A 144,179-nucleotide genomic window follows, 5' to 3' on the forward strand; every position below is an offset into this window, starting at 1 on the left:
TACTGTTTATTTGTTAGTTGACCAGGATTCTTCATGGGCATTTTAACTTGGCGGCACCCGCCACAGTTAGATCCCTTATCGCTACAGATAAAAAAAAAAACAGCGCCATAGTTCCGCCACAGTTAAAATATTAGCGCGCTATAAAATCGTCGTCGTCAGTAATATAAATATATTAATTTATAATTCAAATGAACCTCCAAATTATGTACTGTTTTTCAGTTTCTAATGCTAAACCGTTCATTTACTCTAATTAGGGCCCATTGTTTGGTTAGCACAATCAATTTTTCGGTGGACACATGAACATGATGAATGAAAAGAGACAAGCCATTAATTAATACTTCATGATAATTACAAATGAAATTTTTGATATCAATCAATTCAAGCTTTAATAGTTCTACAGATAACCACGTCACTAAAATTGCATTGGCTATGCGAGTCAAACATCGTACGTGTATTGTTATCATGCAATTTTGCAATGATAAAAAATCAACAATACGAGTACTAGTAGATCTACCAAAATATAGGTCGCCCGCGTGGCACAGAGGTTAGAGCGTTCGCTCTAGAGTCATGGTGTAAGGAGTTGATCCTTACGTACCGGCTTCGAATCCCACCGTGGGACGTGGACACCGGTCCTTCGGATGAGACCGTATAAACCGAGGTCCCGTGTCGCAGTAGGTGCTTGCACGAAAAAGATCCCTCACTGCTCAAAGGTCCTAAGAGCCGAGTATAGGTCAAAATTTGTAGCTCTCCACCGGCAAGTGGTGGCGTCTCCATATGAGTGAAAAATTATCGAGAGAGACGTTAAACAATAAACAAACAAAGAAACAAAAACCAAAATATAATTTTATGACTCTAAACTGATTAAAGATTTTTTTATTCACAAGTTTTAAAGATACCTCAGTCTTCAGACCAATAATTGTAAATATATATAGATGTAAGGGTGACCTACAGATGCCAGAAATTTTTACTGTCCTTTAATGAACACTGTAGGTGTATAATTTACCTTTTGAAGGACAATTATTTTTTTTAAAAATTAGTGTTAAATACTTAAAACACGTTATTACTGGTACTATTATTTTCATATTCTATAAGGTAATATTTTTTCATTCATTAGCACGTATGTGTTGGGGGTGTCTTTTTCACAGTAAACATATATTTTGGAAACATGATAATTTTTGTTTTACACAAAGCTTAATCGATATCGATTAATTGTTTTAGTAGTAAATTTATCAATCAATTTGCCCAATAATTAATGCCATTTGTGTATTAAACTATAATAATTGAATCACCGAGGCTGTGTGTTTTCAATTTATTTCGTGGTTCCTTCGCGGATATAAGCATTTCGCGTAAATCTTGCGCCAAAGATACATTTGAAATGATGGAGAAACCTGGTTGGCCATTTTCGTCTTAAGCCATTTATACATCCAAATATGAAACATACTCTGAGGTAACTTTTATTTTGAGTTCACTGGGTTATATCGAGTCGGCATATGAAAAAAGAAACTACTTTATTGTTAATTGATAACACGTTCTCCATTATTTGTGATTTGATCGATTATTTTTATCGAACAAGTTGTGTGTTTCTATTCCCGAGCCTTATTGATAAATTGTCATCGATGTATCTAAATAAAGAGTTGACAGTCACAGCAAGGATTTTCCTCTCATGTAGAAGTTTTTGAATTCTGCTTCATAGAAAAATAAAACAGGTCTTTTAATAAAGGAGCGCCTTTTGTGCCCTTTGGAATTTCCAAAAGATTGCTAGGAGACCTGGCCTCCAATTCTATACAGATATTGACAATGAGGAACTCCAGCATCTGTTTTATATCGGCTTCAGAGAACTTGTTTGTATAATAAGAAATGTGAAGATAACGAATAAAGTCTATTTAAACAATTCAAATTATGAGCGAGGCCAAAACATTCCTCTGCAAACATAGTACGGATCATGTGCCGTGGAGGAGGAAGCATCCACTGTCGACTGGTCACACACCGCCATGTATTTCCTTGACATGATCGAGTGAACAGAAATCCGTAGACATTTCAATATGAAATTATGGCTTATGTATGAAAGACGTCAGTCAACAATCAACGTAACGATAGATTAATTAGCAAACAAGGTCATTGTACAGACCTCATAATTTGCAAAAGATTGACTTTAAATTAGATTTCCTTGTATCATCAACTTATTTGTAACTTGCCTATATCGTTTTTTAAAAATTTTAGGTAATTGGAACATGCTCTTGCATATGTAAAAGGTAAAGATAACGAACAGTGATCGATCTAAAAAAAAAATCCACATACAGTCTAAATATGTGGAGAGGGCATAAAACACGGACCCCTTGAAATTCCATAGTTAGGATCAGGTGCCTAGGAGGAGTAAGCATCCCCTGTTGACCTGTTACACCCGCCGTGAGCCCCATGTATTGATCAGGTAGACGGAACTATCCGTAGTCAATTTCGTACAAAAAAAATAAGGCTTAACAATTAGTATGAAACAAGTCAGCCAAAATACGAACCAGTGATAGGTTATATTTGCTAACAAGGTCATTATAACGACTAGAAAATTTACGAAATGCTGACTTTAAACGAGGCTGTTGAAATCCCTGTAATATCAATTTATCAGTGAGCCTGCCATATCAACTGATGACATAAACTCATTTAGCAGGAGATGATGGCATATTGCTACATAAATAAGGGAGGTTGTCGATAGAAAAATTCAAGTCATTACGTTTTTCATAAGGTTTGGTTATCAGTTTGCCTTTAGTATCTTTTCACAAAAAAAAAAAAAAAAAAAAAAAAAAAAAAATGACGACATAACCACAGAAAAAGTCAATTCTTACTCAAGTTGTCAACAAAATTCATTTCAAAAAATAGGTTGTTATCAATTTTGATTGATTGCTTAGGATAAAATTTAAAAAGATATGGGAATGCTTGTATGAAGTGTAGAAAATTTATACGTTTTGATGCTATAAATTAAGACAAAATTTTGTGATTTCATTTTTTTCTTAAAGTTCCTTTGAGTTTTTATAAATCCACATCTGATAAATACAACTTCTGGAATATGATGCTAGACAGTACTCATGAAGTTTTTCCTTCACTGATATTATACTAGTAATTTTTGCGAGGAATAAAGAAAGAGGCTTGGTAGAATTTTAGCTAGAACCCTCTGTATATCTTTTTGGGGGTATAGTAGTTCAAATTGGATTTGCTTTATAGGAATAGCTAAAATATTTAAAACTAACACGATTTTGAAGAATATTTTCTTTATAAAAGGAACTATGAGTATAAGTTGGTATACTAATTGTAGAATTAAATCCATGCTCATCTAAAATGCAGTTGTAATGATGAATTTTAAAAACTAAGATTATGTTGTTACCTGCTTTGTAAGCTGAGACCAGTACCCAGTACACATTAATCGGGTAATCTATCTAATTCTTCTTTCACTTCTGAATTACTGAAGATAGAAGGATAGATGGTTTTTGTATTGCTCTTCGACCGTTAACACGATATTTCAACATCAACTTAATATTTTTAACCCATTCTGACAAAGTAAAAAGGATTTGACCCATCGTCTGGCATAATCTTCGAATGGTTTTTGGCAAAATAATTTTGTGGATGACCAATGTGAAGAAGTAAAAATTTCTGAGTTCCATTTTTATTGGGGAAGCAGTTGTTTGTGATGTCAGAGAGCCTGCTCTTTAATATATCGTGAAGACAAATTAAAAACACAAGGTATTAAAATCCGACCCGTTAAACATGCAGTATATGTTCCCACACTGCATGCATCGATATGATAAGAATTTAATTGCAGATTATCTTCGGTATCTTTGGTATCTTATACAAAGAGACGACAAAAAGAATTAAAGCTTCATTTAACGGCCATGAACTATAACATGCATCCTATTTCCGTTGACGTCAGTTAAATGTTAAATATAAACAAGACAGATGATTGCCATGTGCCCTGTATGTCCAGATGATTGGATTATTCAAAACTTCTTCCCAAAACTTCAGAATATTCAATCTATTTAAGACTGTAACTAGTAGTATAAGGTGTGTATTAACCAATCTTTATTTACCGAAAGGACGTTTAATACAAGTTGCATGTAGAATTTTGATGGTGTCATTTAAATCAACTAGTGAATTTAAAGTTTCAAAATTGACACCACCATGGGCATGGTTATAAAAACAACAAAAGACAAGGGCCATTCCATTTTAGCTCACCTCAGCCGGAGGCTTTAGTGAGCTTTTCTGATCAAAAACAGTCTGTTGTCTAGCTGTAGTTATCGTTGATGTTGTCACAAACTTTTCACATTTTCATCTTCTCCAGAACCACCGAGCCAATTTCAACAAAACTTGCCAAAAAGCTTCCTTCTGTAAGGGGGATTCACATTTGTTCAAAACAAGGGTCAGGCCTTCTTTCAAGGGGAGATAATCAAAAATAGTAAAAATTGAGATGGCATCTTTCAAAAATCTTTTTCTCAAGGACCACTGGGCCAGAGAGGTATATCTTATGTTTAAGCTTCATTTCACATAGCGTAAATTTGAGTTTGTTCAAATAATAACCCATCAAGGATAGGATGGGGCCACCATTTGCTATCAAAGTTGTACATGGAAACTTTTAGGAAAAACGCTTTTAAAAATCTCCTTCTCATGATATCTTGGGCTAGGAAAGTTGAAAGATATGTAAAACATTAATTACATTTTATATTAAGTCTGTTCGAATCATAACCCCTTATTATCATTATTAAGAACAGTAAGCATGATTAATAATATTGATATGGAAGCATCCTCCGGAAGTACAGATTCAATTTTGTTCAAATCATGACCCCCAGGAATAGAGTGGAGCCACGATGGACGATCAAAAATTTTACATTAAGATAAATAGGGAAAAATCTAAAAATCTTCTTCTCAAGAAGCTTAGACATGTTTATATGGGAGCATCATCAGGTAGTGTAGATTCAAAGTTAAAACATGACCTGTATGAGTGGGTTGGGCCATAATGGATGATCAATGTTTTATAAAGAAATACAAAGAAAAAATCTTTAAACATCATTTTTCTCAATATCAAATGCATGATTGGTCTTGATGATATAAAAGCTTTTTAAGATAGTGTAGATTCAAGTTTATTCAAATCATGATCCCTGGGAATAGGGTGGGGCCAAAATAGTGATATTTTTTTTCAAAGGAATATATTGGAAAATATCCTAAATATCCTAATGTGAGGCCAAAATGACTCAGGTGAGCATTGTGGTCATAGGTATCTTGTAATTATATGGGTTCTTTCCTCTTCAGCACCTTCGGTACCTATCACTTCTATTGTTTGAATATACAAGTCTTTTGAGATATTTTTAATTTTTGTTCTTGATAATATTATACATTTAATGGCTGCGCAACCATAGTTTAATGGAATCCGAGAACTAAATTGTTTCCCTGGGGTCGTTAGGTCAAAGTTAACAATTTGGTCCGATGCAAGGAACGACAACCCACATTCTGCCAGAGAACCCAGACCATAAATGTGTTGCTATACCTTTTACGTTACTGTTGAATACCAAAGAATGCAGATTAGATATATAGCTTGCTGACTTGTGTCGGATGATCCAGCCTAAGCCGAAGATTAACAAATACAAATCCAGTGTGACGTAAAAAGTCATAATTGTCCAATATTTCGCCGACCTGTTCGACATTATATTTTTTTTAACACATCAATCAAAACACTGGAAATGATAAACTTTAATAAAATAAAGATTTATGTGGAAAACACTTTTCGAACTTTACAATATTATTTACATAAAGAATACGGTTTTAAGAAATGAGAAATTGCATAGCACTAGGTTAAATTACTCAAGCCTCCCTAAGATAAAACACAATATCCTGCATAATAAGAATTTCTAAAATAAAAACACCGACTGGTAAAGCATTTCTCAATTTGATTACTTTGGTAATACTTTGACAATACTCTATCATGCTCGATGTAGCACGAAATGAAACACTTGTTGTTATTATTTTTCTTTCTTACGATTATTCTGAATTGATTGAATGAATGATTGATAAACAATGATATTTAATGGAAAATTACCAAGCTTTATACTCGATGATGAATGTGGGCTGAGAGATATATACAGACTTTAACATGAATACGTTTTTCGTATGTTACAAAGCATAGTCAGTCATTCACATGATAATGGTTTAACATAGAGAATTCATCATTTACATCGTGATTATTACAATGTTCTGTTTATGCTGTGTAGAAGTCTTTGATCACAATGATAAGAGACTAACTTCTTCTCAAAAGTCTCAACACAGTATTTGTTGTCAGGTGAAAAGGTAGGTGGCCATTAGAAGTCCCCACTTGTTAAAACAGCCTTAAACTCTGTTAAAATAGATTTAAGGGAGGACAGGTATTAAGTGTGTTGCCATGATAACACAATATATAAAACATTCAATGTACAATACATAACACATAAAATAAGAATCAAATCTGTTTACCATCAAAGCTGATGACACCATCGCCATTTTTATCGGCTTCCCGAATCATGGCCTCTGCCTCCTCCTCTGGCATTTCACATCCCATAGAGCGAAGCACTTTTTTTAGTTCCTTCTTTGTAATGGATCCATCGCCATCCAAATCAAATTCATTAAATTTAGCAAGTAACATTTCATCTTCATAGTCAATCTCAACACTCTGTCCAGCTAACATTTTCTCCAGCTCAGGAAAGGTGATATAACCATCAGCTAAAGATGCAGAAAAACAAAAAAATATGTTTGATAATAACGAATAGTGATCATTCTTAAAAGTCAATTTAAACAATATAAATTATGAGCAAGGACCTCTAAAAACAGAGGTGGGATCAGGTGCATGGAGGAGTAAGCATCCCCTGTCGACCTGTCACACATCTGCCGTGTGTTCCTTGTCTTGATCGGGTGAACGGGAAAATCCGTTGATAATTCGGGGTGAAAATGATGACCAAACAGTTTGCATGATTTCATCAATTGACTTAACGACGGATGGAATATGCAAACAAGGTCATTTTTTACCATAAAATTTACGAATTGCTGCCTTTAAATGAGGTTCATAATATCCTTGTATCATCAACTGATTCGTCAAAGCATGCCTTGTTGTAGAAATTGTTCAATGTAGGAAATACTCTTGCGCATCGAATCAACCAGGAGACATTAAATCTTATATGCAGGATGTAATGTTACATCGCTAATAAATAAGTGAAGTTGACAATTGAAAAGTTGAAGTCATCAAGTTTAACATAAAGTTTAGTTATCAGTTCGCCATCAAAGTTTTTTCTCGGAAAAAATCAAATATGAAACAGGTGTTTCAAATTCTGTGGTGTCTTTTATTTCGAGTTCAATTGGAAAATAAAATCATTTTAGGAATTAAACTGAGTATTGTTAATTGTTGAAACGTTTTCGAAATATCTTTATATCAAACTGAAGGCACATTAAGAGAACTTTGTTTCATATAGGAGTTTTATGAATAAATTCTGCTTCATATGAATAAAATAATCATTCTCATCATTTAGACGTTAAAAGTTTAAGGAAACCTGTAAGTAAATTATTACTGCTAATAATTAAGTCTTACAATCAGTGTGGATCGTCCGGAGTACTTTTTCTATATCCTTGAGTGTTTTATTGCTTCCAGTCCTCCTGGATGCTCGAGCTAGCTCGTGCTTTGAAACCTTTCCATCCCCATTCTCATCAAAAGCTTTAAATATTTTCAGCAATTCTACAATGAATGAAAATTTTTCTGTCGTGAACTACATATCATGTAGAATTTTGAAGTGCTCTTAAAACTAAAATAGAATGCATGAGTTAATTAATTCATTCTTCATCTTTATAATTCCTCTTCTAATAAGAATTACAATCCATATCCTACTCAATAGCAGATCTTTAGTATCAGTACTATCTAACATTTCTGATATAAATGATGTACTCCATATCAAGGTTTATATATATATATATATATATATATATATATATATATATATATATATATATATATATATATATATATATATATATATATATCAATATACTACATATCAAGTTTTCAATCAAAGTGTTTTCTGAGACGTATAATGTATCTAATGTTATATACATCAGGAAAATATGTACAGAGAATATAAATATATGTCAGATTCTCAGGAACATCCTCCCAGAGGACGTAAAAACATTTTATCTCACCCTCAATACTTAGAGAGACATTCTTATATTCATGTTTTAATATTCTGTTGTTTTTTTAAATACCAAATTCATATTCTTTTCATTTTTATTCAAATTAAAATTGGCATAATATAGATATATTAGATATTTTAATATGTTTTAATCCATTAAAATATAATTTTAGTTATTTGTACCAAAGCACTTTAGAATAATTGTTTTTATTACGTGAGGTATTTCATAAATCTCTTGTGTAGTAACTTTGGGAAATAACAAGATTTGTAATCTTTAATATTAATTATTATTCAGGCACAAACGTAAAATCCAAGATAAAACACTTCAAATTTGATTTGTATCATTCAATTGAAATAAACCTGAACAAACATAACACAATTCAAAACAAAACAACGTAATGAATATTAGATATCTCATATTTTAAACAAAATAAATACGAATAAAATCGAAAGAAACAACAAACAAGAGGCCCAAGGGCTTTAACGGTCACCTGAGTACAATACAACAATTTAGAGGATCCATAAACTGAAAAATGAAGCTTTGTTGCCCAAAAAGCAAGAAAAATAGTATGATTAGCATCAACAAAATAATTGGTCTAGTATCTATCTGCCCCCCCCCCCCCCCCATTTATCACTATTCCTGCAGAATATTAACAAAATGTCATGTCTTTCATTTAACCCCATATTATTTCTTCTCACAATGGCCTCTCTTCGCCTTTGAAGAACATTTAAAAAGAGAAGTTATTTTTGTCTCATTTTTATTTTTCTATTATTTCCAAGTCATTAAAACTATGAAAGTACTTTTTTATTATACAATAAATTATCTTGCATAATTCTCTTATTCTACTAAGCTTTCAAATACATTATTTACATTGATAAATTATCAAAGGTGAATGGCAAAGGGGAATAACTTTGCTCAGCAGAATACAACTTAATAGAGCCCTGGCCAGGACTTATGAACACTTTGACTAAATGGTCCAGATGTTCAAAATTCTGGTAAAAATACCCTTGGATATTAAAACTTTTACTCTGTTTGCCTTGACCATCCCCAGAAGCATAGAAGATTTTCAAAGAAATGCATTTTCACCATAGTATTAAATTAATAAAGCCCCATCCTTACCCCAGAACATTGGCCATGAACTCACAATTCTGGAAGAAGCACCCTTTCTCATTATAACTATACATTTGTTTCTTTACTTTATAACCAGTAGTAGAAAATATATTTTGAAAGAAATTATGCATTTTCACTATATAATCAATAGAGCTCTTCCCCCCTCACCAGAACCCCTGACCCAAGGGCCATGAGGCATTCTTCCTTATCATAACCATGCACTTCCTTTGTTTGAAAAATACCCAGGCGCACAGAAGAAGATTTTGAAAGAATTCATGCCTTTTCCCTATATAATCAATAGAGTCAAGCCCTAACACCTGGAGAACCCCTGACCCAGGGGCCATGAAATTCATAATTTCTGAGGCAGCCATGCTCATCATAACAATGTACTTAGTTTATTTAATATCCAGGAGCAGAAAAGAAGATTTTCAAAGAATTAATGCAATTTTACTATATAATCAATGGAGCCCATCCCTAACACCAGAACCCCTGACCCAAGGGCCATGAAATTCACAATTTCTGAAAAGGCAGTCATGCTCACCATAACTATGTTCTTAGTTAGTATATTTAATACCCAGGAGCAGAGAAAAAGATTTTTAAAGAATTAATGCAATTCTACTATATAATCAATGGAACCCATCCCTAACACCAGAACCCCTGACCCTGGGGCCATGAAATTCACAATTTCTGAAAAGGCAGTCATGCTCACCATAACTATGTTCTTAGTTAGTATATTTAATACCCAGGAGCAGAGAAAAAGATTTTTTAAGAATTAATGCAATTCTACTATATAATCAATAGAGCCCCGCCTTAACACCAGAACCCCTGACCCTGGGGCCATGAAATTCACAATTTTGGAAGAGGCACTCTTGCTCATCATAACTATGTACTTAGTTAGTTTATTTACTACCCAGGAGCAGAGAAGAAGATTTTCAAAGAATTAATGCATTTTCTCTATATAATCAATAGAGCCCCGCCCTAACACCAGAAACCCTGACCCAGGGGCCATGAATTTCATAATTTTGAAAGAGGCACTCTTGTTCTTCATTACTATGTACTTAGTTACTTTATTTAATACCCAGGAGCAGAGGAGAAGATTTTCAAAGAAATAATGCACTTTCACTATATGATCTATATAGCCTCACCCTAGCACCAGAACCCCTGACCCTGGGGCCATGAATTTCACAATTTTGGTAGAGGTCTCAATGCTTACTACAATGATGCCAACAGTTTGACTGCTTGATGTCCAGGAGTAAAGAAGAAGATTTTTAAAGATTGCATTATTTTTGGTGGTTTTAGCCCCACCCCTCAGGCCCCAGGGGGGCAGGGACCATGAAATTCACAATTTTTGTTTCCCTTTACCCATAGATGCTATATGCCAAATTTGGTTGAAATTGGTTAAGCGGTTTCAGAGAAGAAGCTAAAAATGTTCAAATGTTAACACACGACGCACGACGCACACCGCACGACGCACGCCGACGGACGAGAACGGATAGCAATAGGTCACCTGAGTGACTCAGGTGACCTAATAAATCAAAAAGAAAGAAAATAATTATACCCCCGTACCATCACATTTCACGCAACAAATTTACTAACTGTGCACTTAAATATTTTAGAACTTTTACGCCCACCAGTTTCATCAAAAAATCACATTTTGCATTTTAATTTAATTTAGTAATTTGTCATTTCTGCATCGTTTTTTTTAATATAATTATGAAATAAAGTTTCAATGAAATCATCATTAAAAGCAATAAATAAAGTACCTGCTCTCTTTTCTTTAGGCAAACGATTTTGCTTTACTGAAACTCCAATTTCCATGCTCTGTCTTCTGCTTCTCTCTTCTCTTTAAAATCTCCTTAACTCAAAAACAAAACAACAATAAATATCAAGGTTATACATAAAAGTTTAAATTGCTTTTTAAACGACTTATTTCGTATACATTTCATATACAAATCTGTATGGCCATTCGATGGTTGTCATTATAAGGGTGGTCACAAAATTACGTTCCAAATCACTCAGTCTAAATGACGCATTAAAAAACTTATACCATTATCTAAAGATTATGGATTGAGATCGGATGTACTGATAAAAATACAAATCCGTATTTATCAATAAAAAACAAATGAATCGATGGACTTGGCATTTAATTCTTGTCGCCTTCTTAAAAAACAGCCTGACATTTTGACTGGCATTTAATGTAGAAGCTAAGGTTTTTATTAACGCTTCGTAAAACCAATTGAAACCGCCAATATTATGTCTTATTTACTTAATGTATATTAAAAAGGCCTGTTTTCTTCGTTTTACACAACCAGAGATTAGATAAGATTTGTTCATTTGTAAGGTATTTATTTTAGTCCCTGTAAGTAAACCAATGAAGAAACTTCAGATAAAAGTATTTAAAAAACCGAATTGTACATAATTTTAGAACTAATACCTATTGTAATTATATATTTTATGCACATATTCAACAATTTCTAAGAATATTTTTCCAATGGTTGACATAAAGAAAAGGAAATATTCAATAAATGTTTATTATAAAATAAATATTTTACTAATAATTCGAAAGTAGAGTGGTGAAAATTCTGTTAATACACATTTTTGCAAGTGCCATAAATATTTCAGAGTTGATGACATTGACAGTTTTTTTTATCCGGATACATTGAAGTTCCAAAGGTCATCATTCTTTATAACACAATGTGTCTTTCAGCACGTAGCTCAAAAAAGTTAAGAATTCCAAACATGTATATCCTCTCTAGATCATTTTCATTAAAATTAGCTTTGTTCTTTTCATGTCCTTGGCATAATAAACCAGGTTTATTAAGTTTAATATCAGTTGCATTTATGAAATCTATGTTTATCTGCCGCCATGCATTATTCAAACCTCTATTAACCTTTAAGATCAAATAAAAGCCAATTGTGTTTATCATTTTTCAGTGCTGGTATACGAAACCATAAATAAATACAATGATGTCTTTTCATTTGGTGTTCTCTTGATTCATCTTATACTAAGTCTTTACACTCCTTTGGAATGCATTTCCTTTCTTAGAACTTGACACCTTTGTTGAAATATTATCAAACCCTTGAAAATTTAGCACACACCAACGTGTATAATTTCACCATATAAAGTAATCGTAAATTGTTAATAACATAAACATTGTCTCATATGATGTACTGATGATATTTTGTTCTTCAGATGAGTTAAAAAAAAATACAATAGTGAAGTATAGTTTACTATAAGTAATTATGGTTTGTTTAATTAACTCAAGTAAATCAAAGTGTCAAAGTCATAATTAATTAAAAGTAAATCAAATTTTTAAAAAGTTATCACTTTAGTGTCATAGTAAACACTAAGTTTTTACAGTGAACACTTTAGTGTCATAGTGATCATTATATTTAATCAAAGTATCATAGTAATCTCTAAAATTAATCAAAGTATTCAAAGTGATAACAATATCAACATTCAAAGTGTCATCTTATCCCTAGAGTAAATCAGTTTTGTGGGATAGAAGTCATATATAATTTTAAAACTAGGATATTTACTAGTAATGCAGACTTTTTTGTCCTTGATGAAAGATAGCTGTTAATGTCATGCATTTACAATATGAAAATTCCATGCACTTTCTATTGAATACCTTTCATTTAAAATCTTATTCCTAAAACTAAAACATAATTTTTCAATAATTAGTAATGGCAAGATAATTCTAAATTAATAAATTAGGTCGGTCTCTCCTTTCACTTTTTAAAAATATCAAATCTTTTAATGAAGAAAATTAAAGACCCACTTATGTTTTATTTTATTAGTATGGTACATTAGAAAGTGGTCACTGTTTCACAATGCAAATGCCATTAGGTATTTCAAACTTGATGTGTAGAGTTATTACCTTATACAGAGCGATATAAAGTATCTGACCTGTATAAACCAAAGTGTCAAAGTTAACTCTACAGTAAATCAAAGTTTTCATAGATATCACTTTAGTAAGTAAAAAGTTTCAAAGTTATAACTAAAGTAAATCAAAGTGTCAAAGTCATCACTATATTTAACTATAGTTTCCATGGTGTCAAAGTTATCACGATAATTAACTATAGTTTCCGATAATTATCTTAAGTCTACTAAAGTATTTTTGTTAGGGAAATTTGATTTTCTGTTTGAAAATGTATTTTGAACCTCTGTTTGATTTTCAGAAATTTTACCTAATGATTTAATACCAAACTAGCAGTATGAACCATGTCCTTTAAGTATGTTTTAGAGGTCTTCAAACGGAAAAATTAGACCGTACACGTATATTTTACTTTATATTCATTTTTTTTTATTTTTCAATTTCTTCCCTACGATAACCAAAGGACCAAGCAAAATTTATCACAATGATGGGACCAGTCCAATAGGTATGGGACAATGATTTTTTTCATCGAAAAAAAAAAAAACCATGGGACAAAAACTTTTTTTAGCATTAAGTACCCATGTGACACAAACTTTTTAATAATGAGTTACAGTTCTTAACACAAGAGATACATTTATAATATTTAAAAATATTTTATATTTTATTTTTTCCAAAAAAGTCATATCTTTTAAGTCAAAGGAAGGATACAAGTTGCAACATAAATCTTCAAATTAATGGGAAAATTAACAAAGTAACAATGTTAATAAACGTTATGAATATAATAAACAAACAAATCATTTCAATAAATATCATGCATTCAAAATATTCCACTAAAAAATTCTAGAGCATCATCAGAATCAATCATGTACTTTATACACGAATGGTGTACGTCTCAAGTTTAATCAATTCAGAAAACTTTCATCGTTTAATCAATCCAAAAAACTTTCATCGATGTTTGAAATATCTGTAATCTGAAAAACTCCTTCAGTAACTAAAATTGTTATCAATGCACTTCTTGTTATTTTTGTTCCAAAAATCTCATGAACATCTAGATATAACCATGGGACGCTAACTTTTTTTTTACAAGCCTAAATGCATGGGACAAATATTTTTTTAAAGTTTGAATGCCATGGGACATGTAATTTTTTTTTATTGAGAATTTTGTTTTGTACCGGTCCCATCATTGTGATAAATTTTGCCTGGTCCCTTATAACTGTCTGCAGAAGAAGGTTAAAAAACCTCAACCCATTAGTATGAGTCAAGAACTTTTTTAGAAGAACATTGGTTCCGTCCATGAACAATTTTAAATAAACCATGAATTTTTCTTTTACAAGTACTCCCTTAAGTTAAGGGATCAGGTTCAATTCTCTTTCATCCATTTTATTTTCAGACATGTAGACAAAGGTACAATAATTGAAATACCTTTTCTACGATTTAATATATCAATGAAGTGTAATTGATGAAAAAAATGGCTAAGTAACATAAATTTGTCCGAACAGTGAGCCACTATACAGGAGATATCACACTTAATTGAGAAAGAAAGATAACTTGGTTTGCATACTTAGTTTTCCCTGCTATGGTAGCTCTTAATATTGTCATATGTCCCATTTTAACACAAAGTAAAATAGGACATCCAGTTGTATTTAAAATATTTTGATAAAGGATACTTCAATGAATTTTTACACTATTCAGCTATGATAGATTCTCCCAACTTATTCTATACTCAAGAGCATGATCTGCATGACTTTCTGTGATATGTTTAATTGATGTAATGTATACTTTCATGCCTTTTCAATACCCCTGTAATCGAAGATTCGGGGGACAAATATTTTTTGGTCTGAACATCCGTCTTTCTGTCTGTTAGTCTTTTTGTCTGGGCATTCATATTTCACACGTATATTCCTTATGACAAGACTTTTGTTTGGGTACCAACATATTTGACCTCTTGACCTTGGAGTTTAACCTATTTTTACATAATTTAACCTTGAGAGAGACGTTAAAAACAAACAAACATAAAGTATGACCTACTTTTGAAAAACTTTAACAATTCTGTTATTTTACGTACCGGTATTTTTTATGTCGGAGATTGCGCCGGGTGGGAGGACACGGTAACATTGAAATTCTTATTACTCCTACGTTTTTCAAGTAATGTTGTTAAAACATCGTAATTGATCAGCTAAAAACACATTTAATACACCCACAAAATTATGTTAAGATACGTTGATATCTGTAATAGATATGAACTCAGTCTACGGAATTTTGGGACAACCCTCGTATAGTCACGGGTATATCGAAGACAAAAATCAGTATCCTTTTTTGAAATAACAGGAATTCAACAACATTTTAACACTACTGTTCTTGTTTCCAACAAATATTAAAACTCGTAATGTTTTCATGTAAGAACATATCATAATTATACTTCAACAATCTAACAACTGTTAAACAAAGGAGAAAGCAAGATTTGAAAACAACTAGTTCTAATCGTAACAGAGACCGTTACTGATGTTCCCAAAACGCCCACCCCCATTCCCTTTGGACCATATTTCCTATATGCTTCAACAGATTAAGCAAAACCTTTGTATTATAGACTTTATCAACTTATTTTTAAAAGCATTTTGAAGAAAAAACAATACAAATATTGCACAGTGAGAATAAGGAAATCAGATTTAAGTACACGTGCAAGCACATGATTTCGAAAAATACCATATTCGTGTAGAAAATCTGATAGAATGTCATAAGAAAGAGCTCCAATTTAAATTTCAAAGAATTTCACTGAGAACATAGTATGACCGATTAGCTAGGGGTGTCCACACTGTGGCTCGAACCTATAACCCTCAGATTTAAAATCCAACGCTCTACCGACTGAGCTAAAGGGTTAACCCACTAGCTAGTGCTAGTAGGAGCGTGGCCTCATTATATACAACGCATAGCCACTTTTAACTCTGTTACAATAGAAAGTTACAGCAACATGAATATCAAACAAACAGGTATCATATCATCTTCATATCTGATGATTGAATAATGTAGGAACTTGTATTATTTATATATAATCTGAATTTCATCTTCTTTGGTTAACAATTAAGAACGTTATAAATACTAATAACCTTAGCCAATCAGATTTCAGCAAACGTGCATGCGCATATTTCTAGATTTCTCACATAAATATTCTTTTTGTGCCTTATAACATATGACAATGTCTTAAATTTCAAAGAATTATAATTAATAGTAAGAGAGATACAGCCTATAATGTATTAACCAATCAGATTTCAGCAAACGTACGTACGTTTATGTCCTTGCATTTAATTTTGATAGATCTAAGCATAATGTAGGAATCTATTATACCCATCTATATTCTAAATTTCATTCTGTTTCGTTGAAAACTCAAGAGGTTATATCCATTTATAGTTTCAGCCAATCAAATATCAGAACACGTGCATGCGCGTCTTTTTCAAGAATTTATGCATAACATATTGTAGAACCTTATGTAGAACCTTAAGTTATAATATATACGTATATCTTAAAATTCAAAGAATTTTGTCAAATTCAAGGAAAATATTGAGATTTTTGTTTCAGCCAATCAAGCAAAGCGCATGTGCATGAATTCATCCTAATTCGACCATATCATCTTTTCTACACTATTAATATACTAGTATCTTTATATTTTGAATTTCAAAGCATTTCATAAAAATGTAAAAGTTAATTAATAAAAAATGTAAAAGTTATAGCTATATCAAGTATATCTGTCATTTTACTCATTGCACGCGCACTCACGTAAAAATGCACACAAAATGACCCTCGTTCCGCACATGTATACAGCATGCTTGTTCACCCTAAAAAGGATTCATCTCAATCGGATGAGTAGTTTCCAAGAACACTCGCAGACAAAAAAGTACCGGAGAAGGAATTTTGAAAAAGAAAGTAAAAACAATATGTTCCCAAACTTCGTTTAGGGATCATAATAAATACTTCACTAATTAATAATAAATGAGTTAAGACTTTTCAATACTGGCGTCTTTCATATTTGAATTTCCAACGACAGGTGCTTTAAAACGAACAATTTGATTGGTCGATAAAAATGTAAGCAAAGCTATGGTTGGACAAGAAGGAAAAGAAATAAGCCTATGAGAATCTCATTATGGGTTGAACTCACTCTGAGGCACACGCAAGGAAATAAAGTCTGGACCAATCAGAGAACACCAGATTTCCTGATCATTTAATAATGCGAAATATAAACATAGCTAAAAGTACTATATACGCTAATGCCGAAATTATACAACTATATAGTCATTATAAACAGCTAATTTCTTCGATATAATGTTTATGGATTGTTAGATAAATCAAAACAGCATGGATTTTGTCATTGGTACATGTGTAGTATCCTAGGATGACAGCTTAAAGCCATCGCAGAACTGTGACTATTGTCAACATCGACAAAAACCTATCGACGTTAGTGTCAAAATTAAAACGACTGTATCAAATAAGTAACTAAAGTAACAGTTTATTTTATTGAAATGGGTATTTTAATTGTTGTGCTTGAGAGTTTACATAGCTGTATAGCGAAATGCTATGAAAGTTTTAGAGGAAATAATACTTTGGTTATTATAGTTTGTTTATGCCACAAAATGAGGTATGAAATAGAGAACACTTTGTCAAAATTAAATTTCTTCCAACCAGATGCTAATATTACAAAACCAAATGTGTCAATATAATCTATTTTTATTTATCAAAGACAAGATATATCAATGCATCAAAGCAACAGAAATCATGGCGTTATCTCAGAAATCATTAAAAATTACTGTTTACGTAAAGATATCCGAATTTATCCTTAAAATCATGTATTTTTATTTCAGGTCTATGCAGGCCTAAAGCACTGTATCACTTTCTCCATATATTAAATTCTTTTGGTCTAGGGATTTTTTAAACTGTTCTAGGTGCCCCAAAATTGAAGGGTGTGTTATTAGCATATATTTGTATAATGACATGACAACATATTCTGCGGTTAAAAAATGCTGGCAAAAGTATGCTTTTATATGGATTGATATTGCTGTCTAACAAATAAAATCCTTCCACTTATGTTTCACAGATTATGAATGCTAGTGCTCCTGCAAAATTTTGATTTGAGTTAGATAAGTAGATTGTGACATAGAAATTGGGTTGTAATTAATTTATCATTCTATATCACTAAAATATATTTGACACATGTATGACCTTCACATTGCTTTACATCATTTTCTAATTTTATACTTACTGGTCATTGAATCAACAAGGCTAATGCTAGTAAATTAGTGCTAGTTCCAGTTCTTATTTCATAAGAACTATATAAAGGCGGAACATCAGGTACACCTATTTATTCATTCAAGCGTCACGCTCTATCTACTGAATATCAGGAATAAGTTGAGCTGGGGGAAAAAGGATATCCTTTACTAGTAGATTAATTATTTTTTGGTGCACTTTCAGATGAATAGACTTCATAATAAGGTAATCCCTTTTTTCTTCTTTTTTTGTTTATTTTCAGTTGAATGATAAAAATGCTTAATATTTGCCCTCAATATAAATCTTTGGTGGAGAAATTTTTAATAATGTTCTTTTTTTGCAGGTTTCAAATCAATAAATATCTTCCTCAACTGTGACGTCATAAGTAAGGCATGACCTCAAAATGGCTTAAATTGAAAATTTCAATGATTTTTTGAAAGAACTGATGTTTTTATGCTGATATTTTGATTGGAAAATATCGAGCGTAGAACTAATTAAATATGATCTTTTGAGATGATTTGTAGAATGATATCAATGAAATATGTGAATATTGCACTTAGGCTAGCCTGCACTTTGATTACTATAGTCAAAATTAAACAACTTTTCTGCATTTTGTCTTCTATAACAGGAAATACAATGTACAGTGTAGTTTGTGACGTCACAGATACAATGTGATATATCGAATTCTACTTATTTAGATTTTTTAAACAATATATAAAACTGTGCACATATCAATAGATATCAATAGATTTTCAGAAATTGACTATTATAGGATCAGGAATATATATAGTTCTTTACCATATACCATATATAGTTCTTTATACACGGTATTTCGGTATCTTTATAAAGTGCAAACTATCACATTAATCGAAATTTGCATTAATACATACATGTACTTAATTCTTTTGCTTAAGTTAAATAATTTTTGAAATATCAGCATGTGCTAAAATAAGTATATCACTATAAACTTTCCTCTCCGACAGCATTATGTAATCTGCCTTGTAGAACAATTACATTATGCCAGTTATGCTTAAGTTATTCACGGCCTCAGTAGCGGCCGATCTATCTGTGGTCGTGTTAGAATGTACACGTGGGGGAATTTTCATTGGTTCAATGTAACATTTCCTTATTGATAACATACCAAAAAAAAATCAATGTTATTTTAAAAAAAAAATATAAATGATTGTAATTAGGTTTCAATCTGTTTTTTATTTCTCATCAGATATTTACTAATTTATGATTTTACTAAAAGTTGTTACATGAACTGCTTCCCAACATGGGAGTGCGTAATGAGTTTTTGGATATTAATTACAATGCCAAAATGGTTAATAAATATTTGAAGTTAATTATGTTTTGAATGCATAACAGTTGTAAATGACACAATGATATATTTTTTTGCACTTCACATTTATTGTAATACATGTCTATTACAATCAAAACCTAAAAAAAGATCCAGGGTATCAGCACGTTCAAAGTTTGCACGTTCTTTTTGTCAGAAATCAATTAAGACATTCATGATAATCTTATATATATATATATATATATATATATATATATATATATATATATATATATATATATATATATATATATATATATATATATATATATATATATAATTTATAATACTTGTTTTAATTTTGATGAATAGTTAAAATGCACTGAAAATTAGAGTATTAAAATATTTAGAAATGTAAACAAAGTATACAGTTTTGCAAGAAAAAATATCATATTAATCTTTTTCTACTTTGAAATTTATTTTCTTTGGATTCTTTCATATGGAAATACTTTAAAATAGAAAACATTTTTGTGGCCGATTTGATGCTTTGCATTGATTTCACTTGTGAAGATGTGTTACTTTTGAATAGATTAGCATGTTGACACTAAGGTACTATGACTAGTCATCACTATATGGTTTAAAATGACATTTTACAAATGAATACAATAATGGTATTCAATATGATGTCTACTTTTTCAAACGTAATCATAAGCTAAAGATTATTGTGTAATGCTAATATAATACAAGCAATTGTGACGTCACATATAAATTATTTATTGATAAATATATTATTAAATACATCAAAACAGCATTGGTTTTGACATTAAAATGCCCCTGGATGTGATGACATCTATAAGCCAGCATAAGAACTTTTTATTTGGTTCAAATACAAAACATATTAGCAAAAGCAATAACTCTAAATGAGTGGATCACACAATAACATTCAAAACTCTTTCACTGCGCAGTAAAAAAATACCTTTTAAATGTTAAATAAATTATAGATTTCGTATCATTTAAAATAACAAAAAAAAAAAAAAAAAAATTATCGTTATTAAACATTTTTCACCATCAAATTTGGCGTTGGAATCATGATGACTGCTGGTGCAATCGAATGAAGATGTTAATGCCAGTATAACGAAATTTTTGATAATATGGACGGAAATTGTGAAAATTTGGTAATTGCTTTAATGCCACAGAATGATGCATTAAATGCAGTGCACTATCCAGAATAGTAAGCAATTTTTGTTAAAGATTAAATTTATCTGTATTGAAATTACAAAGCCTACTATATCAAAATAATCTTTTTGATTTATCAAAGACTGGATCTATAACTTACAGCATGAAAACAACATAAATCTCAGAGTTATTTCAGATTATTTGCAAATAAATAAATAAATAAATAAATAATAATAATTTAAAAAATACTGTAAAGCGATGACTATAAAGATTCCAAACTCTATCGTTGCAATTCTTTGATTCAGTGGAATGTTTTTCTTTTTCAAGTGAAAGGCCGTGTAAAGCAGAAATCATTTATTTCATATATTAGAATAGTTTACCGTTAGTAATATTTATTGATTTTTTTTACATTGAACATCTATACTTATAAATTAATAAATTTTGCAAATAAACTCCGAAACGGGTGCCCCAGAGTTCTTACTAACTCCTCTATGAATACACTAGATAAAAGATGATGTCCGTAAACTATATTCAGATTTCACTTGCATAGTAAGTATCGTACTGTGACGATGCGATTATAACTTTCAAGAAAGTACTCGTCACTACATGTTTATGGATATTTATTCATGAATTCCAAAAAGTTACATACAACTCGCTAAAACTCTAAATTCAGACTCGAAACTAACATACACACAAATCTCATCTCTTTCCCCCAAACTCCTCCCACATTTCTAAAGATAGCCAATGAAATGGAAAAAAAAAAACAGAAATTGTAACATCAAAAGAAAGATGGTTGACATTAATTTAGGAAGAATTCTCAAGACAGGAAATGCTCAACCTTTTATCTCTACGCCGAATGTAAAACTCACAATACGTCATTGATACTGTGGGACAGGAGGGGGAGAGATGTCAAATTGATAAATATAATACAGATGCTGAAACATCAAAGTAAAATTAAAATACATAAATTCATTCCTTGACAGTACATTAAATTTAAAGTCTAATTTCGTTTTCTATAAACAGCCATGAAATAGCAAAAACGTGAGTTACACGCAATTTTTAATGAAACTGACAATAAGCAATCGTTTATTTATTTCATCACTGAATAATACAATCAAAACTTGATTTAAATAATATAATTTAGGAAATAAGTTGTGATAACTGATTAAAAAGGGAAATATGCAAATTATTTTCGTCATTCACCGATCTTAATATTGACTGAAGATTGAAACTTCTAGAACATCATATAGCATCGAGCCCGATGTTAAAAGAAAAACGAGGCCATTATAGGTGCATGAACATAAAAAACTTTTGTGTGAATGGTCATTGAAATAATGTCAAATCATTGATAACACTATAAGTTGTGAATATATTTATATATCGAAAGACTATTAGCAGGTTTTCCTAATAAATTTATCGGTAAAATTAGTATATTCCTCACTGAGAGCATAGTGGCAACGAACCCAAAGTACAAGTTGTGCTCGGCCTATTCATAGGGCGTTAAAAGCTAATGTTTACAAAAAAAAAAAAAAAAAAAAAAAAATTCCATTTAACATTAAAATGTGCATATTCGCTGCTTTTATCCTTGACAGAAATGAAATAAGAGCACCTGAGGTACAATATCCGCAACATAGTATTTCACAATAAACGTAAATTAATGAAATTGATATTTTTCAAGTTTTTACAAAGGGGGATGGTGACGCACATCTACTTCTGCTCCAAAGCTAACTGCGGGATTTTGAACAAAGTATTTCTTCCTGCTATAAGCCTGTAGGCTGTAAGTAGAAACTACAATATATATTATTGGAATTTTTCTATCGGTAGTGGTATAAATTCAATTCCCCGCGCTTGCGCGGGATTTCATTTAGTATCATAACATATCCAACGCACTCATTTAAGTTTTCTAATGAGCCCAAACATTGAAAATTATGTTTTGTGAGTTTTTTTTTCATGAAATTAGCCTGTATCTTGACATGAAATATATTTACCAGATATGCAGGCAATAGAATGTATTCATGCTAAGGATTTTGATGAATTTTTGAAGAAAAAGAACTCAGTAATCAAGCTCAAAAGTCCATTTAAACAATGCAAAATGGGAATAGAGCAAAGACGGGGCTGTTAAAACATCAGAGTTGGGATCAGGTGTCATGGAGAAGTAAGCACCCTCTGACGACCAGTCAGTCCTTGTCAAGATAAGGCAAACGGAAATATCCACAGCCAATTCAGTGTAAAAATAATGGCCTAACCATTTGTATGAAAAACGTTAATCAACGTTGGACTTAATGATAGATTGTATTTACTGACAAGGCCATTGGATCAACCATAAAATTTGCGAACTGATGACGCTCAACGAGAGTATATATCCTTGTTTCATCAACATATTTTTCAATAGCTTGCCTCTTTTTATAGATTGTTCGTACGTAGATCTTGTTCTTGTTTATGGAATGAACTCGGAGACATAAATGGTATATTGTTACATAAATAAGGGAAGTTAGAAAAATTGAAGTCATCATATTTATCATAAAGTTTTGTTGTTAGATTACCTTTTTAGTCTTTTCTAGTAAATTATCCAAATATGACACAGATGTGTCAGACTCTGTGGTATCTTTTATTTAGAGTTCAAAGGGATACATATTTATCTAATCAACGTAGGAATAAAAATGAAAATTGTTTATTGATAAAACGTCGTCGATATACTAGTATCTAAATGTTGAATTGAAAACCACAGCAAATGATTTCTTCTTTTCATGTAGAATTTTTTTGAATAAATTCTGCTTCATATGCATTCAAAAATAAGTCTGGTAATACATGTAAAGGAGCACAATTAATACAATGGGAATTACGATAGATTGTTGGAAGACTTGATCTATAAAATCTTCATAGATATTGTCAATCAGGAATTCAAGCATCTTTTAAATATCAACATCGGAGTATTTACGGGTACAATCAGAATGATTTTTAGCAAAATGATTTTGCAAATGACCAATGACAAAGTAAGTAAATTTAAGAGTTCCATTTTTATTGAAAATCAGCTGTCTGTGATGTCAAAAAGCCTGGACTTTAATTTATCGTGGGGAAAGGTTGTATAAAGTGTTGAAAAGTAGAACGTTTTGATGTTATTGATTTTGGTAAGATATAATTTGATGTGAGTTAAGCATGTAAACAGATTGTGACGTAAAATCGAGTTGAAATAATTAATCATTCCACGTCACAAAAATATATATGACACATGTATGACCTTGCTTTACATAATTTTCTAATTTTGTACTTACAATAAATGTTCATTGATTCAACAATTTTACAACGCAAAAGCTGGTAAATCAATGTTAGTTCCTGTTTTAATTTCATAATAACTATAAAAAGGTTGAACACGTGTATCTGTTTAAACTCCTTCATACAAGCGTCACGCTCTATTTACTGAACGCACGCTGTAGGGTTGAGTGAACTGGGGAAGGGAACTAAATAAAATTGGATGGCATATAGATTACTTTACTTTCCTGATTCACTTTCATCAAGAGACTAGTCTTCAAAATAAAGGTAATCCCTTTAATTATTTTTGGTTGAGTTATAATTGTTAAAGGTAATCCCTTTAATTATTTTTGGTTGAGTTATAATTGATAAAAAATCAACTTCTTTATCTTAATCAAGAATAAAAAGTTTGAACAGGATTGAACGTAAGAATATATTTTTAAATGAAGTACACAAAAAATGAACGATTTTCAAAGTACAAGAGCAGACGAACATGTCCTGCTTGATGCTCTACTAACAGCCTGTCTATTCATCGAGAGGTAAATTTATTCAAGTTGTAATGTCGATCGATTTACATTATGTCCTTTTTCCGAGCAAGTCGGCCGTTGAACTATTTTCAACGGATGTTGATGTCTGAAAGAAAGTCATTCCATTTTTTACGACCTAGTTTTTTTTTCTGTTGAAAAACATTGGCAACGTACGTCTTATTTTTCCGAGGTAATGTAAAACGTTCTTCTAATTTTAGATTTCTGAAATATTTTCATATTGTTTTTAAGGCAATATTTTAACTTTCCCTACCATTGTCTGCTTTAGTCGAAGGTCAGATTTTAATATGTTGACAGGCTATAATATTAAATGAATGTGTATGCAAAAATATAATTGACAAGTAAAACAAGAACCTTCATTAAGACATGTAACCTCTTTGTTTGTTGATAACGATAACTCGTAAAGGAAAAATATTTTAACATCATAAAATAAAGTTTATGAATGTGGTTTAATGAATCAAACTTTGTGTGCATGTAAATTATGACAGTTTTAAATCTCAAGAATGCTTAGCATTTCTTTAGCAATAATATGTAAATTCCATGTCAGGCCTAATGTATTTCTTTTGCCAATAAGGGATTTGCAAAACTGTCATCTCCACATTGCTTCCTCAGCTTTAATATCCGAGTCGACTGTGTGCCGGATTTAAAGGAAAGTTACTAAGCTTATATCTTTTATTGTCTCTTTTGATTAATATTGTATGCTGTCTAGCCTAGCTTTGCAGTTTTTTGTTATGTAGAATATTGGGGGGGGGGGGGGCACAGTTCAACGCAATACAGGCAAAGCATCGAATACAGTTTTTGTACAGGATACAGAATCAGAGAGTGATGGACTGTGGAATATCTTGTCCACGCTAAACTTTTTAAGACAGGAATTAGAATTGTATGGAAATTCTAATTTAAAAGCCCTCTTTTTGTCAGTATTGACAGTATCACGAAAATTTAAATCACAGTTGATAAACTCTAAGACTGTATGAACTTGACAGTCTGATGGTCAATATATAGGGCAATCTAGGATCTAGAATCCATTTTTTCAGAATTTGAATGTTATTGACTAAATTTTACCTAGTTTATTCTCCACCGCCTTCATCAGCTAATTGTTTCTGATTTACACCACTCCTCACAATCAGTGTTTTAGAGGAGTGGAGCGGATGAGAATCACTCGGTGAAAATGTTTTTAAATTAGGAGACAAAAAGATATGCTATTATTATTTTTTTCATTTTCTGAAGATTTGCTCTCGTTCAAATCTTTAAAGTTCTAAGTAATATTTTGCATTTTCACAGTCATTATATTTTCAAAATATTTTGTAAATTTGTGAAAACATCATTTGTGATAATAATTGTCATTATGTTTTGTGTATTTGCCTTCTTTACATATCAAGATATTCATATCCTTTTGTAAGAACAAATTAATTTTAAAATAACAAAAAATGAGATAATGACACTTATTATTCACATGAAACTACACACAGCTTTTTCATAATTTTTCGCTTAGAAATAGATAAGATTTCTTATATAAAGACAAAGAAGAAACCAAAGTCTTAACTAGAAACATTAACAATATTATCATGATTAAAGCATTTACAAAAATACTGCATTTAGTTGAAAGTAACATTGAAAGTTTTCGTTTCAATAAAACCATTGTTGACAATGGTTTTCTTCGAGTGGAAATTTTCAATCTTACCTTCAACTGCATGCAGTTTTTATTATATAGCTAATAAATAGTATATAATAAAAAACTACCAAAAGTCTAGAGAATTTTAGCGTTCAATATCTTGGCGTTTTATTGAACGCTGAGTTTGTACGAGCTATTGCGTATATGAGTATGCCCGAAACATTCCGAATACGAGCGTTCAATACCGAACGCCCCGTTGTAAACAAAAAATGTCGTCTGGTCAACCTCTCAAAGGCAAATTTATGATAGGTAGTGGCACTTAGGTAAGATATGTTTATTTTTACGCAAAACTGAAATAACAGTTTAATAATTTAATAAGTAATAGCCTCAATAAAAGCTCAATGTGCATACTGTATGTGTACTTAAAAAAGCGGCTTTGGCGCAGACAACGATGCGCTTATTCATGAATACCACAAAGAAATCATTTATAAATACAATATTCGACACAAACATGTGTAGCGGTAATTCATGATTTCGCCAACAGCTCCATACCCAGTGATTGCGCTAAATTTTGAATACGCCAGTTGATGTACACGTACAGTATCATAACGCTTGGTAGGGTTATTGGAATGATGCGATAGGCCTATTAAACACTTACAGGACAGACGTTAATTTAACGACGGCGGACCTAATCCATTTCCGCAATAGATTTTTTATTCAAATCTTAATATAAGGTAAAGTGAATTTTGGTGAGTTAAAATCAATAAAAAAGTCATATGGTCATCGATGTAGATTTTTAATGGGGAGCGTTTCAAAAGTTGGCAATGGAAATCGATAATTACTATAGGAAGTAATGGGAAATTGCCAGTGTTGGGTATAAGAGTGATCATTGAAAAAAACTCTGCAATAGAATTTTTATTCATATTAAAGGACAATGTTAACAAGACAATTTACCAGCAAATTATGCCAAAAAATAAATGGGTCATTGGCTTAGATTTTTCAGGGGGCATGTCAAACTCAGGTGTAGGGCACATTTTAGGGGAAATTTTCAATGAAAATACCTTGGCCAAATAAATCATTTATTTATAAAACCAACAAATTAATATAAATTGAAATATTTACAATATTTTTGAATTGAGAGAAAACGTTTGAATATCTTTAAAAGAATTTAAAATGTATATTTTTTATCTTTTGCAATACATCATTAAGTCAATTTGATTCAAGGCATATGCGCAGTTTTCTGCGCAGTGGCATGAAATTTTGAATGTCCGTCGTCCTTAAATAATGATACTGAAAATTCGTATTAATGTGAGTTATTTTGTTGAAATAATTAATATAAATAAATGGGAGATGTTTTAGCTATATAATAAAGGAGTTATTGAACTTATATTTGGTGAATATTGGCACTCGTTGGCTGTACAAATGCATTCACAAGCTCGTGCATTTGTACAGCCAACTCGTGCCAATATTCACCAATATAAGTTCAATAACCCTATAATACCGAATGTCTTTTACAAATACAAATGAATGTGAAGTGCACGCGCATAGTTTCCGCGCAGTCAATATTTTTCTTTTGGAAAAATCAACCGTCGTCAAGCAATGTTGACTGTTGCTAAGTTCTATCGCGCTGGAGGACGTGGGTTCATCATTCAAAGGGTGAACAGTGTTTTTTAACAAATGTTTCTCGACGAACCAAATTCACGTTATTTACTTGAAAGCAGCTGTTTTCTCACAGAAAGACAAATAATTAATAGATAGCCAAACATGTGAATAAACACACCAAATTCTACAATATTTCATATATGTTCATTGACGAAAAGGCCTTTCATTCAAACGGCAGTATTTCAATGAATTATAGAGGAATCGATAGTACTTCAACGAAATAAATTATTTTTCTGACGAAAGCAACATCTTCAAAGAGTTCTGAAAACCACTGGCTTAATGAATCTGTGTAGATCGTGATTACTGGACTCGTTGATAAAATCCAGACATAGTCTAGAGAATCGCCTTGATTAAATGAGTTGTTTTTTGTCTTTGAAATCAGGCTGGGGTTGTCTGCTCAGGTAATCTAGATTTAGGGCAAGATAAACAGCGATGTATCTAGTGTAGTTTTCACCTTTCCTGTATTTATTTTCTGTATCCCTTTAATTGCAACAATGCTATTTTGAGTCATTTTGACGCAGTATCCAATATAAATTGGTAGAAAAGACTGGATTTTTCCGATACGTTTCATGCTTTTGTTGCAGGGAAAATGACTCTTTGTCTGACTGGAAAGACAGCTCTTGTAACGGGATCCACTGGAAAGCTAGGTAGAACTGTTATCAAGGATTTAGTCCAAGCCGGATGTTTCATTATAGCAACAGACCGTGTCCCTAGATATTCTGTTGATGATCTCTTCGAGGAAATGAATGCTGTGTAGGTATTGCATGTACTGACTTAATGAATAATCTGTATATTTTTCAAAGAAGGACTGATCTATTTTAATAATTTTGTTAGGCTCATTAGCTTTACGTTTTGTATCATGAATTAATTGCAGTCTGCAAAGCTGTGAATGTGAAATGTATAATTATTATTAATAAATGTGTAATGATTATAAAGAATATTAGCAAGTTTACTTTAACCCATTGATGATTGATGAACACTTGAAAATCACAGAAATTATAATGACATTTTGTCTGTGTATAGAATTATTCTATTAAACATAGTCTGAAAAATTGTGAATACCTTAACCAGAGAATTAATTTATATATAAAATTATTTTGATGTGAATGTTTAAAAAGATTTTCTCAAGAAAATTGGATAGTCAAAAAGTTATGGAAATCTGTAAAACAGTTTGTGCACGCTTAATTACGGTCTATCGGGTGTACTCTGGTGAAGTGCGATTTACATAATTGAACGAATTAATTACCCCTAATTAATTACGACCAAGCAGTAAATCGTACATTGTCTTATTCTCTCAAAATAGCGAAACTATACATGATAAAAAGAAATTAAAGATAATATGGAAGGGCAATTTTAAAATATGAATCTGGATGTATTATAAATTTGGAAATCTGATAAAATAATAAACAAAAATGTAAGCTGTAAATATTTGGGTAGGTTGTTCCAGAATTGCTAATGCGAATTAACGGTAAAGTTTACACTATATAGAGAGAATGAACTTGTTAGTTACAATCCGGAATTGGGTCTAGTTCACATTCATCCTGGTGAAGTCATTCAGTTTGTTAATACCATTAGGGCGGAATGACTTCAGCCTGTGCATCCAGAACTTTTCCTTGCCTTTTCTCTGAGCGTCTGTCCATCTTGGATTATGGTCAATAACCACTACTGTCATGTCCTCCCATTTGTGACCTTCAAGGTTGAAATGTTCCCCAACGGGTTCATTAAGTTTTTTGGTCCTAATGGTAGAACGATGATTATTGACTCTCCTGCGGAGATCTCCTGTTTCACCAACATACTGTTTGGAGCAAACTTTGCAACTGATGAGATAAATGCAGTTGTCTGTTTGACAGGACAAATTCCCTAGTATTTTGTAGCTGCGGCCTGTAACGGGGCTGTTAAAGCTGTCTGTGTCAGAGCTGTGCTCACAGAGAAGACGTCTTCTGTCAGAGCAAGTTTTAAAGCCCCCGTTAGGTAATGGATTGTCCAATCTGGTTCTTACTACCATGTCCTTTAGGTTCCTCGGGCGTCTGTATGCAGCCAATGGGGGCTCCTTAAAGACCTCTGCCATTCGTTTATTCGAGTGGAGAATTGGCAGGTTCTTTTGAAGGATACCGCTGAGGTTCTTGAGGACGGGATGGTATGTGGTTACCAGAGGAACCCTGCCGCTATTGTCTTTTTCCTTGTAGCGTAATAGGTTTTGCCTGTCATGTCTCGCCATCTCATCAATAGCAGTTTGTACGGTGCGGGCATTGTAGCCTCTCTTGCATAAGTGGGACTTCAGGAGACCACTTTGTTCCTGATATAAGGCAGGGAATGAACAGATGCGCCGAATTCTGGTGGCTAGACCCTTAGGCACACCCTTAAATGTGTGTGGGGGATGACAGCTAGTTGGCATAAGATACAGATGGGAATCAGTGGGTTTCGTGTGGAGACTGAACTCGATTTCACCATCAGTCAGGGTAGATGTAGTATCTAGGAATATGTTTTTCGAATTAGATACGTCTACTGTAAATTTGATAGACCGATGAAAGGTGTTGGCAAACGAAATGAATGCCTCGAGGCTCTCGTGACATTCCACCCACTTCATGTCTATATCGTCAGTGAAACGCAACCAGCTTAGGGGCCTACATGGTGCTTGAAGTAGCAAGTTGCGTTCAAGTCTGCCCATGAAAATATTGGCATAAGATGGTGCCATTTTCGTACCCATAGCAGTGCATTAAACTGCAGGTAATGCTCTCCATTAAACATGAAGTTATTATACTTGAGAACATGTTCAAGGAGCTTGGCAAGGGACTCGGTAGAAGAAATTTGTATGGATCTACTATCCCAGACTTCTCTACAGGCTTCGATACCCTCATCGTGCGGAATATTGATGTCCAAACATGTGACGTCCATAGTCTCGAGAAGGGTATGATCTGGAAGGCCAGTAGAGGGCGTCTTGTTAATGTAGTCCGTGGTGTCCTTGAGATAGGATGGCAAATTCTCTACGTGTGGACGGAGATGTTAATCAATGTATTCAGAAATTTTCTCCGTGGGGTGTCCAATTGCGCTAACTATAGGGCGACCTGGCATACATTCTTTGTGTATCTTAGGAAGCAGATAAAATTGTCCTGGTCTACAGTCAATAGGATTGAGTGTCTCATAGACGTTGATACCAATCTCGTTTTTCTCAAACATTTCGTCAAGAGTTTTGGTGGTGGCGGTGGAGAATTCTTTAGTAGGGTCAGAGTCCAGTTTCTTATAGAAACGTTCGTCTGAGAGTTGTCTATGGGCCTCCGCCATGTACGTCTCTTTATCAAGTACTACTACTGTAGAGCCTTTGTCTGCTTTCTTGATTACTATGTCATCCCGATTCTTTAATGATTGTAAGGCGGATCTCTCTTCCTTACTCAAATTGTCGGGAGCCTTGTCTGGCATTGAAAGGAGTTTCTCTATGTCTTACTCAACGGCGTCAATATACGACTCAAGGGCTCCACATTTGCCCGGTGCAGGTTCCCAGTCACTTTTGGGCCGATAGAGTTTGTGTTCCTCTAAGTCGTGCAATTGTGGCTGAGAAGAGTCATATGAGTCAACTTCGGAGTCTTTTCTAGAAACTTAAAGAAGTTATTTCAAATTCCACTTTTTGAAGATTTTGGGTATCATATGACCTTTTAAGAAAGTGAAAGTTTATAAAGATCTCATGGATTATTTTTTTTTTATAAAAAGTCCAGAAATGCATGAACCACGTGAGGCATCCTTCCAACAAGTGGGTGAAACATACATAACGATTACTTATACATATAGTGTGCTTCTAGTACGGGAATTTTGAATTAAAATGTTTAGAAAAAGTTTTTTAAAAAAGTATTTTCCGTCATATTTTTCTTTATCGTGTAACCTAATTAGGAGACAATCAATACTCTGGATTTCTTGATTCTTACTTTGTTAATTAAAAAAAAAAACCTTCACATTTCCTTAAACGTGTATGGAATAGGAATCCTAATTTTTAACTGTTTGTGTCTTTCTGATTAATTTCAACTTGGTTTAATACTTTTTTTTGCATGTTTGGAATCAAACGAACTGTTCTTTTTCAAATTACCTTCACAACATTGACTTTTCATTTCATAAATTATTCTCAAGCAACTTAAAACAAGAGAAAGAACACGCTGTATACATTGTATATCGCTGCAAAATTCCAAGCATTTCACATTTCATGCATTTGTCAAATTGCATGTGTCAAATGCATAGTGTAATAAGACCGAAGAAATGAAATGTGTACAATGCCTGGTTTTTTTTTTGCAAAGGAACATATAATAAACTCAAAATAATCATCGAGTGGTTTTTAACATTTTATGGTTTAAATGTGACCATATGCTATGATATGAAATCAAAACAGGATTATATTTTTAGGTACATCGCATCATAAAATATTTAACACTCCAGAATTTATATAGTCTAAGAGGCGATATTTAAAAGAACCAAGAGAGGGAACTGAAGAATTGAAAGATAATTCAAAGATGCAAGAAACTCATGAAAAAAACCTTTCATTTGAGAAAACCGCATAAATTTCGGTTCTGCAGCGATTTTTTCATTGCATCTGCTTATTATCTTGAAAAGTGAAAAGCAAAATGCTGCTTTGCTAAATTAAAATATTAGCAGTTTTTTTCTGCAGCATTTTAAGATTATTTTGGCTATCCATTTATTACAAAAACATTTACAATTTTTTGCAATATATTTACATCCACTGAATATCATTTCCTCTATTTCTCAAGAGAACCATCAGTCAGTAAACAACACAAAGCATATCACCTCTACAGCAGTGGCTCTGTCATAAATGAAATATACAATGACGTAAATATCAATAATACAATATTTAATCTACTTAATCCTACTTTAAATGCTAATTTGTACAGATATAAATATAAACAATAAAATGTCTTTCTTTGTTAGTACGGGAATTAATGACTAAAAATGTGACTAAAATTATGAAAATCATTACAATACCTTAAAAAAAAATAACGCTTTTATCGGGTGTCAGTAAATACAAATAGATTTGTATTAACTGCCACCCGCTAAATTTAAATTTACAATATGACGAATTAATTTAACAACTATACTCAAGTTATGTTATATAATAAGGGTTACGACAGTTTCCGCTGTATAAAACGCAAAGTGGCATATATAAAAATGAGTAAACTGTTCCAATGTAGGTTAAACAAAGGCACGTAGAATCAGGTGTGGATGGTCTGCCCCCTCCTTGCACCTTTTTTTTTTAAAATCATAATGGCTTTCTGTTAATGTACATTGAAAGAGCATCCCCTACTATTCTTTCTTTCTTTTTTGTATAATCAAATTTTCTGATGTTAACGTATTCAAAAAAAAAAAAAAAAAAAAAAAAAAAAAAATCCTTGTCAATGAAGTAGGGAAGATAAAAAAAACGGTCAATCGGTTCTCGAACACTTTTTTTCTACTTCAACATCCAAATCAAACCTGGCTTATACGGAGAGGGCATTTAAATAGTTTGTATATGTTGTGCATGTGCTATATGCAAACAAGTTAGTAATATCCTTACAAGGACATATACTGTACTAGATTTCGGACACATTAATATAAATGGATTTTTCCCTGATTACATCATCGCATAGAATCTCATTCAACTATTTAAATGAAGCAAATAGTAAAGAAATAGAACAAAATAAAAAAGGCGGCATATTCACCAAACAGCTGGAAGGGAAAGACGTAGACCGTAAACTTATGTCATCCGTTTACGTGATGTCTTCTATTGGAGTGATGTGGTTAAAAACTGTCAAAACTAAAAGCTTAATAATTGTATCTTAGAGTTTATTATGCATAAAATATTTCTGAGAAATGTTGGTGAGATCTGATAGACTTTACGAGAACTTGAGATCTGTTTGTAGAAATTTGATTTTAGTAAATTTTAAGTCCTTGATTTTTCAGCAAATACTGCATGGGGAATCAAGGACTTCTATCTTCTACAGCAAAAACAATAGAACTTGATGAAATGAAATGACTCAATTCAGTTAATTTCATAGACGTTTTATTTATTATGTGAAAATGGTGAAGATAACGAACAGCGATCGATCTCAAAAAACCTACAAACAATACAAATCTGTGAATAGGGCATAAAACACGGGCCCCCAGAAATTCCAGAGGTGGGATCAGCCGGCTAGGAGAAGTAAGCGTGCCCTGTTTACCAGTCAAACCCTCAGAGCCGTATGTATTGATCAGGTAGACGGAACATTCCGTAGTCAAATTTGTTATAAAACAATGACCTAACACATCAGCCGAAATACGACACAATGATAGGATATACATCGTATTTCTTAACAAGGTCATTTAACGTTGTTGAAATCCCTGTAACATGCCTGTCTTTTTATTTTTATTTTATTTGATTTTATTTTCCATTATGCCATTAAATCTGCATTAACAGTTTCCCCTTATTTCTTTTTGATAATTATATAATCATTTTGTGCACCTTATAGATGTTTGTGAAAGTTATTTCTAATTTTATTTCTAGATGCAAATGTCTACTCTACTTTAATTTGTGTCTTATAGAAGAATAAAATAAATAATTTTGCTTTTAATCTGTAGTTAAGATATGTTGTACATCATATCAACCAGCATCAAACAATCACATATGTGTATATAACTTTAAATATATTCCAGTGAAAAATAGCTCAATAATAAAGGTTATTTGTGGTGGAAAATGTTATTTGAAACACAATCAAATAAAAATGAGTTTCATTTATACAATGACCTTATCAGCAAATACAGTCTATCATTAGGTCAAATGCTGTCTGACGTTTTTTAGCTCACCTGAGCTGAAAGCTCAAGTGAGCTTTTCTGATCACATTTTGTCTGTAGTCCGTCTGTCCGTCTGTCTGTTTGTCCGTCTGTCTGTAAACTTTTCACATTTTCGACTTCTTCTCCAGAACCACTGGGTCAATTTCAACCAAACTTGCCACAAAGCATCCTTGGGTGAAGGAGATTCAAGTTTGTTCAAATGAAGGGCCATGTCTTCTTCCAAGGGGAGATAATTAAGTATTGGTGAAAATTTGGTGTCATCTTTTAAAAATCTTCTTCTCAAGAACCCTTGGACCAGAAAAGTTCAAACTTATGTGAAACCTTCATTACATAGTGTAAATTCAATTTTGTTCAAATCATGACCCTCGGGGGTAGGGTGGGGCCACAATGGGGGATCAAAGTTTTACATAGGAATATATACGAAAAATCTTTAGAAATCTTCTTCTCAAGAACAACAAAGCCACGATTAGTCATATTGATGTGGAATCATCCTCAGGTAGTGTAGATTCAAATTTGTTATAATCATGACCCCTGGGGGTAGGGTGGGGTCACAATGTGGGATCAAAGTTTTACATAGGAATGTATACGAAAAATCTTTAAAAATCTTCTTCTCAAGAATAACAAAGCCGCATTAGTCATATTGATGTGGAATCATCCTCAGGTAGTGTAGATTCAGGTTTGTTCAAATCATGACCCCCGGGGGTATGGTGAGGCCACAATGTGGGATCCAAGTTTTACATATGAATATATAGGAAAATTCTATAAAAATCTTCTCAAGAACAACAAAACATGATAAGTCATATTGATATGGAAGCATCCTCAGGTAGTGTAGATTCAAGTTTGTTCAAATTATGACCCCCAGCCCCCCCCCCCCCCCCCCGATAGGTTGTAAGACATCTTTAAAATCCAATTTTCAAGAACAGCAAAGCCATGATTAGTTATATGAATATAGAAGCATCCTCAGAAAGTTAGGATTCAATTTCATTCAAAACATGGCACCTGGGGGTAGGGTATGCCTAGAACAGATGATCAAAGATTTACATATGAATATATAGGAGAAGAAATAGGCTGACGAAGAACAGCAGGGCCATATTGACTCAGGTGAGCGTTGTGGCCCATGGGCCTCTTGTTTTATACTATAATTGTTAGGCTATTATTTACACACTGGAATTCCTACGGATTTTTTCCGTTTGCTCGATCATGACAAGGAGCACCGGTCGACAGGGGATGCTTACTCCTCCATGGCACCTGACCCCGCCTCTGATATTTTGGAGGTCCGTGTTTGCTTTCCCGGTTAGTATTATTTGAATGGCCTATTAGCTTGAATTACCGTTCGTTGTCTCCTTATTGTATTGAAGTCAACGATGTCATTGAAAACAAAACAAAACAAAAAAATTAATGAAGTCGTGATTTATAATTTTGCTCTACGCTTGAGTTGATGACAGTTTTCGTTGTATTGAAAGAAACTTCTTTAAGAATTGGATTTTTTTTAAGATCTGGGGAAAATATGACGTACATATCATGTGACCTGGCATCAACAGAGGATATCGAAAAGATGTTCAGGGAAATGGACAAAGAGCGTCCCGATGGCGTTGATATTTTTGTAAACATTGCAGGTAAATAAAAATTGCAAAATTATGAATAGTCCCTCAAACGAAAGGTTTTCATAACATGTTTCGCAATATATAGACATATTCACATTTTTTTCTTAATGTCTTTAGAGTTTTTAAATAAGAAAGAAGTTTCCTTTGAATATTGTATACATGTTTTTGATATATATTTTATATTTTAATTTTATTCTGCTCCAATGAAAGTTAAGATGTTGATTCAAATAATTAAATTGCTATTTTTATTTATGCCTTAAATTACAATCGTGACTTACAACTACTTTACCGTCCTCCGTCGTCCGTCTATCGTAACCATCTATGTTTAAATTGAATCAATTTTAACCAGATTTGATGGAAATTCTTAAGCTTTGAAAAGGGAAAAACTTTAAAACTTCGTAATCCCTGCCTTAACCGGATTTATTGTCGTTCAAAAAAAAAAAGCAATCCATTTACGTGTTATATTGAGAAAATTATTATTTATACATCGTGAGCATGAGGTATTCTTTAGCAAATTTGTCAAATTCATATCTCATGGATTTTAAGGTTCAAGTTGGAACTAAGTTTGATATTGTGACATAATTATAATTTAGAAATCCATAATAGTCAGGTGATCAAAACAGAGTCTCTTGTTTTATACTAATAGTAAAATCTGATAAATATAATTAAATTGGTAACATTTATATTTTCATTTTACAGCATCATTTTGTTTTGGGTCCCTTGTCGAAGACATAACTCTGGAACAGTGGTCTAGGGAGATTTCAATTAATCTCACATCGGCATTCATGATTACACAATATATTATTTCCAAAATGAAAGATAAAGGTAAAGTTTATTGGAACATCTTATTTAAGGAATTGGTCTTGATACAATTTTTGCAAACCTTACGAATTGATATAAACTCCAATGATAAATACTCCCCTTTTTTCAAAATAGACTTACAAAGTGAGAGCGTGTATTAAACAACGTAGCAAGTATAAGCTGTGCTTTATATACTTAAGCTGAACAAATATAATTTCTCATATAACTCATCCCTTTGAGTCAAGAACTTCTTTAAAAGGCCGATTTCTCATGTCATTGAGTATGAAATGAATACATGCTTTCACACATAGGTTGGGGACGGGTCATATACGTTTCCTCCCAGCTTGGATTAACAGCCATACCGAAAGCGGCAGCTTATATAACCTCCAAGGCCGGACTCCTGGGTCTCACACGGGTAAGTATTGTCTTATAGTTCAGGGACCCTTGAATAAGAGAAATACATGCGATTCTCATTGGGACATCTAATCAAGATTGAGGAGGTGTGTCATGAAACAGGCAAATGGGAAATTCAGACTGAAAGTTTTATTTAAATAACACAAACACACTTTTCTCTCAAAATTCAAATATCTTTGCTAAAATAGGCGCCTCTCTTATTTTAGAAGAGAAATATTTGTTCAATTAAGCAGCTTAATGTTTGGCCAAGTCACATAATTTGATGAAAATTGCGAAAATGCATTTTACAGTTCAGCATATTTTTTGAAAAGTTTTAGAAATGTATAAATTTTTCTTACTGCAGAGTTTTTTGGGATATTTTCAAGAATGTATTTTTACAATTTAAAGACATAAAATTTCTGAATTACATTTCCTTTGAAAGAAATATTTAAAAAAAAATACCAGTATAACTCTTCTGTCTGGGAGGTAAGAAAATTTGTTTGTGGTATGTATCTTTAAGACTAACCTTCTGTTTTAGGCGGTAGCTGTGGAAGTAGCCGACAAAGGGGTGACGGTCAATGCTGTGTGTCCAGGCCCAATGGAGACTGGATGTTAGTGAACTAAGTACTGAGATCTTTCCAAATCTCCGTGCCTTATCTTTCATTTCTCATGACCAGGTCGACTCAATATATCCATTACACACCAAAATTTAGAACTCATTTACCAAATATTTTTGTGGAATGTTAATGAAAATTCATAAAAATTTATTGCTTGAGAGAAAAATGTGTATAGTGGTTCAGTCGCACAAGGACAAAACAAAATTTAAAAATCCAAGAGATTAATGTTGCCCACGTTGTTATAAATGAGTCTTGCAATGTATAGGAAGAATGTTAAAGACACATCATTGTAAAATTTAAGTTAAGATACATTTGGTTAAAATGGAATTTTATTTGTTTTGTTATAAAGATCTTTCACTTACAGTACCAAGCAGACCCAACCTGACACAAAGCAGTCCCAGAGCAGTCCCGGGGACTGCTTTCTGGGACTGCTCTGGGACTGCTAAAGCAGTCCCAGAGCAGTCCCACAGCGGTCCCAGAGCAGAACCACAGCGGTCCCAGCGGTCCCAGAAAGCAGTCCCAGCAGTCCCAGTGGGCGGGGTTAATTAATTTAATGGGCAGAGCTTACTCAGAAATGAGATTACCAATAAACAATGTAACTATAAAAGGCGGTTGAAATTGATGATCCATTTCTTTTGAGCAGTATCAATTCTCATGCGAAAGTCATTTTTGAACTGTTAAAAAATCACACTACGCGTACAGAAACAAATAATAAATATGAACAAAGAAGACGTTCACACCTACTAATAACATGAATATTTAAACACAGTTTTGTGATAATCAATTTTTCACCAAAATAAATCAATTTCTAAATTACTGTGATTGATATTGGTTTCTATATTCATTTTTTTTAAATAGAAAATTAAACTTGAGTTATTTTTTTTCTATCAAAACTAGCTTTAAATAGGCCTTATAATTATAGAGCAAGGCCGATTTCCATACTATAATCTGAATGCAGTTTTCTTAAGTACTGAAGCTTTTGAAAAATTCTTTGTGTATTATATTTCAGTCATGATTATTTTCACTGACCTGCCAATTTAATTATCGTTAGATTATCTATGTAACAGAAAACAATAATACTTTTATTATATAAACGTTTGAGTATACATGTGTAAATCACGCGAATGGAACCCTCAGATTATGTTCAAAATTAATTAATCCCGAAATAAATTTATACACATTTATTGAAACGAAGATTTTTTGCAGTACATAGATTGAAATTAGTGTCATTGTTGACCAGCGTGTTCAGAGATGTGTAACACTGATACCCAAATAACATGCATTGACTTTCTGCTAATCATGCCCGAAGGCGATTGAAACCTCAGGTGTTGACACAATTTTATACATTTGTATTGCTTTTTATTAATCGGCCAGGAAAACACAAACAAATCAAATAAGAAATAAGTCACAATTCCCAATATTTTAAAATGTTTATAAATTTACTCTTTTAATAACTTGTTTATAAATCAGAAACAAATTCATAAATAAATCCTCCAATAATTGTTAACAAATATAATTGTTTAAATGACTGAAGAATGGTAGAATAATTTTATTTCATGGTCATTTAATAAATTATTAGGTTTTATTTGAGGGCGGTAAAAAAATAGCGTGGAATGCTCTTTTTTAGCATGCATATGGTTTTAGCTTTTTCAATTAAAAAAAAATCCAGTACAGTACGTCCCTCTGAATGTCTTATTGAAATGACAAGTTTGTTTGTTTGTTTTTTTGTTTGTTTGTTTTTAAATAGTGCTAATGCAAACTTTGAGTACATTCCGTAACTTGACAGCATTAATTAATTAAATAGGCCTCGATATTTTTTTTTTCAAACACCTGTATTAAAGTTTTAATTAGCATTCATTAATTAAATAGGCCTAGATATATATTTTTTTTCAAACACCTGTATTAAAGTTTAATTTAAAAGATAGAAGTCATCTCCTGATTTCCCTTTTAACAACTTTCATTTTTTAAAATTAATTCTAGACTACAGTTGTGTAAATTGTATACAGCCCCTGAAGACATTTAGTAATTACTTGTATATCTATCTCTACTTATTCAAATGTTGTAAAAAATCCTTGGTTTTTTTTATTCTTTATCTTAAACACCTCTCTGCTGAAAGTAAACAAAACAACAACAGGGAGCCTGCAAATTCAGAATACACAAGGGGCGGAGCTATAATGTCACTCAGAACCTTTTTAATGCATGAGTGAACAAAGCAGTCCCAGAAAGCAGTCCCAGGGACTGCTGGGACTGCTGGGTCTGCTTTCTAGAGCAGTCCCAGAGCAGTCCCACAGCAGTCCCAGAGCGGTCCCAAAGCAGTCCCGGGGACTGCTTTCTGGGACTGCGTAGGTGTCAGGTTTGGTCTGGTTGGTACTGTATGTGTTCCGCGGTTTTCAATTGCGAAACATATCCATATTCATGAAAACTGAATTCATGTACGGTTGGTGGTTACATTGAAAACGATACCTTCTGTTAACATTAGCATATTTTGCTCTATGAGTTAGGGTGACCGATTTTCGAGTATTCTGCAATTAGTCTGTTTACCTTCATGCAGATATTAAAGCATTCTAATAAAAATATGTCTGAGATAGCTTTCAATCTCACTTCTACTATAATCTTGCCAATTAATCGTTAAGCAACCCTTCAATGGTATCTGGTGACGTCTCATATGACCGAAATAATCTTGTAATGAAATGTATGGAGATAACGAACAGTATTCAAGCTCAAAAGTCCATTAAACAATACAAAATTTTGAAACAGAGCAAACACGAACCTCTAAAACATCAGAGGTAGGATCAGGTGCCATGGAGGAGTGAGCATGCATCCCCTGCCGACCGGTCACACCCGCCGTGTGCTCCTTGTCATGATCGGTAATAACGGAAAAATCCGTCGAAAATTAAGTGTGGAAATAATCGCCTAACAATTAGTATGAAAAACGTCAGTCAGCATTTGTCTTATTGATAAATTGTATTTGCTGACAAGGTCATTGTATCGACCATATAACTTACGAAATGACGACTTTAAACGAGACTGCTGATATTCTTGTTTCATCAACTTGTTTGTCAATAACTTACATCGTTTTAGAAATTGTTCATACGTAGAGCATGCTCTCGCGTATCGAATTAACCGAGAAATATAAACCCCGTATGCAGGTGATAAAGGTATATTGCTACATAAGTAAGGGACATTGACGATTGAAAAGTTAAAGGCATCACGTTTATCATAAAGTTTAACTGTTAGATTAACATTAACGTCTTTTCCTAGTAAAATATCCAAATAGGAAACACATGTGTCAGACTCTGTGGTATCTTTTAAGGGACGAAAACCTACAACAATTTATCAATCATTCAATCAATCAATCATCAAGCATTCAATTATTTTGCAATTGTTTCCACTCGAAGCTCATGTATTCCTAGTGTCTATTGTTTATATTGCTTTAATTCTACTTTTCCTTTATAACTAGTTGTTGATGATGTTGTCAAGACTCATGCAGTTGATAGGAATATATCAATTCAAGATGCTAAGGTAATTATATCTACTTTTTTAATCTGATAAAACATCAAGTTAAAAAAAAATGAAAAAAAGCCATATGACTATCTAATGAGCATTTTCATTGTCATTACTAATTAGACATCTTTTAATGTAAATTGTAAAAAAAAGCATAAAATATTCACAATGTTATTTATAATACTTTATTCATAAATGCACGAAGAGTTAATTCCTTGTCTATTTCAGCAACTAGTACAGACATACCTGCCCACTAAGCGTTTTTCTAGTGCCACGCAAGTAAGATATACTATATAGGACTTTCTTTATCCTGTTATTATATAAAAAAAATCTGGTTGAAACAAGCTAAATGTATTTGATTGGATAGAAAGAAATTATTATTATTATTAATATATTATTATATATCCATCTGTTTAGTATTTGGATTTTTTACTGACTATAGATGATAAGGACCAACAAACAACTAAACTTTATGACAAACGAAATGACTTCAGCTTTTCCATCGTCAACTTTCCTTTTATAGTAATGTTCCACTATCACCTGCATATGGTGTTTATGTCTCCCAACTTAATTGATGTTCAAAAGCATGAGCCGAGTACGATAAATTTTTAAACAGAAGCAGGCTACTGACAAATATGTTGATGTTTTAGGGATTTCAAAGACCTCGTTTAATATCAGCATTTCGTATATTCTATGGTCGTTATAATGACCATGTTGGCAAATACAACCTATCATTGGGTCGTATTTTGACTGACATACATTTGTTTTTCATACCAATTGTTAGTCCTTTGTTTTTATACTAAATTTTACTACGGTTTACTCGGTCTACCTGATCAATACATAGGGACTCACGGCGGGTGTGACCGATCTACAGGGGGTGGTCACTCTCCACCTTATCTCAACTCTGGAATTTATAGGGGTCCGGGTTTTATGCCCTGTTCACAGATTTGTATCGTTTATAGTTGTTTTTTTTTAGATCGATACTGTTCATTATCTTCATCTATTTCATTTTATGTAACAAAATAATGTAAAGACATATAGAGAGTGCAGTGCAGAAACTGAAAACAGGAATAGTAATATGCCTCAACAGCTTCTGTTAAATAAACTGTAAAAAAAGAAATTCTATGTAGAGAAAGTTTATGAATAGTGTTTTTCTGTTTTTTTTTTTTTTTTTGGTAGATATCATCATTCATTTTATACCTGTGTTCACCTGGAGCAGACAACATGACTGGAACGTCTACTTCAATGGATGGAGGTGTGAATGCTATGTGAAAATGACTACATTTCATCAACACTTTTTAAAGATAATTTCCGGTGAATTACATTGACTTTCAATTTTAAAAATATCAATGCTCACAAATCCTATGATGCGTTTTATGAGGAAGTGGCTTTCGTATATTTAATGTATATATTCTTTTAGGACGATGAATTTTGGAGTTGATGCTATAGTGGAAACAAATCATTTCATTGTTTAAGGATAATTGTCTTGTAATGAGTGAATGAAAAAAAAAACCCTGCACATTTTTGAAAGGTTTGAATGTTTTAATAAAATAAAATAGATTATATAAAAAGAGTATAACTAATTTTAATATAAGGCTACTTGCTTCATCAAATAATGTAAGAAAATGTTTCAGATGCTGGTATCAGTTACTGAAATTTATTTTTATGCGACTTTATGCATCACATGCAAGCATCATATTCACACATGGGATTTTAAAATATATATTAATATACAACTATTTTCCATAAAAAATGAGAAAATACTTTGAAAATGAATTGAAATGCATTTTCAGAATACAAAGGTAATTCACTCACCTTGATGTCTTATCTCCATATTCAAGGAATGATCAATTTCAGAGGGGTATAAACTTTTGTATTTTGCATACAATTCATGTTTTGTTACTCGAGAGACAACTTTAAATTATCTTTATTTGGCTCACACATTGTCATCTGCAAAAAAATATCATAAAGAATCCAAATTTCATATAAGAGAGTGAAACTAATGTATTCTTGTTATTAACCGAGAATCCATAAGCGCATGAGCGAAGGGAGGTGTTTTATCATCATGATTTACCACCACACAAACAGTCCATCACTGAGTACACCTTTCCGTAGACAACGAGAAGAATTTTGGATAAGAAAAATAGGGACAGCCTTTCCCTGTGGATGTAATGATAATGTCGATAGTGTTGGAAATCTTTCCAGTCCACAGTGTAACAATGTAAATGTGATGGGACTTTTTAACCATACACAGAGACGTAAGCGTAGTCATGGGCATCGGTCTTACAATAAACCTTTAATACACGATGTCTCTTTTGATTCATTACTACCTTACGTAAATCAACAGTTAGGGTTACATCATATTCGCACCAAACTTTACTCTGTCCCTTTGAAACTTTTAAATAGTCTTCTTGAAAAGGTCAAGGAAAGTCCATTTTTTGATTCCTCGACACCAGAATAAAGGCTCGGATCTGTAGTTATGGATATTGCCAATCATAGGCTTTTTAAACCCCCGCGTTTTACTGAAGTAAATGCAGCTAAAACAATCCGTTTTTTCCTTTAACTTCAATATGCCAATAAAGGAATTGACGCGGTTAATATAAGTAATATCCTTAATCACAAAAGGGTCCAGTCTTGTATTCCACCATATTTCAAGTTAAAGACTACACCTTGTATTTCCTACAAATATAGATCGACTATTGCTTCCAAACTTTTTAATTACAAGAAAACTTTACAGGGCCTGGATATCGAATATCTGAAACATAATCCTCCATCGTGCTCATGTTCTTCTTCGCCCTATAACTATAGTCCTGCTGGACACGTTATTACTGGTGACGTAAATATAGTTAATAATGAGGATCTTAGATCACTAATTTTAAAAGGTCCTAAATTTAGGGAACCCAGATCCTTCAACTGGCGTAAGAATTTCATAAATATTATGGATTCTGTAGAGGACTACGCCAGGCGATGGACCAGACATGAAAAAGAAGACCTTGACACTTTGTCAGAATGGATTAAATGTATCAGATGTATGTTAAAATCGCGCATTAAAAGATTGAGAGGCAATATGAAAACCATCTATCCTTCTGTATTCAATAATCCAGAAGTGAAAAAAGAATTAGATAGATTACATGATCAGTACGTACTGACAAAGCAGGTAACAACATAGTCTTTGTTTGTAAGGCTCATTATATTAAATGTATTTTAGAGGAACTTGGATTAAATTCTACAAGTGGTAATCCAACTTATACTCATAGTTCCCTTTCTAAGGAAGAAATTCTTCAAAATCATATGTCAGTTTTGAATATTTTTAATATTCCAAACAACCAAAATGAATTCGAATTACCATATTTATATTGGATTCCGAAACTTCATAAAAATCCTTACAAACAAAGATACATAGCGGGTTCCAGTAAATGTTCAACCAAGCCTCTATCTTTACTCCTCACTAAGATATTAACAGTGGTGAAGGAGAAACTTCAAGAGTACTGTGCAACAATATATTCGAGAAGTGGTGTAAATCAGATGTGGATACTTAAAAATTCCAAAGAACTTTTGGAAAATTTGAAATCACAAGATTTTACCAAAATCAACAGCTTAAAAACTTACGACTTTTCAACTTTATACACAACCATTCCCCACGATAAATTAAAGTCCAGGCTTTTTGATATCATTGACAGCTGCTTTTTCAATAAAAATGGAACTCGTAAATATACTTACCTTGTCATTGGTCATTTGCAAAATTATTTTGTTAAAAAACATTCTGATTGTACACACAAGTACTCTGAAGTTGACATTAAAAAGATGCTTGAGTTTCTGATTGACAATATCTATGTGGTTTTTGGAGACCAGGTCTTCCAACAATCTATTGGAATGCCTATGGGTACCAATTGCGCCCCGTTATTAGCAGACCTTTTTTTGTATTCATATGAAGCAGAATTTGTCCAAAATCTTGTACGTGAAAAGAAGAAAACACTTGCTGTTTCGTTCAACTCGACATTTAGATATATCAACGACGTATTGTCAATTAACAATGGCTATTTTCATTCTTATGTCGATACGATATATCCTGGTGAACTTGAGATAAAAGATACCACAAGAGTCTGACACATCTGTTTCATATTTGGATATTTTACTTGAAAAAGACGTTAATGGTAATCTAAAACCAAGCTTTATGATAAACGTGATGACTTTAACTTTTCAATCGTCAACTTCCCTTACTTATGCAGCAATATACCTTCACCACCTGCATACGGGGTATATATCTCTCAGTTGATTCGATACGCAAGAGCATGCTCTACGTATGTACAATTTCTAAAACGAGGTAAATTATTGACAAATAAGTTGATGAAACAAGAATATCAGCTGTCGCGTTTAAAGTCATCATTTTGTAAATTCTATGGTCGATACAATGACCTTGTCAGCAAATACAATTTATCACTGAGTCAAATGCTGACTGACGTTTTTCATACTAATTGTTAGACCATTATTTACACACTGAATTGTCGACGGATTTTCCCGTTATTCCCCGATCATGACAAGGAGCACACGGCGGGTGTGACCGGTCGGCAGAGGATGCTCACTCCTCCATGGCACCTGATCCTACTTCTGATGTTTGGAGGTCCGTGTTTGCTCTGCTCCTATTTTGTATTGTATAATGGACTTTTGAGCTTGAATACTGTTCGTTATCTCCATATATTTCATCATCTCGAGCGAAATATTCTTTGGAAAACGACATACCTTTAATAGATTGTAAAATTGTTTGATTGAATAATTTTATCTCTGGTTGGCTGAGATCTGACATTATAGAAATAAAACTACTTATGTTTACCTGCACGTGACCCTTCCAGGTGAAGATAAGAATTTAATTTATCTACATTGGATTATAAATAGATCGGCGAATTCCAAATTGGTACAGAGGGTTTTGGAAAGCTATTTCACTTGCACCAGAATTCCACTCAGGCGAACATTACATTCAGGTATATAAAACGATGAATGGGGGATGTCGGGCTCCACTCCCCTCCCCATACATTTTTTAATGTAAATTTGTACTTTTTATTTAGTATAAAAATGAATGTTCATTGAAAAGCTGTCCCCTTGCTAATGCACCCCACCCAAAAATAACATTTTGAGTTGGAGAATTTTCTTCTTTTTGGGAGGATAGTCAAAATATTTTTCCTTGTAATGTCCCCTTTCAAAATTGATCCTATATATTATTTATCATTAAAAATTTATTGCTGATTTTGATATTAGCCACCTTCGAAGTACAATATTCGCTTCCCCTTTGGGTTCGGTGAATATCATTTATCATACTCAGGTTGCTAAATCATCTTATTGACCACAAAACAGCAATAATTGTATAATATCATAACAGCATTAAGTCCTTATTAGAGAAGGGATCTGATCTACACCCACATCTACCCAATTTATTCTTCGTCTAGCCCTTCTGATAGGAACAGTGACAGGCCCAGTAGTGTACACAGCATTGTGCTATCAGGAACTACTTGTAAATCGCATTACCATAGGAACCACCAAAAAAAGGAACCCGCATCTCTTAAACAATTGCTTATTTACCAAGGTCAGAATCAAGCAAAGTATTTCATCCCATCCTAATTAAATCATATTTCAGAATGATAGAGGCATGCTGAGAGGTCTTTTTCTTCATAAAGTAGGCATTACTGTTAAGTTTGAATGGGAAAAAGTTAAACTAAAATGAAACAGGAACTTTTATAAAGAATTTTTCCACATGCAGCACAGAGAAATAAATATGTTGAGGAAACTTGCAACACCAAGTAATGGAAGGACAATACACATTTCTATTCATAAAGGCCATTTCAATTGCCCAGGCATCAATAGAGTATACATAGCGGAGATCCAAATGATACCTACAGCAGATGTTAACATATTATTAATATATTATAACATATCCATCTGTAAACGTGAACATCGTTTTAACAGACATTCTGTAAACAAACAACCGGGGGGACTATTAAAGGAATGACAATAAACCATTTTGGACAGAAACAGAAGTTCAATGATGTTTCGCCACTTAAAGATTGAGGGAAGTTATTTCGTGACAGCACATTGTAGATATACCATAGACACCTTCGAAAAACAACAAAAAGTCAATAGTATTGGGATCTGACAACGTCTCTAAATAGTGTCCAAAATGCGTGCACACACGACCTTACATTTATCATCACATGCATCTTCAAATGATCATTAGCAACCGTCTGCCTTTCTATACGCAACAAATGTAGCGCCGATCTTCAAGTAAGGGTACAATTCCAAAGAAAGTAAAGATCTATGTTCCATTAAAAAAAGAGCAGTTATCAAAACATAAATCCTGTAAGGAATACGAATCGTGAACAGGACAAAACACCAAAGGGATCAGGTGCCTAGGAGGAGTAAGCACAACCCAGATCATAATATATGCTCATTTTTGGCTTCTGTTTTCTTTCGCAGATATCCCGAGGAAGAGAAATTCACGTGTTTGGTAGACGATTTCCATTGGTCTTCTAAATCTTTACTGTTTGAGGCTATCGCTAGCTTTAATTCAGTTAAGAAATTCATTATTCCTCTACATCTGTTTAAGAACATGATAAATTGTCGATGATTGATATATTTGAAGGGATGTTTAAAAAAAGGTTACAATAATTGGCAGTTTCTTTCCTGGCTTTATTAGTCAATGCACAAGACGAGGTGTTAATGTAATCGAATAACATTGATATACAATGATAAATGGGTACACTGAATTGCAATGAGCAGGATTCAAAAGAGCATGCAATTATCTTCATCAACTTTTTCAACAGTGTATGATATAGAAATCTCGTGGCAAGGTGTTGGCAGAAGTATTTCATACAAATTGTTTGGCCATTAATTTCACAATGAATTGTTTACGGATTTTTTTTTTCGTTTGTCCATGAAAAGGAGCACACGTCGGGTGTGACCGGTCGACAGGGATGCTTACTCCTTCATGGTACCTGATCCCATCTCTAATGTTTTAAAGGGTCCGTGTTTTCCCTGCTTCAAATTTGTATCAGTTCAATGGACTTTTGAGCGTGATTACTGTTTCAGATCCTCTTTTCTCATGGAAAATTATTAAATTATAAAATTGGGAGGGAGGGTGGTATATTAACTTTAAAGATTAGAATCAGAAAGCAAAGGAAGAGTCGTACACGCGTACGTTACGGATGTGGGTAAACTTAGGATGAAATTATGTTTTCAAGAAATAGAGTTATCTTTCGTAGCCAATTTATCTATTTAGCTCCATAACGAAACTTAACCAATAATCAAGTTAGGTCTGATAATGTTGACAAAACGTTTATGCAGTGATTGGCAGTTTACATGTATATGATTTTATTTATCAATACATATGTCAAATCATCCATACAATATTCACTCAAGTGAATAGTAAACTGGTAAACAAGTACAATATAAAGCAATGTTAACTTGGTTACTATTGGACTTTTGCGAGAAGCACTGACTTTTACAGTCGATGGTTTACTTTGACATTCAAACCTGCCTAATGTATGGAGTTACGGAATTGATAATAGACAAGAAAACCTTAAAAGTGGTTGTAGGTATGGTGTTAGGGGCACTAACATGATTTACAGGTATGCAATCAACTCAAGAGATGATGGGAGGCAGAATTACATGATTAAAACTACCTTATTCGTGAGTGGTAGCATCTCCTTTCAATCTCATTTTCTAGAGGAATCAAATAATGAAGAAAAAACATTCCTGAAGGAAAACTTAGCAAGAGTTGGTCAATGTGGGAAGAGAGGGGGGTTGAGGGTAGGGTGGTTGCCGTTCCCTTCCTAGACAACGTAATATTTGCTTTGAAATGGCCCATTATTATTGGTTAATGAACTGTTAAGCATAATATTTATATCGCAAGAAAAAGCTTCCGTATATTGTCCTAGTGTAAAAGTAAGTCGTCGATTGTAAAAGCGCTTCTCGCAAAAGTCCATTAGCAGAAATCTATGGGGTTTCATATATATGACATACACAATGATTTTAATAGTGCAGGATGAAGAAAGCATGAAACAAAGGACATAATGACAGAAGTCCTATTATTGGTCATACATCTTGGATAATAAGGGGATGAGCAACAGGTTCCCAGCGAAATTAGGTCATAATCTGTATGTCATTAGACAAGAGCCATTAAAATAGGAATTGATATGCCAAAGGCAAGCAAATTTTGCCCATGCCATGACAAAACTGCTATTGTTAACCTTGTACACAAAGAATGTTAGTAATTACACGTGAAACAAGTTTCAAACTGGAGCTTGAGCAATATGTGAGGAAATTCTAAAACGATTTCCTTATTAATTAATAAGATTTATTTCCTTTACGAAATAAATCCAATTATTATAGCGATAGTTACTGCTGTGCGTGAGATCCTCGCCTTAGATTTGTGCGTGTAATGCCCTGCTGTAGATGACGTTATCGCTGTTTATGTTTGACGTCACAATATGTGTTACAGTTGGATTGAGAGGTGGGTGTAGTTTGTCTCGTAGCTAAAAAAATCTATATAACTCCTAATTTTTGGAATTTTATCCTTCATTTATATCTTATTTATTAAGCACAGTGATGGTTATTTATAAATCAACAGAATTCATGTGTATAATGTATTATTTCCAAATATAAACATACTTTTAGATCTATATCGTTAGTTGTTTATCTCAACAACGGCTTTAAGATACTCAATTTGTTTTTATACATCAAAATTAAAATATATTTACATATTTTATTTCGAGAATAGGCAACCTCGACAAAAGTCGCATTCTATTGACGAAGGGGGAGGGGGTCATCGAATGGAAAACGCAAATTCACAGGAAAGGCTAGACGACCGGGCGTTAAGAAAAGATGTCAGACTCAGAGGGAAAAGAACCCAGAACGGATCCTGTAACAAACAAGGAGTCAATGCCAGATCTAGAGAAAGTTGTTTTATCAGTTGCAGTTATCATGCTGCCAGAAATCAACAGAATGATAGAGAAGATTATTTTTCAACGTCTTGACACATCTCGACTGAAGGTAGCAAAGTCTCTTATAGTACATCAACTACAAATGTACCAAATTTATCAGATTCAAATCAAGTTGTTTGTTTTTACACAATTTCCCCTTCATGTTCACTACCTCAGAGCATAACCAGTGTAAATGACGATCTAGGTATGCATGTTACAAAATCAGTTAGACAAAAAATCATATAAGGGGAGTTTGTGGAACTACATACACTTTTAAATAAGCAAACAGATATTGAAACACAGGAAAGTAGAGTTCCATTAAAGAATGGTCAACTTACATTAAAACCTGCAATACAATCAAAATTACAACAATTGATACTTGGCTGGACGCATTTTTCATTTATATGAGCATATAATTGTCAAACTCACAGTCTTATCAAATATATGACTAATGTAAAACTCAGTGCCAGTCGAGTTTCTGGTGGATTAGGTTGGAAAGAATATGACCGACAATTTTGATTAAAAAGAGCCAAAGATAACAGTATTTCCTTGGACAAAATTGACCCAGAGCTTTGGCTTCTTTATATAACCCCAAATACTCAGTCAGTATATAAGAATCCTCAGGGCAACTCAAAATTTTGTTATGAGAACAACAACAATGGTTCTTGTCGCATACAAAAATTGTCAATATCAACACCAATGTTTAAAGTGTCAAGACAAACATCCTGCTATTCATTGTTCTGATAAACAAGCTGTACAGAGGATATCATCCTCAAGGGATTTTCAAGTTCCCTTCTTAGTTTTTTGTCAGTCAGGCAGCAAATATTCAATATAACAGGTTTAAGTCCAATTAACTTGAACAATAGGTGTCCTTACTTGGCAATTTTTTTTTATAAATCAAACTATAGCTAATGAATTGAAGAACGGTTTTGCATTAGGTTTTATCTACATTATGAAGGTCCAAGAGTGTCAACACTGTAATAATTTAGTTTCTGTGAATGATCACCCCAAAGAGGTATAAGTAAAAAATTGACAAGGAAATTTCTTTGGGTCGCAAAGGAGGTCCTTTCAAACATGAGCCTTCATCTAATTTAAGGCTATCACCTATTTAACAATACTTATTTTCATTCATATGTCGACCCAGTGAGCTCAAAATAAAAGATACCACAGATTCTGACACATTTATTTTATATTTAGATATTTTACTAGAAAAAGACGTTAATGGTAGCCTAACAATAAAGCTTTATAAACGTGATGACTTTAACTTTTCACAAGTTGATGAAACAAGGATATCAACAGTTTCGATTGATGTCATCATTTCGCAAGTTTTACGGTCGATACAATGACCTTGTCAGCAAATACAACCTATCATTGAGTCAAATGCTGACTAACGTTTTCCATACTAATTGTTAGGCCATTATTTATACAATGAACTGTCTGCGGATTTTTCCGGGTGGTTTTTTCCGATCATGACAAGGAGCACACGGCGGGTGTGACCGGCCGGCAGGGGATGCTCACTCCTCCATGGCACCTGATTCCACCTCTAAATTTCGAGGTCCATGTTTGCTCTGCTCCAAATTTGTATCGTTTCATTGGACTTTCGAGATCGAATACTGTTCGTTATCGTCATATTTCATTCAGTGGGTAGTAGAAGTAAAAACTGGAGATCATACATTGAACCATTACTTAGACGATTTCATATTTGCTGGAGGCACGTTAGAATATGTAATTTGTTGATGTTTTCAAAAGTACCTGCTCTGATTTTGGTATCTCTCTTGCAGAAGAGAAAACAGAAGGTCCAAAACAGTTCTTTATGAAGCTTTATGATAAACGTGATGACTTTAACTTTTCAATCGTCAACTTCCCTTACTTATGCAGCAATATACCCTTATCACCTGCATACGGGGTTTATATCTCTCAGTTGATTCGATACGCAAGAGCATGTTCTATGTATGAATAACTGAAACGAGATAAATTATTGACAAACAAGTTGACGAAACAAGAATATCAGCAGTGTAGAATAAAATATTCAAGTCATTTCATTAGGGTAACAAAGGGACTGAAATCCGACCTTCGTGTGTGGCTAGATTTTATACACAGGTTCAATGGTAGTTTAAATTTCATGAATGTTAATTGGTTGTCTAATGACTAACTTCATCTCTACACTGATAGCGCAGGCAATCAACATTTAGGATGCGGCGTTTACCTTCTTGGGCAAGGGGCATATTTTGGATGGCCGGATAGCTGGAAAAACCCAGACATTATGTTATAACGTTTTCAGAGTTAGTGCTAATTGTCCTTGCAATTTACTTATTTAAGAATAAATTCCTCGACAAGAAGATATTGCTACACACTGACAATAAAGGTTTAGTTTCCATTTTCAACAAAAAATCATCAAGATCACCTCGGTTTATGGAATTGGTTAGGCCATTGGTTTTGTAACCTATGGTAAACAATTTTTACTTTAAAGTCTGTCATATAGATGGTTATAACAATGCTATAGCTGATTCTATTTCTCGCAAACAGTGGACCAGATTTCGTTTTCTCGCCACCGAATCCGATCAACACCACCTATTCCAGAGGATTTTATAAAAGTGATCTTGGAGCTGAAATTAAACGCCTGACACTTAATTCGGTATCATTAAATACAAGACAAGACTAGTCTAAGAGGTTTTGAGCAATATAGAATTTTGTTTGAACTGTGTTCTATTTGGCTTCCACCTGTTCCACATATTTGTATGTTTATCGCTTATTTATACCTGCAAGGTTTGACTAATGTTACTATTTCATCCTATATATCAGGAATAAGTTTCAAATGCAAAATACTGCGATTCTTGACAACACAAAATATATTTTTAATTAGAAAATTATAGGAGGGAATCAAAAGGTCAAACGATTCAAAAGATTGTAGACTTCCTATTATAAAACACATTCTTAAGAAACTTATAAAAACAGTATCTTTAGTTTGTTCGTCAAACTTTGAGGCCATCCTTTTTTCAACGGCATTTCAGTAGCTTATCATGCTTTTCTTAGAGTCGGTGAATTTACTTTTATTGTTCAAATCAAGAAATCCAATTATTTCTCGTGAACATATGAAGTTCAGAAGAAATGGAGATTCTTGGGAAAAGTTCATAGAGCTTAGAGTTCCTTTCTCAAAAACTGAACAACTTGGGAAAGGGACATCCGTATTCTTGCCATGGAGGAGTGAGCATCCCCTACCGACCGGTCACACCCGCCGTGTGCTCCTTGTCATGATCGGGAAATAACGGAAAAATCCGTCGACAATTCAGTGTGTAAATAATGATCTAACAATTAGTATCAAAAACGTAAGTCAGCATTTGACTCAATGATAAATTGTTTTTGCTGACAAGGTCATTGTATCGACCACAGAGCTTACGAACTAAACGAGACTGCTGATATTCTTGTTTCATCAACTTGTTTGTCAATAATTTACCTCGTTTTAGAAATTGTACATACGTAGAACATGCTCCTGTGTATCGAATCAACTGAGAGATATAAACCCCATATGCAGGTGATGAAGGTATATTGCCACATAAGTAAGGGAAGTTGACGATTGAAAAAGTTAAAGTCATCACGTTTATCATAAAGCTTGGTTTTAGATTACCATTAACGTCTTTTTCAAGTAAGATATCCAAATATGAAACAGATGTGTCAGACTCTGTGGTATCATTTATCTCAAGCTCAACGGGATATTTCGTATCGACATAAGAATGGAAATAACCATTGTTAATTGACAATACGTCGTCGATCTTAATGTCGAGTTGAAGGCCACAGCAAGTGTTTTCTTCTTTTCACGTATGAAGTTTTGGACAAATTCTGCTTCATATGAAGTGAAAAGGTTATTTGGATTATTGGTTCTTCAATTATTAAGTGAGCGTTCTACTATGCAAGAAAATCCTTAGATGGTGTGGATTTAGGTTTAAGACGAAGAAATTACAGAAGTTTTGGCAGGGAAAGGGAGGTATGAAATGGTTTGACCTTATTCCAAAAATAAAGCTTTTGTTAAGGTATGATTCTTCACCAGAAATTTAATTATTCATTGTTGAAGTAAAATTCCATTATTGCAACTACGGTCTATTATGTGTTCAACACTCGAGAAACTTAAACAGCTACTCCCTAAAACAACACTTGGTTGGTCAAATATCTTGCCAAGAATTTCATTTCGTTTTAGTTCAAACTCGAAATAGCAAAATCGTACTACTGTCAGACTCAATAATTTTATGAATCATTTAGTCACTGTCAGTGGTCCTTATCAAATACCCAGAGATTACTTGGGATTCAAAGGAAATGTTTAATAGTGACGGAGTTCACCTGTCATACCTCAGTAATTGTTTCTTGCTATTCAACTTACAAAGGACTCTGCAAGAATATGTTTTTCTATAAAATGGTAAATATGTAGATCGAGCTTCAAGATGTGGCCACGCCTACACATATTTTGCGTCTCTCATGCCACCTAACTTTGTTGGCGGTGGTTGTCCTTTTCATCAGACAACCATTTGGCGGTTATTCGAGACACCTTCTATAATACAATTATTTTTTCACAACTTCTGCTGAGTATCTGCTCACTCAGTATCAGTATGAATGTTGTCACTATTCACATTTTAAGGAATTTATAAGGATAAGGATGATAAGGTTTATAAGGATAAGGATATAAGGTTTGATTATAAAGTTTATAAGGATTAATGTTATATACGATTAATTAAGTATATATATTGTATTATGTATTATGTAACTCAAAAAATAAATAATTATAAGAAGTTATACTTGTCTTCATCGTCTTTAATAATAACATAACGTTGAAGGGAGCAATGATTCAGGTAAACACCAAATTATCTACTTACGAAGTGATTTGTAGCGTTGTAAATTTTTGTAGAGTATTTTTAATAAACCGCCCTGAATGGTATTGAAGAATACAATTTTGCAAAATCAGAAAGGGCTGATTAAAGTGGAATTAACACTGCTAAATAGGATGACAAGCATGAAAATCCAGTGGTGAAGCTAAAATCCACTTAGAATATGTTGACTATTTCGTGGGTTAAGGTAACCCACGGATTTACATACTTATGAACGAACACAGCGATATTTTCGATTCATTGAATATTTTGTTTATACGATTTATCCAAGAAAAAACATCACCATAAATTAGTTATATTTATCAATTATGTATACCAAAGAACTTTGATTCCACAGTACATTGAATATATTTGTTTTTAGTGCCCTCACCCCTTTAAATTTAAAACCACAATCTAAAACGAGGCTTATCTGCTTTAGACTTTCATCTTCCTCTCATCTAAATATCTTCGATCACAAGTGGTGCATACACAATCATAACTGAATGAGATTTACATGTACACATGTCTAAGCCAATAAACTGAAAAGATTTTTGAAGCACTGATGTAAATTAGTATGGTGAATGGCTAACCGCTTGGGTTAATGAAAAGTTGGCCGAGAATGTTGGGTCTAATACAAAAGTTGCACTGAAGAATTTCAGAGTAAATGTTTCTTACCTTAATTAAAATATGGATGACCAATTCTTTTGCATACTAATTAGTTTTTGAGCTCCTATTACATAGCTGAATTTGAGTTTGCTGTTATTCAATATCATCAAATGACAATACAAATGAATTTTGACGCAGGCATGTAAACTCGCTAATTATAACACAACAAAAAATGTTAAGTAAAAGCTTACACAAACATTGAGACATAGTGTGAATTTGAGCAAACTGATACCGGTATCGAAGAAGTTTGTTTTTGATTAAGTAATGGTTGTGTTCTTGGGAAGCTAATATCTTAAACAGGATTCTTAACATGTTGATGTTGTCACGCTGTTGTGGTGTCATTCATGGCATGTTTTTGTATAGTTCGAAGCTAATTGCACTTAAAAAGTACCCTGCATTTGATTGTGCTATAAAGTTAGCTGCTAGGGATGCTTTTTGATAAACCTATCTAGGAGGCACCAAATCAAAGGCCATCAATATATATATATATATATATACATATATATATACATATATATATATATATATATATATATATATATATATATATATATATATATATATATATATATATATATATATATATATATATATATATATATATATATATATATATATATATATATATATATATATATATATATATATTATGAAATACCTGAACTAATTCAAATCCCCAGCGATTATTTAATATTTTTTTTAACTACTGTATGAAATATGAGGATAAAGAACAGTAATCAAGCTCAAAGGTACACTGGAACAATACAATTTGGGAACAGAACTATCACGGACCTCTAAATTCATTAGAAGTGTAATCAGGTGCCACAGATAAGCATGCATCCCCTGCCTACCGGTCACACCCGCCTTGTTTTACTTGTCATAATCGGATAAACGGAAAATATTCGGCGACAATTAAGTGTGAAAAATAATCGCCTAACAATTTGTTTGAAAAACTCAGTCAACATTTAGTATGGAATCTACATTTGGTTTCAGAGATTCAGTAATTCTTGAAAACGCTATTCCTCCTACGGTTTCGGTCTGCTTTCAATAAGGCTTTCTACACATATACACTATACAGAGATACATGATTTTGTACATCGGTTTTAATAAGCATGCATCCCCTGCCTAACGGTCACACCCGCCTTGTTTTACTTGTCATAAATCGGATAAACGGAATGCTACTCTTTCTATAGTTTTGGTCTAATTTCAATAAGACTTGGTCGCAGGGGTTAGAGCGTTTGCTCTAGAGTCGCGGAGTATGAAGTTTCTCCTTATGTCGCGAGTTCGAATCCACTGTATGACCGGTCTGATGAGAAAGTGTGAACCGAGGTCCTGTGTCGCAGAAGGTGCTAGCACGAAAAAGATGCTCAATTGCCGTAAGTGCCATGTACAGGTCTAAATTGCAGCCCTCCAGCAGCAAGTGGTGGCCTCTCAATATAATATAAAAACTCTCGAAAGGGACGTTGAAAAGCAAACAAACAAACAAATAAGACTTGCTACGCAAGTACACTCTACTAAGATACACAAATTACTTACCAGTAAAGCTTCAGTTTCGTCAGAGAATTCTGGTTCAGAGATAGAACAATCAAAGGGTTTAAACTTATCAATATAGAACTCATCCTAAGTACGAATCTCCAAAACGCAAAAAGTTTAACTGGTATTAGCCTTAAAGCACTTGAAAAGTTGGAGCAAAACGATTTTTTAATCAATCTTTGTTTTGAAGGTACAATAGCCTTTGTACCACAAGTTTATCTCTGGAAAAGTTTGGAGAGGATCTACTTTGCACCTCCCTTAGTTTTACACGTTTAGGATACAAAGTTGTTTATGCTTATGTGTTTCTGCACATATAGCGGTCTTAGGTTGAAAGAGAGTCCTCAAGTCAGAATTTAAATGAAATAAAATATGAAGATAACAAACAGCAACATTAATATTTTTCAAAAGTTCATTTCAACGAAAACATTGCAAGCAGAGAATTTTGAGAATTGAAAACTTCAGAGATCAGGTGCCATAGAGGGATATGTATCCCCTGTCTACCTGATACATCATGCATGTTTCCTTTATTATGATTAGTTAAACTGAGAAAATTCGTATATAAATATATAACAATGTTTAAAAGTAAGGTTCAATATCCAAACTAGTAAATAAATAAATGATAAAGTAAGCATAATCATTTGATAGAAAATCGTGCTCACACGTTTTGGAGAAATAGATTTCCAACTTCTTCTTTGAAATTGTGTTCTTTATGTTTGAATTCATTAAAAAGGCAGTAAAAAAAATAACTGGGTTGCATGCTTTTAACCATAGAAGAGCGTGATAGAGCAGCTGGTATGATGTCTACAAGATTTTCTTTCGAAATGTTTGTCTAGAAATAAAACAATTCAAAATTTGCTGTTTCTATTGGTTGAAAAGTAATTCGACTAGATTAAGGAATGTGATTTATGTCTCTCACTGTGTTTTTCCTAAATCAAGCAGCTCACCACAGCTTGATTTATGCTCTGAATTTTAAATAGGACATGATTTTTTTCAGTATTTCTTCAATCAGTATAATAAAATTAAACATGGCTAAAACGAGGACCCCTGGACACGCCAGAGGTGGGATCAGGTGTCCACCTTTTATGAAATTGATCGTATTAAGAACATGCTCTTGTTTAGCAAATCAGTTGAGAGACAAAAACACCAAATGCAGGTGATGTTGGAATATTGTTACATAATTAAGGGAAGATGACGGTGGAAAAAACTGAAGCCGTGTGCTATACAGTTTAGACGGTCATTATCGTCTTTTAGCAAGTAAAACATCCAAACATGAAATAGAAGTGGCAAACTCTGTAGTGCCTTTTTTTCGAGTATACTGGAATATATCGAGCATATAAATGAAAGTAACTATTGTTAATTGATAAAACGTCGACGATATGCATGTTTCTAATTGCTGAGTTGAAAGCCACAGCAAGAGCTTTCTTCTTCTCATGAAGTATTTTTTTAAATGAATTCTGATCCATAGGAATATAAAAACAAGTCGACTGATGAAGGAGCAGAATTAGCGACGATCAGATTGTATGAAGACCTCCATAGATAACGTAGACATTGTCAGTGAGGAACTCCAGCATCTTTTAATTATCAACTTCAGAGTACTTGGGTCCAGAATCTGAATAATTAAAAAAAAGTATTTTTGTAGATGACCAACAACAAAATATAAAAAACGATATCCATTTTTATTAACGTAGCAGTTGTCTTTGATGTCAAAAATTAGCGTGAGGAATAATTGTATAAAGCGTAGTAAAGTCATATGTATTGATGTTTGAAAAGTTTTGAGATTTTAAATTTCCAGAAGTTTTTCTGTACTTTTCATCTGTTGTGTGTGTTTATCAGGTACATGTGAATTGTACGTCACATCTAAAACAAGAAACAAATAAAGTTTGAGGCTGAAAGCTCTATGACCATTTTTTGTTTTTATTAAGAGAGTTATCATAAAAAAAATGTATTATCGAGAGTCGTTTTCAATTACTTACAATAAATACTAAAATAAATAATTCATTGAAGTTGATTTTAAATTAAAGTATAACTATATAAAGTACAACTATAATCACTGTGATACATTACTAGATATTATGAAGATTTGCCAGTTTTATGGGAAATTAGTATTTTTTCTTAGTTTTTAAATTTCAATACACTATGTATTATTATGGTGCTGCGTGTATATAGAGTTTTATTGACAATGGTTATAAAGGAAGGCATTAAGGGGTCAAACTTGAGTACCTGGTCAGGTACACAAGTTCAGACGTGAGGACTTCCCTGAGTTCAGATGTGAGGACTTTCTTGAGTGTTGGATTACGGACATCCGAGGCAGTGTTTCTGATTTAGAACTGAGTTGTTAGGGACAGATGTGTGGCCATCCGAGCTTGTTGCTGCGCAATGGCAGGTTGTGGATATCCCTGCTTGTCCCTTGTGGAAGTGCGCTGGTTTGTAGACTTTCCTGCCAGCGTATGTGTTCGCTACAAGTCATAGATACTATATACGAGCAGTAACTAATGATAAAGATTAAATATTTGTAGCACCTCATGGCTATTCGTTTCTATCACGGGTACGAGCCCGCGGAGGGGGGGGGGGGGGGTCAAGGTAGTGACCTCCATTGCAGTTACAAATGCTACCATGAACCGCTTTCACAATGCACAGTTTAAATTGGTAAAAAAGCTAAAGCTGTCTGACGTCATCATCAGATTTATCCTATATGATAAAACACATTTTATATCGCATATGCTATAGTGTTGCCATAATATCAACATTTCATCGATATACAATACTGGAAGAAAATGTGCTTAAATGTTTCATTTCTAAGTCTTGTACTTTTAGAAACAAGGTAGGGGTTTTCAATGCTGATTTTACAGATTACGACTGTTGAATTATAAAACACTTTAAACTTTCGATTCCATATCTGCAAATTAATGTTCAAAAGTAGTTTAAAAATACGTACACGCAGTTAATGATTCGCGCAACCTCTAGAACTGATTAAAATATTCCTACACTTCACTACATGCAAAGAACTCCATTACCATACAATTGTAATACAAAACCTCAATATGTATCGAATTTCGTTATTATAATTACTACGGTATTGTCTCCGATTCTGATGTAATAGCGCAAATTTCTCCCCCTAGGACTGACCCTCTTCATTACTACCAACTGCAATTATGATACAAATCGCATTGTCAAACGCCTTGCACTGAACTTGGAACGTCACATCTAAAGATCTTCAGTGAATGTCAAATTTGTAGAATTAAACAGTGACCTTCATTTTCGGAAATATTCCGGTAACAATACCATACGCAGCAATGCCATTAAATATAGCAGTATCGAGAAATTAGTGGGTGACTCTTGTAGCACTTTTGCTTTGATCTATAATCTGTCACGGTTTAAGAATTAAATCTCTACAAGTCAACCATTCCTTTGGAACACCCCATAGATTTTGTTGTGGATCACCGCGCCTTGATATCGACTTCTCATCAAGGGTCATGAAAACAAAGTATTCTGCCAAACAGATATCGACATATAGTAATTGAATGTCTAATTCCAGGTATTTCATTGGTTTATAGCAAGTACCATCGTTCGCGGGGTGGATGGGATTCGATGTGCTTAACGCCTACCTGAAATGTGTGAATAAATATGAAATGAAAGATTGAAACATTAGAACAGTAGGAACCATGTCTTATGTGTGCATTGTGAACGTGTGGCTTCTGTGTGTTTGTGTTTGTAATTTTTGTACCGTGTGCACCCCTGTTCCCATTGACCCGGTCACAAGCTTGCAAGATAACACAAGTGAGTAGTTTTTTTTTAAATGAAAAAGTAATTTATAATGGATTCCTACTTCTTCATTTATTTGCATTTAACAGATTTTGATGCAATTTTGCTTCTCACTAAGCATTAATGAAAGTTATATATTTTATTTTTTTAATTAATTTATTTTTTTGCTTTATTTTCATAAATTTAAACCTCAAGTTTGCATAATCAAACACCACTAAATTTACATATCTGATATAATTCAAGTCTATGGGTAGAACATTTGTACTACTGTATATTATTGGTATAACAACTCACTTTTTTATTTTTTATTTTTAAAAATTCAAGATAGATATCGTTTTTATCCCCCTATATTTTTGGACTTAAGATTATCAATCTATGAAGTTGTACAAGTAGTTCAAGTATTAATTGTTGCCGACAAAATTTCTACAGACAGATATGATGTCCTTTTCTACATCTGTAACACAGACTTAAAGATATTTCTTCAATCTTAACGCGTATTTCCCCGTTTTTCTTGAAACCTTCTTAATTAAAAAAAAAGCAAACCTTTTTCAGGGACTGTCTTTGAAAAGATTTTGTCTTCAGGCAAATGTGAAATCAAAATTAATCATTTGATAATATCCAGCTAGATTTAGAACTCTATTATTTATTTATTTATCTAAATTTAACATTTAAAGTTTTGCTATATGTACGTGTATTACTTAATTTAAAAACAAAGTAATTAAAAGTTTTTTTTTTCTATTGGAAAGCAATTGTGAAATGCTATACATCTTCAAAATATAAAAAAGTGAAAAATAAAAGTTGCAACATTAAAATTACAAAAAGAAATTGACATTTAAGCTTGCAGTTTGTCCCTGATGAAAGTACCTTATCACTTAAAGTACGTTGTAAGTTTAAACATAGGGTGGAATTCAGAAAGAATTCTTTTAAATTAAATTGCCTTAACATGTTTTTACTGTAGAGAGTAGAAATGACTTTTTGCCAATGACATATTGGCCTTCGGGTATATCGATATCAAAATATTATATTTTGCAATTTTTCTACTGTGATTGTCAAATTGTGCGTGTATTGGAACTTACTACACGCCTCAGAAGTTTTCCTAAACCAAATATATATTCACAACGACATACACTGGAATGATAATTAAACAATAATAATATGGTATATTAAATCTCTGAGCTATAAGAAATCCTTAGGCTGTATAACATTTCAAAGTAAATAGGTACTTAATTAAGATATTAAGTTTTGTTATAACAGTGAAGCTTGTTTTAAGTTCATGATAAAAAAAAATTGTAAATTAAAAAAAAAAGATCTGAAAGAATCAATTAGGTGTTTATTGTTGAAAAATCCCATTTTAAATTACTTTTTTTTTAAATTGTAATTTCTTTTCGATCATTTTGAAAAAGGAATTTGGTAAAAATTTAGAAACTGTTACTCACTTTCTGGCAACATTAAGTGTAGAAGCTGAACGCTCGTTTGGCGTATTACTGGTCATGTAAATGTCCCCAAGGAAATGGTGTTGTAGATTGCCAATGTATTTACATTCTCCCTAGCCAGGCAAACATTGACTTCCTAAAGAGAAGGTGTTAGCATTATGATTGAGAGGAAACTTGAATATAACTCCCGTTATTTAACAAGTTTCATTACATTAATAACATCTATATCCCATGTCAAAAATTAGCCTATAATGAATCCATATAAGGGGAAATCAGAATAACTGCGTAAAACACTGTCAAGTTATACTATATCAGTTTAGGGGCAAATTTCAATTTGCAGGGAAATCGTGTATATCGAAAAAAATCTTTTGATGACGTCATATAACGACGTCTTCCAATTCAATGTGATTTTGATTTATCACTGTTAACTTCACATCCAATTTTCTTGTCTGCTCTTTTTGTGAGATCATACTTCATTTTGTCCATTGATTTCTTTGAACTTCTTGGCTCTTACATGTAGCTACATGTATTTGCCATACGAATAGCAACGTAAGTACCATTCAAAAGCAATTTTGATACTCCTTGAAAAGTAAAAACATTTGTTGTTTTCCATTTTGTATTTTAAAGTGGCCATATGTTTCGAACAAAAAAGTAAAAGGTAATTCTGTTATTTTTTGTCCAATTTTTTATGGGGTGGGGGTTGGGATAGACCATTATTCACACTACCAAATCATGACTTCGTAACTTTCAAATGTTCATAAATGAAATCAGAAAGAAATAAAATATCTAATGTCTGTATGTACTAAAAAGAGCCTTCGCGCAACAGCGGTTGCTATCTTTACATAAGGATTGAGGTCTATCATTGTTAACTTCCGCATAAAACATCCGATTTTCTTGTCTGTTCTTTTTTCAGTTGTGTGATCACACTCCATTCTTTGAACTTTTAGGCTCTTAACTATAGAATAGTTAATAGAGCAGTCACCTATTATAGAACAAGAATACTCTAAAGAGTACTCTAAATAGCGGGTACTCAGAATTACGTTCTACTCGGAGATAATTTTCTCCCTGGGATGGTTGTCAGCAGATGAGTATGTGTTTAATATTAAATATTTAAATGAAATTTAAATGGTCAGATCGAGTGACATAAACATAGGCCAATTTTATTAATGTGGTTTCTTAATTATCTCCTTCACAATCACCCATCAGCATTGAAGTAAGTGCGTTACTGATAAATTACATATATGTGACTGATCAGTGCTACAGTGTCTTGAAGTCTTTGTATACTTGACTTGTAAAGATTTGTAGCTTGAGTTTAATCTTTGTTCTACTCGAAATTATAGCTAACTTTATCAAAGTACAACACAAAACGTAGAAATTAAATGTTATTTAAGAATAGAGTGGATAAGTCACTTTAAAAATAAGATCTCAAAAGTCGGTAAGATTACATTTACCTGTTATAATGTAAAAAAGAACCCTACGTTTTATTTCATAATACTTATCCGATAAAACAAATAACCACCAGGAAAGTAGATACCAGAATGCAAGGAAATCATGCAAGACAAGAATAAAAACATCCCCACGTACACTCAGATATCTTGCTGTGCGCGTCTTGGAGTCTAATATAATCTTTATGTCGACGAAATGGTTTTACTTTATTTCATACACTGTAGGGTCTGTCTCCCATATCTAATAACACATTTACTGCTACGGAAAAATTAGTGTCGCTAGGAAAATGATCCATGCAGTGTATGTTCTCGCACTTTCCAGAGACGACGCACTATCATTATTTAAAATGTCTAGAAGATATCCTATTTATATGTCCTTTGCACAGGATTGTACCAATCCCCCCCCCCCCCTCTCGAAAATATATGCTTACTCGACAATATGTCATGTTTTCTGTAAAAGATAACTCTTCCCTCTAATCATCTCTATTTGAGATTCACTGTTAATTAAACTATATCCATACATTCAAGCTTTGCAAGTATTATCTCGTCTTTATGTTGTGCACAGTTTAAATTGGTTATAGTTTGATTTTGGTTGTAACGCGTCATTTAATTGGATAAAAAAGTTAGTTTATATCGTATGACCTGTGTTGCCTACGTCACAATGACTTACGTCAAAAACGTATCAATCCACTTGACGTCACATTTAAAATATGTACAATTTGAAGGCATTTTTCTACACTTAATGATGGAAATTAAGTTATAAAGAATGAATTTAATAGCTATCCAAGTTATAGTGGTATAACCTGGGTTGGAATAGTTTACGCTTTTTTATAAACCGCTTAATTCGCGGTTTATAAAGCGTAAACTGCCCCAACCCAGGTTATACAGTATAACTTGGATAGGATAGCTATTAAATTTATTCCTTAAATATTTTCGGAATCAGCTAAGTCCTCAGTGGGATGTTTCTTCGTAAGTGTTTTTTGTAACATACAGACAAAACTGCATTGTATATAAAAACATACTTGAAGATATAATCATGGCGGTCAGGCAGATTCTTTGCTGGTGACTTGATAGTTGAGTTAGGTCATGTCTAGAGCTCAAGGAGCCAGGGTTAAAATGCTTTTGTGTTCACGGGTATGTTGCATTTTTACAATGCCTGTATGGTAATTTTTTGTTGCATTTTTTTTCCATTTGTCCTCCTGTTACTTGGTAGTGTCATATCGCTGTGGGTGGGTGGGTGGGTGGCTGGGGGGGGGGGGGGGTAGGCGATGACATGGCATGCATGAGTTGGTGTCCTCGGAAATGGAGACATTTATGGATGGATGAATATGGCGTTGAAGTACATGTAAATTTGTTTACCAGTGATCTGATCGCTGAAAGCAATTATCTAGAACTTTGAGCGCTCGGGATTCAATTCCGTAATAGTTCATCGCATTTTCCCCATTTCTGATAAATATATTAACCATCGGGGAAAAAATGTACGTTTGTTGAATTGATATACCAATAGCATGCTCTGCGTATGAACAATTTCTAAAACGAGGTAGGTAATTGACAAACAAGTTGATGAAACAAGAATATCAGCAGTCCCGTTTAAAGTAGTCATTTCGTAAGTTCTATGGTCGATACAATGACCTTGTCAGCAAATACAATTTATCATTAAGTGAAATGTTGACAGACGTTTTTCATACTAATTGTTAGGCCATTATTTACACACTGAATTTGTCGGTTTTTTTTTCGTTATTTCCCGATCATGACAAGGAGCATACGGCGAGTGTGACCGGTCGGCAGGGGATGCTCACTCCTCCATGGCACCTGATCCCACCTCTGATGTTTTAGAGGTCCGTGTTTGCTCTGATCCAAAATTTGTACTGTTTAATGGACTTGAATATTGTTTGTTATCTCTATACATCTCATGTAAAAGTATTTAAATTGAATATTTGACATTTCTATAAATAAAATAAATTCTATATATAATTATGAACATATCTGTAACGCTTAAAAACTCAAACAAATATTATTTAGTCCGAACGTAACGTGCTTACCATACTACCAAAAGTTCACATGATTAACACTTGTTCATAATTATGTTATAAGAAGACATACATGATGCTGACATATCAATCCATCAGACTAATTTATAAATACAGAGTTATTTCGACCTCAGTAAAATCTGCACCTTGTCTGAAAAATATTTTGCCGTGTTCCAGGTCCTAGATTTCCCTGGCTATCTCATTTCCTTGTAAACATCAATTATGGCGGATAAAACATAAAGGTGACCAAGATGGTTTTCTTTTAATGGAATAAACTATAAGTTTACTCGAAACACCAATGAACAAGTTAACTTTTTCTCGTAGAAAGGGCATACTTTCTTTTCGAAAACAAATAAAATTCTTGCGCACATTGACAACACGCAATTTTTACACCATGGAAAACATTACACGTTTGCATTTTGAATTCACTGAAAGGAAGTGCCTCAGTATTATGTAAAATTTTACATAAAGCTATCAGTGCATACAAAACGAAGTAGTCACTGGCGTCATTTGTGCGCAAATGTTACATTTGCTAGATCCAGCTTCATTAATCGGTGCACACTTTCCCTTAAGAAAAATCGCTAGTGACATTAAAAAAGGATGTGACCTCACAGCGAAGTATTAATTTTTATTACTTTTCATCTTCAATGAAACGTGTCATGAGGTGGCGAATATCAGTTAAAAGTAGGATGAATGTTTATGATGGGTATCCACTTGAAAAAAATGTACTGTTCTTGTTTTTACTGCAAGATTGCTTCTCAGAGAATGCATTTATATTTATTTTGGTCATCCACAGCGGCCGATCACGGTTGCATCCGGCTTTCTGTAACCATTTAGCATGCCCACTTGTTTGCTATGCACTGCTACCTTTCCTGTAAAATTATTCTAAAATTTTACATGTATGAAAAAACAAGCTTTTTTCGCATTGTATTTACATCTGAAATACAAACATGCATACCGTTTCACGAACAAACCCAAAAATGAAAAGAAATATCACAGTGTCCGGTAATATATATACATGTACAATATATATATATATATATATATATATATATATATATATATATATATATATATATATATATATATATATATATATATATATATATATATATATATATATTACCGTTTAGGGAAAGTTAATTCGTTCGATAGGTTGTTGACTGCTCTGTACATTTATTTCATTACAAGCCTGAAAATGAATTGCGATTTCTGAGTATTAGGTTTCCCAATCATTCTCTACAAATGAATACTTGTTCTAATGTTTGTCTTTCACTCAATATGTTTTCATTTCTTATTGCGTCATTGATAAAGGGAATGATCTGAATGTTTTCAAGCTTCGATCTTCATGTGATATCAGTCCTCAAAACTAAAGACAGCAGGCAAATTGCCCTTTGTATTAAATGAAAGACTGACGTTGTAAGTTAAAACTGAAACACGACTAGCAAAACGAAGATATATTCTTGTCCGCCATATTTCTCTTCGTTTTTTCTCTAGCCCCTATACAAACCTCAGATTTCTTCACGGTACGAATTATTTTGCTGTACAGATCTCAACTGTGTTACTTTGAAAATTATCAAATATATACAACAATACCGTGTCATGAGAAAAAGTAACATCAACTGCACAGGACAGTGCATCACAAACAAACACAAATGCACGTAAAAATGAAATAAAATGCAAACACTAAGACAACGTAAGAAATACATTAACTTTAGTTGGCCATGAATTCCAAGTGTGCAATTCGGTCTAACGATTGCGAAGGGTACATGTACTTATGGCCGGTGCTGATACTGGAGATAGGAAAATATCGCTACATCCTAAAAGACTTTCTAAAATATATATACAAAAGAAATTATGGTTTTTATTCTTCTAACTTGTGTCAGGGATATAAATATTGAGATATAAACCTTAATTTAAAAAAAGAATTGGATTTTTTGATTGTTATTTTACATTTTTTCTCTTAAAGAATGTTACGTGAAGTTACTTTACTCTGATTGGATATTATATGAAAAACGGAAAAAAAAACCCTACATGTACATGTATGAAGTAATTTTCATTCCATTTCTCGAACAGAGTCCGACTTTTTTTCATTCTTGTTTTCTGGAATACTACACTTATTGTATTGATTTCTGGTATACCTACAATTTTAGACTTTCTTTAATTTCTTTAAAAAAGCAATTGAACACGAAGATGAAGTACAAGTATACTTTCCATTTTTCCCCATTGTCGTCCTCTATGGAATCAAGGTCCTGATTATCTTAAAATCCTTTAGAAAATTAATAAAGAATGGGGGCGTACATGGTGAGGACAATTCCCCACTCTACGGCGATGTATTTCAATTTTTAAAGTTCGCGGAAAAGTTTTATTTAAAAAAAAACATTATCAATAATGTCATCTTTAACACATTTGATTCATTTATTTTGCTGGATAACTTATTGATTGACAATATGTTTTTAAGCTGAATGTTTAAGCATATGTAGTGGAAAATGGGTCTATCAGAGCCATTGAAAATGATTTTTGAGTATGAATGGGTCAAGTCTCTCCTCTTCTATATAAACTTCTAGATAATGGAAATATGAATGTAAAATTTATTTTATGTTTCAAATAAATGGAGTCTGAACCCAATTTCATATATAAATTAAAAATTCTGAAAAAACTATACGCTTCAATAATCTCATCTATCTAAATCACACTGACATTTAAGATACAAGATGATTGCGTAGTCTAATGGTTAAGGCGTTTTCAACCACCTCCACTTTTGGACTGAGTTCGAATAAAAATAATGCATGAGGCTCTTTTTTTTCTTTTCACATACTTAAAAACAAAACTGAAAAAAAGATTTTCAAGTAATAATTCAATAATATTGATTACCAAATTTTTGAAAAACATGAATTTTCTATGAACTTTTAGAATTGAGAAATATCTTTTCATAGAGCGGGGCATTGTCCTTGACTTGTACGCCTCCAATTTGGCTATACCTGAAAGTACTGAAATGATCTGTGATTGAGTTGCTTCAGAGACGCATCTAGGTTAAATGAATTGAAGTCTTTCAAAGGAGTAAAAAATTATATGTTAATCATTGTTTAGAATATTCCTGGTAATGCTGTTACTTAACTTTTGCTCCCCAATGTGTATCTCAAAAATTAAAACATATCATTAAGTCGACTTTAGAAAACTTTGAGCAGATACAATTATTTGATGCTATATTGCTTTAGCCAGTGGAAATAACGCACTTACGAGAATACAAAAGTGCAGAAATCCCTATAAATTTGGTCGTCAGTGGAATTTTACGTGAAACTTGATCTTCATATTTAGCATGAAATTGTGATAGAGATGATGTGACTTTGAACTGATTTGCATTTTCTTTTATTTCAGTTGTATGAAGCACGTGTTTTCAAATTGCGTCATATATAATTGGTTTCAAATTTAAACGTCCTGATGAGAATGATTTAATGATTTAATTTAGCAGATTTTATTTGGTCAATTACTTACTAAGGAGATAATAAACATGATCAACATTTTCGAAAACTAAAAATATTACGTCTTGACAAAAAGGCATTACCATGATTTTCAGCATTTTTATGATTATTAAAATCAGATCATTCTAACGTTATGGCCATTCATATTAAAGCAATCACTTAGGAGCTTGACAACAAAGCATTGCATCTAAAGTAATATCTGTTAACTCCAAATGTTTCAACATAACAAGATTCTAAAATGGGACTAGTCCCCAAATTTATTCTTATTAATTTTTCCTTCTATCTTTTTTCCTGGCGGCATTCTCTTATAAGGTGATCATTGTTAATGAATTGGACCTACGAGAATAAGGCATTGTCTGAATTCCATTTATTGCACTTATCACTCCATGGCCAGCCTTACTGCAAATCATATTTCGTTTGCATATAAAGATATGTAAGGATGGCTATTACTTAATGATTTTCATTATAAATGGTCTCTTAGGCACTCAATGGTACGGTGCAGAAATCTATGGAGCGTGGATTATTTAACTGCCATGATTGCTGTAGATGACTTTATGAAAGACAACTATATATGTTTTATAACAGTTTAAGAGAAGCAATACCGTCATTACAAGGATGAAATACATCCGGAATCTGAAATGTTCTATTTGTTTGTAGGCGTAGTTCCCTAAAATTTCATAAATGCATCCAACAAAGACTCTTTAAAACAGATGATGGGCTGAAGGAAATGAATTTCCTCCCAATATCGATGATGTCCAGGCATCTGAAGTCAACAAACCGTATGATCAAGGCGTTTTGTTCAGTACTTATCTTTATTCAGGCCATACCAAAATTCTTTGATGAGAAAATCAATGCTCATTTTATATGGCATAATTAAGGCGTATTATTTTGATTGAGAGATTTTTGGTATAATCCACAAAACGTCCTCCGAAATTTAAAGACATCGATTCATCAACTCTTTCAACAGACGTTAATTCATGCAGAATCATCCCTATTGAAAACGCCCGAGATCATCCTACAAAAAACAATGAATAGACGTTATCTTATTTGTAGTTTGCATGGTAAAGTGACTTCTTTTTCTAGGACATCAAAGCACATTTATAACATTCTTAGTACAGCTGGATGCCCTTCTAAAAACGTTAATAACATTCATGATACTAAACAATAGTAGATCTGAAGGATTCCTCCAAAGCACATACTGTTATTTGTACAAACAGATTCGATTCTTTACAAAACAAGCTTCCGTTAGATTTTGATGCATGTTTCATATGCATTCAAAGAGAAAAAAAAATGGAATTTCAAATTCTGCTTTATTAAACTAAGGTTTCAATTGTGACCAAAAAAAAAAAAAATACTTATTGTTTGATTTTTGGAGCGTATCTTACGATGTGAACACGACACACCCGTACCTTGAATTATTTGACATGACGCTTTTTATTATGAGTATGTCAAATTGTATTGTGTACCTTACCAATACAAACTTAAATTATGGTTAATACATTTAATAACCATTTGGGAGTATCCTCACGAAATATTTACAAAAACGTCTTTGTTCGAGTATTTATCCTCGTTTTTCCACATTACATCAATTCGGATGTAGTAAACGGCGGCTGACATCTGGTAACTACACATCGTCAATCAAGTTCATTTTAATAAATTTATCTGTACTTCTGATCTGCGAAAGGTAGCAATTTTGTATTGGGATAAATAGGAAACCCGTCACTATCTCGACTAGACTTATTTATTCTACGTACTAATTATTTTCAATACAAATCACCTCAGTCAAGGGTTGTGTGTTGCAATGCGTTTAAATTCCTTTTGCCATTGTTTCGCAATGCATTTAGCAAAATCACCTTTTCTCCTCATTTAAAAATAAAGAAAAAACGTTTTTTCCAACAGTATTAAAACAAGGAGAGAAATTAATTGTGCACGAAATTACTGATAAATAATGGGTTTATCGGTTCAATAATGGCAATTTGGACACGAATAAAATTGGACCGCTTTGTTCAAAAGTGACACAAAACGAGAGAGAGGAAAGTCCGAGGCTGACACAGTGTACATCAACCTAACTAAATAGGTTAACTGCTGACAAACACGAATGCCGAATCATCGTACATAAATAAAAATGATTTTTTTTGTTTTATTTTCGGATATTCATCAATTTCAGGAATGGGAAATTGCTCAAAGAAGTTACTGAATAATTTCTTTCATAGCTGTAAAATTCAACTATGCAAGTTCATATAAATACCTCTTTATCCACTGAATGCAAAATTAAAAGAATTTATCAAAATACAGTCACCAGATATTCAGAAAGGAAAAAAAAACATTGCTTATATATAAACTAGATAAATTCTGAGCAATATTTCCATTATGCCATAGCCAAAGGCATCACTCATTTAGGATTGGTTAAATATTTAAATGTACAATTCAGCGACCAGTTCGCTTTGTGTTAATGAAAGGAAAGCAATTAAAAACTTTCGTCAATACTCTTAATGAGAATGTAATAAATAAATCGCCATCAATAGCAGAGAATAATGTATATGTAACGAGGGCAAATTCATCATCTCTTGACCGTAAATTTATGATGCGGTAATGGTCGTATCTTCAGTAGCAACAAGAGAAATACAGTTCTGCTATAAATCATTGCAAATTCCTTGGGACATTCCACAAAGAATCGAACAAATTGGTCTGATTGAGATATTTAACTGGTATATAAGAGAGAGTCCGTATATGTATTTGATATAATTTTATAGTATCTTTTAAAACGAACAACTCTAAAAAAAAAAAAAAAAAAAAAAAAAAAAAAAAAACAAGATGTGTTTGTGAAAAACTGATGCCCCGTATGGCAATTAACTTATAGCAAAGGTTAAACTTTTTCAAATGCAAATCAAATTTGTTGGTATCTAAAGTAAGGTATTGTCCCGAGAAAAATATACCTGCGAAATATGAAAACCCTAGCAGCAGCCATTGAAAACATATGGAAAAGGTTAAAAAATTTTCAAAAGTAAGTCAAACATCAAGGTCAAAATTAATGGTGCTCAAGGAAAGGCCTTCTCACAAGAAATACACAAGTGAAATATGAAAGCCCTAGCACCAACCGTTTAAAAGATATTGCCAAGGTTAAAGTTTTTCAAAAGTAGGTCAAACTTGTAGGTCAAGGTCAAAAGGGTCAAAGTTGTTGGTATCCAAAGGAAGGTCTTGTCACAAGGATTACACATGTGAAGTATGAAAGCCCTAGCACCAATTATTCAAAAGTTATGGTCAAGGTTAATGTTGGGTAAAATTTTGTAAAACTGGGTCAAACTCCAAGGTCAAGGTCAAATAAGATGGTACCCAAAGAAAGGTCTTGTCACAAGGAATACACATGTGAAATATAAAAGCCATAGCTCCAACCAATCAAAAGTTATGGGCAATGTTAAAGTTTTTGCGGACAAACAGATAAACAGATCTAGACAAACAGACAGACAGACAGATGGACGGACAGGGCAAAAACTATATACCCCCGAACTTCGATACGGGGGCATAAAAAATCAATAATTATAGATTGATTGATTTGTTCTGGATACAGAGAACATATTACTTCTTATGATAAAATTTGATATACACATGTACTTATTCACAATGACAATTATAACATACTTTTTTTTAGTTGCAATCCATACTAAAGATTTTACTTTATTTCAGAACAAGGGATTTGTACACAGGCACTTGTTTCTGTAATTTAAAAAAAAAAACTATGTTGTATGAAAGAGCAAAATTTAAAAGTAGGTGGGTTTAAAAATTCAATTCCAATGTTTAAATATTGCAAAGAATAAATCGAATTTGTTCACGTTTTATTTTCCATTAAAAAACACAATTACGATATTCTTCCGATGTAATTTTAGGAACATTTTAGCCAATAAAAATCCAAGAACACATTCCGCCAGAGATTAGTATAATTATACTTCGTTTTTCACGAATTTTCAAATAGGCAAGCAGGATTTCGACGCTGTTTAGAGAGACAAAAGAAAATAAAGACGATGAAGCCATATATGGTTGCGTAGATAGAGAATGGTTCTAAACAGATTGCCAGTGCGTTTTCTATGAAAGTGTAAATGACTGCAATTTTGGGGAAAGGGTACCGTACGTAATTCGGAGTAACGATACCTTGTGATAGAATTATTCTATGGGATAAAAATTAATTACATAAACAAATGCCTGCATGAACATTTGTACCGAATATGGTAACGATCTTGCACAAAATATGAAATTAAATTTATTGCTTTGAAAGAAGTAGGAAATTTGTCCTTATATTAATATCTAGATGCTTTTACACTGATATGATTAAAATGTATATGAATATTCGATGTAAACTGTATAATTTTTAATATTGCCTTTGAGAAGATTCTTCTGCATGACATATAATCGCTAAAACACTGTTGAAAGCCTATAAATCCAACATTTTGTGTTACACTGTGATCAGTATTGACATAATGATCTCTTACAATGTTTTGAGGGCAATTTACTGCTGCTACAATCGTTCACAGCTTCTTTGGTCTGTCTTCATACCCCCGTGACGCAAACTAATGTCTTTGTAAACAGAACTGCACTGGAAAACATAGCTTCAATTAGACAAAACAAGGAATTAACTCAACTTTGAAGGGCTAAGAAGTATCAAACCACTAAAATTCACGGAGCTAAATAATATAACCATCACATTGACACGTGATAGTTGTTAATCGAACACTAACGGTTTGATTTGCTCTAACATACATGTGCCGTCAATAACTCTTTCGATGGACAAAGTATTCAATCCAGTGTCTAAAGAATTGATCAGGTTGCTTTATTATGAGCTGAAAATACGACACAACCTTGTGATCTTGATCTAACTATTAATGACACATTTATATGGTTATCAATTCTATTTGTGGCTATAGAAACACATCCAATTTGTTATGAAGTTTTCAGATGTGTCTTTACATTCTAAAAATGGACGGCCATTAATATTTTTCTTTTGTTCAGACACAACTATTATCAAGAAATTTCAAAAGAAGCCAAGTCACTCAATGTCCAGGGAATTCCTCAGACTAGAAAAAAAATATTGTAAACACAGAACTACTGCTGTTTTGTAAATGTTTTGTATCTCTGTTCTAATGAACTTTGGTTCTGTTTTCAGTTGATGAAATAAACGATGACATTCCAGTAGACAAACGATCTGTTCGGTTATGTAAAGGACATCCTAATGTGCTGCAGTGTATACGGTCTTATTTCTCAAGCAGATTTAAACTTATGCACCGTGCTGTGAAAGATCCGGTAGACCTACGTAATATTGGAAAACGCGGGAAAAGGTTTTCAGGCCAGATAGCTGTAGAAGTTCCACAATGGCGTCTGGATCGACTGAATAGTTTGTATAAAGCCATGATTAAGAAGGCTGCAAGTGATTTTCGAAACATTGGAAAGAAACGAGCTGCAGATGATTTCAAGAGCGTCAGTCGTAGAAGTATTGCTGCCGATTTCAGAAACATTGGGAAAAGATATTATGGTGCAGACTGGAGGAATATCGGCAAACGACTCTCTGGAGACTTCCGTAATATTGGTAAAAGAAGTTTTGCCGCCGATTTTAGAAATATAGGAAAAAAAAGTTTTGCCGGCGATTTTAGAGATATAGGAAAACGAAGTTTTGCGGCAGATTTTAGAAATATTGGTAAAAGACGCTATGCAGCAGATTTCCGAAATATTGGAAAACGACTTGGAGTTGACTTCCGAAATATTGGAAAAAGGACACTATCGAATTTGGATAATGACATGGCTTTAGATGACGAAATTTTGACTTTACTCTGCCCGGACTCAATTTCTCTTGTAGAATGTTCAGATAGAATTGCTATCAACGCATAATTTTTGACATATATAGTGAAAAAAAAAATATAAAAAATACAAATAAATATAGATAGTAATATTTTATACAACTGTCCAGATACTTGTATATTATTTATTATATGAAACAAATTTGAAGAAATGGATTCAAGTAACATTTTATTTTTTATTACATCTTTCATGAAATTTTACGGAAATAAATAATAAGTCGTTACAAGTAATGATGTAATGTTTCACCTCTCTCTCTCTCCATTTGAGTGAAAAATTCTCGAGAGGGACGTTAAACAACAATCAAACTCTCTCTCTCTCTTTCAATTTAAATGCTCAGCATCCCCGTTTTTAGGTATGACTGAATCCTTTTGAGATTTTTCAGTATTTTAGCTAATAGATTGAAGATTTTATTAACAAATTAGATTTGTGTAAATTGTTTCCTGTAAAACAATTTGGAACAGATGTATTACACCTGAAGCTTTTGGAGGCAATAAAGGCAATGAAAGTTAATATACGATTACAGTATCATAGATTTGTTTGTTAGAGCTCATTGTGTATTAACTGAAATTTAGAGATCTTTAGAAAAATCAATAATCATCTAATCATAGTTTTCCCCAAACACAAGTGCTCCATATTCATATCGTATATTTTATATTGCATTTTACAAAATGTAAAGGGTATTACACAAATAGTATCAATTTTTTTTAGAATCTCTCAAGACTCATAAAAAACAATGGACGTGTAATATGAATGATTTAAAGGGGCCAGGACACAGTTGTATTGTTCACATTTTAAATTTCTATCCTTATTCAAAAACTAAAACCAGCTGAATGAATTGAACTTACATGAATATTCTTAGAATTCAATGACGACATTCTTCTTAATTTACATCAAACATCTGTTTCTTTAAACAGGGTATGAGCTCTTTTATTGTTAATGTTTACGTTTCACCGGGTGTGTTCAATCTGTTAAACTCTGCACACATTATTGAGCACGGACTGACAATACTTGTGAGTTGGTTGTGTTTTCTTGCATTTGTACTCTGAGTTTTCAGGATTATTGTTTTAATATTTTTCATTAATTCACAACAAAATTTCTACTTTTCTTAAGTATTAAGGATAAAGTTTACTTTGTGAAAGCGCAAGGTTGTGTCAATCAAACCGTCCTGAAATTCGGAGTTTCAATAATTTCCAGATAAAAGAAGTTTCTGAACACGCTTTCATTATATTTCCGTGTGAAATGCTATAGCAACATATGTCATGATATTATACAGAAATATGAGAAAATATTAACTTCAAATGTGTGTCCAGGCCCTTTAATAGAATATTAGTAATAAACAGATGATAACAGTTTACTTACTTGCTTGAAATGGTATTTTTCTTAATTATTATTTTTTTTGTGCATACATTGTGTGAACTTGATTATCTCATGAACTAGTAGTTAAAGTGAATCATATACATGTATATCCTGCGAATTTATAGGTGACAGTTTTTCACAATCAATACCTAGATTAATTTATTTTAGTTATTCATGGATATCAGATACGATTTCACTTCAGCCTCAAGTCAGACATCAACCTTTACTAAAGTACACTATCAGATTACGACGGATTCATATATAAGAAATAAAAACTGTATTTTTTAAAAAAAATTATAAAAGTAGGTAGTATATTAAATTAACATCATTACTGTTAAATATGATTATGTTTTACCTGGGATTTGTCCGGCTAAGTACTAGAGTATCCAATGTATATCAGATGTATATGTATATAAATATCATGGTGTAAACTTTAAATCTACTGGGTGAAGGTAAATACAATAATTATATCCTGTTATAAATTTAGTATTTACATGAAAACCTCCACTCAGTAAATTTAAAATTAACATCATATACAAAATGATCCCAGCTCTTTGAAATTAGAAAGTAGATACATGTATATCAGTATGACAAGAAGGCCCCCGCTGATTTGCAATTCGTAAATATATGAAAGTCCAAGGATATAAAAATAGCAAGTTTAATAAAAACAAAATTAGAACACCATTTGTTTTATTGAATCAGTTGTCGATACCACAACATACATCAGCAGTGGTTATCACCTACAAACATATTCTTCCAAAATGTCAAGAAAACGGCGAATAATTAATAATTTTCAAAGTCTAAGGGCAATAACTTGCTTTAAATGGGTCAATTGACGTGGCATTCGAACATCAATAAAATGGCACATACCAACAATCATCTCATTGTCTATAAAAACAGCAAACAAAAACCTCTCCCGGTATAAAAATTGATCGTATCGGATATGCTCTTGCGTATCGAATCAGTTAGGAGACATAAACACCATACGCGGGTGTTAGAAGTCAGAACATTAGCTGCTAATTTAAATAGGGAAAATTGACGATATTTTTTGTTATTTTACTATTAAGGTCAGTAAAACATCCAAGTATGAAACATGTGGCACAAGAGAAACAAGAGAAGTTTAATTTTTTGATGAAAATGTTACTTCTCAAAGAACGCAGACAAACAAACAAACCGTCTCTTGTTGTTTGCCAGCTGTCTAAATTGTTGAAGGCATAAACAGGGCATTTAAAATAAAGAAGAGTCTCCTTTAATCGGCTTTATAAGTCTGATTTACTCTGTATGAAATATATATATATAGGATCTCCCATGATTTGTAGTTGGATATGATTTTTATCCAACGAGTTGTGGGTTTTTTATACCCGAGCCTTGGCGAGGGGATAAAAACACACAACGAGTTGGATAAAAGTCATATCCAACTACAAATCATGGGAGATTCTTTTTATCCCATGTTTAATACTTCACAACCAATGTTTTAAACTGTTTTATAGAGAACTCCACTTTATTTTACTTCATCACTCTAACGCAAAAACCATTGTGGCGTCACAACTGCACTTAACTGTGGAATATGAAAAAATTATCCTATGAGTCATATCCACGGGATAAAGGGGTAGACATGGTATAAATGGAGATAACGAACAGTATTCAAGCTCAAAAGGCCATTAAACAATACAAAATAGGAACAGAGCAAACACGGACCTCCAAAACATGAGGTGGGATCAGGTGCCATGGAGGAGTGAGCATGAAACAGGAATTTTTTACTTGTAACTTGTATCACATGATGATGTTATATCACAAATCGATCTTTACTCCACTTTCTCTATGACGTCCTATACACACACACCCTCCCTCCCTCCCCCACACACTTACCCCCTATACTGCATCCATTGGATGTATTTATGTACTTTTCATTTCAGCATATTTCATAAGAAGCTAAATTTTTTACGATGACTGGAGCAATGAAGGAGATGAGAATGACTCAAACAGCAAACATTTTATGAAATCTCACACTTCTGCCTAAAATGGGTATATTGCTGGAAATTAGAAAAAAATGAGTTATTCATGTATAGTAGGAAAGTATGCGCAAATATCAAAAGATTCGCTCACCGTCTATAGAACTCTAATTGTTTTAGTTTCAGTTCTGCTGTACGCTATGACTCCAGACGATAGAGTAGGTTGATGTAATACATTTCACATAACGTCACTACACGTGACGTTAATTAAAAGACATTCCACACTTGTTGTTCCACATGGGATTTTAAGTAATGGGAGAACATTTGTTCTACATAGAACTCATCTGTCAATTAATGTAAGAATTATCTACATCTTACATTCATACATTTGGATGAATCTTAGCATGTCTTACAGTCAGAGTGTGTTCTCTGTAGTAATCTTAATTCAAGCGTAAGGCCTGTTTTGTAACTATTTCAAATGGAGTAAAACAGAGCTATTAGCAAGTTTAATATGTCAGGACGAGCTGACTTTTTTCCGTTTACATAAAGGGGCAATAATGGAGATAAAAGCAGAGTAATTATAAGCAGCTACTATTTCAAATTATGCCAAAATTCAAACTTTCAGAAATTTACCTTCTTGTTTCCATGGCATCGGCAGCTATCTTGGAAATTTCAAACTTGCGAGAAAATTGCATGTAGGACATATGTGTAAGTAGCACAATAACAAAGTATCGACAGACTTCGTTACGGGTGACATATACGAGTAGTAAAAAAACACTAAAGAAGAAATTTTGCAGTCAAGTTCTTACTAATAGAAATAAATCGGGACCCATGTCTAGAAATCTAAGACAATCAGGATAAGAGATACGATTGGTTTATTTGTAAATGTTAATGCAGTAAATTTCAATTGTTGTTATGTGTAACATTTAAGTGTTACAATTCAGACAAAAAAAAATTGCAAAAACGTCAATTTAAGTAAAGGTCAACATCCTTTAAAAATATCATAAATCGGCTATAACAATTCATTAATCTTTTAAACGTCTACTTTATTTATTATATTCACAAAAAAATTTCAGTTCACAGCAAATCTGTAATAGTTGTCACTGAATTAATTATCAACATAAAACGCAACTTTAAATAACTACTGTTAAATTACTTCAAACTATCATTGATTTTGGTTAAATTCCAATAAATTACTTCTTTGTTCTCTGAGCTTTAATGTCTTCGAGGCAAAGTCATTAGATCGTAAGATTCTTCTTATGTTAAACAAAGAATAATGATATCGATCTAAAAGTTTTCGTTTAATCTTCATAATCTTTGGGAAATGTCAGTCTCCACAAGACAAAGACCTCAAAGAGTGGGATTTACTGCATTAGTATACATTAAAAAAATGGTTTTAAAGAAAAATGACGACACTATTTCTTTGCATCGCAACAGTACACCTTTTAAGGACAACATTTAACCTTTGAGTGTAACGGTTTGGAAAACTGCCGAACCTCAAATGAAAGGGTCATGTTTCCATGTCGATATTTTTCCTTCGTCTTCGTTTTCTAAATGGAAAATCCCAAACATTTTGTTCATTTTTTGGTGTCCGGCGACAAAATTATTTATATATTTAAAAAAATGTGGCTTTAAGCTGAGAAATCAAACTTCGTGTTCTTTTATCGTATCAAATAAAATGTTTCATCGATATTGCAAACTGGTTATCTGAAAATGCCAGAATTACTGTGATAGATATTGCTAAGACACAGAACATATCATCGTCACAACAGTTTACAGAGTTCTGACAAATGAAATAAATGTAACAATAATTCTATCATATGGGTGCCTTATTTCCTTACAAATGCTCAAGAGAAAACACAAGTTACATGACCCAATGGTATATTTTACAAAAAATAAGATTTGAAAAACTTGAGTTATAGATGTCGTAACATGGGTGAAGTTTTTTATGACCGAAAAGGAAGATCAAGAATAAAAACAGGAAGCACTGGTCCTATCATTGCATAGAGAAGCAGGAGTTCCAAATATGTTTTATAAATTTTCTTTTTTATTTAAGAGGTCCAGTAAAACATGTACATGCAGCCAAAGGAAGAACTATCAGTGGTAACTTATATGTTAAAGTTTCACTCAGGAAAGTTAAGTAGATTTCCTGCAAAGTCCAAATACATGTCCTCAAGGTATTTTTCAACGTTATACAGAATATTGCTTGGTTATGTTAACTTCACTGGGAAAAAAATAGACGACACACAGATAAGTTTTCTTGAATTTCAAATATCATTTTCTACAGAAGCGTACCAATTGGACACTTTTTTTCATTTTGCACATTCAATTGTAAAATTTACACATTAATTTGTAAATTTTAATAATTAATATGTAAATTTTACTCTTTAATATGTTAATTTTACACTTTAAGCTGTAAAATTTACACTTATAATTTTTACTCTTTAATCTGTTACAATTATTGAGGTTTTTTCTTCAGTCAGTACGATGATTTAGCTGCCCTCAAAGCCCTTCGGACTCTGTAAACACTCCCCAAGTAACTTAATCATCGTATTGACTTCAAAAATATTAATATTGTATATTATATATACTAATTTCAGCTTGCATTTAAAGAATGCTAATTTAGGTCACATAAACACCATAAAGTCAGTATAAGATAAATATGCATAAACATGTAGTTTCGCAGCACTTTCCACATACTCAAAGAGTGTTGAAAATATTTAGAAATTAAAATTAGATTTTTAGCTTGGTTATGCCATTGCAATGCTGTTTTATAGATGACCCCATTACTGCAAGTATTTTTGCTAAAATCACGTGACTTCCACATCACGTGACAAGTCTAAATAGAAAATCTAATTGTCTTCAACGTGTAGTTTTAACCATATTATACTTGTCCGATAATAGAACAGTACTAAAAAGAATCGCCCATCCTTGTAAAGAATGTTTTATTATTTCAAAAAATAGCCGATATTTCCATTGCCCACCTTAAGTGTATACTGTGTGAACTATATAATATGATAAGAATTGTAGCAATATTGTATTTGTTTGGAAGACTCATTATTATACCTGTAATTCAGAAGAACCTAGTTTTAATTCTACATCTGGAAATGCAACTTATACTAACAGTTCATTAAGTTTTCTAAGGATTAAATTCTTCAAAATCAATTTCAGTGTTCAATAATTCTACCATACCAGTAAACCAAGGTGAATTCTAACTACCCTACTTATACTGGATCCCTGAACTTCATAAAAATTCTTACAATAAGAGATTCATTGCCGGGTCCAGCAAATGCTATATCAAGCCAACTATACTTACTCCTTAGAAAAGAACTTTAAGAAAATTTAAAATTCCCAAATTTTTCTAAAGTCAATAACATCAAAATGTACAACTTTCTACACTTTATGCAACAATTCCTCACGATAAATTGAAAACTATACTTTATGATATCACAGAGAACTACTCTTTGAATGAAAATGAAACTCGGAAATTTTTTTATCTTGTGATTGGTCATCAACAAAATAAATCTGTCAAAAATCACACGGATTCTACACACATAGAACATAGAAGTTGATATCAAAAGGATGCTGTGGTTCCTCATTTACAACATCTATGTAGTCTTCGGAGACCAGATCTTTCAATAAACTATCTGAATTCCGATGGGAACTAATTCTGCTCTTTTATAAGCTGTTTTATATTCCTATAATGCAGAATTTATTCTGATATTCAGATACATCGACGAATTTAAATCAATTACAATAGATACTTTCATTCATATGTCGACTCGATATATCACAGTAAATTGAAATAAAAGACACAGAGTCTGCCACATCTGTTTCATATTTGGATGTTTTACTGACTATAGACTATAAGGACGGACTAACAACTAAACTGCATGACAAACAAAATGATTTTAACTTTTCCATCGTCAACTTTCTTTATTTATGTTGTAATATTGCGTTTTCACCTGCATATGGTTTCGTCTCCCAACTTATTCGATACCAAAGAGCATTTTTTGAGTATGATTAATTTTTGAACTGAGGAAGGTTACTGACAGAGGGTTTATGTTATTTAGGAATCAGTAACCTCACAGCGTTTCGTAAATTCTATGGTTGATAGAATGACTTTGGTATCAAATTTAATCTATCATTGGGTCGTATTTTAACTGACGTGTTTGATAAAAATTGTTAGACCTTTGTTTTTATGCTTAATTTAACTAAGTTAAGTTCTATGTACCTTATCAATACATAGGGCTCATGGCGGGTGTGACCGGTCAACAGGGGATGTTTACTCCTCCTAATCACCTGATCCCATCTCTTGAATTTTCGGGGGTCCATGATTTATGCAATGCTCACAGATTTATTGTTTGTAGATTTTTTAGAGATCGATCACTCTTCGTTTTCTTCATCTTTTCATTGATATATTAAGTAAAATATTCTATTACGGTAAGTACCAAAATCAAAGAAATGTCGCGCTATTATTTTCCAGTAAATCGCAAACGTCATCAAAGGATTATCAGATCCGAGAAAAAAACATATCACAGTAATACAAAAGTAATGGGTATATGAATTTAGAATGTAATTATTTTAAAGATCATACTGACACCACGTTTTTGTCTGTCCAGACGTTTTGAATTGCTTTAAACAGCTAAAATATTTCTTAAGTTAGATCGAGCTCTTCCATGGACCCCCTAGCACTACATTAACCCTTCTTTTATTAACTAACATAAAATAAAATTGAATAAAAACTAACTTTCTTCTTTAATTAACAAAAATTGATCAATTACGTTTTTCTCTTTTATTTAAACAAATATCATTACGTATGTTGTATATATAAATCACGAAAAGTTTCCATGGTCAGAATACAGACTATCATTTCTTCTACATTTGCTTATAAATGTAAGACCATCATTTTGCAATCTACTATTAACTTTTCTTCATATATAAGCTCCTCATCAATTTTACATTCCATTTTGTATTCATGAATTGCAAAACAAACACTAGATAAAAACTATTCAAAATCAATGTTTGGGCATTAATTTCATTACTCCTTCAGCATGTGCGGATCAAGGGAGGGTGTGTGTCCGGAACCTCCTTGATTTGCAAAGTAATTAAATGTATATACTGAAACAAATAAAAAATGACTTTGGGACCCCCCCCCCCCCCGAAAACATGGACCTCTCTTAAAAAATAGACTTTTCCTAGTTGTGAAAAGGGAGTTTAAGTGTTTTGTTTGTTTGGTTTTTGTTTTTGATTTTTTTTTTTTTTTTGGTTGCTTTGTTCTGGGTTGGAAGCTCACAGGCTTCTCGAGATATCGCCCGTAAACGAAAGTGTTTAAAAAAAAAAACCAGAAATTTTAAATTTATGACTTTGACCTTTGGACCTCAAAATCAATAGGGGTCTTCTTTAAGCCATAGGCAGTTGTTAAGTAAATTTGCATTGCAAAAGCTCAAAGGCTTCTTGAGATATTGCGCGGAAACGAAAGTGTTACAGACAGACAGAAATACAAACAGACAAACAGACAGACCCAAATATCCTCCACTTTCAGTGAAACCGGGGACAAAAATGTTACTTATGTTTACATGTTGATTTAAATTATTTTCTTCTTGTACACGGACTGGATTAAAAAGCCAGTACTTGGCAAAGTCCATAATCACAAACATTGCATTCTGGTGTTGAAGAATCCAAGTATTGATATTGCTTTAACGTATTCAAATATTTCATTTGAAAGTTTCAATGAAACATAGTAAAAGTTTGTATGAAATATGTGGAGATAACGAACAGTATTCGAGCTCAGAAGTCCATTAAACATTACAAAATAGGAGCAGAGCAAACACGGACCTCTAAGACATCAGAGGTGGGATCAGATGTCATGAAGGAGTGAGCATCCCCTGCCCACCGGTCACACCCGCTCCTTGTCATGACCGGGAAATAACTGGAAAATCCGTCGACAAATTCAGTGTGTAAATAATGGCCTAACAATTAGTATGAAAAAAGTCAGTCGGCATTTGACTTAATGATAGATTGTATTTGCTGACAAGGTCAATGTATCGACCATAGAACCTACGAAATGATGACTTTAAACGAGATTGCTGATATTCTTTTTCATCAACTTGTTTGTCAATAACATAATGAATGTGATGTTGACCTCATTATTAATTATCATATTAAATTAAATTTTCATGTAAATTACATGTAGTTAAATCTGATGGAACCAGCATGATAGTAGTAGCAACAGCCAACATTGCTTGACGAGAGGCGGTATTCCAAAAAAAAAAAAAAAATGATGTGCATGATCTATGCACGTACGTTAACCGTTTAATGTATTTGCATAAAAATTCAGCATTATATTAAAAAACTGTATGTGGAAAAGAAAAACATTGACCATTTTAATCGCTCTAAACCAATGCCAACAGAGGAGCAACCGCGGTTGACATTTTCTTTTATTTGAAAATTTTTAATTCAATAATAAGTTATGTAAGGTAAAAACAAATCAAATCTGACATCGTGTATGGTTTTTTGTATGATTTATGTAACTACAATGTATGCAGACATCTCGGTTCATTGTTGAACAATCCCATCACATTCACATTTGCACTTAGTGGGATGGAAAATTTCACACATTACCAACATGGTTTGTTGTAAATATAGTTTTCTGATCCAGTATTGACCTTTCGTTGTTTTAAACAAGTTAAAATTTGACTTGCTAACAACATTCGAAAACAAGTCAAACATGATTTTGGGACTATGCAAATAGAAGATGAGAGGTAAACATTTGAACAATCAAATGTTGAGAGATCTAAACCTGGCCTGTGGCGTGTACTGATAAATGATAGGCTTCCGAATCCAGGCCTTATAGAAAATGTGTATCAAAATACCAACCTCACTGGACGAAATTTTCATACTAAAATTTGAGTTATTTTGACTTGAAAATCGTCAAACGTTGTTTAGACCCCGGTAGTTCACTCGGTGGAACGCACGCTCTGTGATCGGAAGGGCTTTGGTTCAAACCGAAGCCGAATTGACTAAGTAGATAAAAAATAGATAGCAATTGTTCCCTCGCCAAGCGCTCGGCACTTTGAAGTGAAAGTGGCGGGTCTTTTGGATAGCCCCGTGTCTCGGCAGGCATTTGTACGATAACGATTCCTCACTGCTTCATGACCCTGAGTCTAAATGTGGAGCCCTTCACAGGTATAAGGTGAATTCTCTTTATGAGTGATAAATTCTCGAATGGGACGTAAAGTAATATACAAACAATCAAATCTATGGACTCATTTATGATGGTTCACTGTACAAAGAAGGTTTGAAATAAACAATGGAGGGTCATCAACATCTTATAAAATTTCATTCTATTCTTTCAGTGAGTTAAAATTTTGAAAATAAATACTATCAAGAAATAGACTCACTTTAAGTACTCCATTCCCTGGACAGGCCCGTAGGAAGCGATTTCAGTTTAAGGGGGCAAAGCCATACATTTTCAGTTGAGGGGGCACTACCAAAAATTTCCCGACAAGCAAAAAAAAAAAAAAAAAAAAAAAGAAAGAAAAAAAAGGGCATCAGACGTTTTTATTGATGGCGCACAAGCCTATAGTATCTAAGTTTACAATAGTAATCTATATATCGGCAAAATTATTGGGGGGCACCCCCCCCCCCCACGTGCCCCCGGTCCCTACGGCCATGCTGGAAGTCTAAAGAAATAAATAGGTGAGGCTTTTTTATAGGTGAGGTTTCTATATAGATTATAGATTTGTCATTCAGGACAACCAGAACAAAACTTTCTTATAAATGTATGACAATGCACACATTAGATTATGCTAACAGTGAATTGCTAAAATATACAATTTACATAAATGTAACAGTATTTAATTGTGTAATCCGTCAATAATGAAATATGAGTTGTTTATATAGTTGTTTAATATCATACTGACATCTGCTCTTAGAAATCGTTAAATTACTGCTATTAAAGACCACTGTTGCCCTTCTTTGACGATTACGGAGACTGGACTAAGTCTAGCTCTTTCTGCTGTACTTTCCTTTTTATCGAAGTGTAATCCAGTTGTTCCGCGTAACCTGCTGAACTCGATCATGATTCTGCAGAGGTTCTTTCCCTGACTAATTATTTGACATTTCTTTCTGCGAATTTTTGCTCGTCACAGCAGAATATGGAGATAAAGAACAGTAATCAAGCCCAAAAGTCCATTGAAACAATACAAATCGGGAGCAGAACAAACAGGGACCTATAAACATCAGAGAAGGGATCAGGTGCCATGGAGGAGTAAGCATCCCCTGTCGACCGGTCACATTTACTGTGTGCTCAATGTCATGATCTAGCAAATGGAAAAATCCGTAGACAATTCAGTGTTTAAATAATGACCCAACAATTAAGAGCATCAGTCAGCATTTGACATAATAATATATTGTATTTGCTGACAAGATCATTGTATCGAACAGAACTTGCATCATGAATACTTTGAACGAGACTGTTTATGTCCTTGTTTCATCAACTTGAATGTCAAAAGCTTGCCTTGTTTTAGAAATTGTTGGTACGTAGAGCAAGCTCTTGTGTATCGAATCAACTGGAAGATATCAACCCCATATGCAGGTAAAAAGGGTAAATTGCCACATAAGCAAGGGAAGTTGACGATAGAAAAAAAAAATGAAGTCATCACTTTAATTATAAAGTTTTGTTGTTAGGTTACCATTAACGTCTTTTCTGGTAAAATATCCATATATGAAACAGATGTGATAGACTCTTTGGTATCTTTTCAAGTTCACTGGATTATATCTAGTCGATATATGAAAAGAAATAACTATTGGTAATTGATAATACGTAGTCGATATATCTAAATGTCGAGTTGAAGTCCACATCAAGTGTTTTCTTCTCATGTATACGATTTTTATATAAATTCTGCTTCATATAAATACAAAAATAGGTCTGCTTATAACGGGGTGCAACATGGCACCCATTGGAATTCCAACAGATTGTCGGAAGACCTGATCTCTCAAAACAACATAGACATTGTTAATCAGAAATTCAAGAACCTTTTTATATTTACTTCAGAGTACTTGTGTGTACATTCAGAACGTTTTTTAACAATATAATTTTACAAATGACCAATGACAAGGTAAGTATATTTACGAGTTCCATTTTTATTGAAAAGGTAGCTGTCTATGGTGTCAAAAATGCTGGACTTTAATTTATCGTGGCGAATGGTTGTATAAAGTGTTGAAAAGTCGTACGTTTTGATGCTATTGATATCGAGAAGTGGTAAAATTTTCTAAAAGTTCCTTCGAGTTTTTATGCATCCACATCTGATTTACACCACTTCTCGAATATACTGTTGTACAATACTCCTGAAGTTTCTTCACTGCTGTAAATATTTTAGTGAGGAGTAAAGAAAAAAGTTTGGTAGAACATACTAGTATACTGGTACCTGCTATGTATCTTTGTTTGTAAGGATTTTTATTGAATTTTGGAATCCAGTATAGGTTTCGTAATTCAAATTCATTTTGATTGTTGGGAATATTAAAAATATTTAACACTGACATATGGTTTGGAGAATTTTTTCCTTAGAAAGGGTGGATGGGTATAAGTTGGATTTTTCACTTTCAGAATTAAATCCTAGTTCCTCTGAAATACAATTCAAATAATGAGCCTTACAAACAAAGACAATGTTGTTACCTGCTTGGTCAGCGTGGACCAGTATATACTGATCGTGTAATCTATATAATTCTTGTTTCACTTCTGCATTGTCGAAGACAGAAGGATAGACGGTTTTTCATAATGCCCTTCAATCGCTTATAGCGCGATTTCAACATCCATCTGATAATTTTAATCCATTTTGACAAAGTGTCAAAGTCTTCATTTTCCTATTTGGTCTTTCGTCTGGTGTAATCTATATCTTCTACTGAATTCATAATATTTATTAGAATTATAACGCCAGTTGAAAGATCGGGGTTCCCTAAACTTTGGCCCTCTTATAATAAGTGATTTAAGGTCCTCATTATTTACTATATTTACGTCGCCAGTAATGACGTGTCTAGCAGGACTATAGTTGTAGGGTGAAGAATTTGAACATGTTGGAGAATTATGTTTCAAATGTTCGATTTCTAGGCACTGAAAAGAATTTTTTAAAATAATAATAATGTTTGGAAGCAATTATCGATGTATATTTGTAAGACATACAGGGTGTGAAATATGGTATAATACAAGACTGGACCTTTTTTGTAACTAGACCATTTGACTTAATCTCATTTAGAAACTGATGATGGTGATTTTAAGATTCTGGACAGCGTCTAAAAGGCATTATTCTTTTTTCGTTTGTTTCTTTGGTCGCCCGGGTGGTGCAGTGGTGAGAGCGTCCGCTCTAGAGTCGCGTAGTGAGCAGTTGATCTTTACGTCGCGGGATCGAATCCCACTGTGGGACGTGGAGACCGGCCCTTCGGATGAGACCGTATAAACCGAGGTCCCGTGTCGCAGTAGGTGCTGACACGAAAAAGATCCCTCGCGGCTCAATTGCCCTGAGTGCCGACAAGTGGTGGCGTCTCCATATGAGTGAAAAATTCTCAAAACAACAAACAAAATTATTTCTCTGATTTTATCTCCATTTTTTCTAATGTTTTCAATGTTCTCTTGCAGAAAGTTCATGAATACTTTTGTATTTTCCTTTCACTTGACATACCATTCTTTTTTTTCTTTCTAGGCACTTCCAATAATATTTTCCGGAATATTTTACTTTTTCTCCTTCCAGATCCTGGATCATTCCGCTGTACTATGTAGCATAATGACTGGTATTTGACAACTACTTGCGTCAAAAACGGTTTTGCGTCGGGTTTGATAAGTAAAACACCCTATTTTTTTTTCTTCAAAATTTATATATGTGTTGTTTCTATTCGCTTTTTCTTCTCTTTCGTGTCTTGCATATTGCAATCCGTGGCTGCAGTAAGTATTAACATAAAGGTACCAAATTTATCAATTGTACTTAAACATCTTTATTGGTAAAATCATTGAAATCAAATATACATGTAAAGAAAATATCAAAATATCATTACCCAAAAGATATTACCATCACCGACACACATGTTTGACAATGACCGTTGTTGTAGTAACAATATTACGTTTTTAATGACATAAGGGGCAAGATAATTCTGTTCTGATAGCATTGGTAATAATTACTTGTTTACAACTTTATTTTGCGTTAGAAGGTTGTTTATAATATGCAAATGATGTACGCAAGGTATTGTATATCGTTCAGTAATGACATCGTAATAAATATAATAAATAGATTCGTGAATGAATTTTAAATATGTTAATAACAGAGGAGAAATTAGAACCTATAAGGGACAGGCAGGAAATGTAGAAGCCAGACAAGGTGGTTTAGCAATTAATATTTAAATTATACTTCTGTGTACAGTCTAATTTTGCTTATCACAAAAGAAAAAAAATTTGAATATATGTCTTCAGATTTTTTTTAAATATTACAAATAATTTCGTTTCTCGGAGCATAGGAACAGATTTATTGGTTGAGTTGAAGAATCATCCTGTATTAAATGTTTCCATTTTCCGCTGAACTGTTTAGAGTATAACAAGTGCATAAAACAAAGTGTATGTACTTTAAGAATACTTTTCTTGTTGGACATCATTATTCTTTATCAAGATTGAAATTTTACTTACATTTAAAAAATCTTTTGTGAGATTCAAGATGGAAAATATGATGGACACACCCGATTTTGTGCGAATGAAGCCATGTTGTGACGCAGGCACTTGAATCGTGGTTACTGGATAAAATACATATCGTAATTAACGAGTCTCTATTTTCTCGAAAATATGTGATTTTTCCGTCAATTCCACGTTTATGTCAATCTGTGCAATCTGTTTGTAATTTTATTAAGGGTTGAGATTTGGCATTTACAACATTAAAAAGAAAACACACACAAGGAAAGAAACAAAATTTATAAACAAAAGGGGGATTCCCGCTTGGAGGCTGATTTCCAAAGTAACAAAAGTGTTACCTATTAAATTTTTTCAACCAATCTGCCATGGAGACGTACCCGTACTAGTGTCTTTTACTTAAGCCCCATCCGTAGTGTTTTATATGCTGTAATCGGACGATTCTATTATTCGGATAAATAAAATTTTAAAAATTGAAACGTCTAGTGTACGCCAATCTGTTTCGGGTATCTGATTGGTCAATAATTTAAACTATAATCTGTCGACCAATCAGATGAAGCGAAATGATTGATTGATTGACTGCTGATTTACGTCTCCTTCGAGAATTTTACACTCGCATAGAGACGTCATCATTTACTGGCCGAGCGCTTGGTGAAGGAACCTAGAACTTGCTACCTGATCGACTTAGGTCAGTCGGTATTTGAACCCACAACCTTCCGATCACGGAGCGAGACCTATACCAACTGAACTTCCGTGACGGTTGTGCGAAACGAATAGGTAACACCAAAACCTCCTTCATTGCTGTTAACGAAAATTATATGTATCCTATTAATAAATTGCCCGATTACGACATATAAAACACTCAGGATGGTGTTTAAGCTTAAAGGGTTTAAGTTAAAGAGACTGGTAGGACTGTCCCCCTATGAGTGATTACTAAAGCATTGAATTCTTATGATAATTTGTCGGCATGGACAGGTGCTGTTAAAGGACCGACGACATCCAAAAATAAGACTTTACTGCTTATATTTACATTCTCTAATTTTCTCTTATTAATTGTTAATTTCGTTCTTTATTATGAATTTAGCGCCTTTCAGTATAGATAACTATAAGTTGTGTTTCATGTAAAATTAAATAGCATTTTAAAGATTTGTACTTTCAGCTATGTTCTGAATAATTAATTGTTGTAGCAATTATTCTATTCCATCAGATAGAATAGAAACAATAATCAATGATATGCTTGTAAAGAGGGTGGTACTAATTAAGAGATTCTTATCTTTCTCATTAAACGATCCCTATCTCTATCATTAACTGAGTTATAATCGCTTAGTCATATAATGTCACATCATACCAGGACATGACAATAAACCCAAAAGTTCCTAGGAAAGTGTTAAAATTTTAATTATGACATAAATCCAAAAGTTTCTACGAAGGTATAACTTTAATTATGTCATAAAACCAAAAGTTTCTAGGAAGGTATTACAATAATTACAGTTACCAATACTTTTTAAGACATTATTTTAACTAAATTCAGTGTGAAGAATACGATGTTAAAAAGATGCATATATTTGTTAATTTACAAGAAAATCGACAGTGTCTAAAAATCATATCAGTGTCTAAGAGATATTAATTGAATGTATAGGTGGGGTGTGTTATTAGATTTGTAGTTTTAGACACGTTTCTCGAAACCTGCGAAGACACACACGTGATGAAACAAATCGTGAACTTAACTGAGAACCTACTTAATACAGCATACTAAACGAATTAACACATTTTCTTACAATCGTGTCTGAAATGTTATTATATATCTCTTGAGTAGGCAGAAATATAAATAGTAAACATCTCTTAAAATATATTTTTACTAATAATAAACAGTCTACCACGGTTTGGGCACACTCCAGTCAAATGGGGAATGTACACTTTTTAGACTAAAAGTCTCTCAGAATGCTGACGTGCGTGATTAATATTTTCTGAAGAATAATCCATTTTTCTTAGAAATGTATGTCAAATTAGTAACTTTTAAGCCCATTCGCATTGAATGGATAATCAAATCAACTTATTTTAATATCCCTGATAAACCAAGCTTTGAATAACTGCTAATGTGGATACACTGTATGTAAATATTACTGAAACTTTCATAACAATTTGTCATATGTGGAATGATATACAAATAATTAACATGCATAAGATTACCTTCAGTGGGAATGATTTTGAAATTTGGGACTTATTTAATACAATTATCAAGTTACATACTTTACAATATTATTTTTAATGAAATAGGTGAAGATAAAGAAAGTGATAGATCTTAAAAAACCTAAAAACGAAACAAATCTTTGACCAGGGCATAAAACACGGACACCTGGAAATTCCAGAGGTAGGGTCAGGTGCCTAGGAGTAGTAAGCATAACCTGAGGACCGGACACACCCACCACGAGCTCTATGTATTGATCGGGTGGACGGATTAATCTATAGCATCATTTAGTATAAAGACAAAGGCCTAACAATTGGTATGAAATATGTTAGTCAAATTACGACACAATCATAGGTTATATATGATTAAAAGGTCATTATAACGCCTATAGAATTTACGAAATGCTGACTTTGTTGAAATCCCTGTAACATCAACTTATTTGCCAGTAGCCTGCCTCAGTTTTAAAATTGATCGTACTCGGCACATGTATAAGGAAATGACGGGTTGAATCAGACACACATTTTGGCTGTAGGAGCCTGTGTTGGTCAACACAAACACTAGCTTGCTTTCTGCAGTTGAAGAATCTAAGTATAGAATAACCTGGCTCATCCTTGCCAAGTGACGCGGAGTGTACGAAGCAAAACAGGGACAGGGAACCAGGCTAAGTATAGAACTGATTGACCCTCTTTAAGTAACCCATTCAAAAATTTCATTGAAACCGAGTAAAGTTTAATGCGAATGTGATTCAGACCTAATTGTTTATTGACGTAAGGCAAAAGTTGATCAAAAGAGACATCATGTATATTTGTCTATTGTGTGATCGATGTTCATAACTCTGCCTATGTCTACGTGTATTGTTAAAAGTCTCATTACATACACACTTGGATATTCTGGGCTTTAAAGATTGTCTACATAACTTATGTGGTCGTTGCAACCATACGGAAATGCATTGCCTAGTTTTCTGATCCCAAATTGTTCTCCTTGTCTACGGAATGGAGTTCTTAAAGTGGAACTTTTAGTTGCATGATTTATTTTCACGAAAATTTTAAGCCTCATTGAAAATATAGAGTGGTCAGACGAACTGAAATATTTATACAGGTGATGATGGTCCCTATTATTTATTGCACACCTATGCCCCGACATTTTTCTTATTTAGTGAACCCTTTGCTTCCCCAATATAAAACAGTCGGCAGAGAATACATACTAGACAATGTTGAAAAGAGCTAGGTTCACATTATCCAATAAATTGTCCTGCCTCTGTACCAATTCACTGACCAAGTCTCAATGTCCCATTTCAAACATCAATATGACGTAGAGACTCAGTGCTTTCATTTCCATTAAAAAGTTTCCTCTGAGAGTCCAGTTATTGAAAAACAGGCTGTGTGAATTGCAATACTCTTGAATTCTGAAGAAAATGGGTATATTCGAGCAGAGAATTAAAATATGAGCCTACCCTTCGATCCAAAAAATAAATAAATAAGATAAAACATGGATTATATTCTTCTGAAAAAGTTCTTTTATCATATAATTGAGTATTTTGGATCAGAGGCTGTGCTCTATGCATAATATTGAAAAGCAGCTTAAAATTTGGGCCATTTAAAAAAAATTCAGGTTTTGAGGATAATGACACAGTTCTTTACATCATAATACATGGACTAGTAAGAAAATTACGTCATTTTAATAGATATGCAGTCACCAAGGGACCAAGTGAAATTCAATGTATTTTCAACTCAAATTGAGCAGTTCAAGTTATGAATTTTCAGAAATTCAGAGGGCCAAAAAGGCCCATAGTAAACCTTGTTTTTTACAAGCCGAGTTTCCCCTAGTCTTAGTATCAAAAAGGTGCTATTATATCAAAGCACCACAAGTTTTACAATTTTGGAAATTGAACACATGGGGTCTGAAAAGGAAATTAAAAAAATATCTATTTTGAAACCTTACACTTTTTTTTTTATTTAAGTGAAGGTAAACTGTATGGTTTGTTTTATACCAAAAGCTGGTTATATGCTGACTGTTTAAATGTCAAATTTATTTGCAATAAAATAATTTATAAATTATACGCTATTTAAAGAACTGACAAATGGACGCCGACGAGAATGTTAATACACTGGTAAACAATTATCAATTCCCATTTAATTTGAATCAGATTGATAGAAAATTGGATATTATAATGAAGCAAACATCATTTTTGTCACTAGCTTGAGAATGATTGATGTCACTCGAGCTAAAGAAGTTTTAGCTCCTTGAGTATTTATTCCAGGACTTTTCTCATGAGTTAATCAAGTAAAAGCAGAGAAAGGGAGTTGAATAGTCGGCGTATGCACATAAAAGGTTTTTGGTTACATAAAGAATAAACTTGATTGGTTGACTAAATATTTCCCAAATTGTACAAGGAATGAGAAGCATTACCATGGGCAAAGTTTTTCAGCATAAATTTGTTTATCTTTGAGTGATAAACTAAATTAAAAAAATAATTCTTAAGTCATTTTTCTTTTCTGAATTTTGTACTAATTACTTTTTTTTTATTTATCAAGTAAAAGGGCTCCCGACGATTGTGACCGGTCGGCAGGGTATTTTTACCCTTTCATGGCATTTGATCGTACATCTGATGTTTTCAAAGTTCCACTTTTGCTCTGCTCTTAATCTGTATTGTTTAATCGGCCTTTTGAGTTTCAATACTGTTCGGTGTCTTAACATTTCATTTTACAAATTTCGCCATTAACGTTTGTAGTTATATCTGCCAACCTGTTAGCACCATTAAATAGCAATAGTACAGTAAAGTACATGTATTCTTTTTCGAGAGTCTGTCACTCCATTTGAAGTCTAGATATTATGTAACTTTGCTGTTTTTCTGTTTTGCAGCTGTTAAATTTTTGTGAAGGTGTCGTTCTCAATTTAGTAAAGATCATCTCCCCTAACATGTAATTTTCTATTAATCCTCATAGGCAGTGTTAAGTTCAAACTCACAATATTTCTGATATGAAAAAGGACATAAATCTATTTTTTTCATTTATGTGTTAAAAAAGATAATTTTCAGCCTTTGTGGTAGAAATTTCAATAATAAAGAAAAAAATACAGACGCTTTAAATGAGGTCAGGACTTTGCATTTTTAATATGAATATCAACTTATGTACAGTTACATGAAAAACAAAACGTATCTATCTATCGATTGAATGAGATTATATCTAGATATATTTAACATACACTATTTCAAAACTGAAGAAAGACATGTTCATTTCTCGTCAAAATCGTTTGTGAATCGAATATAATCGTATCGTGTGACCATCCACCAATCAATTATGTTTGTGCGACTGCATTATAACATTGCACCTAACTCGTAACTGGTTTAACTTCAAATTTTCTATTTTTTTGTAATTAATAAAGGCATAACCTAGTGTATTTTGATTTTTTAACATCATAATTCTTTGATAAATCATTAGTCTTTCAAATGTTTAAGACTGTTGCATGACAAGATAAAAATGAAAAACTGACACAGTCTAACAAAGAGGAATGGAAATCAGCACTGTGCACGTATATACGAGCATAGGCGTCGGAACCGGGGGGGGGGGGTGCTAGGGGGCTTAGCCCCCCCCCCACTTTTTTTGCAAAGATAGACGTAATATAGGCATTGAAAATTGGGTCTTACCTTTTTTCGTTGGCTTAGCCCCCCCCCCCCCCCCCACTTTCAATTAGCCATCCCACTTTCAATTTGCTTCCGACGCCTATGACGAGAGTTTGTGACTGTACAAATTGTCTTTTTGTACATACGTGTATTGTCGTCGGCGACAATATGGACCAGTCCTCAATCCATTGACACATATTGTCATCGGCTGAAAATATTGTCCAGGGCGACATTATGTGCCTACCTTCACTGCACATATTGCCGTCCTACAGTTAGGGGTACTTAACAATTTTTTTGTGTGTGTAGTTTTGTAAATGCAATTTGCGTGTAAATCATACAGACGTGCCTCGTTAGCTATTTCGAATTCATGAGCATTATTGTGACGGTACATATTATTGTCATGTATATATTATCGCCGGCGACGATATGTACCTAACCGACTTCACATGTTGTCGTCCATCGGTATGTAGTGTCGCAGGCTGCAAAACTATAGATGTACTTATTGTCGATGGCGACAATATTTGCCTAAACTTTCTGCACATACTTTCGCTCCACTCTAAGAGTTACAGTAGTATAGATTATGATGTTGCTGCTGAAGATAATATCAAAAATAATAAATTCAATTTTCATAAGATGGCTTATGTTCATTTCGTCAACAACAGTTAAGCAGCTGAAATGAACGCTACAATTAATATACCTGTGTACAAGCAATATTGTGAAGAAGGGAATAGTGCAAATAACATGTATAATATGAATTCATAAAAAGACCAGCAATCTCTCTCTCTCTCTCTCTCTCTCTCAAACACCCGCTCTCTGTTACATGAAAAAAAAAATGTTCTCACGGTTGGCTTGTACAATCTTTATGAAACTTCACAAATCCATTTAAATTAAAAAAAAAAAAATCCATTGCCACGGAAACGGTTGGACAAACTTTTTCATAGTTAAATATTAAATAACGTGTACAGTTCGAGTTTTTTTTTTCTTCCGGAAGGTAGAGAATCTGCCGTCACATGATCATTATGTATGGATCATAGTGTATGTCGATCTATTGCTCGCAACAGCATACATTCTAGTTTTAATTTTTTTTATCATTTGTTTCATATTTCGATATTTTACTGATTATAGACGTTTGTGGCCAACTATCAAACGCAATGACTTCAGAATCGGTAGGCAAAAGTTTTGATTTTTTTTTTTTTACGAAATCGAAACACAAAAAATCCTGTCTCACCAGTGAAATAAATTCAAATTCAAGTGTAAAATATTGAATTTCCTGTTTATAACATTTTATTTGATTTTTCTTTGTTCTATCTTTTCGTAACATGTGGTCATAGGATCAGACACCATAGTTGAGCTGTTGAGACGTCATAGATTAATTAGCAATTGTGAAATTGAAAACATTTTAAACATATTTGGAGAAATTTGACCGTTTTAGTCTCTGTCGGGATGTTTTATTTACTCTCTCTCTCTCTCTCTCTATGTTATACTGACTAGGGAGTATTTTTTACAACACTTTTCATGAAGGGAATGAAAACCTTGAGCTGTGCCACACTTCTGATATTCTTTCACACTGTGACAAAATATCACTTTTATTCAATAAATAATTACTGTATTTCACTGTTGAAAATGTATGAATATTAATATTGAATTTATGTATGTATGAATCTAACATATCAAAATCTTATTAATATAATAAAAAAATTATAATTTGAATGAGGCTTTAATCGATTTCAAAACAATAAAATGTAACTTCAAAATTAAGATAAGGTTCTGTTTTTAATGTCAAATTAACGTATTTCAAAATATATCTCTGGGAAAAAATCTTGATAACAAAGTTCAATATTCATTAGGCAATTCCTCTTACGATGAAGTTTTCTTCAAACATTTAACATTAAAACAGGCAGAGTGCAGCGTAAATATTCACGGTGTGACCGTTATAAAGTGTAGGTAAATTTAACGAGAGAGCCATAAAATGATTAAGTGTGCACATCAACCTGTTAGGGATAGAAGTCGTCCTGCCTTGTCTCTTAACGAACGCAATGTCATTCATCAGAAAAGGTTTGCGAGATCTTCTGGCGGTGTATAAAACCTTAATTGTATTAATTACGCCATTAATTCTAATTGTGGTACCGATTACATGGAATACTTCGGTAAGTGTCAGTAAATTGTAGCAAATTCTTGAAATAAAACTATCTGTATACGACTAGTTTACTTAAGTAAACAGATACAGTGAGGATATCGTCACTGTTTCTCTCACAAACAAGATGATTTAGCATTGTCAACTGTCATCACTTCGTTTATGTAGATAAATATGCAAGAAAATTCTTAACGTGCATGGTGCAAAAATGTACCTAAATAATTAAGTATTTAACCTGCATTAAAATGAAAATTGAAAACAGAAAATGTGTAGAAATAAAAGTAAACGGTGTGTAAAAGAGTGAAATGATACTTAGATTTGTTTATTGTAGAAAAATAATTATTACCTCCCAAAAATGTATATAAATTAAAAGAGAATATTAACAAGTTGAATTGGCATTTGACATTTGTTTGAATAAATACGGAAGATATGGGAAATGGCAATTACTTAAAAACACAAAACAAAAACTGCAATGAAATGAAATGACAGCTAATATAAGGAAGAAACGCGGAATATGACAGAAAACGTTTATCAGTGGTTCGGTGCACCAGCAGTTCTGACCCAAGACCAACAGCAACATTATTAACCTTATGCGATTTTTTTTAGTAATAAAATTCAAGTATTTCTTAAAGGGGCATAAACACACTTGCATTGACAATTTGTTTACAATTTGGATTTCTCTTGTTATTAAAAAGTAACTTGTTATTAAAAAATAACTTTAATTAAATTAATTAAAATTACATATTCTTTTTTAATATTCAATGTAAACAGCATTTTTATAACCTTTCAACAAAAACATTTGATTGTAAACTTGTGTGGATATTAGCTCTATTATTGTTTTACCGGGTGTGTGCCCGTTTTCTATAACACTGCACATATCACTGAGCTGTAACAGATAGCACTGGTATGTTACTTTACTTTCTTACATTTCTATTTTGACTTTTCTTGGTTAAAGTATTAATATCTTTTTATTTAAACAGCACATATTTTTGCCTTTTCTGGAATGTTGAGAATAAATTTTAGCCGTGAAAGTGCAAGGATGTATGCTGAACACACTCGAAAATTGTAATATCCAGATAAAAGAAGTTTCATTGCTATCGATATGTATCCTACCAACTTACCAACTTACCTACCTACTACTTTACTACATGTGAATTATTATTCTGTATAAGGTTTGAGACCCCTTTAAGCCTGGTTAGATTGTTATTTCCCGATCATGACAAGGAGCACACGGCGGGTGTGACCGGTCGGCAGGGGATGCTCACTCCTCCATGGCACCTGATCAAACCTCTGATGTTTTTGGAGGTCTATGTTTGCTCTGCTCCCGATTTGTATTGTTTTAATGGACTTTGAGATTGAATACTGTTCGTTATCTCCATATTTCATTGTTGTAAAACCCGAATTAATACATTTATATTGCTTCCATTTATCTAAAAAAAAAAGTTGGCATGGTACCACTGAAAAAATGATTATATTAGAATTTATGAGAAATAATCAACCGATTTCGCTAACTCTTTTCATTGCTTATTTCCAATATTATTTTTGATTAAGAAAAAGAAATTACTTTCACCTTGTAATTTTATATAATTTTTTTTTCAAATAAAACTTTTAAAACCCTAATGTTTTATCCAGGAAATGAAAAAAGGAAAAAAAAAAAAACAATCCATGCAAATACATACACAAGATTTGCGGAAAATGATGTCTTAGTGGTTTTATTTTTTCTTGACAGATATATGTTCATCAAGAGAAGAATTTAAAGTTAAAGTAACTGCCAATTCTGTTTTACTTTATCCGGAGTATTTTGACAGATTTAAGCAGAATGACAGACAACACTGTTTGAATAACCTCATAAAGTGTATCGGAAAGTTTTTTTACAGACTTTAAGTTGTTTGCTATCTTTATGTATTTACCATTGTAGATAAATCCAATGTAATATTTATTGCACCATAAACCCATAAATTTTATTCTTACTAGGAAGGAAAATGTGCCTACGGACTTCTGCTTATGGCTATTTACTGGGTAACAGAAGCACTTCCGCTGGCGGCGACAGCTTTACTTCCGGTACTCGTGTTCCCACTGCTGGGTGTGATGAAAGCTTCCGAGTTAAGCAGCAACTACATAAAGGTTAACACTCTTTTTAAAATTTAGCGCAACATGCATATAATAATGCTGTATTTAATATCAAAACCAATTTTCAGGAATTCATGTCAGTTGTAGAGACAGGGTATTTACAAATAAGTTGATGATGCAAAGATATTAACAATCTCGTTTGGGTCGGAATTTCGCAAATTCTGTGGTGCAAGACCTTGTTTGCAAACACAGTCGATTCTTAGGACAAATGACTGGCGTTTTTCATATGAATTGTTAGGCTATAAATAACTGCTTCTAAAGTAAAGAAATACCGCAGTTATAAAGTAAGAAACCCCCCGTAGAAGGATCCCCCCCGGAAATTCTACTCTAGAGCAGACTTTTCGACGAGGTGGATACTTTTCTATAGTCATTTTCCCCATTTATTATCAACCAAAGTGGTATTCTCCTCCTCCTTAACTCATAATAATATAATTTGATACATGTACAACTTGTGTACAATTTAACTGATAGTAATCAACTTAACATATTCTTTAAAGGATATGTAAAAAAAAATTAAGAAAATTTAATGCATTCTAGAATCTGTTGAGAACCCTTTTTTTTTCTTTTGAGAGAATCCTTAAAAAAGCACTATTCAGGAATTAAAAAAAACTCATCAATCTAATTTAACTTTGGATGAGCTGTAGCATGTACATTGCATGCATATATATTCACATGTATTTTACATAAAACACCAAATGCAATAACAAAATATTACTGCATTTCTATGAAATATCTAAGTATTTGAATTATACATATATATATATATATATATATATATATATATATATATATATATATATATATATATATATATATATATGTATATGTATATGTATATGTATATATATATATATATATATATATATATAATTTATCAGTGTGTGTGTATGTGAGGGTGGGTGTGTGCGTGTGTGAGGATGTGTGTGTGCGCATATGCTTTTAATTTAAACGTGTAGGAAATCAATACACACTGTGCTTTTACAGGAAGTATATAGGATGTAGCAATTTTCATAGTTTCTATTTTGTAAAAATAATAATAATAATAATAAAAAAAAGACAGTTAATGTCCCTTATTTTTGTAAATCAGTGAATATCAAATGTTGTTATCTACATATGATATTACTCTGACTGATGGAAAAGACAACCTTCTTCTGCAGTCTCTACGACGTCGAAAAACTGGGGTTTTTTTATCTTTATATCGAAAATAACAATTGTACACAATTTTTGTACAAAATACTTTTACACATAATTATGTAAATAAAAATGGCGACACAGAAATAAGCCAAGCGAGGTCCCTCACTCACATACTATCCTAGACAGTGATTCAACAGAAAATATTATATTAGAATTACAATGTCGTGATTGAGTCTCGCTCATACTTTTTTTATTTGTATTGGTAGATGGATCCTCGCTGATAACTGTTTTTTTTTTAATTTGTGTATTGCTTCGACGTTACAGAAGGTGTTGAGGAGTTCATATGATTCCTAAAATCCTAAAATATTTCTCTTTTGCTTCTTCTCAAATATCAAATTCAATTTATCCTTAAATTCCTGTGCGAAATACACACCCAATCTTCCACGAGGGTGGGCTCCAGAAGCTTCACTAAATTAGCCTTTGTAATCATATAAATTACAAAGAGCTTTATATGCCCCCGTATCGAAGATTCGGGGGTATATAGTTTTTGCCCTGTCCGTTCGTCTGTTTGTCTGCAAAAACGTTAACATTGTCCATAACTTTTGATTGGTTGCAGCTATGGCTTTCATATTTCACATGACATGTGTATTCCTTGTGAAAAGATCTTTTTTGGGGTACCATCATATTTGACTTTTTCCTTTGACTTTTCTATCTAATATGTCTATTTCTTGTGACAAGACCTTCCTTTGTAATCCATTGACCTTGACCTTGGGGTTTGACCTTCTTTTGAAAAACTTAAACCTTGGCCATAACTTTCGAATGATTGGTGCTACGGCTTTCATATTTCACATGTGTATTTCTTGTGAGAAGGCCTTTCCTTGGGCCTCATTAATTTTGACCATTTGACCTTGATGTTTGACTTACTTTTGCAAAACTTAACCTTTTCCATATCTATTCAATGGTTGCTGCTAGGGCTTTCATATTTCACAAGTATATTCCTCGAGACTTGAATTTACTTTTGGTACCGATATATTTGATTCATTTGAGAAAGTTTAACCTTTGCTATAAGTTGCCATACGGGGGCATCAGTGTTTCACAAACACATCTTGTTTGTTCTTTTTTGACTTTAACTCTTAAAATTTAATGAATCTGAATTTATAATTGCTCTATCTGTAACTTTCACTGTCATCATTTACTAAACATAGAACAGCATGCTAGCAAGTTAAAAACAAGTTATAACTTTCCCAAGACACAGAATAATTTCCACATTTAATTCGGTCTTCGAAAACGCTGTTTTCCTGACAAAGACTTTGGAGACTACTCGATATATTTTTGGGCGATAACAAAAGTGGAAGTGTAGCTAGACTTTATCTAAGCCTTGCCCAACTAACAATGATTAAAAAAATTTAAAAATCAAATTATGTGCGGCATGGTTACATGTAGTGTGTTCGAATTTTTCTTTTGTAAAGTTACTTGATTGTAGGGTATAAATAGTAAAGTTATGTGGTATCACGGCATCCTATGCTCGCTCGCTAGGAAGTAGAGATTCTGGTATAATGGCTGATGCAGTGGAGTGTAATGACATGAAGAATAAATTGTAGGCTGTATTCATGCCATTTCCCAAAGGTTTCATCCGTGTAAACACATATGTATTTTTTGTACGGAGACACTGTACACAAACTGTTTGCAACGCCATTTAAATTTTTACTTAATTCCAGCACCGGAAGCCTATTGAACCTTCATACATGTTTTTATGCCCAACTTCAAAATTTGTTCAGCATTCACATTTCTTGCACTTAGATAATGTGTTAAGAAAAGTGTACACTATATGATAAAACCAATGGAGAGTACTGTACGACAAGTCTTTGCTGAGGTGAAAATACATAAAAAGTGTCAGACATTTAATACCAAACTTACGAAAATAGATATTGAACATGATCTTTATGAAATCCCCTCATCTCTGTCACAAAATAAATTTCCAATCTAGCGTCAAGAATTTGAGAAATTGTTAGCAATGTCAATAGTATCCTATACGTTATTTTGTATCTATTCAAAGTCAGGGGAAGTGGATAGCTCGAATCAAGGATGTTTTAACAAATTGTTCCATCGCAAATTTTTATCCGATATAATTGATGATTATTTGCTTCATTACCAGTTTTATCGGCATTAATTAATAATTTATCAGCGTATGCTGGTTGTCCATAGAACACAGCACTAGAAGATTGGAACACTGGTACTTCTGTAGATATGTCACAATATTAAAGATTCACTCCCTGTCGAGATGATGCATCAAACAGAGTCGCACAGTCGCAGGATATTCAATCTACATGTGACGAGTACTTTATCAATACATTTAGTCTAATTTTTATATGTACTATTGAATCATCTCCATAAGATGTAAGAATATGTCTCTGGAAAAAGTACTAATGTGTTTACTTAGGCTCTGAAGAAAATTATCAACTTTCTACGAAGTAGATGAAAGAAATGTCTCGCATTTGGTAAAACGTATACGGTCTAGAAGAAAGTCTTAAAAATATGAGATTATGACTCTTCTAGAATTGTTTAATGAGGTTCAAATTAAACAACAAATTTGAGTTTACAAAGCATGCATTGGCTGAAAAATTTACAAATAATTTTGAACTTATACTTAGTTTATTGTACAGAGAAAAATTATTGCTGAAGTCTACAAGATATATATAAAAAAAGACTTTTATCCCTTTCATTATCCTTTGAGGTGAATTTTGAAACCGAACATTTTGCGGAGAATTCTAGAATCTAGATCCAAAGGTTCAGGTGTTGCTAAAGGGGAATTTTAGGATATAGGTCTTAAAGCTTTAGGTGTTGCTAAAAGGGAATTCCAGGATCTAGATACTTAGTAACAAAGCCTCAGGTGTTGCTAAAGGGGAATTCCAGGAACTTAATCCGAAAACTTTAGCTGTTGCTTATTTAAGCAAAAGAAAATCTCTTTGTGTCTGAGGTCAGCTGAATCAAGCAATCATATATGAAGATAATGAACAGTAATCAAACTCAAAAGTCCATATAAAAAAATACAAATCAGAGCACAGCAAACAAAAATAAAACATAATAGGTGGGATCAGGTGCCATGGATGATACGCTGTATAAGTTTGCAATGAATCAATAGCTTCGTGTAAAAGCTTCATGTCAAGATATTGCAATTGATCTTAGAGATTCAAAATTAACTTCTTAAAGAATACGTAAATGAAAATATATTACTAAATTGTCTGGAAAAATGAATAAAGCCTCGGAACTATTCTTCGATACCAGACCCCAAGCAATAAACTGAGACAAGTCAACGTCTATTGAGTCAAAATTTAGACTTACATGTAAAATTTCTGTCTTATGTAAAGAACATACTTAATAAGTTGAATATATGTATGATATTCTATAACAACACTAGATGAAAATTTTGCTTTATTTTCAAATTTATTCGAAATTTTGTCTTAACGTTTGTTCTCAGTTTATGATCTTAAGGACAGATATCATGGTTTGATAAGTAAAAAATGAAATATATTGTCAAATGTCTTGGCATGACAAGAATCTAAAAAAGCAGTGTCTCCTACAGGTACGAAATTGGTTTGTAGAACATTTATAAGGAATAAACCATTGCAAAATAATGTAATATGACTACCTCCCTTGCCTCGGTGATAGCAATGTCCGGTATTAATAACACATAGTGGTTATCTTACGTAATTTGGTTTCAATTTCTCGGCTTTAAATCAGATTTCAAAGGTCACTTTTGTTAACCAGTTTTACCAATGAGAGCACTGACGAGAATTATGTGATATTTTGGGTAAAGTTTCTTTTTCGCATTTGTTGGAGAGTTCATTTATATGTTAGAACTCGATTTAACAAAATTATTTCCAACATTTAATTCTTATGCAGGAAATGAATGCTATTATTTTTATCTTTCCACTATAGTATATATACATGTACTTGTACACTTTTATTGATTGCCTTTCATTTCGATCTGAATTGGGAATTACCTATATTTAAACAAATGGATAATTTTTTGAAGAGTAAAGAGTGAAAATAAGCTGGATAAAGTACAAAAAATGAGGCAAAACTATTTATCACTATTTATGTGGTTCTGAAAAATAACGTGCGTATAACTCCCTCTCAGGGGCTTGAAATTTTAAGTTAATGTCATTTAATTGATTTTGCTGCATGTTTCGTCCCAGACATATGTAATTAGAAAGCTACACAACTGCACTTCCGGAAAAGCAATTCCATCAAAAGACCTTAACATCTACATCAAAATTTCAGGGAATTTTGAATTTTAGATTACGGAAAAATGGATGATTTTTTAATTTGCTTTTTTAGGAATCTTCGATGTTTGGACTTGGTGGGCTCATGATCGCTATCGCTGTAGAGAAGTGGAATTTACATAAAAGAATTGCACTTCGAGCACTCCTAATGGTGGGATCAGAACCAAAGTGGTAAAATTATGAAAAAAGGGAGTTTAAAAGAGTGTATTCATTTAAGCCATGCTGCATATTGGGCATGAGTGACTCACATCAACTTCTACAAAAAAAATTAACAAATTCACTAATTTTAATCTAATCTTGTAAATTGCTTTATGCTTAAGATGCACACACATACACACCCTCACCCACCCACCCACACACACACACACATTTACTAATGCTAGATTTGGAAGTGCGTATTGTGTGGTGTTCTCAAACCGTCTCAGACTGGTTTCTGTTACCTTTATATAAAATAGTTTTACAGTATTTACAATTGTAATTTATTCTGTTTCACAATTTTTTGTGATTTATAGATGTAGATGTAACGCTGTTGACGTGGAAGTCAATTTTTTTTTCAATCTCCCAATGGTACTCTTTAAGATAATTTATGAACAATAGACGCATCAGTAATTTGATTTACGATCTATACTTAAACTTGTGGGAGTAAAACATCATACTGAGAGACATTCCATGTTTAAGGATCTGGCAATTCTATTGATAACCCGACTATTTTCTGAACACATTAAAAAAAACATATAAAACAAAACATTCACTATTTACAATTTTCATTTCATTATTATTTGAATTGCACCGTTGGTGTAAATGGAGGTACACAGTCATACAAATTAAAATAACTATAAAGATCAAGCGCCAAAGTATGTGAATAAAATATAGTATAGAATACAGTACACAATTCGTCTCTTAATTTTGATTTGCAGGCTTATGTTTGGCTTTATGCTGCCCACGTGGTTTTTGTCGATGTGGGTGAGTAACACTGCCACTACTGCGATGATGATTCCAATCGTTGGGGCGGTCCTACAGGAATTTAAATTGGTGAAAAAAGCATCCCATGCAGGTAAATATTCGTGTGCTTAAAATCTAATTATTCCGTCGCATAAGATATTTTTCATATATTTATCATACTTAGGATGAGGCAAGATCGCTTATTAAAGTATCTATAATGGTTTTTTTTCCTTTTCAGATGACGTTAAAATGACGGAGGTTTCCAACGGAGTTGTTAAGACGACAGAAATCTCAATAAAAGTTCAAGGAAATGGGTATGCTTATTTGTTATGTAATTTTCCTCAAACAATGATTAATTAATAATTAAAATTCTTAATAGGCAATAAAATATTTTCCTTTATCAAGCTTTTTATGACGTAAGTGCTGATCGGTTGAAAGTATCTTGTAATTTAATACTATAATGAAAGAAAAACTTGCGGTCAGCAACGTAAATTTTGAGATATTGGTCAAAATATGCGATTTTCAGACGATAAATTTTATCTTGCCTTCTTAGATATAAAAGTTCTCAAAGTTTGTCGAGTGAATGTGTAAAAATTGTTTTAAAAATATTAATTGAAACCTATATTGAACTTTCCTAGCATATAATAACGAAAATAAATCTCCGAGTAAAAATATGTAGGTTTAAAGTTGCAAGATAATAAATCAAACAAATGTGTATATTTGAATTTTTTTTTCTAAATATCCTTAATTCCACCACAAGAAATAGCCCCCCATAAATTTTGTTACATAACAGTTTTATGAGCTGTTTTAGAATTGTATATTGCATAATTTGCATTTTTTAATTCAAATATATAATAAAAATTGAATTGTAATAAATAATTTTGAAGATAGAGGATCTGACCAAATTTTTTTTCAAAAGCTAACGAGTGGCTTACTTTAAAATTCAAAATATGCAGAATTAATTTGTTTACAAAATAATGTGTTTGCTCTATTGTAAACTAGGGAAGAAAATGACATTAATCACCAAACTGCCAAACCTAAAGAAATGGAGCACTATTCTGAAGAGAAGGTCGCCGAAAAATGTGAGCACAACTCAGAAAAAAATGCAGATTTGGAGGGAAATGAAGGATACAATCGAATGTGTAAAGGAATGTCACTGTGTGTCGCTTATGCCGCAAATATAGGGGGAACAGGATCACTATCAGGAACCGGTCCGAATCTTATAATGCAAGGACAGGCAGACCAGTAGGTACATATTGTAGCAAAGGCTTTAAATATGAAAATTGAACCTTAAATCTTTATTTACTTGTAGAGTCTGTTTATAAAAAGCTTACGAGAGTTTATTTTTTAATTTAAAAATATATTTAACAAAATGAAAACTTATTTAAGCATTCAATAATAGTTTCTTTGTTATGCATTTTGTTATAAATATCATAGGGTGTCTATACAATTTGATTAAGAAAAGAAAAAAAAAGATTATTAAACACATATCTAAAATTATTTACCATTTGATATATTTTAACGTTGTTTCATAACGAACAGTAATCAAGCTAAAAAGTTTGGAACAATACAAATCAGGAGTAGGGCAAACAAGGACCTCTAAAACATCTGAGGTGGGATCAGTTGCGATGGAGAAATAAGCATACCCTGTCGACCGGTCACACCCGCCGTGTAAACAGAAAAAATCCATTGACAATTGTAAAAATAATGGCCTAACAATTAGTATGAAATACGGCAGGTCAGTCAGCATTCGACATTGTTTCATCAACTTGTTTGTAAACAGCGAGTATCGTTTAGGAAATTGCCTAGTTTTTGTTCGTGATTGAACGAAATACACCTTCTCGAATAGTTTACCGTTTGTATGTTAGATCCTTTAAAAGATCGTGTATATATTTTACCAATACACTCAGAATGCTTTTCCGCTTATTTATTCAACACTATCTACATTTCTAATTATTTTCTCTGTGATAACCTCTTTGAAGGTGAGGTGAGTTGATTTCTTGATAATTACAGCTGAATGTAAATTTCGCAAAGTGAACGATAGTTGGAAACATGGGATAATTTAGGCAAAACTGGGCTTTGCCCGTTATGCAGATTATCCCACGTTTCCAACTATCGTTGATACCCTGGTATACCCAAAAACTAGACAGTGATTCCTCAAGTGTAACTTAATAGTTGCTCAATCGGTACGGTTTTTCCTTCGTGTGTTCTGTCTCAGAATAAACAGTTTCTATCGCCGACATTACGTGAAATATGAAGATAACGAACAATATTCAATCTCGAAAGTCCAAAGAAACGATACAAATTTGAAGCAGAGCAAACACTGACCTCAAAATTTAGAGGTGGGATCAGGTGCCGTGTGTAATTTACAGCTTATTTTGAAGAAACCTAAACCAGAAGTTTTGATGAGACTGTAGCTCTATTGATTTTTACTAAACAAAGGTAGAGAAAAGTAGCACATAAACATAAAACTTTGACAACACCAAAAACTAAAATAATGATCCTTGATTGAGTTTTTTGTGTCCAGTTTAATTGCAATTAGACCAAAAAAAAAATGTAATAGGATTAGGCTTTTAAAAAGACTTAACTGAAATTTTTATATTATTAACCATGGCAACACCATTTGTTAAAATAAAAAAAAACCCAAAAAATTGTATCTAAGTGAAGTCTTTTCTTAATGAAATCGTATCAAAACTGAAGGAGGAAATAGCATCTTGAAAGAAATTCTGTTAAATTTCTATTTCTAGTAACCATGGCAAGACCATTCATCGAAACCATAAACTGATATACAGAGTTATGTGTCCGTGTAAAGTCTATATGTGTTAAAAATATTGGAAATAAAAAATTAAAAAGACTGTAAAGTAGCTTTTTTTTTTTTTTTTAGAATTTCACAAATTTCTAACTTTAGTAACCATGGCAAATCCATTCATCAAAATCAAAAACTGATTCCAAGAATTATATTAGTTTAGTCTTTTTATGTAGGTAGTTTAATTGAAATCCGGTCAAAACTACAAGAAGAATGATAGCCTTTGAAAGAATTTCACAGAATTTTCTATTTTTAAAACCATGTCAATGCTCTTCGTCAAATTTAATGTTAAGAACATTAAATCTTAGTGTAAGTTATTTTATTTATGAGCCCAGTTATGTTGAAATCGGATTAAAATCATAGGCATTTTGCAAGGAATTCACAGAAATTTCTGTTTTTTAGTAACCATGGCAACACTGTTCATAAAACCAAAATCCGGTAAAAAGAATTATGCATTTTAGTGTAGGCTACTTGTGTACCAAGCTATGTTGAAATTGGAGGAAATCTGTTGGAGAAGTAAGCATTTCAAAAAATAAATAAATAAATAAATAAATAAATAAATAAATAAATAAATAAATAAATAAATAAATAAATAAAAATAAAGTCACAGACAGACGGACAGATATTGGACACCTTATCATCGCATAAAAATGAAATTACGACTCGCATATGACTAAAGTACCGTAAACAAGTATGTCACTAAAGATCAAAGCCCGTTAAATTGCACATTGATTTATTATAGCCCATTTAAAGTAAAAACGTTTTAGCACAATTAATTTTTATATAAGACTTGAAGGCATTTTGGAAGGATGTAGTGTAAGTGTGAAAAAAAACTATTTTGGGTGTTTTCTGTTTAATTCATTTAGTAGAAAAACAAACAGTTCTTCATGAATAGAATCTAAATTGACCATTTCTTTTTAAAAATTTTAATTATTCTATGTATTCTATGACAAGTATACCTTTTTTAACATATAATAATAAAATACTAAAAACAACAGGCACCATATACAGTACTACAAATCCCAGAACTTTCTCTTTAATTTCATGCAATCAATCAATCAATCGAACACTTTATCACCCTTTGGTCTCCTTTGCGTTGCACTGAAATGGTTTTATTTAAAACTAAAGATTTACATAAAAAAATTGAATGAAAAATGTAAACATGCATGACACCTATATAATGCTGTTCCTGAAAGTGGATTATATCAAATTTGGAATGCAGAAGCCAAATCACATAATGTATCTATAATATTTAATTGTGATGAATTCTGCCATAAGACTGTGGATATTATTTGGTTTTAACTGAGTAAGCGATGTCGCCGACATATGTCTCTTAATTATGACTTAAGAAGAAGCATATAGGTTATTGAAAATCATTAACACACGATCAAAACGGGATAACCTTGAAATAATTTATAAACTTTTAAGATAATTTAAACCATTTTTGTGATTTTTTTAAATAGAATTTTCCAGGAATATGGAATGCAGGACTCTGGAGTGAACTTCGCTAGCTGGATGGTTTTCGCCTTACCAGGGTCGATGATATGTGTTCTCCTAGCATGGCTGTGGTTATCTTTCTTTTTTCTTGGTTGGAGGTATAATTTTCATTATAGCCGTTTTATTACCCCATCTGAACTGAATGCTCAAGTGAGCTTTTCTGATCATATTTTGTCTGGCGTCCGTCTGACTGTCAGTCTTTAAAATTTTCACATTTTTGACTTAATCTCAATAACAGCTGGACCATTTTGAACCAAATCTGTCACAAAACATCCTAGGGTAGAAGGCAATCAAGAAGGAACCTTTTATAAAAATCTGCTGATAATGTACGCCAAGTGACTCAAATGAGCGTTATGGCCACTACCCTCTTGTTTAGAATCGTAAGAATTATTGAAGTACTAATTATTCTAATTTTCCATTTATGATCATTGTTTCAAAACTCAAAGTAGTATTTCATGTCTTCTGTGAGAATAAAAAAAACACCCTTCTTTAATCAGGAATTATCGAAATATAGGCTATCCTCGGAATTATCACTATAATTTTGTTGCTTAAGAAAAAAATATTCTTAATTAGGGGTGTGGTTTGCAAAAGACGTAAAGAAAGAAATGACCGGGTAGAGGAAACGATACGGAAATCATACCAAGAACTTGGATCGATGTCGTAAGTGTTAACAAAGCACTTTATTACCTCTTGTTCACTCAAGAAATATTGTAAACATTAATATGCATCAGAGGGACAGTATCTACTTTGCTTACCTCAAATAAATATTTTTTAGCATTGATTTTGACTACTTGTGTATTTTTTAAGTTTTGCAGAAATTGTTGTATTGATCCATTTTGTCATCCTTGTGATTCTGTGGTTTTTCCGAAAGCCCCCATACATCGATGGCTGGGGCTCCTTCTTTAAATCCGGGTAAAGTTTTCAAAAGTTCCTTTAATCTAGTAATTTATATGGTTTACAGGCTTACAAAGTACTGTTAATCTAATAATTTATATGGTTTACAAAGTATTCTAAATCTAATGAGGTACATGTATTAATTATATGGTTTAATTACAAAGTACCTTTAATCTAATGAAGTACATGTATTTATTATAATAGTTTACAGAGTACCTTAAAGCTAATTAAGTGCAAGTAGTTATTTAATACACAGTTTTATTTAAAATTTAATCATTTTCAGGTTTGTTGGGGATTCGGCCGCTGCTCTCCTTATAGTGATGTCATTATTTACATTCCCATCCGTACGTCCTGCAGTTTTGTGTTTTCGAAGGAAAAATCGTATGTTTGCGAATATATTTTTTATTACGTTTTAAGCAGCTCTTTACTGATGATTTGTTTCATCAGTTTTGATTTAAAACTTTCAATACCTTGTAGAATATTTGAGAAAGTAAAGCTCTTTAATGAGATATTTAACAAACATGCACTTAAAGAAGAAAATGTAATGTTAGGCAATGATTCATATACAAGACGATTCCTACATAAACAGACTTTTATCAAGCACACCTGTAGATCTAGAGTCTGCATTACATATATAAGTATTTTCGTGTTAACAAAGAAACCCAAACAATTCTATAAATGAGTGTTATTATGCATAGAACTTGATGGAAAAATATCAATGGTTTGCATAACATTGTTACGTAATTAAAAGCATTTCCTGGAGATGACAGACCACGCAGTTCAGTTCCGGCTATTCTTGACTGGCCAACCGTGGAAAAGAAATTCCCTTGGGGAGTCCTTCTGCTGATCGGAGGAGGTTACGCTCTAGCGGATGCTTGTGAGGTATTTTACAGTATAATTCTTTCATGTAAATTACTTGAATTTGATTCATCGAAAAACATTTGTTAAAAAACACTGTTACCATAATGATGAAACCACGCCCTCCGGCGCGATAGAACTAAGCAACAGTCAATATTGCTTGACGACGGGTGATATTCAAAAATGGAGACTGCGCGGAATCTATGCGCGCATGCTTCACCTTTCTTTGCATTTGTATAAAACATTCAGTATACATGTAATTAATACTGCATATAGTTGAGGGTAACATTGTGAGGCTGAACCTCGGTCGACAATGGTTTTCTTGGGAAGAAACTTTTCAATGTTACCCACAGCAACATGCAGTAATTTATATAATAAGTGTTTGCTTTTGATTGCTGTCATTATTTCCTTTTCAAATATATGTTAAATTTATTCATATAAAACTGGGTATTAGAGATGATATCTTAGAAAATTAATGACCGATTGGACCTAACCTTTCTAATATTCGACGGTGTAAGTATATAAGACATTAAAGGGACTGTAAGTGCTAAAACTAGTTTTTGTCATAAAGAAATTTGATTTGTCACCACTTATATAACAGTACTCAAAAAATGTAAGGAAAGCCATTACCTACCTATGTATTACATAGATTCTGCATTGAGGAAACCATACAGGAAACTTCAACATCAAGTTTCATTAAGTTTCCATATAGTTTCAGTTTGCTCTAGAGCCACGGTGTAAAAAATTGATCGAATCCCATTGCTCTTCCTTCGGATGGGACTCTATAAACCGAAGTCCCGTGTCGCAGTAGGTTCTGGCACGAAAAAGATCCCTCACTGCTCAATGACCCTGAGTGCCAAGTATAGGTCTAAATTTGCAGCCCTCCACTAGCAAGCGGTGGCGTCTCCGTAAGAGTGAAAAATTCTCCAGAGGGACATTAAACAACAAACAAACAAACAATACTCCTTCTTATCAGTAATTACCCCTGCTGCTGGTCATGGTAAACAATGGAACCCAGTTATTTTAATGAAAATACAAGTTTATTTAGATCTAGTTTGGATACTTTTGGGCTTTCATTCTCACAAGGAAATTCAAACTCAACTTCTGACAATGAAGATTCCTAAATTAACGTACAAGTGCCAGTGTGAAGATAAATAAAGACCTCCATAGAATAATGATCGGGGCCATTTTTCGACGTCTAAAATTGACCCTTTTGCCTGTAGAAAAAGTGGCATCAGCCTAAAAATCTGCAATCTACGTAAAGAAAAATGATCCCCGTAGAATAAACCCTTTAAAAGCTTGTAGATTTTTGCAGATATATACTTGTATTTTTCTTTTTGGGTTAAAAATATTAAGAATTATAAACCAAAAGACCCGTAGACCAAAATGCTCACCTGAGTTATGCATAAAATGAGGATACAGGGATGATACGTTGGTCTCATTAAATCTTTCGAATAAAATACATGTACATGTAAATGTCTTTAATGATATATAAATTGGCAACATTGATAGACTTCAATTAACACTATTTTGAAATGCTTCCATTTGATTCGACATGTGAATTATTGTTTTTAAGAAAATTTTTCAAAATGTTTCCCTTATATACCGGTATTACAGAGAGAGAGAGAGAGAGAGAGAGAGAGAGAGAGAGAGATTGTTTATTATGTCTAATACCGGTTAATCAGGTTTCGTTTGAGTGCATGTATTTTTAAGTCAATGATTTTAACAGTGAACATACATAAATTTTCGGACAAATAGCAAAAATGTCTTACAATTTAAATAAGAAGGATTGCATGATGTATTAGATAATTTTGGTACATTTTCAATAAAACCAAAAGAACAAGCATTGATTAACAATCCATTGTATATGGCAAGCAAAACTGAAGATGCAAGTAATTTTAACCTAAACTGCAAGTAAAACTTCCATGAAACCCAAGAAAGCACAAAGGAATTGAGTCAATAAAAGAACTTGATCGTGCAGATATCCCTAATTCGTCCCCAACGTGCAATTCATCCATGTGCTTTATACTGTAACATCTTTGATTTTCTGAATGCTCTCCTTTATCAGACAAGAGTAATGATAAATCTTGTATAAAGAAAAAAAAACATCAAATCTGTTCGAACAAATTTATTAAGCAAATATACAGTTTGTCTGAACAATAGCGATAAAAAAAACCCCAATTTAATCTACTTTATTTTAAGAGTATTTAAATTGTCCGAAGAACAACTTACTTGTCAACACAATTATCTTTTTCGTCCGAACCAAGAATAAACTTTTCAGAACTATTACCTAATTTGTCAGAACATATATGAAATTCGTCCGAAAATTATTATATCTTTTGAGGCTTCAACGGCACCATACCATTGTATTATATTCCATATTTATAAAAGTTAGGCCTTCATGGATTTTTAAAATTTGTGAAATTTATTATGATTCTAAAATTACAAAATTTAAAACGTTACAAAATAAAACAAAAACATGAAAAATAAATCTATTTGCTAATAAGGCCATTATAATGACCTAAGAATTTGATTGAGAATGTTGAAAACCCTGAAACATCATCTTAGTTGTCATAACCTGTCTCTGTTTAAAAGTTGATCGTACACAGCATGCTCTAGAAAACCAAATAAGAGACTTAAACACCATATGCAGGCGATAGTGGAATATAATTGACCGGCACAGAGAGTTTTCCACAATATTTTATTGATTTTGATTCTGATTACTAGATTTATTTATTGTGACGTAATGATAACGTTGCGACTTTCAAAAAGCATAACGCCACATTTCTTTTTAAGGTCAGACGATACGTTCCTCAAATGTCTGTTTTGTATACCTTCGAATTATTTGGAAAATATTCAAAATTTTAATTACCTTCTGATTTCTAAACTGGTTTCTAATTGTCTTTAAAAAATGAAACACCAAAAAATGTGTTATTGGCTAATTAAGTTTTTTCCAAAGGGATTTTATAGGAAAAACATCCTCTGGTATCTTGCACAAATGCCTGGTAAGGTACCTCAATTTTTTGCGAGTAAACATTTTAAAGTAGCAATACTTCAATGACAAAATCTTAGAAAAAATTATATATTATTGAGGAACGTATCGTCTGTCCTTAAAAAGGTAAATATCATTTTAATTTGAAAAAGTCAACGTGCAGATAATGCATGGGATGCAAATGCGTTATTGATTGTTAATGAAGGAAATCAAAATACTATTCTATTGATTTTTATTTGTTTTTATATATAACAATTCAAAACATCGCTCAATATCGCATCCCTTTGGGGCTAAGAAAATCAATGCTGACCTCATTCCAAGTCAATATTTATACATTTTAATTGTCCCAAGGACTAGGAAAAATCATCAAAGACAGCGATATTATAAATTATCATGCATATAAAATGATTCAAATGTAAAATGGTTGATCTAATTTAAATGTTTGATGTTATTTATTAGTCCCCTACCGGTGAAACCGGGGACTATAGGTTTCCTCTGAGTCTGTCCGTCCGTCTGTCCGTCCGTCCGTCTGTCTGTCTGTCTAGCTGTCTGTCTGTCAGTCTGTCCCACTTGGTTTTCCGCACTTTTTCCCTAATCGCTTGCAGATATTGAGCTGATTTTTGGTATGTGAGAGTACCTTGATGAGTTACAGATCAAGTTTGCATTTCGTTCCGCTTCATTGATTTTTGACGGAATTACGGCCTTTTCAATTTTTAGGGTTTTCCGCAATTTTCTTCTTAACGCTTTCAGATATTGAGCTGATTTTTGGTATGTGACTTTACCTTTATGAGTTATAGATCAAGTTTGCATTTCGTCCCGCTTCATTGATTTCTGACGGAATTATGGCATTTTCAATTCTTAACGGGAACCAGATTACACTTGCCGGTAGGGGACTACTATTGCTAATGCAATACTCTCAGAATGCTTGTATTTATATGCATTAAAAATAGTGTTAAAAATCTAATTACAGAAATCTGGATTGTCAGCTTTCATTGGAGAACAGCTTGAAGTCTTAAGTAGCATGCCTCCCTGGGCAATGAATCTTTTACTTACACTCATAATTGCAATGCTTACAGAAGTCACAAGCAATTCGGCCACAACAACTCTCATTCTTCCTATATTAGCCAATTTGGTATGTTTAAGTTATATTATAACAATGCAAAATACCTTTGTTTTTCATTATGATTATTCAGCTATGTGGTGAAAAGTTGAACAGTATGATATGGAAATGGAAACACTCTAAAGGTAGTTGTCGAGTCTTCCCTTGCATCATTTTTTTTTCAAATTAGTATTTTTCTCTTTTTTAGGCTCTTCGACTTAATCTGAACCCACTTTACTTGATGTTTCCCTGTGTGATAGCTGCATCATTCGCGTTTATGCTTCCAGTTGCTACACCTCCAAATGCTATCGTATTTGCAACAGGACATTTAACAGTGAAAGATATGGTAATTTTATTTTTGGTCGATCTGTATCAAAATACAAAACATAGCATCATAATGTTATAGTGCTACAATTAATGCCATACAGAGAAAATCCATGTTGTTCATATTGAATGAAATAAATAAATAATATTTTTGAACATTTCTTCTAGGCCAAGGCAGGATTTTTTCTGAACTTTATTTGTATTGGAGTTCTTGCCCTTGGGACCAATCTTTGGGGAGAGGCTTATTTCAAACTTAGTGAGCTGCCATCAGGATTCAACAAAACGAGTCTAAATACAACACAAACTTTGATCACAATTTAGTTATAGACTTTATTTTCTTCATTGTTCTTCATAGTCAAGTTTGTACAAAGAACTTATTTTAATTAAAACAAAATACATATATACATATTTGAGACTTACCGGGTAATTTATTGTAAACATTTTGCATATACCCAATAATTTTAGTAAAATAAAAAAAAAATTATGATAAAGAACAATGATCTATCTCAAAAAATCTTTAAACAGTACAAATCTGTGAATATGGCATAAACCATGGATTCCTGTAAACGCATCTAATAAAAAAAAAACATTAATTTTTTTCCAGATCACCTAAACAATCTAGCTGTGTTGTTAACATTCTAAACGAATTAACCATTTCAACCTTACTAACTTTGAAGTTTTCTTTGGTAAAGAGAGAACAAATTTGTTTAAATAAAGCTATCAATTTAAAAATTCTCTGTCTATCATGCCATGTTGTTCAATTATTCCTTGAGCAGAATATGGACAACAACAAGTTAAAAATAATAAAAGGTTTAAATGGAAATACATATTGAAATAAAACTTCTTAGCAATAACAAGGTTTTCATTAATACACATGTATTCTATATAATATATTTAATACACGTACTGAGACAATGATTGAAGCACCAAAGTGGGGTCAAAAATTTAGTAGATGTAATTAAAGAAAGTATAAATTAAGAAAGAAGTGACTATAAATACTTTTATCATCTGGAAGAAGGTGGTAACCAAACATCCATATATCAATGTATTGTGATACAGAAGGGTCGATATGATCATCGATACATAAACGAAGAATCGATGTTTTATGTATATAATGCGCATGTTTTTACAAATGTGGTCTGAAAATTAGAGCATTTTCGTTAACAAAATGGTGAAACTAATTAAAAATCCAAAATGATTTAAATTCCTTTTTTTAGAAATTCAAAAAGAAAAGATATAACTATTTTGCGTTAATGCTGGTTCTAAAATGTGCAAAAGACTATTAAATTATGATAAGATTTTATGTGAACAAAACAAAGCTAAAATCTAAATCTACTTTCTCAAAAATAATAAATAATAATGGAGAAACTAGCGAAAGGAAAACAACTTGATAAATAATGATATATTACGATATTTTTCTGAAATATCATGATATATCGTGACACTTTTTCCTCACGATACATAGCCCAATAATTGAGTCTAATGCCAAGCGTCTGGACTCTGGTTTGATATACTAGTAGCTAAACCAGTTAGCAAAAAATTAGAATGATGATAAGGCTCTATAGATAAGTGGTCACTGAAACTTCTGAAATAAAAGGTAATAACATGTAGATATTTTTTTTTTTGTTTTTTAGAATATGATGACTTACTTCCCATGACAATGGTATGATCTTGTAGGATTTCTGAGAAATCATCACAGACAAATCTGCAATGCTATTTTCTCGTTCAAATTATACAATTCCTACAACTACAACTTTATTATCCAATTAACATGTTAACTTTATACAGAGCTTTCAAGAAATCGATTACATACAGCCAGGAAATTGAGCATATGCTTAATTAATATGTATCACCTAGAGAAACTAGATGCTGTCATGAGACAGTACAGTAATACCCGCACTAAGGTGTTTGCCTTTAAATGCACACTCCTTTATATTGGTCTTACCAAGGAAAAGGTCAAAATAATTCTATAATTTACACAGTACATGTACATGTATTCGTTAATTCGAGCATATAATGCTCAGGTGACCATGTGACCTATGAGCCTCTTATTACTATTTCCTTTACTTAATTCATTACCAGTCTGAAATAACAGAATTTAATTAATGATGTAAATTAGGTTTTGATAAAAGGGGGATATAAATTTTTTGCCCATAATTGGAACTTCTTAAATTTATTTTCTCAACAACAAATAATATTATTTTAGTAATAGCGTTTTTGATGAATTTATCAAAATGTGCAAACTTTTTATTTAGTATTTGATTAGGCAAAAACCTCCTTGAAAATCCATACCCAATCAATTTTGTCCCCCCCCCCAACACACACAAATTGCCTGTTTTTGGAAATTGGCCTAGATGGCAAAGTTATGTTAAAACATTGTTTGTTATGATAATTTAAGATTTGTTCTTGTACTGTACATATATGTGAACACCTTTTTGAAAATTTCTACATCACATTGGGCTTGCATCACCCTACTAGTACTAGTTTTACCATTATCATTGCACATGGTGCAGTGTGGTGTAAACGTCATTACATGTATATCAGTAGAAATTAATTCATTTTGTGTTTTAATTGGATTATATTTCATGAAGCTGACAGGACCTATGACAGTCGGTAAGTACAAGTTTAAGTATTGAGTAGGGTAAAATAACCGAAATGCAAACGGTTAGGTAAAAGTTTAAAAAGGATCAAAGATCATCGGATGCCACAGTAGACGAATTTCACATTCTGAAGAGTTATCTCCCGTTGTTGACATTACATTCAGTTACAGGCACAGATCCAGGAATTTTTTCCGGGAAAAAAAAAAAAAAAAACAAACAAACAAAATAAACAAATGATGGTGGGGTCCATGTTTTTAAAGGGGGGAGGACAAAGTCATTTTTTATTTGCTTCTGTAAATCAGTATATAGTCCTATTTAAAGAATTCTGCAAATTTTTTTTTGGGGGGGGGGTGTTCCAATCTCCCTAGCTGCTCCCTGTCCCTGAAATGACAAATGATCAATGATCATCATCTACCAAAATAGTAGAAAACTTTTCCATTTGACTATACATAATTTTGTTTCTTGTGTTATTATGTTATGTACATCTAATGGTTTAAGGTTATAAACCCATGGAGGTCATCCCCACTCTCTTAATGAACTGGAAATGTTCACAATATGACTGCATCAAATTAAATAAAAGTGCATCATCAATGATAAGACTGCTTGACATTTCATTCATGAATTTGGGTCAACCCATGTAGAATTAGGAATGAAAATCATTCACAAAGATGGACCATTAAACTATTTGTATATATTCACATTTTTTTTATGTCAAAACAAAGTATTAATTTCATGAACAAACAGGGGAAGGGGCGAGGGGAAGGAGTTATCTCTTTACGTCTTAATTGTTGAAAACTCCTATAATGAATGTTAACATCAAATCCGACTTGTACGTCTTCATTAATTTTAAGTGGTGGTGTCTCTATATGAGTGAAAAATTCCCGAGAGGGACATTTAACAACAAACAAACATTTTTGACTTAAAAAACACAATATACATGTACATGTTTATTATTTAGTCAACGGATATACCTCTGGTCAAATCTCTAGTTCTCCCTTGAATCAGAAATGAATGGTATAAATATTTTAAGAATGATTAAGAGTTGAAAAGGTTGTGCATTTTAAAATTGACTTAAAATTCTGTGGTTGAATTAGCTATACCAGTTTAGCTTATTTTGCTACTCAAAGCACCTTGATTAACTATTTTTAATCATACTGTTTTCTGAAATGTGAAGTTTTCTTCAACATGGATACAAGTCATACCTTTTCAGCTTCTGTCAAAACAATGCATGAAAAAAAAAATGCTTTTCAAATACTGTAACTCTTTCTAAGTACTTGTGATCATAAGTTTTTAGCTCACTTGAGTTTTTCTGGTTTTCTGATCACATTTTGTTTGTCATCCATCTGTCCACCTGTAAACTTTTCACATTTTTGTCTTCTTCACTAGAACTGCTGAGCCAATTTCAACCAACCCTGCCACAAAGCATCTTTGGGTAAAGGGGATTCAAGTTTGTTCAAGTGAAGGGTCACCCTCTTTCAAGGGGGGATAATCAAGAATTATTGAAAATTTGGTGGTATCATTTAAAAAAGTCTTATCAAGAACCACTGACTGGGCCCAAAAAGTTGAAACTTTCTTTACATAGACTTAGTGTAGATTCAAATTTGTTCAAATTATGACCCACTGGTGTAGGGTGGGGCCACATATGGGGATCCAATGATTTACATAGAAAAATGCAGAGGATTTTATCCATCATAAATCTTCTTCTCAAGAACAGCAAGGGCATTATTGTTATCCGTTTTCGCGAAAGGGACCTAGGGGACATTAAATCTCGTTTGTCTGTCAGTCTGTCTGTTTTTCAGTCTGTCCATCTGTCACTGTAAATTTAACCTTGGTCAAAACTTTTGAATAATAAGAGATAGGGCTTTCATATTTCACATGTACATTACCTACAAGAACTTTCTAAACATACTATGATTTTTGAACCATGACCTTGACCTTGAAGTTTGACCTACTTTTCAAAAAAATTAACATTATTTTAAATTGATCATTTTGAAAGAGAAAAGATAGGGCATTCATATTACACATGTATATTACCTGTGACAAGACCTTTCTAAATATATCATGACTTTCGACTCTGTGACAGTGACCTTGAAGTTTAACCTACTTTTCAAAAATGTTATATTTCCTTATAACTTTTGATTGAGAAGCGACAGGACTTTCACATTTGACATGTACATAACATGTAACAATATGTTTCCGAGCATGCTATGATTTTTTTACCCCTTGACCTTGATGTTTTACCTAATTTTCAAAAATTTTAACTTTGGTGATTACTTTTGAATGACATATGATAGGGCGTGTATATTTGAAACAATATGTCATAAATAATGGCATCCCATCCACTAGGACACGGAGAGCAGGGGACCACAATTCTTTGAATTTGCTTGTTAGTCATTTTGATATGGAAACATCCTCTTATAGTGTAGATTCAAGTTTTTTATGCCCTGCCATGAATATGGCCGAGGCATATAGTGTTTGTCATGTCCGACTTCAATCAAACGTCATATGCTGATACATACTGATGTAAAATTTTCAACTGCATCAACCTTTTTGATCTTGACCTTTCCTTTGACCTTGACCACTTTTCTTAAATTAGTGTCTAGATCAATTTTGAATAAACAATTCAAGATATATTTATCAAACTTCATATTGATATATACTGCTGATAGCTTTCAATTGCATCAACTTTTTTGACCTTGACTTTCCTTTGACCTTGACCTCACTTTTTAAAATTAGTGTTTATCTACGTTTTAAATAAATCATTTATGATATTTTTATCAAACTTCATTTGCTAATAGTAAATACATACTGATGTAAGCTTTTCAACTGCATCAACATTTTGACCTCAACCTTTCCTTTGACCTTGACCTTTCTTTTCTCAAATAAGTGTTAAGCTCAGTTTCAAATAAATCATTGAAGATAATTTTATCAAACCTAATATGCTGATATGTATTAGTGAGGGCTATTCAACTGCATCAAAAACTTTTCACCTTGCACTTTCCTGTGACCTTGTCCTCCCTTCTCTTTAATTTGTATTTTGCTTAGTTTGAAAGAAACAATCTAAGATATTTTTATGTAAGCATGCACTTATACATAATTTGGTGAGAATTTATCATCTATATCCATTTTTTAAAGATTTTAGTTTCAATTTTAAAGAAACTGTTTAAGATATTCTCATCAAACTTCATACACTCATACAAATTTTCATGTTGCATTAGTAATATACATTCGGCGGAGCATTTATGTCCTATGAACATATTTCTAGTTTTCAATCATGACCTCCAAGGATAGGGTCAGGCCACAATAAGGGATCAAAATCTAATATAGGAATAAAACGAAAAAAAATCTTCAAAATTCTTCTTTTCAAAAACAACAAAAGCAAGATTAGTATGGAAACATTCCCAAGAAGTGTAGATTCAAGTTTGGACAAATCATGACCCCATGGGTTAGGGAGGGGCCATTTTTTTCCTGCCCCTATTTGCCATCCACATGGAAATGCAAATTTTAAAACCATTTTACACATCCACAGGAGAAAATCAAACATCTTCCAAATGATTTAAGGCTAGTGCATAAAATATAAGGGAAGTTCTGGGAACCAGGGTGTTTAAACATGTTAAATATTTTTTCCAAAAAATTTGACCCCCAGGGGGGAAATAAAAATTCAGAAACCTTACTACACATCTACAAGGACACCGCCAACCATCTCCAAAAAAGATGATTAGGCTACTGTGTAAAATGTAAGAGGAGTTCAGGGAACCAGGGGCTTTTTGCATAAAAAACGTCATTTTTCGACCCCCATTTGACCCCCAGGGTGAAAATGAAAATTCCGAAACCTTAGTGCACATCTACATGACACCACCAACCATCTCCCAAAAGGTGATTAGGCTACTGTGTAAAATGTAAGAGGAGTTTGAGAAAGAAGAGTGTGACGGACGGACGGACGGACGGACAGACATGAGTAACAACAATATACCCAAACTTTCATTAGAAAGTGCGGGGCCGGTATAAAAAGGCCTTTTTTTTTGCCAAATTGCCACCGAAGCTCCTGTGTACTTTTTTTTTTAATTCAGAAATACAGAACTAACGAAAAAGACAAAGTCTTTAAAGTTATTATTTCTTGACTAAATATTTTTTTCTTACATTGCCTTTATCCATCCGATGTTCTACTCTTATTCATGTGATATGATTAGTTTTTTAGATGTTGCATAAAATAAAAGTTAATTGATTGATTTCTCGTCCATAAAAAATCTAGCTTCTGAGCAGATAGATTTCTTCCTCCAATGCTGTCATTTCCTCTCTTTGGATTTTTAGTGCACTATTTTCTTCCTCCATAGACATTGCCTTGCGACCTGATTGTTTTTCAAGTGGACCGTTTACTTCCATCACAGATGACATTGCCTTATCGCCCGTTTGGTTTACGGATGAGTCATTTTTTTCCCCTTTAAACGTTGCCAAACCAACTTTCTGGTTTATATGTGGACCATTTTCTTCCACCTTAGACCTTGACATATCACCTGCTTGATTTAGACGTGTATCTTTTTCCTCCACCGAAAACGGTGCCAAACCATCTGTTTGGTTTATATTTGGACCATTTTCTTCCGCCAAAGGTGTAACTGACATACCGTTTGTTTGTTCCTGATCTACGTCATTTCTCTCAAGCTCCATAACCTCTGTAAGGTTCGTTGTATCTTCATCGACACCAATACGAGATGTGATCCCCCTGGATATTTTGATGGAGCAAATCAAACATGTGATCTAAAAAAATATCAATTAAGTTCAAACACGAGAAAACATGATTCTTAGAAAAATATCAGGAATTTATTAAAACTTAGACAAAGGAAAAAATCAACATCTATACAGTTTTGAAGAAACTCCTTTTCGGAAATTACATGTGAACGTTATTCGCGTTTTATATTGCTTTAAAAAAAATATAAAAGTAAAGTAACTCTCAAATGTATTTTTTGAAGTTTTAATTTACCTGCAGAACAATTGTCGTGGCCAGGTACGATACTAATACCCAAGAGGACTTGAAGTATGCACCTTCAGTTCTGCAAACGTGTGTTCATATATATCATCGTGTTACGTAAATTTGTAAGAAATTATTTTGGCATTGAAATAATCTTCATTTTTTCCCAGTGATCTCTATGATAAAAACTTTCCGTCAATTAACGGAATTCTGGAAACAAAACGTCATACTCAAGGTTTACGAATGAAATATATGGTGATAACGAACAGTATTCAAGCTCAAAAGTCCATTAAACAATACAAAATAGGAGCAGAGCAAACACGGACCTCCAAAACATCAGGTGGAATCAGGTGCCATGGAGGAGTGAGCATCCCCTGCAGATAGATCACACCCGCCGTGTGCTCCTTGTCATGATCGGGAAATTCAGTGTGTAAATAATGGCCTAACAATTAGTATGGAAAACGTCAGTCAGCATATGACTCAATGATAAATTGTATTTGCTGACAAGGTCATTGTATTGACCATAGAACTTACGAAATGATGACTATAACGAGACTGATGATATTCTTGTTTCATTAACTCGTTTGTCAATAATTTACCTCTTTTTAGAAACTGTACATACGTAGAGCATGATCTTCCATATCGAATCAACTGAGAGATATAAACCCCGTATGCAGGTGATGAAGGTATATTGCTGCACAAGTAAGGGAAGTTGACGATTGAAAACTTAAAGTCATCACGTTTATCATAAAGCTTGGTTGTTAGATTACCATTAACGTCTTTTTCAAGTAAAATATCCAAATATGAAACAGATGTGTCGGACTCTGTGGTATCTTTTATCTCAAGCTCACCAGAATATATCGTATCGACATAAGAATGGAAATAACCATTGTTAATTGACAATACGTCGTCGATATATCTAAATGTCGAATTGAAGGCCACAGCAAGTGTTTTCTTCTTTTCATGTATAAGATTCTGGACAAATTCTGCTTCATATAAATAGAAAAAAGGTATGCTAATAACGGGGCGCAATTGGTACCCATGGGAATTCCAATAGATTGTTGGAAGACCTGGTCTCCAAAAACCACATCAGAGTACTTGTGTGTACAATCAGAATGTTTTTTAACAAAATAATTTTGCAAATGACCAATGACAAGGTAAGTAAATTTACGAGTTCCATTTTTACTGAAAAAACAGCTGTCAGTGATATCAAAAAGCCTGGACTTTAATTTATGGTTGTGTATAAAGTTGAAAAGTCGTAAGTTTTTAAGCTGTTGATTTTGGTAAAATCTTGTGATTTCAAATTTTACAAAAGTTCCTTGGAATTTTTAAGTATCCACATCTGATTTACACCACTTCTCGAATATATTGTTGCACAGTACTCTCGAAGTTTCTCCTTCAACACTGTTAATATCTTTGTGAGGAGTAAAGAAAGAGGCTTGGTTGAACATTTACTGGAACCCGCTATGTATCTTTATTTGTAAGGATTTTTATGAAGTTTCGGAATCCAATATAAATATGGTAATTCGAATTCATTTTGGTTGTTTGGAATATTAAAAATATTCAAAACTGACATATGATTTTGAAGAATTTCTTCCTTAGAAAGGGAACTATGAGTATAAGTTGGATAACCCCTTGTAGAATTAAATCCAAGTTCCTCTAAAATACATTTAATATAATGAGCCTTACAAACAAAGACAATGTTGTTACCTGCTTTGTCAGCAGGGACCAGTACGTACTGATCATATAACTGATCTCTTTCCAATACTCGAGCTGTACTTATATCCTTATCATAACTGCTTTTATTGTCTTTTAAAATCCCTGTAAGATAACTTTTATAATTGATCACTTTCCAATACTCTGCTAGTTTTCTTTCAGTTATATTGCTGTTTCTGGAATAATATTGATACCTGTGAGTTCTCCTATGGAGATACCACGCCCATTCCGGTAAGATTAAAATATTAGGTGTAAGTTTCATGATGGAAAAGGACAAATTTACTATAAAATTTTATTTGAAAGAATAACAGACAAAAATGCTATAAGTAAAGAAAGCTAGTCGAGGGTCAAAATACATCTAACATATTGAAACCAATTCAATTTGCAAACACGTTTTTTTTTTTTGGGGGGGGGGGGGGCTTGCTAAAAAGATGTTTTCAGGGAGACGGACCCAATGTTGTAATGTGATATAAAACTGATTTTAATATTTAATTGACAGATGTGCACCACAAGCTGGAGCAATGCTGCACGGTTTATCTGGTGTTTGACTGGAATACTTATCTTCCATATTCTTTTAAAGGTAAATTTCATAATAATAACTTTGCAGTAGATATCATAAAATGTACTAACTTTTTCTTTTTAATTTTTAGATCTTTACAGTTGGAATGGCGGATCGTGTTTACAAGCATTCCCTGTCTACAATTAAAATGAAAAAAGGTGACGTACCAATGGACTCTGGCTTTTTCCTTACAGTATTTGCCTCAATGAAAAGGTAAGAATTAAAACACCCCAACGACATCTACTCTCTGCCTTTTAAAATAAATTCATATACACATGAATCTATAATCGCTTTAAACCCTCTTCTTTTTTACAATAAGGGATCAAAGTTTTACATTGAAATATATAGAAAAAATTCTTTTTAAAGAATTTTTTTCTCAAGAACCACTTGGCCAGAAGAGACGAAACTTACGTGAAAGCATCCTGAGGTAGTGTAGATTCTAAATTATTCAAATCATGGTCCCCGAAAGTTAGTTGGAGACGCAATAGGGGATCAAAGTTTTAAATTGAATTGAATAGGAAAATTCCTTCAAAACCCTCCTCTCAAGAACCCCAGAACCAGAAAAGATCAAACTTAAATGCAAGCTTTCTAAGGAACTATTAATTCTAAATGATAATAATAATAATAATAATAATAATGCTTTATTTAGAGAAGGTAACCCGATTAGTACAAGGTACTATTCTTCCCCGGGGCCTTCTAAATTTCAAATAACATATTACATAAAATGTAATTTCCTGGAAATTTTTAAGTATCCACATCTGAGTTACACCACTTCTCGAATATATTGTTGCACAGTACTCTCGAAGTTTCTCCTTCAACACTGTTAATATCTTAGTGGGGAGTAAAGAAAGAGGCTTGGTTGAACATTTAATGGAACACGGTATGTATCTTTGTTTGTAAGGATTTTTATGAAGTTTTGGAATCCAATATACATATAATAATTCAAATTCATTTTGGTTATTTGGAATATTAAAAATATTCAAAACTGACATATGATTTTGAAGAATTTCTTCCTTAGAAAGGGAACTATTAGTATAAGTTGGATTACTACTTGTAGAATTAAATCCAAGTTCCTCTAAAATACATTTAATATAATGAAGCTTACAAACAAATACAATGTTATTATCTGCTTTGTCAGCAGGGACCAGTACGTACTGATCATGTAATCTATCTAATTCTTTTTTCATTTCTGGATTATTGAATACAGAAGGATAGATGGTTCTCATATTGCCCCTCAGCCTATTTATCAATAAATTTAATCCTTTTTGACAAAGTGTCAAGGTCTTCTTTTTCATGTCTGGCCCATCGTCTGGCGTAATACTCTACAAAATCCATAATACATAAAAAAAAAAAAAAACAATTACCGAAAGGCAAGAGAGGCAATGTTGACTTACGGAAGCATAGAATCTTGGTTGATACAACAATTTAGGTACTAGCCATTCTTGCATATATGTCCTTGTATTCACCTTTAGTGACCATAATATAAGAATACTTCATACTTAATTATACTCTTGAAATAAAAAAAAATGTCTCATAATACATATGCTGACAACTATCCTAATTGAATAGATCGTGATCGGGAGGTCGTGAGTTCGAATCTCGGCTGCGACTGACCTAAGTCGATAAAAAATGGGTAGCAACTGTTCCTTCGTTAGCGCTCGGCACTGAAATGAAAGTTGCGGGTCCTTCGGATGAGACCTTAAAAACCGAAACCCCGTGTCACGGTAGACGTTGGCACGGTAAAGATCCCTCACTGCTCAATGGCCCTGAGTACCGAGTAAAAGTCAAAATTTGAAGCCCTTCACCGGTATATGGTGACGTCTCTATATGAGTGAAAAATTCTCAAATGGGACGTAAACCTACATACAATCAATCAATCATAATTGACTAGACACAATTGATAATTTGTGAAATAATACGAAAGCGATCAAGCCAAATGATGGAGTTCAAGACAAAGCAATGATGAAAGCACTAGGTCTTTGTTTCAGGATTTTAATTAAAAGTCCTCAATATTTATTATCTCTCATTAAGTGATTAAGGAGCAATATTAAAACCATCAATCCTTCTGTCTTCAATAATTCAGAAATGAAATAAGAATTAGGTTGGCTGCTTGGCACAGTGGTAAGAGCGTCTGCTCTAGAGTCACGGAGTAAGGAGTTGATCCTTTCGTCGCGGGTTCGAATCCCACTTTGGGACGTGGAGACCGGTCCTTTGGATGAGACCTTATAAACCGAGGTCCCTTGTCGCAGTTGGTGCTGGCGCTAAAAAGATCCCTCACTGCCCAATGTCCCGAATGCCAAGTATAGGTAAAAAATTTGAAGCTCTCCACCGGCAAGTAGTGGCGTCTCCATATGAGTGAAACATTCTTGAGAGATATGTTAAACAACAATCAAACAAACAAACAAAAAAAAAAGAATAGATTGCACGATCAGTATGTATTGGTCCCAGCTGATAAAGCAGGAAACAACAATTGTCTTTGTTTGAAGGCTCATTATTTTAATTGAATTTTAGAAAAACTGGGATTTATTCTGGTAATCCAACTAATACCCAGAGCTCCCTTTGTAAGGAGGAAATTCTTTAAAATCATATGTTAGTTTTAAATATATTTAATACTGTCAACAATCAAAATAAAATTGAGTTACCATACATATACTGGATTCCTAAACTTTATTAAAATCCTTACAAACAAAGATACATTGCGGGCTCTAATAAATATTCTACCAAGCCTCTTTCTTTACTCCTCACTAAAATATTAACAGCAGTGAAGGAGAAACTTCTGGAGCACTGTACAACAGTATATTCGAGAAATGGTGTAAATCCACAGGCGCTTGACGCTTTTAACCTTTCTTTTCATAAATAAAAAATCCCCCATACTATAATAATAACAAGGTTCGTCGTGGTCGCCATCTTGAATTTTTCAGTTCAGCTACTTCGCCTCGATTTTTGGTCTACAGTGTGTTTAAAATTAATGGATTCAACCGTTTCCATCAAGTACTTACTCTAACTATGCCTCCACTTTCGGGCAATTCAACTCAAATCACATTAAATCCTCTCTAATTCTTAAAATGTCGCTTCAATCTCAGTCTACTGCTACCGATTCCGTAAAACTTAGAAAAGGGAGGCCGGAATTGATGTTGTTATGTAAATGGAAATTCCCTCTACTTAAATTTAATTGGTTAAAAGAAATAAGACGTTTCGCGGGAAAAATCATGCAAAGACAGTGACATACTTTTTCGACATGTTGAATGCTGAGCAAGCCGATGCTTTCCATACTCATCAGAAATAATATGTGAAAGATTTTTTTCTTTTATTTTGTTGAAGAAAAAAAATCATGAGGAAATAAAAATTATGCTTGGTCCTGGAATTCTGGTTACTAATTTCTCGTGTAAACCAGGCATCTTGCATTCGTGCATAAATATTTCTTCCCTATAATGGTACTATTTTCAGTGTTTGGAAGCGATGGAAATTTTAAACTACTTTGAGTTGTGTAATTCAAGGTCAGTCAGCCTAGATAAATCATTTTTAAACATTTAAAAAGAAGGATAAATATGAGTATATTTTATTTTTCATCACAGTGGTGAGCTGGTCCAGATCACTGAACCTCCATGTCCCCCCTTTCTACAGGCGCGTAGCTGTCTTTGCAAGTACGCAAGTGCGTTACTACACATCGTTTAAAAAAAAAATCTAGATCTAAGAGAGAGAGAGAAAAAAAAAAGAGAGAGAGACATTGTTGAGAGAAACAAATATTAGCATCATCCGGCAAATATTTTTGCTTCAGATTATTAATTGTCATTATTTCGAATCAAATTTTATATTATTACGTCTATTTGAAATCTTTTATTGAATCATTGCCAAATCCAAATAAATCATTAATCTATAGTAAGTGTTCTATAACACATTAATAATTCTATAAGACCTTTGAGAAATGAAGTTTAATTATCGTCAAATGGCTTGATCAAATAATAGACTGGCGGATTTAGAGGGGGGGGGGACAGGGCTCCCCTTTTGTGTCCAAAATATACATAAGATTTAAAAAAAGCATTTTTTTGTGTGGCTGTGGGCCCCTACCCTGACCCCATACTGCATCCCCCCCCCCTTACAAGATTCCTGGATCCGCCAGTGAGTATATGATTTTAAAATTATTTTTGCTACTAACATTTGAAATACTTATTGCTGAACATTATACGTAATAATTACAGAGAGCAGACGATACAAATGTAGCGGTAAAAGATTCTGCATGCCTCAAGTACATTTACAATAAGTTTCCGAGAAAGTTAAACTTCGTGTTAAAAACAATATTACTGTTCTGTCTTCCATAAGAAAAGCCAAACACTTTGTTATTTCCTGCAAGAATGTGATTGAAATATTTGTACAACCCAGGAGCTTCCCCCCCCCCCCCCATTCAAGGGCTGGCAATTTTTTTTCAGCTTTATTTCCTTGTCAGTGAAGGACAATTAAATTTATTTTCAAAATATGCCAGACCCCCCCCCCCCCCCTAATTTCAGAATTAAATTGTAAACGCTTTTATGTTTTGACAATATCATTGAATTTTTATTTGGATTCAAGCCCCCCTTTACTTTCAGGTGTGTAACTACGCCTCTGTATGTAAAATACAGTGTATACAATTCAGCCTAAATATTTCAATGTTTCTTAAATAGCAGTTGAAAAAGTACACAGTTTTAGGCTAAATATATATTTATTTGCAAACAGTTGAGGACTATAGATGTATCAATATATATTACTAAGTTATTTATATAATACGTACCAGTAGTCTAGAACTGCTTAAGCTCCATTTTTTTTTTCAAGTTTCAAACAGCTCTTTTAACCGCGATTTTAATATTAATATAACTCTCAAGATATCCACCAATCAGAAAAGGGCTTTCCCGGATTGTGACGTTCTAACATCAACTTCCGGCCTCCCTTTTCTAAGTTTTACGGAATCGGTAGCAGTAGACTGAGATTGAAGCGACATTTTAAGAATTAGAGAGGATTTAATGTGATTTGAGTTGAATTGCCCGAAAGTGGAGGCATAGTTAGAGTAAGTACTTGAGGGAAACGGTTGTATCCGTTAATTTTAAACACACTGTAGACCAAAAATCGAGGCGAAGTAGCTGAACTGAAAAATTCAAGATGGCGACCATGACGAACCTTGTTATTATTATAGTATGGGGGATTTTTTATTTATGAAAAGAAAGGTTAAAAACGTCAAGCGCCTGTGTGTAAATCAGATGTGGACACTTAAAAACTCCACAGAAACTTTTAGAAAATTTGAATTCCCAAATATTACCAAAATCAGTAACAACAAAACGTACGACTTTTCAACATTTTATACAACCAATCCCCACAATAAATTAAAGTCCACATAGGCTTTTTGACATCAAAGACAGCTGTTTTTTCAATAAAATTGGAATTCGTAAACTTCCTTCCCTTGTTACTGATTATTTGCAAAATTATGTTGTTAAAAACATTCTGATTGTACACACAAGTACTCTGAAGTAAATATTAAAAAGATGCTTGAGTTTCTGATTGATAATATCCATGCAGTTTTTGGAGATCAGGTCTTCCAACAATCTGTCGGAATTTCTATGGGTCCCAACTGTGCCCCGCTATGAGTAGACCTATTTTGTATTCAAATGAACCAGAATGTATTCAAAAACTTATACAGGACAAGAGGCCCTAAGGCCTTAAGGGTCACCTGAGTATAATACAACACTGTAATAAATCCATAGACGTATTAATTAAAACAAACTGAAAGATGAACTTTTTGCCCCAAAGCAAGAAATATAAGGATAAGGGATCAACAATTTAAGTAGTCTCTTGCTCTTTTATACATTTTAAACTAGATCTATATAGTTTGCCTGTACCTGCTCCCATTTGTAACTATTATCTTGTAAACTAAACAAAACAAAGGTGCTTGAGCACTATTGGTAAACCCATCTCATTCCTTCTTACACTGCCCTCTTTTGGTCTATGAACATTTAATGTACAAAAATAAGGTTTTTGTCTCATTTTTATTTATCTATAAATAACAAGTCTACCTGGCCATTTAGAATTATGAAAGTACTTTTTTATAACACATAAAAATTCTTGTAAAAATCTCATAAAATTGACTTTTCAGTTACATTATTACAGTGATTAATTATCATAGGTGAATGGCAAAGGGGAATAACTTCTCTCAGTAAAATACATATTAATACAGCCCTGCCAAAACCAGAACACTTGACCAAGTTGCCGAGTTGACCCCTGACGTTGGGGCTACACATTTCATACCTATAACCCAATTAGGAAATATTCGTCAACCAGAGGAAAACGACGAAGAGAACATTCCATTTGTGATAACTCATAACCCACGTAACCACAATATTCTTAATTCAGCGAAATAATGTTTTTCAATATTAGAACAATCTGAAAACATGAAAAATCTTCTGGAGAAGTAGTCAATTATTAACAGCAGAAGACAAGCATCAAACCTTAGGCGGATTTTAACCAAAGCAAAATTTTCCTCTAGCAACAAGAGAGTCGTCAAAAAGTGTGGTGACCCCCGATGTGGAACGTGTGACTTCATTCAGGAGGGCGAACAGATTACAAAAGGGAAAGTTTCAAAATCAAATACTAGTATGAGTTGTAAATCTTCAAATTTGATTTACTGTGCAACATGCCCTACCTGTGGCGATTATTATATAGGACAGACAAATCAACTCAACGCACGAGTGAAGGTTCACAAACAACATATAAGGGACGAAACTCGCCGAGTGCTACCAAATAGGACTATTTTATAAGACTGTTTAATACAAAACTAAATCGCAAATGATAGTTTATGTATTCACAGATTTTATATTATTTCTATGCTTTAATTATGCATTGTATTTTAACCTTTTGAACTTATCATAACTGTCTGGAAAGCCAACATGGCTGAAAGCGCTAACAGTAAAGATTCTATTAAATTTGGACTGTTGCATTCTGTATATATATATATATATATATATATATATATATATATATATATATATATATATATATATATATATATATATATATATATATATATATATATATATATATTATACAACATTTTTTTGCTTAATACCTAGGAGCAGAGAAGATTTTCAAAGAATTAATGCATTTCACTATATTATCAATACCCCCCTCCCCCTCCAACAACAGACATCCTGACCCTGGGGCCATAAATTTCATAATTTTGGAAGAGGCACACTTGCTCATCATAATTATGCATGTATTTTATCTGCTAAATGTACAGTGGAAGTATAGAATCAATAATCAATAGAGCCCTACCCTAACTCTAGGAACCCTGATCCGGGGCCATGAAATTCACTATTTTGGAAGATGTCCCTTGCTCATCATAACTATATTTAGTTTGTTTGCTAATTACCTAGGAGCAGAGAAAATTGTTTTAAAGAATTAATGTATTTTCAATCCATGTATATATGCAATCAAACCCAGCCCCTCCGCCATCACCAGAACCCTTGGGGCCACAAATTTCACAATTTTGAAAGAGGCATCCTTCCTTATCATAAATATGCATGTAAGTTATTTGCTAAATATACAGGGGGAGAGAGGAACATTTTTAAAGAATTTTTTGTATTTTCATCTTGTGATCAATATAGCCCCACCATAACTTCAGAATCCCTGACCCTGGGGCTATGAATTTCACAGTTTTTGTAGAAGGCTCAATGCTTATAACAATCATGCCAACAGCTTCACTGCTTGTTATCTAAGAGTAAAGAAAAAGATTTTTAAAAATAGCACTAATTTTGAGGGTTTAAGCCCCACGTCTAAGGCCCCAGGAAGGGCAGGGACAATGATATTCACAAATTTTGATCCTTTTCACAATAGATGCTTTATGCCAAAATTGGTTGAAATTGGCTCAGCGGCTCCAGAGAAGAAGATGAAAATGTTGGACGACGCACGACGACGGACAAAACCAGACTGCAATAAGTCACCTGAGTGACTCAGGTTACATAAAAAGATTGACTGATTGCATGTTGTTAACGTCCCATTCGAATATTTTTCAATCATATGGACATCAAATTTAGACCTATATTCGGCACTCAGTGCCATTGAGCAGTACAAGAGGGTTCTTTATCTTGCCAATGCCTACCCTGACACGTTTAAGGTCTAATCAGAAAGACTCATGACTTTCATTTCTAGTGCCGGGTGCTTAGCGAAGGAATATACAGGAGAAGAGGAAGACACTTGCTGTGGCCTTCAGCTCGACATTTAGATATATCAACGATGTGTTATCAATTAACAATAGTTACTTCCATGTATATGTCAACTCGATATATCCCAGTGAACTTGAAGTAAAAGATACACAGCGTCTGGTACATCATATCTGGATATTTTACTAGAAAAAGACGTTAATGGTAAATTTACAACAAAACTTTATGATAAACGTGATAACTTCAAATTTTCTATCTTCAACTTCCCTTACTTATGTAGCAATATATATGTATACCCTTATCACTTGCATATGGGGTTTATATTTCCCAGTAGATTCGATACACAAGAGCATGCTCCACATACGAACAATTTCTAAAACGGGACAAGCTACTGACAAACAAGTTGACGAAATAAAGATATCAGCGGTCTCGTTTAATGTCATCATTTTGCATGTTCAATTGTCGATACAATGGCCTTATCAGCAAATACAATCTAACATTAAGTCGAATGTGGACTAACGTTTTTCACACTAATTGTTATGCCATTAGTTAAACACTGACATATCAGTTTTCCCGATCATGACAATGAGCACACGGCGTTTCTAACCGGTCGACAGGGGTTTCTTACTCCTCCATGGCATCTGATCCCAACTCTGATGTTTTTAAGAGGGCCGTGTTTGCTCTGATCCCGATTTGTATTGTTTCGATTGACATTTGATCTTGACTACTGTTCGTTATCTCCATATTTCATTGATAGAAAATGTTAATGAAAAAAGTCTGGTAAACTGCTCTCCTGATATAGCTGGTTGAAAATACTTCTCAATTTTTATGCTCTCTGATAGAAAGGGAACATGCCACCAAAGAAGCGCAATATCCACGAGATAGGTGGGCAGTCTTCTTGTTTCATTTTTATCTCAAAGTGTTCTTTATAGTTTTAAAAATACGTCACCATTCATTAAGAAGTTCAAAGTTGATGAATTTGCTTACACGGAAGGCATGGTACTCATCTTTCTATAACAACACTTACGTTTTCTAGGAACAAAACAGAAAAAGCCAGGAACACAATGTCCACTATTATGAAGATCACCATAAAAACAATGTACTGAAATAGGTAAAAGTTTTACATAAAACAACTTAATAACGCCATAATTTCAACACAAACTTATTTAACATAAGTTGAAATATTAATTCATTATAAGCCATTGGATTAACAATCTATTAGATTTATCATTGAAGAGTTCTTTTAAATTTCTTCTTGATGTCAATGTAGTTCCTGATAGATTATTACATTTATTTTGAAAATTGATATAATAAAAGGACAACAAATTGGGAAAATGCATATTCACTGAAAAAGAAACTCTACACTATATAATTCAATTGATTACCTTAAATGTTATGGAATTCTATTATTTATTCAATCATCTTTAAACGCTACTACTGAGGTATGATCACCCATAAACTTACCAATTTTAAAGCCATATTTTTTTGTTTTATCAAACCGATCATTCCAAAAAATTGATTTAACGAAGAAAGAGGAACAACTGCTATTAAGGCATAGGCCATTCCCACCACAATATCTTTCTTGCCTCTGGCTTTAATGCAGACATCGTCAGTGTGGATATATCCGGGAATTAATACCATAAGGATAAGTCCTATCCAAAAGACTGCGTTCATAATCTGTTTAATGATTTGTTATCAATATTATTCAACTATTTATTTAAGACGAAAGCATTAATTTCCACATAGTAAAGTAAATAATTATCCCTACGTACCTGCGAGAATGTCTGAACCCCGAAGTTTATCTTTTTTACAATGTTTTCCTTCCTTCTATTTAAAAAAAAGTGATATTCATATCATGTGGCAAGGAGAGAGTTATTTTTGTATACATTATTAAACCTGTCGTAATTTTGTTTGCATATAATCAATACTCAACTATTCTGGCTTAGTTTACAAAGGCTTTGTTTAGCATAATAATACTATGCTGAAATAGTGCACGACTTCTTTTTCTAGAGAAAATTCGACAGCACCAACGCCGGTGGTCGAGCTCATGACCCCGAGAACGTCAGTCCAACGCGCTACTGATTACGCCCCAGAAACCGTTACCTTATATACTGTGTTTTTAAAGTATATAAGCGTAGTTTTTACATTTTGGAACTTTTAAAGGAGTAATAACAAAGATATTTATCGAAATATGCCATGGAATATATAATGTATAGATAATTTGAATTTCCTTACTACAGTAAGTACAAAAATATCAATTTAAAGATAAAACAAAATATCAAAACACACCAATTATTGATTATCGTATTGATTATTTTATTTTATCTTTTCCTATAGTTCGAGACAGTATTTTAAGGGTTAGAAGCGAGAGGAAAACTTACATTTCTAATAATCGTTTCCACAATCTTTTGGAGAGTCTATTAATGTTATGGTCTTGTTGAACGTGTGGATACATTGCATCCAAATTAAGCATCATGCCGATCTGAACGAATTAAAGTTTTGTTATAAGAATCAACATCAAAGACTTTCTATGTATAGCATACGTACATCAAATTAAGGTTTAGTAAGAGTTTTCATTATTAAGAGATTTTACTGGTGAGGAAGATCGTGATCTTTTTCTGATCAGGAAGAGCAATATTCACTAACGTTCAAAGTTATATGAACCACAAGATATCCAATAATGATTCCACATTGATTGAACATCTTAGAACTGTACTGGTTGCAAAGCTAAAATATATAAAATATGTATAATGTATTAACTTCGAATAATTTGTTAATATTGAAAATGGATTAAATAGTCATATCTATAATACATGGATACTAGAAAAGTTCATACATAGCATTCAGTATTCTAGTACTCACGGTACTTCGAGATGGTGCAACAAATATCCAGGCAATGGTTTTAAAAGAATAGAGAGAATCGAAACAGTCTTTTGCCTAAATAAATACGACAATATATATATATATATATATATATATATATATATATATATATATATATATATATATATATATATATATATGCATTATGGAAAGTGACATTTTCCATCATTCTTTTGAAGGAGCGAACAAGGCATGAAAATGAAAATTTCTATAGCTTCAAATGTATAAAAGCCATAATTAAACTATGTTTAAATTGAGTATTTAGAGTAAAGTTCTTGTTATTGAAAGGTATGAAATTATGACAAACAAAACTTTCTGCGGAAAATTCTTTGAGCAAAAACCATTCTATGAAAAAAAAATTAGATTCTTGGGGTTTCTGTGTTGCCCTTGCGTTATTAATGTATTTCTCCCATCTTTACAGATCAAGTTGTTCACGACTTACTCCTCTAAGTTAAGCTTAAATTTTATGACCAGCCGATTTTTTTCTGCCTCATAATCACGTTAATTGAAAACTCAGTACTCCACAAATAGACCAATGGAACTCTGTTTCACTTCTAGACAATATCTCTTAAACAACTGAAGATATGACTTTCAATTATTTCAATGTCTTCTAAACACATTGTCAAGTTAATGGTGAGAGTTCTACATTTATCTTCTGCAAAAATAAGCATGAATAGATAAAATTCAACCAAGATAAATTCATTTAAGATAAATCAAATTACAAATTATATTTCACATACCAGTTGTAAAGTATACGAAGCATATCGCAATAGAATGACCTCTCCAATAGTCCAAAACAACAATAGTCCTAATATCTAAAAACAATAAGAAAATAGATTCTCAGTTTCATTTTAAAATGTGCGTTTTACATATCTACATTAACGTAGGTAAGCTCTTATGCAACAGTTAAGTAAGCCTTGCTGTGCCTAGGGCAACAGATAAGTAAGTTATTTTGGCCTTTCTGTGCCTAGGGCAACAGTTAAGTAAGAAAGCCTAACTGTACCTAGGGCAACAGATAAGTAAGTTATGTTAGTCTTACTGTGCCAAGGGCAACAGTTAAGTAAGCTATATTAGCCTTAGTGTGCCTAGGGCAACAAATTAGTTAGTTAGTTGAGCCTTACTGTGCCTAATGCAACAGTTGTCCTCTTCATCAGAAGCCAACAGAAAGCAGTGATGTGAAGCCCAATAGCCAATGGAATTATAACCATGACGGTATAAGCCACGCCCTTGTATACGGATTCCATGTTGTAGTGATAGTAAGAAAACAAATTCAAATTTTGCAACATTTTATAACTGTCACCGTCTGTGAAGTAGTAGGCATAAATGGACACAGCAAAGGCTAATTCCAGGATCTAGAACAAAGCAAAAAAAAAATCTCGTGAAATTTTAATCAATAATACAAAAAGTAGATTTTGATTCTTTAAAACAGTTTAACAGTCAAGTATGATGAAGAAAGACTCTAAAATTGTCTTCAGTTGTGGGCGATTTCCATGGAATGTCAAGAAAGATCATAAACAATTACTATTAATACATTCCATAAAGAAGTAAAAGCTCTTCTGATTAATCCAAAAATCACTTGATTTTTTATTAAAAAATAGAAAAGAAAGAAATGAACAGCAAAAAAGGTATTCCTCTAAATATTTTTTGTTAAGGTATTCAACCCCTAAGGGGATCCAAATCTCTATCTTTGAATATCCATCATATATTAAATATTGTGATATTAATTTAGAGCATTTTAGAGTAGAACTAGATTTACAGAGAAAAATTTTTCAATTATTTCATTACCTTGCAGTAGTTAATCAATGAAGATTGCACTGAGGTTTATGTGAACAGGAAAATAAAAATTCTAACACTAAGAATACCAATAAATGCAGTGGTGGAAAGATGTATTTAATCCTTAGAAATAGAAAAACAATTAAAATAATTTTTAAACAAGATAACATTTTTTAAAATTTATTTTTACTGATAAAAACCAAAGAAAGATAAATATGAGTTATGTCTAAATATACATATACTTAGTATTCAACTCTTACATATGTGTTATATTTTTAATTTCATTCGATCTGAAGTGAATAGAGATGGAATACCTTAAAAACAATAAATAAAGAACAAACTCTAAATTGGCTTTTGTTTTTACATTCTTATATTTGTTTGTACTGAAGAACACTATCGTAGGAAGTGGATTGCTGTCAGTTGATTTTTTTTTGCTATGTCGTACGTACATGTACGAAATAATAAGTCGTACGAACGAGATTCTAAGTCGTATGTACGAGATTATAACTCCTTATTACGAGAAAATATGTCGTACCTACGAGATACTAGTTGTACGTACGTAGAAACTAAGTCGTAATAACGAGATAAAAAGTCTTAACAGTGAGATAAAAAGTCGTTTTAACGAGATACTTAGGCGTAATAACGATATAATAAGTTGTAATAACGAGATAATATGTCGTAAGAACGACATAAAAAGTTGTTATAACGACTACGTATACGTCCTAAATGATTAATCGTAATAACGAGAATACCCCTACAGATACAACACACATAATGAAAAAGATGTTTCAAGTTTGGATTCTTTCATTTACATGTACATTTTTGAGAGGATATTTAACCCTCCCCCTCGTCAAATTTCCTGGGAATTTTTGGAGAGGGGTTGGGTGAGTGGTGGTGTAAAACTCCGCTTAAAAAATCCGGCTCAGAAATTCTTTGACGAGAAAAAGGATAAATACATGTATAATATTTTAAATATTATGTATAAAAACGAAAGATTATAAATGTGAATAATCTATCCGTGGTTTATGTGTGTAAGCGGAGAATAAGGGGGATAATCTCGTTATAACGTTTTATTTCATCGTAATTACGACATATGATCTCGTAAGTGGGACTTAGTTTCTGGTTATATCGACTTAGCATACATGTATCTTTTTACGTCTTTGTATTCGTTCATACGACTTAACATATCGAAATTACGATTTATCTCGTTATTACGTCTTATTATCTCTTAATTTCGAATTAGAGTATGTCGTTATTACCACTTATTATCTCGTTATTACGACTTAGTTTATGTCGTTATATTACTTATTATCTCGATCGTTCTTGCGACTTATTATCTCGTTATTACCATATAATATCTCGTAATTACCACTTATTGTGGGGTACGTACAACTTTGTATCTCCTACGACATACTATCTCGTTATTTTGACTTATTATGTTGTACTTACGACTTACTGTATCTATTACTTACAACATATTATCTCGTAATTACGACTTGTTATCTCGTACGTACGACATGGTATGTCGTTCATGCGACTTAGTATTTCGTAAGTATGACATGTCAAAATATATTTTCAACTGACAGCAATTCGCTTCCGTATTGGAAAAATAAAAAGGAAATATATGCCATTTATGCACTATTTTGCAACCCGTAACATTAAAAATTGTAATTGTAAAAAAAAAATGTTTGTTGATTATTTATTACATTAAGAATAAGTGTGTATATTCATTAAAACCCTTAACGAAAAAAATGCTTAATCGAAACATAAGCGATAATGGGGACTTACAAATTATTTTGATAATAAGGGGTTATAAAAATCTACGTTGCATTTATATTATTTGATGATGAGGGCCTAAATAAAACGTAATAATAGTCTACACTGTTTCAGCTAAAACAAACCAGAATGAAAAATATGCGCTTAATGTATATCATACAAATTAACCATGCAACCAAAATACCAGTCCGTAAGCAAAGTGTATTGCTACTGCAAGTCAATTTATTTGAAGGGCTGTCCATTTTCACATTACAAGAGTTGTCTATGTTGTATATTGTTGCAGTTGTGGGTAGTGGAAAAAATTAAAATGTTCAACGAATGATACACAGCATCAGCAGGCAGGAAAGATAAAGTACCAGAGTGACACAAAATACAAACAAATAAGATTTATATACAGCATTTAACCTCATTTGAAAATGGATACACATTAAAAGTAATGCCAAATGTTGATTTACTACTCTATTATAATACCATATTGAATCCAGTCAGTACACAAAATATTCCAAACTGTTTTCTGTAATTTGGCATCGTCTTCTCATTGACAAATCTGTATAGAAAATAGTTTTAAATAAAAGTACTACGATACAGATATCAAATCAATCGATTATTTCAGCAAATCATTCTTTTTTTTTCAATTCGTTTCTAGCGTACTGTAAATGCATTATATTTTGGTCAGAAACTCTATTTAGTGTCTTTTGAGGAAAGCTACTTCCGCTAAATCAAGTACATCAGTAAATGTCTTGTGAAAACATACTCTTATAAAGCACATTCACATTGTTCAAAAATCAATTTCGCCAAATATTGTATGCGCCAAAAAAATCATTTACAGTGAGTGTTTAAGTATGAAAAAGTACAAATGTTGTTTATTACCTGTTATTTGTTATTTCAAACCACATACTCTTGAAAAGCTCAACAACTCCTTTAAAAACACCTAGGTGCCCATCAGACGATCGTTTATAGTAAATATATCCTAAAATGGTGCATACAACCTGATGGCCATTAAAAAAATTGAATAGGTTTAAAAAGTATATACAGAACAATTGTCAGATAATCTTAACTCTTAATAGATAAACATCTTCACTTCCTTTTTTCTACCTGCATCGTAATTAACAATAGCGTGAATCCTAGCATTAACCAGGCCTCCGTTTCGGCGGCGTCAACAACATTTGGATTTTTTCTGTCACAGAACTACAATGTAATTTGTTGCATTGATATAAACTACAATTTATTTGCTTAAAAGCTAGATTAAATACCGTTTATCCGGATATATGGTAGTTGTGAAATAATGTTCAAAAGTGTTTCACAAAAGTACTTTCCATCAATAAAATAATAAGTTTTATTTCTTTATACTCACCAAATCACTAGCATTTCGATTCGTAGAAGTGAATAATCCATCAACATATACAATTTCTTCATAGGTAAAATGACAACTTTCCCTAGTGGCAATGCAGCAGACAACCTATTAATATCAAAAAACAAACAAAGACACAAAGACACAAAAAGCTAGAAATAAAAATAAACAAAAACAAAATAACAACAAAAAACCCCCCCAAACAAACAAAGAAACAAAGCAAAAACAACAGACAAAGAAACAAAGCAAATAAAATCTAAGAAATGTCTCCTCATATATCTTTTAATTTTTTAGAGGGGGGGGGGGGGCTTTTGATGAGCTCTAATTAGTGCATGTCCAGTTGACAAAATAACAACTTATCTTAGTGCCTTTAAAATAGACAAAGGTTGATCATTTTGAATAACATTATCATTGAATGTTTATTTCAAAAATATTGTCACCCGGCCCGTTTTAAAGTTTTAGAATTGAAGAAAAATCACTGCAAAATGCATTACATTAATGACTGTATGCTGAACAAACAAAGCTACATATTCCAAAATATATTGATATTAAAAATAACGTTAGAGGGTGAACAAATATTATATTTTAAAAAAAATAAGTTTGCAGGCACACGTATTCTCTCAGGTTTAGCGACCTATTATACATTAAGAAAATTCATTTTCTGATTGTTTGGTAGCTAAACGTCTTAGTATATAGTTACATGTAAAGTATATCATTGAAACAGCAAGATTCCAGTTCCTCAAGGCCAGGACTGTTACCTGAGGCGAAGCTGAGGAACATATTCAGGTCGAGGGGTACTGAATTAATTCTA

The 144,179-nt window shown here is 32.8% G+C and overlaps 4 protein-coding genes, 1 long non-coding RNA gene and 1 pseudogene across 6 annotated transcripts; 4 read left to right on the forward strand and 2 right to left on the reverse strand.

Moving 5' to 3' along the window:
• Window positions 1–5,757: 5,757 nt before the first annotated feature.
• LOC133191508 (calmodulin-alpha-like) lies at window positions 5,758–11,278 on the reverse strand. Its single transcript, XM_061327258.1, has 5 exons — window positions 11,231–11,278; window positions 11,055–11,151; window positions 7,589–7,732; window positions 6,484–6,729; window positions 5,758–6,367 (listed from the first exon to the last, which is right to left on the reverse strand). Exons 2-5 carry the CDS (start codon window positions 11,107–11,109, stop codon window positions 6,333–6,335), a joined length of 480 nt encoding a protein of 159 aa, XP_061183242.1. The 5' UTR covers window positions 11,110–11,151; window positions 11,231–11,278; the 3' UTR covers window positions 5,758–6,332.
• Window positions 11,279–24,366: 13,088 nt separating this feature from the next.
• On the forward strand, window positions 24,367–43,179 carry LOC133191509 (D-beta-hydroxybutyrate dehydrogenase-like). Of its 2 annotated transcripts, none has more exons than XM_061327259.1 (9): window positions 24,367–24,414; window positions 28,530–28,698; window positions 36,241–36,362; window positions 37,050–37,175; window positions 37,463–37,566; window positions 38,083–38,155; window positions 41,622–41,683; window positions 41,894–41,944; window positions 42,845–43,179. In XM_061327259.1, exons 2-9 carry the CDS (start codon window positions 28,535–28,537, stop codon window positions 42,935–42,937), a joined length of 795 nt encoding a protein of 264 aa, XP_061183243.1. In that variant the 5' UTR covers window positions 24,367–24,414; window positions 28,530–28,534; the 3' UTR covers window positions 42,938–43,179. The 2 variants fall into 2 exon arrangements, with proteins under 2 accessions (XP_061183243.1, XP_061183244.1); XM_061327260.1 differs by lacking the exon at window positions 24,367–24,414 and adding an exon at window positions 24,790–24,843.
• A 6,091-nt stretch (window positions 43,180–49,270) lies between these two features.
• Window positions 49,271–58,843, forward strand: LOC133191307 (uncharacterized; annotated as a pseudogene).
• Window positions 58,844–61,337: 2,494 nt separating this feature from the next.
• LOC133191510 (uncharacterized) lies at window positions 61,338–75,830 on the forward strand. The gene is made up of 2 exons (XM_061327261.1): window positions 61,338–61,463; window positions 74,994–75,830. The coding sequence occupies exons 1-2, from the start codon at window positions 61,349–61,351 to the stop codon at window positions 75,710–75,712; spliced, it is 834 nt and encodes a 277-aa protein (XP_061183245.1). The 5' UTR covers window positions 61,338–61,348; the 3' UTR covers window positions 75,713–75,830.
• A 22,651-nt stretch (window positions 75,831–98,481) lies between these two features.
• On the forward strand, window positions 98,482–117,979 carry LOC133191511 (Na(+)/citrate cotransporter-like). Its single transcript, XM_061327262.1, has 14 exons — window positions 98,482–98,615; window positions 100,577–100,726; window positions 106,208–106,323; window positions 107,070–107,206; window positions 107,333–107,408; window positions 108,097–108,339; window positions 111,364–111,495; window positions 111,971–112,057; window positions 112,205–112,309; window positions 112,575–112,672; window positions 113,043–113,173; window positions 117,112–117,273; window positions 117,449–117,586; window positions 117,733–117,979. Exons 1-14 carry the CDS (start codon window positions 98,505–98,507, stop codon window positions 117,883–117,885), a joined length of 1,839 nt encoding a protein of 612 aa, XP_061183246.1. The 5' UTR covers window positions 98,482–98,504; the 3' UTR covers window positions 117,886–117,979.
• A 24,499-nt stretch (window positions 117,980–142,478) lies between these two features.
• Window positions 142,479–143,164, reverse strand: LOC133191545 (uncharacterized). The gene is made up of 3 exons (XR_009721726.1): window positions 143,113–143,164; window positions 142,888–143,006; window positions 142,479–142,564 (listed from the first exon to the last, which is right to left on the reverse strand). It is a non-coding gene; the product is annotated as an uncharacterized LOC133191545 (long non-coding RNA).
• Window positions 143,165–144,179: the final 1,015 nt, after the last annotated feature.

Source organism: Saccostrea echinata, unplaced genomic scaffold, assembly GCF_033153115.1.
Source record: "Saccostrea echinata isolate AGI-Se365-2 ecotype Australia unplaced genomic scaffold, CSIRO_AGI_Sech_v1 ptg000023l, whole genome shotgun sequence".
Lineage (NCBI taxonomy): Eukaryota > Metazoa > Mollusca > Bivalvia > Ostreida > Ostreidae > Saccostrea > Saccostrea echinata.

Excerpts from the sequence above, each read along its gene's own strand:
- LOC133191508 (XM_061327258.1), bottom strand. The coding sequence starts at position 11,109 with ATGGAAATTGGAGTTTCAGTAAAGCAAAATCGTTTGCCTAAAGAAAAG. Across the intron at positions 7,733-11,054 it reads GCCTAAAGAAAAGAGAGCAG|AATTGCTGAAAATATTTAAA; the intron begins GTACTTTATTTA and ends CATTCATTGTAG. Across the intron at positions 6,368-6,483 it reads TGGTGTCATCAGCTTTGATG|AGTTTAAGGCTGTTTTAACA; the intron begins GTAAACAGATTT and ends CTATTTTAACAG.
- LOC133191509 (XM_061327259.1), top strand. The coding sequence starts at position 28,535 with ATGACTCTTTGTCTGACTGGAAAGACAGCTCTTGTAACGGGATCCACT. Across the intron at positions 37,176-37,462 it reads TTCCAAAATGAAAGATAAAG|GTTGGGGACGGGTCATATAC; the intron begins GTAAAGTTTATT and ends TTTCACACATAG. Across the intron at positions 37,567-38,082 it reads GACTCCTGGGTCTCACACGG|GCGGTAGCTGTGGAAGTAGC; the intron begins GTAAGTATTGTC and ends CTTCTGTTTTAG.
- LOC133191510 (XM_061327261.1), top strand. The coding sequence starts at position 61,349 with ATGTCTTATGTGTGCATTGTGAACGTGTGGCTTCTGTGTGTTTGTGTT. Across the intron at positions 61,464-74,993 it reads AAGCTTGCAAGATAACACAA|TTGATGAAATAAACGATGAC; the intron begins GTGAGTAGTTTT and ends TTCTGTTTTCAG.
- LOC133191511 (XM_061327262.1), top strand. The coding sequence starts at position 98,505 with ATGTCATTCATCAGAAAAGGTTTGCGAGATCTTCTGGCGGTGTATAAA. Across the intron at positions 112,058-112,204 it reads CAAGAACTTGGATCGATGTC|TTTTGCAGAAATTGTTGTAT; the intron begins GTAAGTGTTAAC and ends GTATTTTTTAAG. Across the intron at positions 112,673-113,042 it reads GTGTTTTCGAAGGAAAAATC|CATTTCCTGGAGATGACAGA; the intron begins GTATGTTTGCGA and ends CGTAATTAAAAG.